The 121,896-nt window shown below is 37.5% G+C and overlaps 1 protein-coding gene across 1 annotated transcript; it reads right to left on the bottom strand.

The window, feature by feature from the left end:
* Positions 1-1,453: 1,453 nt before the first annotated feature.
* LOC150085975 (uncharacterized) lies at positions 1,454-78,340 on the bottom strand. The gene is made up of 7 exons (XM_090373627.1): positions 78,231-78,340; positions 76,375-76,500; positions 75,965-76,240; positions 27,267-27,386; positions 19,741-19,932; positions 9,672-9,839; positions 1,454-1,761 (listed from the first exon to the last, which is right to left on the bottom strand). Exons 1-7 carry the CDS (start codon positions 78,237-78,239, stop codon positions 1,618-1,620), a joined length of 1,035 nt encoding a protein of 344 aa, XP_090229753.1. The 5' UTR covers positions 78,240-78,340; the 3' UTR covers positions 1,454-1,617.
* Positions 78,341-121,896: the final 43,556 nt, after the last annotated feature.

Raw genomic sequence — 121,896 nt, 5'->3', positions numbered from 1 at the left:
ATTATGCTTCAAGGAAGAACAGATTCCATGATCATCTGCTAGAAAAACAAAATTAGTGTTGTCAAGGCAACACTTTTCTCAGCAAGGGTCTTTTCTTTTGACTAAATCTTTGCGCAAGAAACTATACTAAATAATCTGTGGTGTGAATACCAATAAATATATAAAAATCAGACAGAATTTTGAACTGCAATTACATTAATCTCAGAAGGCAGAGTATTTCATTGAGTTTATAAGTTCACAAAAATTTCTGTAAATAATTCTAATTTATTTTTCCTCACAAAACGTTCCTCACTTTAATTCACTTAAAAGCAGAAGGAATACTTTCATTTCAATCCATAAAAAAAAAAAAAAAAAAACTTTAATTATATATTAAACAATTAGTGCAAAAATACTGTGACAAGAATGTCAAATTTGGAAAATGTTCCAAGTTAGATAATATATTTTTAAACATCTAATTGAGTAGGAATAAAGAATATTATGTTTCAGAATATGTGAAATTTGGTAACTATGGACAATTTCTACTTATGATGAAATACTCAAAAGTATTAAAAAAATCATCAGAACATTGAAGTAATGTGCTGACAGACGATCACAAAAAAAAAAAAAAAACACCGTAAATAATTCTATTAAATAAATGGAAATAGGTTGTAAAAAATACATTTATTAAATCATTCATGAAGTATAAATCTTGTCAATTTCACCTTAAACTAATATATAGTGCTTACTTATTATTAAATAAAAAATTTGTAAAAAAAGTGAGGTGGGGGGAAGAAAGAGTATATTCTAGATTTCCATGTGCTTAAGTTTGCTCAAAATGCTGTTTTATGTAATTTTGCATTAATAATGGAGTACATACGTAACTAAGCTTTAAAGTACACAAAAAAAGTGTTTGCTTTTTTTATGATTAAGAATGCAATTTTGCATGAAGTATATAAAGAAAGTAACCAAAAGAACAATGGTAAAGACACCACTAATAGATCTTAGTTCTATCACAGTGTAGGTGATAGAATGCGCAGTAATCAGTCACTAAATGAAGTGACTGATTACTGCACATTCTTTTGCACTGCTTTTTTTTTTTTTTTTTTTTGTCTGGCATTATACGGTAGAATAAGTAATGATCCACACATAGCTGAAATAAATCTTTCAACAGAATATTGGCTGTTTTTCACAAGTTCAACTTAGTTTGTCTTGATGGCAAATTTTACTGCATTGGAAAGAAAATATTTTCAGGAAATACCATTCACAGAAAGTACAATGCCTATATATATTTTTTTTTATAAAAATATCTAAAAATAGAGCTGAAACAACTGAATATAAGCAACAGATTAAAAAAGGTAGCTTGTACCAACAAATAACATGGCTAAACAGTAATAAAAAAAAAAAAATTCTAGAAGTCACCCTACTTCAGTTTTAGATTTATCATTTCAGTTGGTTACATAATGAATGGGGGGGGGAGAGAAAGTCTCATTGCTATGAAAAATTAGTCTTTGGCAATTGGAAGATATTTTTAAATATCAGTCTGAGTTATAATATACACAGAGGTATTTACACTTTCAAACACGAGGTTTCAGTTTTACCAACAATGATTGTGGTCACAAAGATAGTCACAATGTATCTTTAAGTTGGGAGAGTAGGCTTCGGAGATAACCTTTGAAGTGGAGACGTGGACATCAAAAATGGAGATTTAGTTCCTGATGGTCTATTTACCCTTCCCAACTGACATCGCACATCAACATATGCCTTCTCAATTCGAGCCAACTCCTAAATACAAATAAATGATTATTATTTCTGTTTAAAACTTGATATGCAATTATATATATACACTATTCAATTACATAGTATTTTTTAATCTAGTAATAAAGTTATACACACAGAAAACTGACATTGAGGTTCCCCAAATGATACTGATAAAAATGTATGTACACAAGCCACTGATTGATGACTGGCTTTCATTAAACACATTAAATGATAAATGTAATTAATTAACTGTTGAGGACTGAAGTATATATAATACAGAGTGAAGTATGTCCTCTTAGATGCATGATGAAACCCAGAGAGAACATATGAAATTAGAGCTGGGCAGTTGATTCACCTGGAGCAGTGGTATCCAACCTTTTCCCATATAGCGGCCACATTCAAAACTATTTGATTTGTTTCGCGGGCCGCACTGAGTGATCTGAGAAAAATTAGTGTGTTACATTTTTCACACCTTGTTACATGCAAAGGGAGGTTTCTGTTTTCATGTTACCATTTTTTATTTTCAGGCAATATATAAAAAATGCAAATTGCCAACACTTATGTGCAACAAATCTATGTGATTTATTTTTTAGATTAACTTTTTTTTTAAACAAAACTTTACTTTTTGCTTTTAAATGCTCACTTTAGAAAATTTACAACCTGAAAAGGATCACTGCTTTTCAACATTAAGGTTAATAAATAGATATAATGATGTACCTAAAATTGAAAATGTTCAAAAATTTTATTAAGTACAATACACAATTACATTTACTGAACAAAACATTTAACGAGAAATTTTTTTTTGATAATTAAACTTCAAAATGCTGTTTTAGTTCACTTTCCATGTTCACTTGAGGCATTGCATGTATATGCAATGCCTCAAGAGGAGACTTTAGGTGTATTATTTCTAATGCACTGATTCTCGTAAACAAAATTTACATCTAAGGAAAAAAAAAAAAAAAAAAATTCAGAAAGTCAGTCGTCAATCAGGTTTGTTGTGAGAGTGAAAGAGCCTGTACATATAATAAAACTCAGATGCATGTCTCTTATTGGCTGCTCCTAATCGTGTCTGACAGCTATTGCTATCAAACTACACATCATAAAAACTTGACTGAGCAGTTTTCCCCCTCTTAAGTCTTAGTATTTATTAAATTGAGATATGAACAATAGCAATATATTATTTATACTGACATCTCTTCTTTGAGATCTTCAACAATAAGTATACTCAGAAAATGAATTGATAATCTACTGACTTTTTTACATGCTGCTTACATTTCTTTTGTATAAGAGGAATATAGGCAGCATATAGCAGTAGATATTATCAATGTTTTGATTATCAGTAGATTACCATGTTTTGCTATAAGCATATGCACCATACTTATAATTTACTGAATAAATATTAATTATATGCAGCGGAGTGTTTCTTTTATTCTAACTACTATTAGGACTATAGCTGAGTTATGCCATTCAATTCTAGTATCAGAAATTCCTTTGGCAATCTTGCAGTCTACATTTCCTGGTTGCAGTCTTATTTTCTTCACAAATAATCAAAATTATTTCTATATTTGCTACACTGCATATAGGAATAAAAGTTAATCATGTAAAGAAATTTAAATGCCTCTTAATTCTAATTTCCTAAATTACTTGGTATCCCTTGGGATTTTCTTCAAATTTTTGCATGCAGCACAACAAAAATGCAAAGCCTTTAAAGTAAGAAACACAGGAACAATATTTATATAGCATAGTTTGGATTACATTATGTTGTTAATCATTATTAGGAGCAGCCAGTGAGTGACAAATAGTCTGATTATCTGTGTACATAAATACACACAGTTCTGTACAGTATGGGATTTCAAAAAAAAAAAAAAAAAAACAACAAGGACTAAGTTCCAATTTGCTGGATTTACAAGGTTGATATCATTTACCTGAAAGAAAAAAAAAAAAAAAAGAATAGAGACATTATCATAAGTAAAGACTGAAGTATATCTAGCACATAAAACTTAGTAACACAAAATAAAGGAATAAGCATATGAATATCAAATGTTTCAGATATTACTTTTCATAAAAAGTGCAGGAAAACCTTGAATGCTGTAATCCCCAAAAGAATATCAATCTGACAGAAAAGAAGTTCATGGTTCATAATAACTGCAATAATACACCAACTGTATAACTGAAACTTTATTAAAATAGGAATAATATAGTATAAGACCGGATCAAATTAAAATGATAAAATAAAATACTGATTGTACAATAAAAGCAATAAGATAAAATATAAAGAATAGCAATTACACTAAGGAATAAAAGCAATAAAATACAACTATATCTTTCAGAGGAGACTGCCTCCTTTATCAACAGTAAGACAACTTGTCATGGTACATCCTTAAATAACTGCAGGATCACTGCTCACAACATGTGTTACCATAGGAGCATGGGCAGTATCCTCCACACATGCACTGAAAATGACTCGGGAGCATGCCAGGCGGAGCCGTTCATCCCATCCCAGAATTACGGTTTCAAAGAGGGGGATGAATGTGGATTCCCCCCTGTCTCTATTAATGGTATTATGCTCAGATAATACCATTAATCTGTACAAATTGGAGCAGTATGGCATTAAGGGAAAGTTGCTACAATGCATAAAAGGATGGTTGAGTGGGAGAAGACAGTTGTTATTATTTGGTTTTTAGGAGAATTAGCAACTAAGGCCATATTGCTCCGAGGATATGCAATGGCCATTCCTTGACCTTTCCACATCCTCCGTATTTGGTGGTCACGGGCTCAAACCCTGGTCTAATCAAGAAGCATGTGATATGCACTACTGCTCCTGCCCATCTGGCTACAGAGGCACATGGGAGAAGACACAGTGGTGGTCATTGGGTACTGCTCTGTGGACTAATGTTATTAGTGGTGTCCCTCAGGGTTCAGTGTTGGGCCCATTGTTGTTTTTGTATATTTATCAATGATATTGATGAAGGTATATCAAGATTAATATCAAAGTTTGCAGATGATACAAAGGTTGGCACGGTTGTTAATAACAGTATGCTGAGAAGTGACAACTGAAATTTGACATTGACAAATGCAAAGTACTGCATATGGGTAGCAGTAAATGAAAGAGACCTTGGGGTAATTGTAATTGTGCAGTCAGATATGAAGTTTTCTGAGCAGTGCAGACAGGCTGCCAGAGTAGGTCATGGGGTCTTGTCAATTATATACAGTAATTTTGCAAGCAGGGATAAGGAGGTGGTTATCCCCTTGTATAAGGCAACACCTAGAGTACCGTGTACAGGTCTGGAAGCCTCATTTTAGGAAGGATGTAGAGTTGCTAGAATAAGTACAGAGTAGGGCAACAAGACTGGTGAAGGGAACAGATTACAAACCTGAGGGGGCATAGATTCAAACTGAGGAAAGACAGTTGTAGAATAGATATGCAGAAGTTTGCCTTTAGCCAGCATTGATTGCTGGAACAAACTTCCATCTGTTGTTGTGGAAGTTGATAGTATAAATTCAAGGCAGAACTAGACAAACATTTGAAATTAATGGATCAGTGAAATGGGAAGGGTTTTTTTTTTTTTTGCTGATACTGTATAAGCTGCTTTCTTACATCATGTGCTTCTACTAATGCTAACTGTCTTTCCTCAGTTTGAATCTATGCCTCCCTCAGGTTTGTAATCTGAGCAAGAGGAAGAATCCCCTGAGCAATTAAGCCTGCTCAATATATTCAAGGCCTTATACACCTCAATCAAATCTCCTCGCAGGTGCCTAGTCTCCAGTAGCTGCAATTTGCAGAACTTAAGCCTTTCTTCATAAGAGCACCCCTTTGTTCCCTTCACCAGTCTTGTTGCCCTTCTCTGTACTCATTCTAGCAACTCTACATCCTAAAATGAGGCTTCCAGAAGGGGATAATCACTTCCTTATCCCTGCTTGAAAAATTCCTGTATATCATTGACAAGACCCCCATGACCTACTCTGGCAGCCTGTCTGCATTGCTCAGAAAACTTCATAACATTCCCAACCCCAGAGGCCTATTTGAAGAAGTGCATGGTATTATTACCTTTGAAAGTAAGGCTGGCACCAAAGTTATTTAATCTTTCCTGGTAACTTTGTAAAAATTAAAATATGCACATAAATATTTTTAAATATTTATTTTTTCCTAGCTCAAAAAAAAGGGATTATTTATCAATAAAATTAAATGAATATTTTTTTTTTTTTTTTTATAAAAATAGTTATTTAATATTCTTTTTTGCAGTAACATCCTTCTATTATTTGATCTGGCTTCAACTTCTGGATCCAAATTCCAGAAAATTTTGGCTTACGTAACCCCAAAGTCTCAAATTATTAATTGGGCCACACCCTCATAACTATGCCAATTTTTAAAGCTATCATATGAGTCTGAAGAAAATCCATACCTATACAGCTTTAATTTGTTGACAGAATTCTAAAAACATATACATCTCATCCTGCTAAAATGTCCAGCATGCGTTTTGAAAAAGCATTACATAGTAGAAATGTGCACTATAGCATGCACATTTGCATGAAGAGTCAGGGATAGATTCCCTAAAAACAATACTTACCCATTTACAAAAACTTCATTATGTATTACACTATTATTATGTTAAAACTCAAAAAAGGTTATTAAATAAAGCATTCTGTTTTATTTTTGGGCGTGTTTTTTTTTTTTTTAAAGAAAAAAAATCTATTGCTTAGCATGCTCACCCAAAAATAGACCAGCTTCTTTTAATGTCTAAATCTACGTTGGAGGTAATTTTTGCCAAAACTTTAAGAGTTCTATATTTATCTCAATATTTGATGTTTTCCATTTTTTTTTAAACATCTATTTTTGCACTCTTTGTTTACAGTAAGGATAGTAAGAATGTATGTATATATAGAAATGAGTGTAAAATCGATTTTTTTTTTTTTTATGCATACAGAAAAAAAAAAATTTTTATGCGCCGTGACAGCATGTGGGCTTCATGCATGTAACGGCAGACAATGTCAAATAAATATGCACCTAAAGTGAAACACATTGTAAGATGACATGCTATGGCAGAATGAGCTATACGGACACTCAGGCAGCTGCCGTATAACACAGTACTTCTACAACATGGTTTCAACTCTAACACAATTGATAAATTGTAGAAATTCTCGCACAATATGGTACTCATAAAACATGATTTTGGTCTAACATGGTATTTTTGAGCTTGTGTGGGGAAACTCTGCTGTGTTGGATGTAATTTTTCAACATTTCCATTCTTTGTTGTGAATCCCCTGCTGTGGACTTGCTAGTGGCTACGTAAAACAAAATTATTGGGAAATTCCCTTCTGTGCTATTGAACTTGTGCTTGTTTGAGACGGTAAAAATTGGTGACTTTGAAGAGTGCAGTTCGTGACTTAAGGTTACTTTGGTTTTTATTTGACTGTTTATAAATTTTTCTGGGTATGTATTATTAAACTTTGTTCTTAACAACCATATTGGAATAATTTCTTTGTTGTGAATTAAATTCCAGCCGTAATTTATGTCTAAGGACATAAATAAAATTCTGAAGTTGTAAATTTTACACTAAAAAGCATATAGGACAGCATAAACTTAGCCGAGAAATTAGAATCTTATTTTTTGAATGCAGATCCTTTGACTGAAAGGAGCAAAGTTCAAAAGGAAGCTTCAAACATGCTTAGCTCCATACCAAGAAATTCAAAGATTTATCCAAGCAAAGCAAACAAACCCAGATTACTGATTTTTTAAAGAGAGAGTAGAAGATACGTGAAATCTAGATGCTTTAGATGGTGAAGATATTCTGCAACAGTGAAAACATTTTCGTTTGATTGCACTTAGCAGCAATGAAGAGGAAGAAAATGAAATGAATGTACATTATCTGACATATGTATCACAGTTATTATTTTTAATAAAAATAAAGTTTCTGATAGTTATATAAAAAAAATAATAAATAAATAATAATAATAAAAAAGTGTATTTGTGTTAGCATTTGGAACGTAACCCCATTTTTCTACTGGTTCTTAGTCCACATAACATGGTTTCACACTTCACGAGATTTTACAGGAACCTAACTACCGTGTTATACAAGGGTTACCTGTACTTGCAAAAGGGTTAACATAGAAAGGAAATCTATCACTAGCACGCAATAAAAGGATCATATCCTATTAATATTAAGTTCATTCATGAGTTGCACTATTATTACTACAAAAATTGTCCTACCATTGCTTTCTAATAAACAACTATTTCAAAAGAAATATTCTGCTGTTAATTAATGGTACAGTATAAACCAAAAGTTGGGCCAATTTAAAAGTCCAAATTTCATTTATATAAAGAACAAAAACTGAGATGTCTCTTACGGTCTTACATGCACTACTAAGGAAACTGTTTGGCATAACTATGACTAGCATTGGTTGGTCTGTCCTAAATTTTGTTTCAAACTGTACAGTTCCACCACCAACTCAGACATACAGCTGTTGCTGCCATGCTCTCTGTAGATAGACAGGAACCTAATATTCATCTGTTTCTTAGTGTGTAGCACTGGAGAAAACTTGTAGCAATAAAAGACATGGTCCTGTTATGAATTTTTTAGTAGCCAATTTACTTTGTTCGGAAACCCACTTTAAATAATAAGAACACAATCCCTATTTTGAAAATAAGTGCATATCCCTGGGGGTAAAAGGTTTTACACTATTTTTATGCACATTTTAAGTAATGGCATTATAAAAGAAATATGAATATGCAAAAACATATTTACAACCTGCCCACTAAACACAATTATTCAATACGACAAGGCTAGAAATAAACATGGAAGATATTTAACTAGGAGAGAGTAAACATAGGACACATCACAATCAGGTGGTTTCATACAGTCCAGTATCAATAACCTAGGTCAATTTGGGAGTGGTCTGAGAGAGGCAATATTGGTTGTGGCACCAGTAGCACAGAAATACTATTCAAATATTTTGAATTATTAACCCTCTTGCCAGATCAAGTAATGACAACAGGGAAGTTAGTACTAAGAAACCATAGGCGCCTCTGTAGCCAGGTGGGAAGGAGCAGCAGTGTGTAGCACATGCTTTTTGATTAGACCGGGGTTCGAGCCTGTCACCACCAAATACGGAGGATGCAGAAAGGTCAAGGAATGGCCACTGCATATTCCCGGAGCAATATGGTCTTAGTTGCTAATGCTCCTAAAAAAAAAAAAACACCCCATTATAACAATAATAACTAAGCAAATAAATGCAAAACACATATGAATAAATTTGAAATTCTCCAGGAGTTACAATACTTCAAATCAATGAAATACCTACTTATGATCATTTTGGCATTTTCATTTCAATTATGTTATAAAAGAGCAAATCTGCAACATTATTTCCTATATATGAATATAATGATTGATTTGCCACCTACTCTTCTCACCCCAAGCATTTCTGATTCAATGAAAAATTAGAAGTACCAATTCAAGATCATCTCAAATTGAATTACTTTGTTTTGTATTCATTAATTTAATTTATTTCTTGTATTAAGTAGATTTAAGAATGCAGAATAAGCCTTTGTTTATCATCTTCAGCAAAAAACTTCAACTTCAAAAAAACTTCAAAAAAACATACCTAAAAAAAAAAAATAAAATAAATAAAAGTAAAAAAAATAAACCACAATACCCTGGATGGAGATACCTGACTGTACATGCCACAATTTGTTTTGGATAACTGAAGGAAGGCCTAAACATTAATATGTGACCACATACTAAATGATTAGGTAAGTTTGATGACACTCTTCCCTGTTGAATATTTACCAAAGTGAACTATGACACAAACAGCACAAAACTCTGTTGTGTGTGATTATGGTACAATTGATTCCCCCCCATTTTAGTGGCACAAAAAAAAACTAGGGCTATAATGCACCATCCAAATATGGTATTGGAATATTTGCTCAAATTACTTACTTTGGTCTGACTAGACAGTGCAAGCTGCAACTTGTTCAATTCAATAAGCTTCTGATTTAATAATAAGTGCATGTTATCTGCCTGATTTGCAGATTCTCTAGCTCGTTCCTCTGCCTCTTGAAGACGAAGTAATAGCTTCTCTGATGACAGTTTATTATTTTGGACTACCTGTTAAAAAAAAAAAAAAAAAAAAAAAAACAAAACACACACCTATAGCAATTTGCAAGATTTAGAACAAAAGTAATAAACACTTAGTAACTATGTAATATACTACTCATGACGATCTGAAATCAGATTAGAATAAAACATCAGTACCAAGCTGAAAATAGAAATGTATGAAAAAATGTAGTGGGCTTTGTTTTGCAATTGCCTGCAACCAGAGGCATACAGGTTGAAACAAAAGCAAAGAAAACAGCTGTAGCATCTTAATTCATTATTTGAAACCAGGTTTTCAAAAATTGTTGGACAGTATCTAATTAAAGGTATACAAGAATAATTTGTTTCATCTAGTGTAAGTTGTGACAACACCACCAAAAAGGTTTTTAATAAGGCAGAGCACTTGTTCTGTAGTGGCTGATGCAGAACATTTTGCTCTTTATGGTAAAGTAAAGTAGTCCGAGAACCACTAGTTTAATCAACAGATTTATTATAAAATATTATTATTATCATCAGTCATATGGTGCAAGGAAGCCTGAGGCTTATGCTGCACCAGCCAAAAAAATTGAGCCACCCTGAGAGAGAGATCAGGACCCTGGGTGTGCCAAGCCCATACTCACCAGATGTTAGTTCCTGGGGTTATAGTATTGTTTGGTAGATAAAGACTTCAAAAGAGAGTGAGAGAGTGGGTATCAAGCCAAGAATAAATTATTATGCTATTGTATCTAATATTCATGAAAGCATTTTGCATATAATTTACACTGATGAAAGAAATATATATCGAGTGGCCAACAATATACTGTAGTTTTGGGTGGTATGATTTTGACTTTAAGATCTCAGAAAGACTATAGATCAGCAAAGAAACATTTTTCAGCTTGCATGCCAAAAAATTAATTTTCATGTGAAAATAAAGGTTTTTACAATAAAAAAATGGTAACAATACTCAAGTTTCTAATGAGTACTTTGTTGCTACATAATTTCACATACAATTACAGTTAACAATATGTGGCTGATAGACCACAAAACATCAAATGAAAAATACTTTTCTTTTAAAAATATAACTGTGCACCACAGCAGCAGCTTAGTCAGCACAGTACATTGCCATCTGCCATGCATTTCGAGCAGTTTGAGTTTCAGCCTTGGAGGAATTTCTAAAGATTTTTCAATCAGGGCTGACTTAGGCAGAAGTAGAGTTCCCTATCAGTTATTTACAGGTGGTCCCTACTTGCTTCAACATGTGAACAGTCAAAATAGATACAGCCATAGGAATCAATGGAAAACTACTGGAGTTTTGTATAATCATCTAATTAATCTGTGCAATTTAAACCTGGGCTGCAAACCATTTTGTAACAAAGGGGGTGAATCAAGAGGAGCACTATATAAATTATGAGTGGCTGCTGGCCAGTATATTTTTCTATACATTCCTTTTGCATGTGTACCATAGGTTCATCGCTGATCTAGATGGAAAACTTTCATCCATTGGCCAGATGGGACTTTCTTGCAATTCCAGAACTAGTGATCCATGTAATCGCAGATTACAAGATTCATATCCATTGAATTTGGCAGCCAAGGTAGCAACCTGGAAGTCACTTTCGTGTTTGGCAAACCACTTTCAAACAAAACTTTCAACATGGCAGGGCACATTATCCTGCCAGAACACACCTGTGCCATCCAGGAAGTCACCACAAAGGGGGTGTACCTCATCAGCTACAATGGATAGGCATTTTTAGCATTTAGAGTGTGGTCTATGGGTATGAGGGATCTAAGCGATTCCCAGAAAAACAGCCACCATACAAAAATACTATCACCACCTGCCTGTTTCAGTCAGACTAGGACATCTGAGTATTCCTCTCCACAGTTTGTTACTGTAACCTCCATCTAACATCCACTCTGCATAGCAGCAAATACAATTCATCAGAAAAGGCAATTTTTTCTCTAGTGGTCAATGGTGCTGTTGAGGCTTGTTGGTGATAGGTGGATGTAAGCATAGGTATCTTGATCGTGCACATACTCCAGAGTCCCATACTGAGGGTTTGTTGGATCATGGCTTTAGAAACACCACTGGCTGTCCCCTGGTCAGCCATTACTGTTTTCCATCTAATTAGCTTGCACAAGGCAGGGTAGCCTACATTCATCATAACCATTGATGAGGCATGCCTGCCCACCATTGGCCCTGCAACTGCTCTGTCTAATAAGACCACTCTTAATACCTTAAGAGTGGTCTTATATTAGATTACAGCATTCTGCAAAGAGCCCACAAGATCTGTAGTTTCTGCAATATTGATGCCCTTCAAATAGTACCCAACAATCCCTTTTTTGAAGTCTGTCAGTACTAGATCAACATATGAGGTTTTGCATTGTTGATCAAGTACTTTGAATGGACTGCATGACAAGAACCTGCAGTACCACATTTACCAGCCCTCACTGCAACACAACTGTGCTACCTGGTGGGGAGGAGCAGATTGCCAAAACAAAAGGTACTGTCCAGTCAAAAGATGTTTTGACTGGACAGTATATCACTTAGGAACCTTACTCAATCTAAAATCATTAGACCTATTTTCAATTAGTTGAGGGCCGAAAACATCTTTACATTTCATTTTCAAGACAAGATGCGTAGTGACAGATCTTCTGGGCAATCTCCAGCATAGAAATGTAGTTGCAGGAAGTAGCTACATAATTACATTCAGTTAAAATTGGAAACTGAAGGTTGCAGAGAGGCTTTCATCAAGAATTTTGTCTTGAAAATGAAATGCAAAGAAGTTTCAAAACATCAAAATTTAAAATAGAAAACAAAAATTGAAAGCATCAAATCAAAAATAAATATGCCGATAACATTTGGGTAAGGGCTCAAAGATATATGCACACTTGCATGTTTCAATAATTTAATTTAACAAAAGAACTACAGGTGACCCCCGCTTAACGCTGATAATTCGTTCCGTAAAAACAGAGCTGTTATTTGTTATTTTTTTTTTTTCCTTTTAGGAGCATTAGCAACTAAGTCCATATTGCTCTGGGATATGCAGTGGTCATTCTCTGACATTTCCGCATCCTCCGTATTTGGTGGTTACAGGCTCGAACCCCGGTCTAATCAAGAAGCATGTGTTACACACTGCTGCTCCTTCCCACCTGGCTATGGAGGCACCTAAAAAACAGAGCGCTAAGTGAATCCACGCTAAGCGAGCGTCGCATTCCCATAAGGTAACATTATGTATTTGTGAGTTGCGGTCAGTGCCATAGGATATTTCCTAATCAATAATAAACGGTAGTGAAAAGATGCACAAATGTCGGTCAAAATATTTAATATTCGAATATTTGTACATATAAAATATTCTGCATTACATACGTATATAATTATGTGGTAACTATTTACGTATCAAAATGAAACTTACAATTCCAATTAAAATCATGAATTTAATTGATCTAAATTGAATTTAATTGATGAATGAATTTAATCGTGAAAAATGTGTTGATTTTGGGTTGAACTTTGGCTCTCTTCCAAAACTAAAAGGGATATTAATTTTAAATCCCCTGCAGCGTTACCACCCAACAATGAAATCAACCGATCCTTCGCCGCTTTGAAAGCTGGCATGTTTTTTTCTTCTTTCGATATGAAACTTCTTTTAGGCATTCGTTTCCACAAAATGTCCTGCTTCATCTATGTTAAAAACTAATACCCCTCTTCGATAATTTTAACAAGTTCTTTTTTGAAAGTTTCGGCTCCTTCTGCACCTGCGTCTTTGGCTTCTCCCTGGATTTTAAATTTATTCAACCAACCCTTACTAGTTTTTAATGGTTCCACTTTTTTTTTCGGCCAAGTTTTCTTCAATCATCATATTGGCTAATATCTCTTTTTTTAATAATATTTAACTTAATTGAATTCTGCACTGGATATTATCTTCAATAAAATTAGTTAAAGTCTTTCCATTTCAATCCTAATAGCTGGCCTAGCCCTAGTTGCTTGCAGTGGAACAGTTATCTTTCCTGCTGCTAAAATTAATTCTTTATTTATTTTTTTTTATAATTGTTCTTACAGTTAAACTTTTAAGTCCTAAATTATGGCACACATCCGCTTGTCTTTGACCTGAATCGATTCGCTTCAAAACGTCTAATTTAATTTTCAAATTCAGTCTTTTTCTTACATTTATAGTCTTCGTACTGCCTCAGACGTTGCTTTTTCATTCTTATCGGCCATTATTAACTCTTCGAAAATGTAACTGCGTTGGTTGCATCAATTATGATACAATGTTCAAGTAAACTGTGTTTTGCACGATGTCTAATACGGTACTGAGTGATGACTAGACTTCGGATAAATGCATACAACGCAAATATTACAAGCAATATACTTGATCATTTTTTAAAATGTTGATCCCAGAACTACGTAACAAGTTACTGTACTGCAATTAAATTAGTGTGCGAGAAAATTTCACTAAGCATCGGAAAATTTCTCAAGTCTGCGTGGGAAACGTTTTAATGTTGTTTTGCTATTCATTTTCAAGCTATCGACTCCATCAAATGAAACGATTTCGTTAAATATGCCAAAAATGCAATCTGTAAAAGAGCGTTATAGTGATCTGTGACAGCGTTATAGTCAGATATGGGTTATAATATAAGAACAGCATTATAACGGGGCCTGCTGTATTTCATTTTATTAATTTCAAATTTTATACCATATGTATAATTTACAGGATCTCTCTCTCTCACACACACACACACACACACTTTAGCCACTTGTGGATGCGGATGGTAAAGGTCAATGCAGTGAAGTATTCAGTTGGTTGTTCTTTACGCTATTTACATGTGTTAGAAATTTATTACGCTAACATTTTTTTATAATTGTGCTATTAATAAATTAAATAATAAAGTGATAGTTGTGTGCAGTTTTTGCCATTGTGTTATAAAGTTTTTAATTTAATAGAATAAAGAGATGCCATGTCTGGTAAAGTAGTTCATTGAATCCTAGTGCAATATTCAAAGGATGGAATCTGGTGAAAGCCACCGTAATTGCATGCGTAGGGGCTATGAATATGCCTCCATTGACTATTACTACAAACTATGAAGAATGCTAATAAAACAATCGATAGAAAGTGGTAGGTAAAATTTTTGGTGCCCAGAACCTAACCTTGTGATTTCTGATTGACTCCATTATATAAAGGGTTCCATTTGCGCCAATCCCCCCAGGAACCTAACCCCGACGTAAATCGAGGGTTACCTATATATATATATATATATAAAAAAAAAACTAAAATATGCCAGTAGCATGGTAAACTAGTAGAGTGAAAATAAACTTAACCAATAAAATAACAAAATAATAAAAGTAAAATAGGGGGGAGGGTGAGAAAATAAAGAGAAGAGGGTACTGTTGAAGCAACGTTCCTAAAATGATTTAGAAAATACGAGCCAATGACATTAGCTTTGACTTTTTTTCTTATTTACTTTTTTTTACTACTTACTTTTTACCCCTCTATTTAATTTTTGAATTATATATATTTCCCCCCCCCCCTTTTTTTGGTACACCAATTCTCAATATCCTGCCACTGGATTTTTAGTGGAGATGAATGATAATTACAGCTGCTTTGAGCTACTTTCTGGACTAGTACTTCATGCTAATGTTTCTTCCAATTCAAATATGTCACTGTCAATATATGTCTCACACCACAGTATATCTTCTTCCATCTTAATAGCCTCACCAGTTATGAATGGGGAGGCTGTTATGTTATAAGTTATATCATGAAATCTCATATCTATCAACAAGCCACTTGTGCATGGATTTGCACCTGTAAAACATGAAGCTCATTTATTACTTTCTTTTTCATAACTCTATGATGGTGTACAGATTTATAAATTATATCCAGTGTACAGTTTTAATGCACGGGTCTAATACAATATGGTCTTCACTGCACTGCCTATATCACTGTTGTCACTGATAATTCAGTACAACTGCACTGTAGCCAGGTGGGCAGGAGCAGCAGTGCGTAGCACATGCTTCTTGATTAGACCGGGGTTCGAGCCCGTGAGCCACCAAATACTGAGGATGCGGAAAGGTCAGGGAATGACCACCGCATATCCCCGGAGCAATATGGCCTTAGTTGCTAATGCTCCTAAAAACCAAACAACAACAACAACTGCACTGATAATTCAGTATAAAAGTTATTCTTTTATTCATCCCCTGTAGCTGTCCATGCTTCTTTACATACTCAAAGAATTTTCCTCAAAAGAGGCTTGAATATTTCTCAAATGGATAATGTGTTGGAATGTATCCAGAGTTACACAGGCTATGCTGGTCACAATCTATAACAACTCTGGTTGTGAATGACTGCAAAATAAAGCTAATCACAGTTTTCATATATTTCCTTCTCTGCCTCACTAGATATTTCTAATAACCATGGTCATTATGCCCTAGACTGAAAGAGTCTTCCTAATTTAAGATAAATGCAAATTAAAACTAGTAAAAAAAAAAGTAAAGTGCAGCCATTATCAACCCACTGCAGGATGGAAGCCTCCTCAACAATTCATGCTGAGGGAATGGACCATAATCTGCCACGCTGGTCCAGTGCGGGTTGGCAGATCGACCGTATTCAGCAGTCAGGGGCTTGAACCCTGGTCTACTCAAAGAGCATGTGCTACTGCACTCCTGCTCCTGCCCACTCGGCTACGGAGACCCGCATTAAAACTAGATAATTTACCAAATTATAAAAATTTCCTGAACATATGAGGAATAGAGATGATTACCTTCTTTAACTGATAGTTTTACAGACAGAATATTCTACGAAACAACAGCCAACGTAATTGTGTAGAAGCTATGAATATTTTATAACTTTCCCCACATGTTTAACCAAACTTTTAGCATTCAGAGTGTGGTCTAGGGCAGTGCTTCTCTAATTACCTGTGGTGAAGGACCAGGTTCTTTTATTTCCAATCGGTCGCGGACTGGTGCCGCTTCGTGGACCACATTGAGTCAGCACTGGTCTAGGGGCATGAGTGATCCAAGCGATTCCAATGAACCTTTTGCAAAGAAGATAGTTTTATCTCATTTATTTCTCCCTTTATATCACTTTGTTTATGCTGTATAAAAGCATACCACCATATAGTGCAAGCCTTGGCTATTGTGATTAGCACATGTAAGGAATACTATCAATTAATGAATTTTTTTTTTATAAAGCCATTTACCTTGTTAACCCACTATAGCATAAAGACAATTCAATGATTTAACAAATCACTGGACAGATTAGCAAGTGTGTGTGTTCACTTATTCATGTTTCCTGCACTTAATACTTTTGATTAATTTATGTTTACTCAACTGACTATCACTACTCCTAGATAAGTGTTTAGGGGGGGGGGGGGGGAGAGAGACTATAAGATAGTCATAGCATGTTGTAGTTTGTATCATTATTTAGTGAAACAGATCTGCTGTTTAAGTTCATGAAAGCTATGAATAATGAATGTTTGTTAATGCAAGTAGAGCATTTTAAAATTTAACTTTTATTGAGAGAATTAATGGGATTTCCTAAGTTATGCCAGAATCAAACAGTGATAACATCTGCCAAAAGTTTAAAAGGAATACTTGCAGACTGGATAACAGAGGAAGTTAATGCTGAAAATATTGGTAATAAAAATGTATTCAGAAGGTAACTTGATGATTAAAGATTAAGCAACATGAAACTAATAAGGTAAGAGAAGTTAACTTGTTTAATTTTAAAAGAAATGTGACTGCATCAGAATTCTAAAGAGTGGCTCACTTTACAGACTTGCACAAGAATACTGGAAAATAACTCATTTTAATAATTCAGAATGCTATTTAACCTTGCACAATGAATACACTAATTTTCTCTAAAAAGAAGAACATTTACCATTGCTGCAATTACTGCATGTATTAATGAATGTTCATTAATGTAATAAGGCTAGATAGGTTAATTTTCTGGTGGCCACTGATGTTTCCATTGAAGTGCCATCCTTTGTAAAATCTAAAAATTTTACAATCTGTTTTTATTAAGAAACATTGTCATTTGTTTGATGACAAACCACAGGGAATCTACGCTACCCATACTTGTGCTGTTTTTGAAAACAGTTTAAGTAAAGTCAAAAGAACTACAGTAAAGAAAAACAAAATACTAATTTTTTCTTAGTTTCAGTGGGGAGAGGGAATTACATTATCCCTCTAAAAGTTATGCACAATTTTAATGTTTTGCAATAAATGCTTTACACAGGCACATTATTAATCCTCTGCTTCAGTTTGAACTATTACATGTATAATCAGGAGTTTATTTTTAGGGTCAACATTGTGCTTAAATTTTATTCCTTAATGACTATTAATCATGAGATTTTTAGGTATCAACTGAGAAAGGGTTTGACAATAGTACATGGGGGAGAAAATTCAGAAATGCTTATGAATTTCTGCAATTTCCTTTTTCATGTATGTGACTTTCATGTATAAACACTGCTGACCTCAATTTCATGTTATGAATTATTAAAGAAACCAAAATTTTGAGTGGGATTGAATTTTTTTTTTTTAATGCAGGAATAATTTGAAAAACATTGAGGATAGCTACTACCCTCCCCAAGACAAACTTTATAAATTGATTTAAAAATGTCCCAATTTTGATGGTACCACAGGGATATGATCTGAAATCTTATGGAAATCCAATGTTTATCTCATGCAAAGAGCACAAATTCTGCAAATTCGTGGCAGACAGTATGCATGTAACAGGGTTTCAAAACAGAAATTAATACTTGAACTATACTTAACAGTGTTGGAAAATGTTACATGTTCAATGTGTCCCCCACATTTATCAAAAATGTGTCAAGTGTGAAGTTTCAAAAAACATGCTCCAACACAGAAAATGTCTTCAATTGTTTTCTTCAGCACAGAAATGGTTTGTGGATTCTTCTTGGAGAACAGTCTTCAAGATAACCCAGAGATATTTCACTGGGTTTAAATACCAACTATTTACTTAGTAATTAAACTAATACTTTTGCTATACATCTCAAGTGTTTAGAAACCATGCTGTTATTAAAAATATCGTTGGCAACAGTAAATACTCTCCAGTATTTAATGTTGCCAACATTAAATAACTCCTGGAGAGTATTTACTATTGCCAACTAAATCTCAAAACCTCTCTATAGAGTAATAATGTTATAAAAAATTTGAAGGTTGTAAAACTGCAAATAAAAAGGAAGAGTATGATGAGAAAAAAAAACTCCAAAAATGAATTGGCCATTTGTTACAAAAAAAAAAGCTGCGACAGCCTGTTCCAAGACCAGCTGGTCCATCATTAAACAGCATGTGTTTCTAGTGACAACATGCAAATTTAAAGCTGTTGTAAAAGAAACCAGGCACCTCCGGAGCCAGGAGCAGCAGTGCGTAGCACACGTTTCTTGATTAGACCAGGGTTCAAGCCCTTGACCACCAAATATGGAGGATGTGGAAAGGTCAGGAATGACCATCGCATATCCCCGGAGCAATATGGCCTTAGTTGCTAATGCTCCTAAAACCAAATAACAACAACAAAAGAAACCATTCAACATGAGCTGCCATGCGATATACAAAATCAGTTTAAAGTTTATATAGCCGAAACTGTTGAAAGTAATGCAATACCAAAGTAATTCACTACAAGGTAGGTAGATTTGTTCTGCTATGAGAATTAAAATCATCACATTATCCATGTAAATAAAAGATGTAAATAAGTTCATTTGTCTGTGTTCCTCTAAAACTGCTTGATCATTAGGCATCTAAAAATCCTCTCAAATTCTCAACATCTTGATCCCCAAGGTTTCCAGATTTTAAAGGGTTTACTGTATAAGCAACTGGAACATGTTCAGAACACCAATTATTTTAATAAATACCATGTAGACTTACTGACTGCATATGAAAATTAAAAATAATTAGTCATCATAATTAAAATGGAATAATGCTCACATGCAAGGAAGACTTCTTAGATATTTCAACCACCTCACCATTCTCACTCGAAATATCACCATTTAGATGATTTCCATTTTCCAACTTTCCAAGTTTTCCCCTGAGTTCAGCATTTTCCTTACGTAGCTTTTTCAACTCAAGATTCTGTCTATCCAGTTTTATGGCCATTTCAGATACTCTTCTTTCAGTTTCCTAAAAAAAAAAAAAAAAGAATTTTCACAAGTCAATATACAATTATGGGGAGGGGAAGACTTCTCTCTTGACATCCAAGGAAGCAAATTTTTAACAAAAAAAAAAAAAACACCCAAAAAAAAACCAAAAACTCTCATTCAAAGCAACTTTTTAAGCTTTTAAATTTAAAACTAAAATTTATACACCTTTTTGTAAAAGTTTAGATGTGACATGATAGAAGATAAAATGCATATTTGATAAATTTTCAGAGGATTAATGTTGTAAGTGTTCTTAATAGCTATTTCCTGTTATTATAACCATAGAAAGACATTATTATAGAATATAATACACACTTGCAACTGTGTTTCTCTCAGAATCTGACCAGAAACTCCAGTGTCTTGTTTTTAGTTATGACATGAATTGGACATATTAGCCTAAGAACTTCATACCTATAAATGCTCACTATACCTACAGTCCAAGTGTCTACTCCATCTATGAGATGGACTGGGCAGTACTACTGCACTACTCAAGGTGGTTTCTTTTTCTATTCATTATCCACGAGATATTGGCAGTTCTTGTAGAAAATGGACTCATTTCCCAGGAGTAGTCAGGTTCCAGCACACATTCACCCACTACTCAAATTCATGCCATTATTTGAAAATGCCAGACTAGCAGCCCTACCGAGAAACTTCCCCTCCAAGATTTTTTTTTTTTTTTTTTTAAATAAATAATTAAAACCTGTCACAGATACCTTGGAGATACATATATTTTTTAAATAGGACATCTTTGACTATATCGGTGAAAAAAAAAACTTATTTCAGAGGAATGTCCCCTCCTCATTCTGCAGTATATATAAATAAAAAACCTTAAAAGAAGATTAACAATATAAGTGGCACACTGCTGTTATATTTTTAATGTTCAGGAAAACTTCCTAAGTATAGTCAAAACAGAAACATAAGGTGGAACCTCTGGCTTGGTTCACCTAGTTCCAGGGAAGACAATTCCAATTAAATACACATTAGGTCCCTACCCTGCATCCACCACTAGTATAAATATCCAAAGAAGTCTCCCAAACACAGATGAGATTGAATCTGTGAACAATAACATGTCTGTGTAGCTAACATAGCAAAACCTGAGTAATTTTCCTGTGGTATTTCCTGTCTCCCAATTAACGGCTATAAGATGCTATCATTAATTTTTATCAAGTTTTTTTTACTATAGAAGCAGGTACAGTCCTTCAAAATGTATTGTTCTTTAATGTATTTGTTAAATTTATTAAATTATGTTAAGTTATGAGCATGTAATGCAATGTACCATAGCTTTTTTATGATCAAATTGCAATTTCCTGCAGTCTGCATCATTTCATTGGTCTTTGAATGCATCAGCAGCTTAGGTGATATTGCACCATAGCAGGTTATTTCTGTAAAGTGTGAGTGTTCACAGGTTGATTTGCATGCTGTGTGTATGCCACAGAATCTTAAAAAATCAAAATGCTAAAAAGTCTAGAATAATTCATTTGGGAGAACCCCACTCCCTCCAACTCAAATCAGTTAACTACAGCCCTAATTGAAGACTTAATTTCTCTGGTCTATGATGACTCTTCCCCAGACCTCTCCAAATAAGTGACAGGCAGCAAATCACTATACTGTCAGAGAACCTGCATTCATATCCTTCAGCTCCTCCATTCCAGATTAAATTTAAAAAAAAAAAAAAAAAAAAATTATGAGGGGCATTTGAAAATTTTGTGACCCAAGTATGAAGGGTTTATTTGAGGAGTCCTCTAACATGTTACTTTTATTCCAAAGGGGCTTTTCAACAAGTCCCCTTTGGAGTAAACACTTTTGCCACCCATGCTGCAATGCAGCAATAACATTACTGTTAGTGGGAAAATGATGGATACCAACTAGGTAAAAGCCATTACCTTGCTAGAATAAGACTCCTTTGCAGAAATTTTCTTGTCATTTGTCTTTTTCACCCAAATGCCTCATAAGGTTTGCATAATGTCTGAGACTGCCTGGCCTTTTTAAAAAGGTAATCCACTAGCTACACTCCAGCATCCCGAAAAACCAATGCCATCGCCTTGCCAGCAGATGGAATCAACTTTGCTTTCTTTGTAGGGAAGAAGAGTTGTTTCCACAATCTGAACTGCTCCATTGTTTCTTGCTGAAAGTGATAGACCCACGTCTCATCCACTGTCACACACCTTGCAAGGATATTTGATGGATCCGCTTGAAAAGTATGCAAATGTTCACTTGACTTGACAAGTCTTGTGTATTTTTGATCTGCTGTTGAAAACTTTGGGACCCATCATGTTGATACCTGTTCCATAGTAAGAACCTCTAATTACGTGATACACACATTCAGATAAGCTACCTGAGACACTAGCAATGTACTAAACTATTAGTTTTCACTCACTTATCACCAGATCATGCATACTGTCAACTTCTGGAGTAATAAACATTGCAGGTCTTTCACACTGTGGATCATCTTCCAGGCTCTCTCTCTCCCTCATATAAATTCTGATGCCCACTTTTTAACCTATCATGTTGATAGGGTTTTGGGTAAGGCAAGAGTGCTACACTGCTTGACAAAATTAACAAAACACTTAGAAAAACATGGTGTAACTCGTGCAACTTGCAAGGGGGACAAAATTTGGTATGGTGGTGTAACATAGAATGATGAATTGAGGATACAAGAAACTTCAGACAGGTATAAGGGACATTTATAGGGGTTGTATAAGAATTATCAAAAAGGTCACTTACAGAAGTTGATAAAAGATGCTCGAAAATACATCAAATGACATCAGTAGAGTGTATGGTCCCCTCAAACAGCTAAACAGACCTTACAGCGATGAACCTTGATTGATATAAGGGTGTTGATAAGATTCTGTGGCAACAAATCCTATTCTTCCACCAGCACAGACCTTAGCTGACCAAATGACCAAGTAGTTAGCTGTCAGCATTCAATGCAATCCCACACTTGTTTGGTCAGATTTAAGAATGGTGATTGTGCTGGCCATGGCAATTGTTGGATATCCTTAGTTTCAAGGTATTCCTCCACCACTTGAGCTCTATGTGCTGTGGTGTCGTGCATGAAAAGAAAATCTGGGTCAACTGCACCCCCCTAAAAAAGTCACATATAGGGTTGATCTGTTCTCAGTACCTCTGTGCAGTTACAGTACCCTTATCAAAAACATGAAGAGGGGTGCTTCCATTATTCACCCCGCAAGAGAACAGCTTTCACCATAAGTGTCCCTTTCTCTGATGTTGGAGGCTGCACAGCATCCAGGTATCATTGTAAGGGGGATTTTTCCATTATATCAAACCAGTGATGCAAGGGCCTTGAATCATTGAGCATATATAAAATTTAGTTCTCTTTAAGTAAGAAGAGGATTGAATATTATATTGTTTTATTTATCATTCCAGAAATAGTCAAATAAGTTTTAGAATATATACTATGGCACTATACTGATACTGGAGTGTTAATCCATAACTCAGCCAAAATCTTGAGTTGCATCTCTGTCATGTGTGTGTGTGTGTGTGGGGGGGACGTTTGAGAAGTTTACAGCCTAAGTATGAAAGGTGAGTGGTGCAGTTTTAAAAGTTTCTGCACTTTAATGTATAACAGTCTAAACAGTAACCCACCAATTTCATGCAGTTTCAGTAATGGTATCAGCCTATTACAAGAATATCGTCAGCGTAGCGCAGGTATAGTTTTAGTTCAGGGGGAAAGGGGTGTAGAATTTGGCTCTCAATGGCAGCTAGGTAAATTTCGGACAATGAGGCCGAAATGCCTAGGCCCATCGGTAAGCCAAATATTTATTGAATTTTATCCCACTTACTTTACAAGCCTTATGCAAGTTTTTAGAAACAGATGATACCTTAACAAAATGTACCTCCCTTTCTATAGACCATATTCTTGAGCTCACCACCCTTCTATTAGAAGCAAGATATTTTAGATTTAACAAAAAAAAAAAAAAAAAAAAAAAAAAGTTTTCAACAAATTGGCTTACCGACGGGCCTAGGCATTTCGGCCCCATTGACCGAAATTTACCTAGCTGCCATTGAGAGCCAAATTCTACACCATTTTCCCCATGAACTAAAACTATACATGCGCTACACTGATGACATTCTTGTAATAGGCAACAGATCCATCACTGATAACCTCTTTGTAAAACTCAACTCTATACATGACAGACTTGTTGTTATTTGGTTTTAGGAGCATTAGTAACTAAGGCCATATTGCTCCATGATATGCGGTGGTCATTCCCTGACCTTTCCGCATCCTCCATATTTAGTGGTGACGGGCTCGAACCCCGATCTAATCCAGAAGCGTGTGCTATGCACTGCTGCTCCTTCCCACCTGGCTACGGAGGCGCCACATGACAGACTTAAATTCACCCTTGAAATTGGACAAAACAATCAGATAAATTTCCTCAATCTCACTATCTATATAACAGGCACAAAATTAAATGAAAATTTTCAGGAAAAATACAAACACCAGTAAATACCTACATTTTGCCTTCATTACCCCCTAAACACTAAAAAAGCAGTTTTATATAATAAAATTCACAATGCACTAAAAGTACAGCTCCTCACCAACCAACCTTTACAACGAAATCCAATATCTCACCGAGAAATTTATATCCAGAGGTTACCCCCACCATCTTATTTTAAACAATCTCCATTGCTAAAAATAAAATTAAACTTAACAATCCAACTAAAGACAACAATAAAACAAACATCCGTATAGTAGCCCTTATCACAATGAACTCTTAGGACAGTTCCGCAATCTATTTAATGACACCGATATCTCCCTTGTTTTTTCCACCTACAACAAATTAGGATCCTTCTTCAGCTCCCACACACACAAATATCCTACAAATGACCTCAATAATATAATATATCTCATTAATTGTCAACCAAACTGTAATACATGTTACATCAGAAGTACCACTACCAAATTTGGCTCATCCAAAACATCCAACACCCATGCATACTATCATTTCCATAGTCTCATGTCTAACCAATCTGTTACAGAACTTACAATTCATGCCCAGACCCACAACCACATCCCCCTCATTGACTGCCATTTCCATCATTAAACTAAAATCCAGCTACAGAATACTTCAATATGAAGCCCTAGCTATTGGCACCACTCAAACCTTAAAATTCTAAATTCCAAACTCCCCTTCAATCTTTCCCCAATTTGGAACCTCTCGCAATTAAAGTTCCCACATGTCAAAAAAGGCATCACGAGAGTATAAATTATTTCTTAAATATCATGCACATTCACTCTCCACACATTGCCAACTGAAGACGTTTTAACCAACGAAAGTCCCCGTAACGACTACTGGCTTCACCGTATTCACCTATTTAGTTTTCAATTATTCTTTTGCTTCTTTACTTCAATGACAACCAAGGATTGGATGTGTACACTTCTGTTTCCTTGCACCTATTTTAACTCAGTCAACACTTACCTACTTCCCCCCCCCTTTTAATATGCTTAACAATTCAACCTAAATATTAACCACGCTGCCTAAGTAAGCCATCGCAGATTAATTCAAGGTGAGTACCATTTTCTAAGCATTTGCTATCCTTTACTAGGATGTGGTTACAATATTGGTGGAGGATGCCCCTTCCTCCACCAATATAGTAAACACATTATTAATATAAGCAATATTCATAGATGGCTAGAATGCTTTAAAGGAGGAACTGCTGACATTTGTTACCATCAGAGCAGAAGACCAAAGCCTGTGTGCACTGAAGAAAATAACAAGATTTTGGATGAAACAATTCAAAAAGACTCAGACATACATACATACATACATATTTTTTTTCATTTATTGGGTAAAGTGGCTCCCTAGCCAAAAATCTGGCAAATCCACTATTCATATTATATACATGGTACAATATACAAATAGTAACAATATCTTACATACATGAAAACATTGTACATCATCAATTAACTCAATTAGCATGACATGATGAACCAACACTATACCGTGAAATGGTCAAGCCAAACTCAGCTACAGCACAAGCAGGATAGACAGAATATTGAACAGCAAACCACACATCAAGTGCTATGGCATTCAAAGATAAGTGAAAATAAAACCCACAAGTGACATTACTTATAGATCAACCCTTGTACATTCTGAGCTTTGATGAGAGAAGAAAAAAAAAAAAAAAAACCACTAGTTTCATGGCCACATACATTGGTGCAGAGGTGTTGCCACAACCCCCCCCCCACCCTAAATATGGGTAATGCCAGTGATAAACACTAGGACATTTCTTGCATAGAAAAAAAAATTGTATTAAGACAAGTTAGTCAAAACATGCTTACCCATCTGATAGATATTTATGAGAGAAGTCGGGGGACCAAAAAAAAAAAAAAAAAAAATGTAAAGTCAGGCTCAAAAATCCACAATTTGTTAATAAATTAGCAAAACAAAAAAATGTTTTAGTTCAAAAAGTTTTGGTAATTTATTACCATTTCCTATCTCACCAGGTTTATATATAAAAAAAAAAAAGAAAAATTAAGATCATACTTGCATTCAAGTATCACGAAATATGTACAAATAATATTTTATGAGAAAAAACACGAAATTTTAAATTTTCTGACCAGCGTTTTGACTGTTTTTTAAATTTTTCCTTTTTGAATTGCTCTATAATTAATGTACATAAATCTACACAATGTTACAAATAATACTCGTAATAACCTAAAGATAATGACAGCTACTGTATCATAAAGTAACCGCAAATAATTTTACAAAATAACAATTAAGAAATAATGCAAAGGTGTATGTAAATTTTTAGGTTCTGGGAACATTTGTTATTGATATCACTGATTAAGTGCACTGTTTTTCATCTATGTTGGTTTTTTTTTGTTTTTTTGCTGCCTCAATATGCTGTTAGTTTTGTTGTTTACAGTAAGTGTAAACAACTAAATATTATGAGCCAACCTATGAGATGATGGCATCCTGCTAAATCAATTAGAGGACACTTGCATTCATGCTAGAAACTACTTGTCTTGCTCACTCATACATACCTGTTGTCAAAATATGGCAAGGGTAGGAAAAAAATAAGAGGGATGAACATTGTAGTACCAAAACAAGATTTAAGGTATTTTTCCACTTCAAAAAGGCAACTATAAAGTAACAACCTGACTAGCTGCACATTTTTGCATAAAAGAGGAAAGATACACCTTGGAAGTGTGGTAAACAAGACTGCATTTCAATTTAAACTGTTAGCATAAGTTTAAAAATTGAGTTAACAAATAAAATGATAATAAAAGGAACAGTTCTTAAAATAATTATCAAAAACCAAAAATTTTCTTTAGTTAGGTGCATTACTTACCTGCTTCATTGAATGTTTAATTTGCTCTATCTCTTCATCTTTTCTTTTTTCCAAATCAACTAGGCTGGAGCTCTTTTCGGATTTTTCCTTTTGATATCGAAGTTGTAATTCTGATAAAGCCTTAAAGGAGAGAGGGAAAAAAATTATTTTGAAACAAAATGTTGCTTCCCCTTTCCATAACTTGAGAGCCAAATCATTTGCACACCTTTACTGCTATCATTAAAACAATACAATAGCAACACAGCGTATATAAAAAATGCAATGACATTCTTGATTCCCAAGAAGAGGGGTTTACAAAAAAAAAATAATAATATGCCACTCACCATGTGGTTTCAAGGTTTAAGCTCACACACACACACACCCCCCCCTTAGGCTTCCTTGCACCATAAATCAAATTGGTATCAATGTTTAAAATTCCTTCATAAAATTTTTAATATGAAAGGATGCTAGATTGTCCTAATCTCTGGGATATCAAAGTTCTTGAGGCCTGCAGTGATTCCACCTTTACATGCAACTTAATCTTATCAGAAACCTCACCTTCCAATGCCATTTGAGTAATCTCAATATTTATAAACACTGTGCATACCTCTAAGTACAGGAATGCTCTGCTCTTTAAAATCTAACACCCTTGGGGAGAGGTGCCAGATTTTACAGATATACCTAGTAACTGAGCACTTTTGGAGAAGCACATTTCAATGAATATTAAGAATTAACAACTAAAACTTGTTTATATCTGTAAATGTTTATATTGACTAAAATATAGTACTAGTTGTTAATATAAATAATTCATTTGTTAAATTTAAAGAAATGAAACAATCACACAATGTTTGCCAAAATACTGGCCATTGTGCTTCAATATGGAAGAGATTAACAGTAAATTTAATGAAGCAAACATTTTTACAGCTGTAACCTTAATGCTCATTTTCAATCTCTTTGCTCTCAGCTATCTTAAAGTAAGAAAGTCACCAGCTCATGCAAATTATAGCTAAATTACAAAGTTAACTGAAAAAGAGATGGCAGCAAAAGAGAAAAAATTCAGTTATAACTAAAGCTATATTGCCTCTGAAAAATAAGATGTTTGCAGGATTATTTTTATTGTTTCATTTGTTTTGGTGGCCAAAAGGATTTAAACTGCATTCATAATGTAATGGTCTTAGTTCTCACAGCAGAATAAATTTACATTTGTAACAAGTTGCCCTGGTACTGCATGCACTACTTGAAAAAAAAGTAGGTCTTGTCTCAACTATCTCTCTAGAAGATGAGACTGCTATGACTGTTTCAGGACTAACTGGTTCCTCATTAGATAGAAAGTAGTCTTTAGTGGCAATACTCACACAAAACCAATAGCTTTAACTATATCACAACTTTGAATACTCCTATTTTGTATACTTCATGGCAGCTCACAAAACTTGTTTACAACTTTGTGGTCCCAAAACAGGCTATCATAGCAGTCTCACCTTTTAAACAAATTGCTGCTGATTTTGCAAATTGCTTTTGGCAAGGCCTTCTGTTTGAAAGTAGTGCAATACTGGGGAAAGTTTATTTTTCTGTTGTGAGAATTAAGAACATCTATGCAGTTTAAACTGATTTTAAAGTCAGCATGACTTGTAGGACAGAACAGTACTGCAAGCATCTTACAAGGTGTGGTAATAAAAAGAGCACAAAGTGAAGGAGCTCAAAAATGGTTATTTTTATTCAAAATAATCACCACCTGATTGAACTCCATTACACTTACACCAGTCTAACAGTTTCTGAAAAGAGTCAATGAAAGCATCCAAAGATGTGTTCAATTTGGGAGTTATGCTTTTCTTTGTCTTCAACTTCCTGGAATTTCCTTTGAGGACAGTTTTCACCTTGAGAAAGAGGGGGGAAAAAAAAAATGTCTGCTGGTGCTAGATCAGCAGAGTAGGGCAGATGGCTAATATGTATAATGCCATGTTTCATCAGAAATGTCTTCACAACAAGTGTAGAAGAGGTGAAGGCAGTGTTGCCTAACAAGAATCGGTTGTCTTTCTCTCAAAATTGCAGTCTCACCCAGGAAATGCACTTTAATAGCCTTTCAAGCACCTGTATATAGAAAGCAAATATTGATTCTTCCTTCTTCAAGTACAAATTCCTTGCGAACCACATCCTGTTTGCTGAAAAACCATGATCAACATCGCCTTGATTCTGGACTTCTATAAATGACTTTTTTGGGTCTTGGTAATGATTTTGAAGTCCAATGCATGCTCTAATGCATTGATCTCTAATCTCAGAGTCATACCGAAACACCAAACACCCATCTCCAGTGACAATACAGTCAAGGAAATTAAGATTGTCTTGACTAGTCTGGAAGAAATCTTTGCATGACACTGTTGCTTCTTTTCATCCCTAAGGCTGTGGGGCACAAATTTTTGCACGGACCTTACTTTCTCTAAATCTTCATGCAGAATTTGATGAATTGTCCCCTTATTCATATCCAACTCATCAGCCATCATTCTGAGGGTCAAGTGAATATCTCTGCCACTAATACTACTTTAGATAAGAGAATTTGACTCAATTTTACATTTGCTAAAACAAACAAAATTGTTTCTAATGTTTGTCAAAATGGGTTTCCAAAGTATAAACTGTCTGTTCAACAAAATGATTAATTCACAAAACATTGAAAAAATTAATCTCTGAATATATTCTGGAATAAAGTAATTTAGAGGTTATACATCTTTTCATTTCAGTTAACCAATTTCTTCAACATTTTCCAAAAAGAAACTAACAAGAGCCTCTAAATGAGGGTGACAAGATTTTTACAGATGAAAACTGGAACAAAATGAATTCTAGAGGTGAAACAAAAAAAAAAAAAAAAACACACATGCTCTAAAGAAATAAAAATTGGGATATTTCTAGGCTTCATTATAAGAAAACATTAACTATAAGAATCCAAAAATCAAAAACACCAGATAATCCTATTTGTAATTATTAGTTGTGGTTTCACTAGATCTATTTTTATTCAGATTTTCTGAACTAAAACAAAGTTATAAATTCCCAACAAGTCTATTTGTAATCATTTGCCACTTGTGGAATGTTATTAGTGTCTAAACTATTTGATTTCACCTTTCTGTATGGTGTATGTTCAATGGCATGATGCTAAGGAATTGGGCAGAGAAGTTATTGGCACAGTTAAGTCTTCCAAGTATGAAAAGCTTGGATTTGAATTTGATCAACAGGAGAGCCTTTTATCAATTTTTTTTTTTTTTTTTTTTCCTAACAATGTGGCCAAGCTAGTTGGTCTCAGGCAAGGGATACACAGCTATTTCCTGGAAACTGATTTTTTTTTGTCCAAATGACTGAGCTATGTAACAACATACTGATGTTACATAACTTTATGTTATTTTGGCTCTTAATACATATCACCACCATCTTTGTATCATTTTTGCTCACTTTTATAAAGAATAATACCCATTCTTCTCAGCAATGTAAGAAAATGAATAGAAAAGCTCAGCAGCACCAGATTTGAATAAGTTAACAGAATACTTTTTAACAGTTTGTTAAGAAAAAAAAAAAGAGTAAGCTCTTGAGGGCAAAATAGTTTACTGTGCCCCTTTGTGTAATAAATGGCAGAATTTTCTCCATTTACATTCAGGCACTGCAATGACTTAATTTAGAGGATCCAACAGTTGGCTTGGTATGGTTGTTAAGGAATACAGAGGCAAGACTATCCAAGTATCTCCCAAGGAAGCTCCACAATTTTGCTTGTTTTTTAATCACCTAAAATGTTATGGATATTGTTGTTGTTATGGGGGTTTAATGGCACAAGCTGCTTTGGCTATAATGTGCCTATTCATTTATCATATAAAGCACATATGGGCAACCCCCGGCCCGTATCTGGCCCTCCACTTCTTTTGATCCAGCCCCAATCTATTTCAGCGAAGTTTGTCTGATTCATGGTGGGAGAAAACATGGTGTGTTCTACTAACTCATTAAGTTGACGTCATATGACTTGTGCAAAACACACCATGTTTTCTCCCACCAAGGTCTCTTTCTCACTTTGACTAGCGGCGTGTGTGAACTTGTTACGTGTCAGTTCGGTGCCTGCATTGATGTTGTGTTCTGTTCAGTGCCTGCGGTGTAGAAGACATTGACAGTTCTGAATATCGCTTATAAATTTGGGACAATATAAGGGGTTATGTAAAAAAAAAAGTAGATACAGAGAATTGTCAATTTCAACACAACTGGACAGAGGATCATTATTTTATTCTGAATAAAGGATTTCATGTATGTTTGCTGTGCAAGGAATCCTTATCTGTCAACAAAGAATACAACTTGAAGAGACTTTACTTCGAGACATGCGGATCACCAAAAAAATTGATGGGCAACTACAAAAAGATAAAATACAGAAGTTGAAGAACTTGGATACCCAGCAGCAAATGTTCAACAAGCAAAGAACGCAGCACCACACAGCATTGTCAAAGCCAGCTTTGTGGTAAGTGAAAAAAAAAAAAAAAAAAAAACACGCTAAGCATTCTAAGTCATTTGGCAAAGGAGAATTTATCAAAGAAAATCTGCTGGATGTTGCAAGTATAATATGTCCTGAAAAGAAAAAAAGACTTCGAGAATATTTGTTTGTCGAGACGTACTGTTGTCCGACGGATAGAAATTGTGGCTAATGAAATAATAAAAAAAAAAAAGTTTAAAAGAGAAGATTGCTAGATTGAAAGTATTTAATTGCTTTAGATGACAGCACTGATGCCTCCGATACAGCACAACTAGCAATATTTCTTCGAAGAGTTGAGGCAGATTTCAACGTCACAGAAGAATTATTGGCACTTCGGCCATTAAAAGGAACAACTACCGGTGAAGATATTTGAAACAGTCAACAGTCTTCGAGAGATTTGGGCTTAAATGGAGTTCACTATCTGCTGATGGAGCCCCTACACTGGTTGGTGCATGGAAGGGATTTATTGGAATAGTTCATGAAAGAGCAATAGAACTACAGATCCATCAGGAAAATTTAACAAATTTTCACTGCATTATCCGCTAACAAAATCTGTGTGCAAAATTCACAAATGTTATGGAAGTTGTAGTAGCCAGTATTAACTTTATTAGGTCACTTGCACTTAATCACTGCCAACTGGAGTATTTGGAAGACATATTTTTGGATTATGAAGATGTCTTATTACTGTGAAGTGAGGTGGTTGAGTAAAGGTAAAAAAAAAAAAAAAAAAAAAAAAAAAAAATGTTAAAACGATTTTTATTATCTGAGACAAGGCATTGCAGATTTTATGGACATAAAAAAGGAAACAATTAACCAAGTAAAAGATGAGTGGGTGTGTGATTTAGGATTTCTTGTAGATGTCACTGGATACCTAAACAAACTGAATCTCAAATTGCAAAAATAAGGACAATTGGTTCATGAACTGCATGGACATGTCAAAGCTTTTTGTAATAAACTAAAATTGTTGGAAAGTCATATAAGAGCTTAAAATTGTTATCATTTTCCTACTCTAGAAACTCAAAAATATCCCTTATAATTGTTATAGAGAAGAACTGAAGGCACTAATAGAGCAATTTGATACGAGGTTTGCCGACTTCCAAAACAAAGACTCGACATTCGCTATATTTGCTCATCCGATGGATACTGACGTGACTAATGTGCCAGAAAACTTACAGATGGAACTTATTGAGCTTCAGGCAGATTTAGTGCTAAAATCACAATTTAACAACATTGCTTTGATGGATTTTTATAAATTTTATTTGGTGGAAGAAAAATATACAAATTTACGCACCTTTTCAAGAAAAATCATGTCTTTCTGGCAGCACATATGTGTGAACAGTTTTTTTCAAGGATGAAATACAATAAATCAAAAATTCGGACAAGAATAATGGACAAAAACTATGCGATTATCCTCAAGTAATATTAACGTCAATATCGATAGTCTCGTATTTCAAGTACAATCTTCACATTAAATTGTTATGCCGTTCGTTATATTATAAAATTTATGTAGAGCTTTATACCAAAGCATTATATTATAAATAAATGAAATATGAAGTAGCAACTTGTTTTAATTCATTTAATATTAATTTATTTTATTTAATATTATTTTATTTAATAATATGGTCTGGCCCTTGACTTGGAGACAGAATGATAACTTGGCCTCCGAACTAGGAAAGGTTGCCCATGCCTGATATAAAGAATTACTCACCGACTGATGAGTAAGCCAATAAGCTTCCAAAATTTGCCATCTGGGTGGTGGTAACACTGAGAATAAGTCTTCCCCATAGGTGAAGTGTTACTTATTCAAGTAACACCTCACTTGCAATACTAGTGCAATACCATGGCAACTCGTGAAGGTATTCACAATGAGATATAATTAAACAATGCATTCATACAACCTTGGTAGTAGAAATGTATGTGCAGTACCCATGCATAAACAAACCCCTTCACTCATGGATGGACTGTTAAGAGATTTTTTCCCCTAGGGAAGGGAAGCCTGCTATTTTTTTTTCCTCTCTCCCACATAGTTGATCACCTCAATTAGGTTTAAAGAAATTTCAAAGCAATTTCTTGCATATATTAGCACATGATGCAAGAAAGCAAGCTCACACCAGCATCAGCAAGAAATAAGGGGGGGGAAAAAAGCCACTTCCTATTTCACCTATCCATTCACTCCAAACATTTATCCAGTTCTTCCTTGAATTTATTTAAGCATCAAGTTCCATAACAGACAGACGTTTCTTCCATCAATCAAACACCCACTGGCTAAAGAGAAATTTCTGCATATCTCTTTCCTTAATTTGAATATATATGCCTCCCCCCCCCCAAAGTGTGTTATCTGAGCAAAAGAAGAATCCCATCAGCACTGAGCTTGATCAAACTTCAAGCTTAATGTCCAAGTTTGCAGACAATACGAAGGTTGGCAGGGTTGTCAAGGACACTACTGACACTATGCTGCTGCAACAGGATCTGGAAAGGTTGAGCAGATGGGCTGAGAGGTGGCAAATGAAGTTTAACATTGACAAATGTAAAGTACTACATATGAGAAACAGCAACCCCAGAGCAACGTATCAACTCTGTGGTACTACACTGACAGTGGTAGAGAATGAAAAGGACCTGGGGGTAATTGTGCAGGCAGATATGAAGTTCTCTGAGCAGTGCAGATGGGCTGCAAGAGTAGCTCATGGTGTACTGTCAATGATATATAGGAATTTTTCTAGCAAGGATAAGGAGGTGATTATTCCCTTAGAGTACTGTACACAGGTCTGGAGGCCTCATTTCAAGAAGGATGTAGAGCTGCTGGAACAAGTACAGAGAAGGGAAACAAGATTAGTGAATGGAACAAAGGGGTGCTCTTACAAAGAAAGGCTTAAGTTTTTCAAATTACAGTGTCTGGAGACTAGGCACCAGCGAGGTGATCTGATAGAGGTGTATAAAGCTTTGAATGGTTTGAGCATGCTCAATGCTGATGGGATTCTTCCTCTTGCTCAGAATAATCACCTGAGAGGGCATAAATTCAAACTGAGGAAAGACAGATGTAGGATAGATGTGCGGAAATTTGCCTTTAGCCAGCGGGTGGTTGGTTGGTGGAACAGACTTCCATCCCTTGTCGTGGAAGTTGATAGCCTAAATAAGTTTAAGGCTCAGCTGGACAGGTATTTTGAATGAACAGAGGGGTGAAGTGGAAGTGTTTTTTTTTTTTTTTTTGGCTAATGCTGCATAAGCTTGCTTTCTTGCATCAAATGCCTCTACTAATGCTAAACCATTGGAAGCCTTGTACACCTCAATAAGATCACCTTACAGGTGCCTAGTCTAGAGATGCTGCAATTTGCAGAACTCAAGCCTTTCTTGGTAAGAGCACCTTTTTGTTCCCCTTGCCAATCTCATTCCTCTTCTCTGCACTTTTACCAGCAGCTCTACATACTTCCTAAAATCAGGCCTCCAGACCTGTATGCAGTACTCAAGATGTGGCTTGACCACTGCCTTATAGAAATGGATAATTACCACCTTATCCCTGCTAGCAAAATCCCTGACCAGATCCCATGAGCTGCTCTGGCAGCCTGTCTGCATTGCTCAGAAAACTTCATATCTTTACTGCACAATAACCCCCACATCTTGAATGAACTGTGTGTTACTACAAACTGTAGCAACACACAGTTCGTACATTATTCATACACAGTTCGGCCCTGGAGAGATTGTGCATGGCTCGAGGGGAAGCATTTTTCTTAGCCTGGTCTGCGCTTGTTAACAGGAGAGACTGCTTCTACAGGGATTGGATATACTTAGCATTAGCAAAGGCACATGATGCAAGAAAGCAAGCTTATACAGGTAGGACCCGTTTTACGACATGGTTAGGTTCCAGAAAAACAGGATCGTAAAACAAGACCAAATTATAATGTGATTGAATGAGACAGGTTCCAAAATTCCCAAAATTTTTCCAAGTATGTACTAATATTTCTGTTCTTTATAAATAATTAAATATTTTAAACATTTAATGCACGTTTTATTTATACTTATATATAATCAATAATTTTATAATTATATAATTAATAATTATATATATTAATATATAATTAATTATAATTAATAAAATTATTTTTTACTTTGGTCCTATGGAGTCATCACTTCAGTACGTATTTACTCAAGTGATGACTCCACTACCCGTTTTGTCCACTTTAAAAAGCTAAATAAGGGTGGTAGTTGCCTTTGTCTATTAAGCATTTAAATTTGGAAGGATACTCTTCCACCACTGCAATGTCAACACTAGCAGCCTCACCAGACACATTCACATTGTGAATTTTACAATGGTTTTTAAACTGATGAAACCACCCTTTGCTGGCCGTAAATGTTTCAGTGCTACCAGACCTCTCACATATTTCATCAAGTAACGACTTTTCCTTGTCCAGAATTACCATCTGTGTAACAGAAATGTTATTTTGGTTCATATCATCAACACACAACACTAACAATTTCTCCATTTTTTCCCCCATTGTCTCACTGCATGAATAAGTCATTCTGGAGGATGACACACTTGTGTGTGTGTGCGCTTTATTTTATCAACATTGTTCACAATCGTTGATACAGTAGAAGGTGCATTACACACATCTGACTGATGCTCACCAGACTCCATGTGACGATCACATCCATTTTCTTCTTAATTGTTAGTGTTTTACACTCTTTTTGGGGCCCCCAGCACAGAAACTGCCCTATACTTAGAGCCCATGGATACACAAAAATTATTATTAATGAGAAATAACACTGTGTAACCAGTTGACAATTGAGGGAAAATTCATAACGAAACGAACAAGCCACAATGATTGTAAACAACTCTTGGCTTAGCTATCATTCCACCCACAATTCACCACAAAAAACAAAAGAAATGCCTAGTGCATGTTTGGACTTGCAAGTGTTGCTGCAATGTGTTCCTGAGTTGTGATTTTTTTTGTTATTTTCAATTTTTTCAGGTAATAATTTTCAAACAGTCGTTAATGTGAAGTCATAAAATGGACCATCATAAAACGGGCCCTACCTGTGTAGCACAGCCAAAAAAAAAAAAAAAAAACACCCCTTATTTCACCTGTCCACTCGCTCCAAATGTTTGTCAAGTTCTGCCTTGAATCTATTTAAGCTATCAACTTCTACAACAGATGGAAGTTTGTTCCACCAATCAACCACCCACTGGCTAAAGGCAAAAAACTTCAGCACATCTATCCTACAACTATCTTTCCTCAATTTGAATTTATGCCCTCTCAGGCAATTATTCTGAGCAAGAGGAAGAATCCCATCAGCACTGGGCATGCTCAAACCATTCAAGGCTTTTACACCTCAATCAGATCACCTCGCAGGTGCCTAATCTCCCGACACTAATTTGCAAAACTTAGCCTTTCTTCATAAGAGCAACCCTTTGTTCCATTCACTAATCTTGTTGCCCTTCTCTGCACTCGTTCCAACAGCTCTACATCCTTCTTAAAATGAGGCCTCCAGACCTGTATACAGTACTCAAGGTGTGGCCTGACCATTGCCTTATACAAGGGTATAATCACCTCCTTATCCCTGCTAGACATTCCTGTATATCATTGACAAGACACCATGAGATACCCTTGCAGACCATCTGCGCTGCTCAGAAAACTTCATATCTGCCTGCACTAATACCCCCAGGTTATTTTCATTCTCTACCACTGTCAGTGTGGTACCACAGAGTTGATACGTTACTCTGGGATTACTGCTTCTCATGTGTAATACTTTGCATTTGAGAATGTCTGCTCAGATTTTCTAGATCCTGTTGCAGCAGCATAGTGTCATTAACAACCCTGCCAACCTTTGTATCGTCTGCAAACTTGGAAATTAAGCCTGATATACCATCATCAATATCATTTATAAATACAGTAAACAATGGACCCAACACTGAACCCTGAGGGACTCCATTAATAACATTAGTCCACGAAGAGCAGTGTCCATTAATTACCACTCAACCATCCCTTTATCCATAGCAGCAATTTGCCTCCAATGCCACACTGCTGCAATTTCTGCAGCAGTCTTCCATGTGCAACAGTATCAAAGTCCTTTCTAAGATCCAAATATATGATATCAAAGTTATTCTTTGCATCAAGTTCCTTTGTGACTACATCAGAGTATCCAATCAAATTGGTCAGACAAGACTTCCCCCTTAACAAACCCATGCTGTGTTCGAGCTATAACTGAAGTCTTGTCTAGATGATCCTGCAATACTTCTTTAACCAGTGCCTCCATTAATTTCCCTGGAACAGAAGTTAAACTAACAGGTGTGTAATTACCTGTGTCTCCCTTTGATCCTCCTTTGTGGATTGGGGCCACATTTGCACATCTCCAGTACATGGGTACCTCCCCTGAGTTCAAGGAAGCTCTCATAATTATGGCTAAGGGTTTGCTTACTTCCTTTGTCACCTCCTTTAATATAACTTGATAGATTCCATCCCACCCCAGGTGCCTTTCCTATGTTTATCTTCAACAATTTCTCCTCCACTTTACTCTCAGTTATTAGAAGATTGTCTACCCTACTGCCAGAGTTTAATACACCTCTGGCATTCCTCTCCCAGAATAACTCCTCTGTGTGAGTGTAGATGCAAAATATTCATTTAATTTGTTAAAAACCTGAGCAGGATCATCAACAGTTAAACCATCGATATCAAGTGGACCAATCTAATTCCTTCTAGAGTTTACATAAGTAAAGAACTCTTCGCTGTTTTTCTTTGCATCCTTTACCAAAGATTTCTCATAATCTGCCTTCACCTGCCTAACCTCCTTTGTGACTTGGTTACAGATCAGCTTATATCTATCATAGGCTTCTGTGTTACCTGTTATTTTATATGTATCCCAATCATTTTTCTTCTGTCACATGTCTAATTAGTTCATCTGACATCCATTTAGGCCTAAATCTTGAACAATATTTCTTATTTGGTATGAAAAGCCTAGTAGCTTTCAAGATTAATTCTTTGAATGCTTCCAGTTTTGAATTTGCTGTTGGTAACATCATCAGTTGGTCTCATCATATAGAATTTAAATACTGTCTCAAACCACCGTAGTCACTTTACGAAAGCAAAAACTCTTCCCTTTACCCTTGATGGCAGTTACCTCTTTGAATAAATCCCACCTCAGCACACTGTGATCACTGCCACCTAGTGGTTCCTTTATCTGCAGATTCTTAAAGAATGAAGAATCACTACTGATAATCAGATCAAGAGTATTACTCCATCTAGCTGCCTCCCAAACATGCTGATGTAGAAAACAATCATCCAATAAATCCACAAAAGCCTTGCTAGTGTGTGAGTGATAAACCCACAAATTCCAGTCAATCTCTGGGAAATTAAAATTCCCCATTACAAGACACTGATTTACTGGCCCACTATTTCTCTGTACAATTGCTCATTATACTCAGATTCATTTGGCCTATAACACACACACACACACACACACTTTTCCTTTCCCAGTGCTTATGTCACACCAAACAGACTCAACATGCAATGGCCACCAACATCAATTGGATGCACTTCCTTTGATTTTGTTTTTCTTAACTAACAGCATAACCCCTCCTCCCTTCCTGTCCATCCTTTCTGTACACATTGTACTCCCCAAATTCCAATTCTGCACTGTTTACGTCTGTGTGACACCATGTCTCTGACATCCCAACAATATCTGCCTTTGATGTCTTGACTAGCACTTCAGGCTCATCGAATGTATTAACTATACTCCTGGCATTGGTGTATATGCAAGTATACTTGCAACTGTTCCTACTCTTAGTTTGCAAACACTCATTCGAATGTTGGCATTAGAGGTGAGCAGACATGCTTCGTCAGGGCTCTTCAGTGTAGTGAATTGGATTACTGTTGATTATTGCTTTTAAATATTTGATTTATTTAGTATATAGTTGGATTATTTTGTTATAGGTTTTCCTGTAACAGTTTGATTTTTATAATATTATAGATATTTTTTTAAAGTTAATTTTCATTGATATTTAGCTAATTTTATAATGGTAATTACAAGATTGCCTTAAACACATCACAGGGTATCTTGACTCACACGGAAATAGCCGATGGCGATTTAAGTGAGAGTCATGAATTAATCTGTTACGGAACCTGTGGAATGTTTTCCAATGGCGACCTAGTGAATAATCATAGCTCACCTGGGGATTCTCTTCTTTGTGATTGATGTAAGGAGTGCACCAATCTTAAATTACAATTTGGTGCACTGATGGAACAATTTGAGTCACTGAAAAAAACGGGTTCTTGCACTCGAGAATAATGCATCTGGGAGCTCGTCAGGGACTCAAGACTCCAGCAATCTACCAAGTGATGCACTCCCAATTTGGACCTCATAACAGAAAAACCAAGTGGAAACTACTCTGGTTCAAAAGGACTTAGTTTTATTAGGAAACTGTCAGGGAAACGGGGAATATTTTTTGTAATAAGTATTTTTTGTGGAGCAGAACCAGGGTATGTCTGCCGGGAGCAACTATTAATGATGTCACCAACAGATTGTCAAATTTTAAGAGGGGGGGGTAAAGAGAATATTATTATTCATGTGGGGGACTAATGACATTAAACGTACAAGATCTGATGATTTGTTGGAAAAATACAGGACCATGCTGAGGAAATGCCGCGAGCTAGGCCACAATGTCTATGTGTCTGCAATTCTGCCCAGACATGATAGGAGGGATTATATGTTAAAAGCCTTGTGGATTAACTCAAGACTTGAAGGCCTCTGCAAGGCTTTTGGGGGGAAATTTCTATCAGCTTGGCCCACACTTGTAGGTAGAAGGAATTTGTTTCGTAGAGATGGGATACACTTAAACAAAGGTAGTACAAAAGTTTTTGCCAGTATTATTGAGGATACCTTAAAGGTTCAGGGAAACTGCTAGTTGGGGGGGGGGGGGAGATGTGGGTAATACTGACATGCGTTTATCTGATAATATTGGTGAAAGTAACTCTTACACATACCTTAAGGGTTCTTATGTTTCCCCCAACTGGACATATCTAGATGTTCTCGGGGCAGAAATGTTTCAAGTGAGCAGGTAGCTAATGCCAGGGAAGAGCACCTAAAAAACTTCAAGAGTTGTATTAGGGTTGTTAAATATACAAGAACAGTGTCTTAATTGTTTATATAGTAATGTTAGAAGTGTCGTCAATAAAATGAGCGAATTCGAACTGCTGGTTAAAACAAGTAACGTGGACATAATAGGGCTTACAGAAACGTGGTGACACCTGGAAATAGGGGATGACGAGTTTCAGTACAGTTTGTATAATGTATTTAGGAAGGATAGGGTAGATAGAAGGGGTGATGGGGTAATGCTTCTTATCAGAAGCAGCCTGTGTGCGACAATAGCTTTACCGGATTCAGACATTTCATGTGCTACTATAGAATCTGTATGGTGCGAGATAGTTGGAAACAAAAAAAAGGTATAATGCGAGTAGGAGTAATCTATGGACCAGGTGATTATGAAGAAAGCCTATACACGCAAGTGGAATGGAAAAGTAAGCGTCATGTCTTATAGGCGATTTCAATTTGCCTCTAATTGATTGGAGAAAATGGGAAGGAAACTCTACACGGGGGAACAAAAAAAAATTTTTAAATCAACTAGATGACTGTTATTTATATCAACATGTCAGGGAAAGTACTAGAGAAAAGAATATCCTAGACCTCATCATCACCCATGAATCAAATGACATAACAGGGCTGACAGTAGAGGAACCAGTAGCAGGAAGTAATCGATGACATGCTACTTATTTTGCTTGAATCAGGATGGATTCAAGCAAAATAAGTAGCATGTCATTCATTTTGACTATTCACTGGCTATGCCCATTGTACCAGATACTAAATTTTTACCGAAATGTTAATACGTGTTTGTAGTAAAATTTACAGAGTTACTGAAGAAACATGTTTACATGGAGGTTCTCATTGCAATTCAAGATATATTGGGTAATTCTCATTCCAGTGCATGTGCTCTAGGGTTAATATTTTCCATTTTGAGATTATATGGTTATTTTGTCAAAATTTTATCCAACACATGCAAAAATTGTTTAACAGTTCACCTTGGTTCTGACATTTGAGTATGTTTATTATTGAGTATGCTTGGACTTGTCATCAGCAATAATTAATCTTGGAGAACTTTTTTTTATTTTCATTTTGACAGCAAATGCTTTAAGTGCAGTTATAAAATGAAATGATTTTTTGACCCAATATGAGATACTAAATATGTTAGCATTAGCAGAGGCATTTGATGCAAGAAAGCAAGCTTATGCAGCATTAGCCAAAAAAAAAAAAAAAAAAAAAAAAAAAACCTTCCACTTCACCCCTCTGTTCGTTCGAAATACCTGTCCAGCTGAGCCTTAAACTTATTTAGGCTATCAACCTCCACGACAAGGGATGGAAATCTGTTCCACCAACCAACCACCCGCTGGCTAAAGGCAAATTTCCGCACATCTATCCTACATCTGTCTTTCCTCAATTTGAATTTATGCCCTCTCAGGTGATTATTCTGAGCTAGAGGAAGAATCCCATCAGCATTGAGCATGCTCAAACCATTCAAGGCTTTATACACCTCTATCAGATCACCTCGCCGGTGCCTAGTCCCCAGACACTGTAATTTGCAAAACTTAAGCCTTTCTTCGTAAGAGCACCGAAACGAGTTCTACGGTGGATGATGAAGAGAGAGAGGTAGCAGTAGTAAAAGGCAAAGGAATGGGTTATAATTTCAGAAAAGGAAATTACAATGCCTTAAGGTGCTACATGGCCTCTATTAACTGGGTAGATATCGCACAGAGAACAAATACAATTGAACTGTGGTATACTTTTAAAACATTAATTACAGATGCCTTGAATACGTATTTACCACTTAAAAAAAAAAAAAAAAAACTCCACGAGGAGGGTTCCAAGTTGGATGAATAGTGAAGTTGCCACATTACTTGAGCAGAAAAAGGTGGCATAGTAAAGTTACAGAGCAATAAGAAGTACTGTAATAAGCCTATAATAGCAACAAGATGATCTGTAATAGAGCCACAGAAAAGGTTCGACAAGTAAAGGCAGTTTATGAGAAGAATCGCTAGCAAACAGAGCAAAGAGAGAGGGCAAGGAATTCTTCACATATATAAATGCTAAGAAGAGCAGGACAAACCAGATCGGACCTTTACATAAGGGAAAGGGGATAGTATTAAATACACCAGCTGCCGTTGCAGATGAACTCTGTTATTTTGCTTCGATATTTACAGAAGAAAAACCTTTTGCGGCAATGGGAAATTGTGGGAGCGAAGTTTGAAAAATATGTAATTAATGATATTGAAATTTCACAAGATTATTTAATGAAAATAACTTAAGCCTACAGGGCAGTAAGGCTCCTGGAGTTGATGGAATATACCCTATAATCTTAAGGGAGGCACAAGTGAGTTGTTGTTTATTTGGTTTTTTGGAGCATTAGCAACTAAGGCCATATTGCTCCGGGATATGTGGTGGTCATTCCCTGACCTTTCTGCATCTCCCGTATTTGGTGACGACGGGCTCGAACCCCGGGCTAATCAAGAAACTTATGCTACGCACTGCTGCTCCTTCCCACCTGGCTACGGAGGAGGCACAAGTGAGTGCATTGAACTATTGAGGCTAATTATGTGAGCATCACTAGACTCTGGGGAGATTCCGCTGGATTGGAAAAGTGCCAATGCATCTCCCATACATAAGGGTGGTTCTAAGAGTGAAGTGGGAAATTATCGACCTGACTTCATTGGTAAGGAAAATCATGGAGGCAATGATCAAAGGGTGGAATTCAGGATCATTTGGATAGAACTGAACTGAAATTATCAAGGATACTCAGCATGGTTTTATAAAGAGAAAATCATGTTTAACAAATCTGGTTTGCTATTTTTAAAGGTTCACTCATGAGCTGAATTTAGGGAATAATTTTGACATTGTTTATTTAGATTTCAGCAAAGCTTTTGACTCAGTCCCACACGAGCAGTTGCTTTATAAGCTGGAACAGGTTGGAATCACTGGGAAAATCTAGATGGATATCAGGATGGCTTCAGGGCAGGAGGCAGAGGGTTGTGATAAATGGCTTGATGTAAGAAGTGGGGTTCCCCAAGGATCAGTATTAGGACCACTGTTGTTTTTAATTTTCATAAACAACATTGATGAAGGGATAGAGGGCATGATGTCTAAATTTGCAGATGATGTTAAAATTGGTAGAGTAGTTAATGATCACTGTCAAGCTGAGCTTCTTCAGAGAGCCTAGATAGACTTCAGGAATGGTTAGAAAAATGGCAGCTATGCTTTAATCCAACAAAGTGTAAGGTATTATACCTGGGGAAACAGTAATCCCAAAATAACTTATTTACTTGGAGTTCCACTAAACCCAGTACTGGAGAAAAGGGAGTTGGGTGTTACGATATGGTCAGACATGAAATTCTCTGAGCATTGTAAACAGGTTACAAGGAAGGCCCATGGTGTCCTATCGAACTTTTGCAAGTAGAGATAGGGACGTGATAATCCATTATATAAGGCTTTTGTTAGACCACACTTGGAATACTGTGTTCACAGGTGGCTAATTACAACAGGTTTCAGTACAATTCTGTGAACACAATGAAGCCAGTAGACTTGTCTCACTGTATTGAAACCTTTCATTTTCACTAAATAGGCCTACCTTTCATTTTCACCCACCTCAATCCAGTAGTGTTTACATAAAATTCTGTATTAATTAATGTTTATTTAAAATGGCACACATCACTGTCATCTTAGCATTAGCATTAGTAGAGGCATATGATGCAAGAAAGCAAGCTTATTCAGCATCAGCCAAAAAAAAAAAAAAAAAACCCTCTCCCATTTCACCCCTCCGTTCGTTCGAAATACCTGTCCAGTTGAGCTTTAAATTTGTTTAGGCTATCAACTTCAACAACAAGTGATGGAAGTCGGTTCCACCAACCAACCACCCGCTGGCCAAAGGCAAATTTCCGCACATCTATCCGACATCCGTCCTTCCTCAATTTGAATTTATGCCCTCTCAGGTGATTATTCTGAGAAAGATGAAGAATCCCATTGGCATTGAGCATGCTCAAACCATTCAAAGCCTTATACACCTCTATCAGATCACCTCACCAGTGCCTAGTCTCCAGACTCTGTAATTTGCAAAACTTAAGCCTTTCTTCGTAAGGGCAACCCTTTGTTCCATTCACCAATCTTGTTGCCCTTCTCTGTACCCATCCAGCAGCTCTACATCCTTCTTGAAATGAGGCCTCCAGACCTGTATACAGTACTCAAGATGTGGCCTAACCATTGCCTTATACAAGGGAATAATCACCTCCTTATCCCTGCTAGAAAAATTCCTGTATATCACTGACAAGACACCATGAGCTACTCTTGCAGCTCGTCTGCACTGCTCAGAGAACTTCATATCTGCCTGCACAATTACCCCAGGTCCTTTTCATTCTCCACCACTGTCAGTGTAGTACCGCAGAGTTGATACATTGCTCTGGGGTTACTGTTACCCATATGTAGTACTTTACATTTGTCAATGTTAAACTTCATTTGCCACCTCTCAGCCCATCTGTTCAACCTTTCCAGATCCTGTTGCAGCAGCATAGCGTCAGTAGTGTCCTTAATGACCCTGCCAACCTTTGTATCATCTGCAAACTTAGACATTAAACTTGATATCCCATCATCAATATCATTCATAAACACCGAAAACAACAATGGACCCAACACTGAACCTTGAGGAACTCCACTAATAACATTAGTCCACGTTGAGCAGTGTCCATTGATTACCACTCTCTGTCTTCTGCCACTCAACCATCCCCTTATCCATAGCAGCAATTTGCCTCCAATGCCACACTGCTCCAATTTGTGCAGCAGTCTTCCATGTGCAACAGTATCAAAAGCCTTTCTAAGATCCAAATATATAATATCAAAGTTATTCCCTGCATCCAGTTCTTTTGTGACTACATCATAGTATCCAATCAAATTGGTCAGACAAGACTTCCCCCTTAACAAACCCATGCTGTGTTCGAGCTATAACTGAAGTCTTGTCTAGATGATCCTGCAATACTTCTTTAACCAGTGCCTCCATTAATTTACCTGGAACAGAAGTTAAACTAACAGGTCTATAATTACTTGTGTCAGCCTTTGATCCTCCTTTGTGAATTGGGGTTACATTTGCACATCTCCAGTCTATGGGTACCTCCCCTGAGTCCAAAGAAGCTCTCATAATTATGGCTAGGGGTTTGCATACTTCCTTTGCTGCCTCCTTTAATATAACTGGATAGATCCCATCCACCCCAGGTGCCTTTTTTATGTTTATCCTCAACAATCTCTCCTCCACTTTCCTCTCAGTTATTACAAAATCATCCAGCTCACTGCCAATGTTTACTTTACCTACATCATTCTCCTTCCTGAATAACTCCTCATGCGTGAATGTAGATGCAAAATACTCGTTTAGATTGTTAGCCACCTGAGCAGGATCCTCAACTGTTGAACCATCAATATCCAGTGGACCAATCTGATTCATCCCTTTCCTTCTCGAGTTCAAGTATGTAAAGAACTCCTTTCTGTTTTTCTTTGCATCCTTTGCCAAGGATTTTTTGTAGTCTGCCTTTGCCTGCCTAATCTCCTTTGTGACTTGGTTACAGACCAACTTATATCTATCATAGGCTTCCATGTCACCCATTAATTTGTATGTATCCCATGCATTTTTCTTCTCTGCCACATGTCTCACTAGTCCATCTGACAACCATTTAGGCCTAAACCTTGAACAATATTTCTTAGTTGGTATGTAAAGCCTGGTAGCCACCAAGATTAGTTCCTTGAATGCTTCCCATTTTGAGTTTGCTGTTGGTAACATCATCAGTTGGTCCCACTGTATAGAATTTAAATACTGTCTCAGACCATCATAGTCGCCTTTACGAAAACAAAAACCCTTCCCTTTACCTCTGATGGTAGTTACCTCCTTGAGTAAATCCCACTTCAACACACTGTGATCACTGCCACCTAGTGGTTCATTTATCTGCAGGTTCTTAATGCATGAAGAATCACTACTGATAATCAGATCAAGAGTATTGCTCCCTCTTGTTGCCTCACGAACATGCTGATGTAGAAAACAATCATCCAATAAATCCACAAAAGCCTTGCTAGTGTGCGAGTGACCAACCCACAAATTCCAGTCAATATCTGGGAAATTAAAATCCCCCATTATAAGACTCTCTGATTTACTGGCCCATTCTATTTCCCTGTACAATATATTATTATTATACTCATCAGAGTCATTAGGCCTATAGCACACTCCTACTCTCAATTTTGATTTCCCTATGCTTATGTCACACCAAACTGACTCGACACTGCCCTGTCCATCAATGTCAACTGGCTTCACTTCCTTTGACTTTGTGTTTCTTAATTAATAGCATAACCCCTCCTCCCCTCCTGACCTGTCTATCCTTTCTATATACATTGTATTCCCCAAATTCCAGTTCCGCATTACTTATATCTGTGTGACACCACGTCTCTGATATCCCAACAATATCTGCCTTTGATGTTTTGAGCAATACCTCAAATTCATTTACCAAACTCCTAGCATTGGTGTACACGCAGGTATACATGCACCTGTTTCTATTCTTAGCTACCCTAACACAACCCATGTGTTTACTTGTAACGCAATGACTACCAGCAGTCTCTGAAATATCCTGCATCTTGTTTTTCAGACTTCTGCTCATTTGAATAGAAGCAGTGCAAGAATCACTTCCACCTCTGCCAGTGGCTACTGTTAATCTATTAGTCCTTGTATCCCCCCCCAACTAGCAGTTTTCCGACCCACCTAACACTGCCTCGACAGCATCAGCAAAATTCTTGCACCCTTTCTATTTAAGTGTATCCCATCCCTGTAGAAGCAATCTCTCCTGTTAACAAGTACAGTCCAGGCTGAAAAAAATTCTACCCCTTGAGCCTTGCACAATCCCTCCAGGGCCGAATTGATCGACAAGGCTCTCATCATATACTCCCTCCTATCGTGTCTGGGCAGAATTGCAGACACTTTCAAGTTCAACCCTAATTCACGGCTTTTTTTCAACAGTGACCTGTACTTGCTAAGTAATTCCGCCGGTCTCCTACTCTTAATATCATTAGTGCCAACGTGTACAACTATATCACCTTTTGTGCCCTTAAAAGATGATATCCGCTCTACAACGTCATCAACCTTTGCCCCTGGCAGACATACCCTGGTCCTATTCCACCTATCCTTTTTACAAAGCATGTTCCCCGTTTCCCTGACAATAGAGTCACCAACAACTACTAGTTCCTGTGGGACCAGCGCATTCTGCCTAGGGGGCTGCCCCTGTGTTGCCTGATGACCAAGTGCAAGCTCTGGCGGTGAGAGCTTGATGGGCCCTCAATTTATTTCCTTCGAGGGCATCCACCCTGTCCTTCAAGGTCTCATAAAGGCCCATAACAACGCTGAGTTGTCGCCTAATTTCCTTGCACTCCTTACATCGTGCACACACAAAGACATCCCCCTTGGCAGTATCATGTCCTGTACCCGACTGCTCCGCAAACATCAAGCAAACAGTGCATTTTAATAGACTGTGATTCAGAGGGCAACTGCCCCCCTCAGTTCTCCCCTGAACCACAGCACTCCCATTAGCTTGAGCCTTTTGCTTTGCTGCTCTGGTCAGAGTCATGATTCCAATTTAATTCAATAAAATTTAAAACAAAAATTAAATCCTTAAGTTATATCCCAAAACAGTTATGTTTATATATATATATATATATTTTTTTTTTTTTTTTTTTCGGTATCTAGTGTTCCCTTTATACAACTTCCGTATCACGTGTACCACTATAGTTATGTATTAATTATTTGTTACGATTAATTCGTTATATATATTTATAGAGTTAAAAATACAATTTAATTGACAATAAAGTTTATCAAGATTAATAGATTTACTGATTAATTGACAATATTATATTATGCAGTATACTACACACTAAGCTTATGCTATCGTGTAAAAATGGCGGGAATTCACGAACGGTATTTCTACGGACTCGTAAGTATTGATTAGCTTCGAAATCTCGCTATCTCAATTTAGAATAAACTAAGGATCCTGACTAGGTCTATAATCTACTTATAGAAGATAATTTGATATAACAATTGGTTAATAAATCGACTAAATTTGGTTAAAAGACCTCTCGTTCAATTCAATTTGTGACACGTGGATTTGATACCGTTACCGATACTAAGTAATATCTACGAAATCTCTGTCTAAGTTAAACTTTAAACTAAGTATCGTAACTAGGAATATAAAGCTACTCTAGAAAATAAGTTAATATGACAATTTAAACTAATAAAGCAGAAAATAAATCAGGAAAAACTTCTCTGTTTGAAGAGCTTTAAGGAGCAATGTCTGCACAGGCTAATCCTTTTAGGCAATATTACTTTTTTGACCTTAACTCCATAAATTTACATCTGTCATTTCGACTGATCTCAACTGTTGTATTTTAGATTTTCCCCTCTTATCTTTCACAGCACATGCTTAACATTTTCCAGTTACATGTGTTTAACATGTTTCAATAGTTTTTAAAGGGAGTTTCATGCTTGACTGGACAGGCAAGCCAAATTCATATTTCTCACTTTGTTTTTCCATAATTTACAAGATAGACTGAATGATGGTCTCTCTCTCTCTCTCTCTCTCTCTCTCTCTCTCTCTCTCTCTCTCTCTCTCTCTCTCTCTCTCAACAACTTGTCCATATCATGATCTTTTGGGCCTAATATAGGGTGTCCATATGTCCCGTTTTATGTGAAACGGTCCTGGTGTCCCAAAAAAATTTTTGGGACGCTTAAATGTCTTGGTTTCTTATCAGGAACAATTTTGCACAAATTTATTTGTGCACAATAAATAATTAGTAGCAGAGTTCGGAGCACTGTCTTCAATCGCATCATCAGTTACAGCCTGTACGGCGCCTGTTCACTGCCGGTTTGCGGCCACCTCACTTTAAACTTTATAATGGTCAAAAAACGTAATCCATATAATCGAGGAAGTGGTGTCTAGCATTGACTGGCAGGCCTTCATTTCTCATGTATGCACGTGCGATGTTACGTGTTCAGTTTCATTTCACACGACTTTTAGTTTAAGTTCAGTGATTTGGATGTTCGGACGTGTGTTTTCTCCTTTATTTTCAGTGCACGTGGCTCAATCAGTTTATAGATAAAGATAAGCGAGTTTTTGTGCAAGTTTTTTTAAGTTGCATAATAAAAAAAAAAAAATGCCTAAATGTAAATGTTTTCAAAGAGGACTTCCAGAAAGAATGGAGTTTTATAAAAAAGGAAGACACAAAAAATGAGGCTGAATGCAAAATGTGCTTGTGTTTTATCAACATAAGTCATGGTGGGAGATGTGATATCAAGGATCACATTAATTCGAAAAAAACTCGATGAAATTTCAAGCAACTGCATCATCATCTAAATTGAAACACTTCTTCGTCAAATAAAATTCAAATGAACATGACAAGGTTGCCATTTCTGAACTTATGATGGCATATCATTTAACTAAACATCAGTCGTTTAGAAGTGTTGACTGCTCCTCAAGCTTTTTCTGTTAACTTTTTGATGACTCAAAAATCGCACAATTTTTCTAGTGCACAAATGAAAACAATTGCATTAATAAAGAATATACTGGCTCCTTATTCACTTAAAAGTTTTAAAAGATTTCAGTAGTACTGGAGTTGTTTGGAATTTCTGTCGAAGCAACCATAAATCGGAGAAAGTATTTCCATTGTTACTGCATTATTTCAACAAGAAAAATGGTATGCGAGTTAAGCTTCTTAAAATGAGTTGTCTATCTGATGAGACATCAGAAACTATCGCCAATTACATCCTTACTTCTCTGAAGGAAAATAGTATCCCCAAAGACAAGTGTATTGTGTTCGAAGCTGACAATACGAATGTTAATTTTGGAGGGATCAATAGAAGAGGCCAATACAACGTATTTTCTCGACTTCAAAATTTAATTAATTCCAATATCAAAAGATGTTGGATGTATAGCGCACATTTTTCATAATTCTGCTCAATCGGGAGCAGGAAGACTAGCCGTTGACGTGGAATTGGTAGTAATAAAAATATTTTCTTACTTTCACACTTACTGTTTGAACGGAACAGTTTAAAGGAATTTTGTGCTACCGTTGATATAGAGTATAAAAAATTACTCTTGCACTCTAAAACTCGCTGGTTGTCATTATTTCCTGCCATTGAACGCATTTTTAAAATTTTCGAAGGTTTAAAATCTTTTTTTTATCCGAGGAAAAGCCTCTTTTTTTTTTTTTTTATTGAGAATTTCTTTAATCATCCATTGGAAGAAGCATATTTATGGACTGCCCACAGCTTTTTCAGTTTCTTCAATAACCAGATACTAAAAATTTAAAAAGCAAACAACTATTTTAGAGATTAAAATAATTGTTGAAGAAATGGTTGAGATGTTAGATAATAGAATATCTGATCAATTTCTGCCATTTGAGGCTAGAAAATTATTCAGTGTGATATAGAAAACCAAAAAGTTCATAAGTTTAAAAACAAAATTATAGATTTTTATTTGACGGCTAAAAATTATTTAGAAAATTGGTCGAAACCTCTAGAACAATGAGTTCTTAAACTGGATGCTAATGAAAAACATTCCAAAATGGGAGGATATAGCAAATTCACTGGAATCATTTGAAAAAATTGAAATTAAGTTTGATGAAAATGTATTATATGATCAGTTTGGAAATATAATGGACTGGCGAGCGTAATAGGTTAGAGTTAAGTACAGTTAATACAATTATTACCTGTGTTTTTAATTAGAGGGACTTAAAAATAACAAAGATCTGTTAAATGCCGTGAAGAGTTCTGCTAAACATATTAACAAAAAATATGTTTTCATATTTATTGCATAAATTTTGTTCAAATTTAAGAACTGTATTCTGTTTATGTTCATTCTGCATTTTGAAAATAAAAATTGGGGTGGGGGTATTTTATTAAAAACAAAATTTCACGCATTTTTATTGGGGATGGGGGAGATTACTCCCCCCCCCCAATAAAAATGTGTTTCAAAAAAAAATGTTCTTCCAAAATGGACACCCTAGCCTAATAGTAAATATTTACATGTTTCACAATTATTGTTCTTTAAAATATTTCTAGCTAGGTAACCTGAGACATGTCAATACATTTTTATCATAAATATCCATATCCTCACAGTACCTGGGCGATTATAACTCTTTCACTTTGTCAGTGAGACTCTGGCTGACTTGACTTGACTTGATTTCAGAAACAGTAAAAATTATTTCATAAACTATTACTTCGATTAATATCAATACACTATTCTATAAATTAATGTAATAAGTTATGAATTAGTTATTAATTAGCTATTCAGTATTTTTTTTTTTTTAACATTTCCAGGTTCTATCAATTCTGAAAAATTATCTTAAATGTTCTTTCGGAAATCGGTACAATCGAACTCCAGATTTATCGCACACGAAACACTTATTTCTGTGCATGATGTCAGCAGATAATTATAATAATAGTAAAAAAAAAAAAAAAAAAAGAAAAAAAGCTATGTAAAACAAAATTGCTACGTTCAACGAACACTAGAACTCAAAAGAAAATAGCAACCACGTTATTAATTAGCTATTCAGTTTTTTTTTACATTCATTAACATTTCCTGTTTCTATGGATTCCGATAGATTACCTTAAGCGTTCTTTCGGAAATGAGTACAATCGCAACCACATTTATTGCACACGAAACACTCATTTCTGTACATGACAGCAGATAATTATAATAATAGAAAAATAAATACACAAATAATTATAACAATAGTAAAAAAAAAAAAAAACTACTCAACAAAACAATTTCTACGTTCAACGAACACTAGAACTCGAGACACAGAAGCAACCATGTAGTAGCAACTTTATTAGAATTGGGCATGCGCGTTATTACTCAGTAAGTTTTGATGCCCACAGATCGCCGCGTTAGTTTCATGTCCTAGAAGTGAGGGCGTTGGGATGAATTGAGCAAGTGTCCACTCTGTATCTTACTTCTCTGTGGCTTATTTGACAATAATTATATATCAAACTTTATAGCTGCGGGATAGCACGATTTGAGGGCTACGCGCTTCCCCAACGGCAATATGGTGTACTCGTTGTAATCAATTATTATTATTAGCCATAGAGTGCAAGGAAACCTGAGGCTTATGCTGCATCAGCCAAAAAAAAAAAAAAAGGTAATACTCCAAAACACGGTGCCCCTTTGACAATTACGTCGAGAAGAGGGGGAAAGCAGTGACGTACGGTTCGTAACTCCGCCCACTCACTGCGTTCCCCTCTTCTTCTCTACAACTGCACGTGGCGAATGTCACGCGACATAACAGTATGGCGGAACCAAAAAATAACGAAATTATCGGCAACAGTAATTTTTTCGGAGCAGCAACCAAAATAATTGCAAATTAAACACTAATTTCGTTCTTCAAAACGAAAAAAAAAAAGACGCAGCAAACGACCAATTTTCGACAAATAAGTGGCGAAGTCCCGCAAAAAGGTAACCTACCGTTTTTAATTAAACACAAACGAAAGAATTAAAAACGTAATTCCCAATATACATTTTTTTTTTTTCGTCCAACGAGTGGTTTTTGCTTGAATCCTTACCGAAGTCGCGTAAAAACATAACCAATTCTTACTAAACACAAATGAAAGTAAATTAAAAACGTAACTCGCATTCTATTTTTTTTTTTTTTTTTTTCGTCCAACGACTGGTTTTTGCTTGAATCCTTCCCGAAGTCGCGTAAAAACATAACCAATTCTTACTAAACACAAATGAAAGTAAATTAAAAACGTAACTCGCATTCTATTTTTTTTTTTTTTTTTTCGTCCAACGACTGGTTTTTGCTTGAATCCTTCCCGAAGTCGCATGAAACAACCTTTTCTGGCTAAACAGAAACGAAAGTCAATTAACACGTGCAACGAACAATAAAATTGCTCTTTGCATAAGCACAAAACGGCAACATAGAATTTTTTTCTTAAAAAAAAAAAAAAAACGCAACGGACACAATACTACGTTAATAATATGTGAAAATAACACAGACATACGAGACAAACTAAACTCATCTCACAGCAGCAAAAAACAAAGAAACAGTTTACCAGCAGGATAGAACGGGATAACGACAAACTGGAAACCACGAGGCAATAACCAGAAAAGCAAGAAGTAATAGCTCAGCACCGTACGCACTAAAAACCAACATTCAAAAGAAAGAATACGCAACGAATTTCGCATTTAGCGCTCCAGTGACGTCGGGTCACGTGACACCCACGTGAAACGAAGAGGGGACGCAGTCAGTAGGCGGGATAAAAACCTGTCAATCACTGCTTTCACCCGTTCTGACAGCCAATTACAAGGGGGCACCGTATATTGGAGTATGGCCCAAAAAAATTCTGAATTACCCCGAGAGAAAGAGAGAGAGAGAAGGAATCACCAAGAAAAAGAAGAATAATGATACCCAGCTCAGGATCCTGGGTGTGCCAAGCCCATACTCACCAGATGTCAGCCCCTGGGGTTAATGTCTGAATGAAGAAAAATCCTGCTCGCGCTGTAGAGATTTGGCTAACTGTATCCCACCCGAAGAGCCCTTCAATTAAGAATTACCTCGGTCCCCGATGGAATTCGAACTCGTCTTCACCTGTCACTAGTCTCCAAGTGAAGACGGCCGAAAATGAATGGGCTATTTAAACAAGTTAATTTTCTGTAAGATTGGAAAAAAGAAATCTGCATTACACAGAATCAAATGGGCAGAATGTTTTAAGAGCACCGGTTGCAATTACAGACCCCGCTATAGATAGAGATAAGAATACTTTAAGACGTTTCATTAGAGGCTATGAATCTTTTAAGTAGTCATACTGCAAATAGAGAAACGGTCTATTAATCTTTCGTTCGTGGTCTTATCTGCTTTAAGATGCGACATTCTACGGGCGCACATCGTTTCTTCGATGTTAAGACTGATATTTCTCGCAGAAATTTCTCACAGCACAGCGATAGTACCTTCCATTAAGTCTCCGTCTAATCTCCTTGCTATAAGAATCTACAAACCGTGTAACCTCAAACCCAGTGACTCACTTGGGAGAAATTAACTGATGCAAAAGATCTACTTTCAAATGTCATATGGCAGTGACCGTGAGCGATACACACGCAAAACATCGTACAACGACCTGCCCATCAAGCTTTAACCTTGTTACCAGACACGATTGCTCCAGAATTTCCCCCTTCGTCAACACGCTATAACTTATCCAACATGAATTGTTTAAATCAGACTTTCGTACAGCCTTCAGCTGGCATACAGATGCCAATTTTCGCATGGCCATTTACCCTATTCAATTTTCTTAAATTGAATAGGGTAAATCGGAGTGAAGTCATTCTATTCTAGATAATTTTTTTGGTAAAGATATTAACTTACTTCATCGATAATAACCACTTGTGCATCTAGATTTGATTTTTGGGGGGGGGGGGGCGTATTACATGAGAACAAACGTTACACTAACTTTCGCAAACATAGTAGTACTACACTTTAGCCCCTATTCCCTGTGGTTCGTCTATGACAGGGATGGCCAACGAGTCGATTGCGGTTTTAATTTCGGTCGATCACGACGAATTTTAAACACAGTTTATATAAAAAATAGATTAGTCAACTAAATGTTGTTATTATTATTATGCGCCCCACTGCATACGCTTATTACAAATCCATTGAACAACTGACTACGCTTGTCTAGTGAAAATTAAAGTTACGTTGTGGAGAGTATAGTGCGCGTGTCGAATTCTTATTTAGCTAGCTTAATATTAATAACTGGACAGTAGTTATACGTTAATTTAACACCCTTTGATTTAAAATGAATACTACGAAAAAGATTAAAAAAAAGCGTATCATTTTGATCGAGTGGGAACTAGAATACTTTTGAGGATAAATGGGCCTGTTGTACTGGAATCCATAGGATATAAATGATGATTAGGTGTTTAGCCAGTAAAATAATCTTTAATATAAATAGATACTGAATATCTTTAATTACAAATAGATACTGTAGCTTTCGAATTGTCTCGAAAGCTACAGTATCTATTTGTAATTAAAGATATTCAGTATCTATTTATATTAAAGATATTATTTTACTGGATAAATACCTAATCATCATTTATAGAATACGTTTCTGTAATTAAAAAAGAAAAGTTGTTTGATTTGCAATGCTTCCGTGGCTATACCCCAAAAAGGAAATTTAGAAAGGCACTTCAACGCACTGTATGGTATATACCAATCGGATTTTCCGACTAATAGTGACCTTAGAAAAAATAAATTAAAAAGAACTTAAATCCAGATTATTCGCACAACAAAATTTCTTCATAACACCTAATTTACAATCTAAAGCAGTAACTGTAGCATCATTTAAAACGAGTCATCTTGCAAAAAAATGCAAACCATTTTCTGATGGTAATTCATCAAAGACGCACTTTTAGAAAAAAAAGATTGTTTTCGAAATTTTAAGAACAAAAATGAAATTAAAAGTGCTCTTCAAGATCTGCAATTATCTAGAAATACTGTGATGCACCGCATCGAAAAAATTAGTAAATATGTGAGCAAACAATTGCGTGCTCATAATGCTAATTGTGTGTCCTCTTCTTTACAACTGAATCTACAGACGTCAGTGATACAGCTAAAATGCTCGTTTTTATTCGTATGGGTTTCGATGATTCTGCCACTAGAGAAGAACTGTTGGGTATGGTTTCGTTAAAAGAAAGAACTAGAGGTCTTGATATATTTAACGCATTCAAAAATTAAATTACCACTATTTAAGCTCGTATCAACAGATGGAGCTAAAGCAATGATGGGGCATCTTAACGGATTCATCGCATTGTGCCAGGATTATGAATTTCCAGGTTTGAGTTGCCACTGTATCATCCACCAAATAATGTTAGCCAACAAAATATCAAATACTAAGTGTTATGGACATAGCTTTCAAAATCGTGAATTCCATCAGAGGAAAATCTCTTCAAAGGAGACTGTTCAAAATGAAACTCGATGAAAATGAACAATATCTGATATTACACACAGATGTGAGGTGGCTGAGTCGGAGTAAGTTTCTACAGAGATTTCGAAATTTGCTGAATTAAAATAAATTTTATTGATCAAAGGGGAGATTATTATCAGCAGCTACAAGATACGGAGTGGTTGTGTGATCTGGCTTTTTTGGTAGATTTTACCAGTAAATTAAGTGATATGAATTTGGAATTACAAGGAAAAAGATGTAGGTGACATGATTAGTAGTATTTCTGCATATAAATATCAATTTTTGGCAATGTAGCCATTGCCAAAAATTGATATGAAATGAAAAAAAAATTGCCAAAAAATTGCTAAGGATCTCAAAGGAAAAAAAATTCTTTCATTTTTCAAATATGCAAGATCATTTGCAAATGACATCCTGTTTTTGAATTTAATAGTGAGAATACGTTTCAGAAATAGTCGCTCTTTTCAGTATGTGTTGATTAACTTTTTTAACCATGTGCAATGAAATTCTTGTGTGGTAGATCGCGGCACATTTTGAAGAAAAAAAAAGTAGATCGCATCACAAATTAAGTTGGCCATCCCTGGCCTATGATAACCTACGCCCCACACAATTTGTTTTCATTAATTAAAATTTTGCATAATTAGCACGAAATAGTCTTCTTCACAGCCAACTTGATTTCAAAATGTTAAGATGCAGTATTTTGGATGGCAAGTATGGTATCGGCTGCGACAAAGTAATTAAAATATTGGGAAATATTTCGCTACGTATCTTATTCAATAACAGTTGAAAGTAAAACAGCCTCAGTCAAATGTTAAAAAAAAAAAAAAAAAAAAACTACGACAATTTTTTTGCACATACTACTGATAAGCCCTTATATCAGTAGTATGATATTCTTCGAATATGCAAGTTACTCCTCCCTTCCATGCTTGTGCCATTCAAAACTGATACTAGGGTGTGTCCTACAGTTGCAGTATCTGTAGAGATCTCCCGCATGGCCCTAAAAATAACTAGTCATCGCGCACACCTACACTAATTCATAACAATATGCGTGGGCGTTAACTAGTTGTACATAAGGTAACTGCACTCAGTTCAGATCGATATAAGCACAGAGAACTGAACTTTGAAAAACTGGGACATGTCTTGGAAGCTTTTCCAGGAAACGATTACATTCGAACGCTTTTGTAGTTGCATCCTTCAGAAAAGCTTCGGATTCTGTTACACGAACTTCCTTTCAGTTCTTTGACTGATGTACAATATGCTGATAATGCATTTTACGAACTTGTAAAATGCGTTATCAACACAATCGCAATTCAAGGGCTATAAAGTTCGTACACTGGTAACCATTTAATCTGTGGATGTGTTCAAAAAGATTTCGAGCCTATCCCAACTTGTTTTTCCAAGGAACGCTGCGAGAATTTTAGCGAAATACATGGATATTAAGAAGAAACTGGCCACTGATAATTCACTCCTCGGTAAAAGCATTCCACAAAAGGTAATTTTCCGTATTATAACCGGAAAACGAGGGGGGGGGAGAAAAAGAGAAAGTATCGTTGATCAAGCCTTTGTGCATCGTTATAGATAATGCAAGACTATCTAAATAGAAAATACGATGAACAGGGCGGGCGCTAGGCTGGATGTCGCCCGCCTGCAAAGATGAAATGGGCGCCCCCAAACAAAATAAACTTCATACTAACACTTCGAAACTGCGCCCACCTGCTATGCAGGCTCGCTTCCGCCGGCCCTGACGATGAACATATAAAAGCACATGAATGGCATTTTACATAAGAAAGTTAAAGGTTGCAACACTTGTTTGTCCAAACGTTCAAGTACTGCATTTTAGACTTATTAAAATGGAACTGATTTTTCTTCCGCGCATCCCTGTTATTTTTTCAAGTCTTTCTACTGCAAATTAGTTCATGTTTAGTTAACCATTTTTCCCCCCTCTTTCTTTCTTTCTTTCTCTCTCTCTTTCTTCTACACTTAATGTATGCTTGTCGTTGATCAATAGAAGATTCTGTACGTTCGGTATTCTTACATTTTAATAAAAACAGCCAGCTGTCTGAGTAAATAGTGTTTCTTTTTATACTTTTATGGAGGTGAATAGGTAAGGAAAAATTAATCCCATTTATAACGCAACTAAGGTAAATTTAATCTGATCCTAGAATATAACTTACAGATATATTCTTAACCTAACAGAAAAGGCTAAAAGGAGCTTTGCTCCGAATTACATCTGAAAATAATAACGCCCCATCTCCAAGGATAAGGGGGGGGGGCAGTGAAATCTAATCTTTAATAAAGCAGTAGGAGTTTTTATGGCGAGATATGAAGTTACTTACGCGGGTGTAATCAGAGAAAGATATCTGAACCTATTCATATCAATAATCCACTATGCAAATGTTGCTATCGTTTACAAGTGTATACTATCCTTTTCAGTCCCGAAACACGATGTGGGGGGGGGGAACAAAAGATATAGAGTAATGGAAAAGGGATGATGCGATCACCCCTACTCTCTTGATCATCACGTGTTATGCAAGTGATCCGGACTTAAGTCCCAGATCTGAACGGTCCAATGAAAAGCCAAGATTCCCTTAATTGTGAGAAAGTTTTCCGAGATATAAAAGGGCAGACCCCTGTAGAAAGAGGGGATATTTTTGGGGGAGTTGGCGAGAGGTAAGAGCCGTTCAACAGAGGAAAGAGGAGAATTAGAGTAAGGCTACAGACCAGAAGACAGAAAAGCAAGGGAGGCTGAGAAGAAGCGAGTTCGGAAGAAGTCACGACCGCCACGGAGAAAATAGAAAAAAGCGATCCCATCCACGTAAGAGCTTGGTAAGGGAAACGGTAAGTTAAAATACCTCCTGCAAGATTCTGGTAGAATGATTCGAACAGAAAATTAATTCGCGTTAATTCTTACTTGGAAAGAATAATATTTCAACACTGGATAATGATTTATTTCTAGAATGGTAAAACATTTGTAATGCGCCTTCAAAACGCTATAATATTTAATGTCTCCTAATGCTGTGATGAAGAATAGAATAGATTCTCTGGTCTCAAGCGCCGAGTTAATTTTTTTTTTTTTTTTTATGAAAACCCCAAACACGAGGAGGTATTAGAACCTATAGTACTGTACTTGGAACAGTGCTTGGGATGGAGGTTGAGAAGACGAAAGAAGATATTTGTTGCCATTAGACTTGAACTTCTGTAGACTGTAATTTTCAGGAAATACGTACGAAGGAAGGTTGTTCCAGAAAACGGCAGGTGAATGAATAAACGAGGAAGATGAAAAATTGGTTCTGTGGGTTTGAAGTTGGACAGTAAATGGATGTTGGCGGCACGCATTCGGACTGTTTTGTAAGAGAGCGGAAATAATAGAAGCCAATTCAGAAGAACAGTGCCCATGGAAGTATCTATAGAAAAGGCATGCAGCAGAAACAGTACATCTATGAGACAGCGAGTGGAGAGAGACTGTTAGAGAGGAGTCATTAATTAACCTAACTGCCCTCTTCTGAATGGAATCTAGAAGCCTGAGAGGTTTTGGGGGCACCGCCCCAAATGTGGGAACAATATTCCATGGTAGGGCGGGCGCCTCCGTAGCCAGGTGGGCAGGAGCAGCAGTGCGTAGCACACGCTTCTTGTTTAGACGGGGGTTCGAGCCCGTGACCACCAAATACGGAAAGGTCAGGGAATGACCACCGCATATCCCCAGAGCAATATAGCCTTAGTTGCTAATGCTCCTAAAAACCAAACAACAACAACAACCATGATAGGGCGAATTTGCGATTTGTACAGAGCGAACAGCTGTTTGGAAGAAAAGTAACTCCGAGAGCGAAAGAGAAAACGAAGTTTTTTTAGATGCAGAGGAAGCAATATTTGTAATGTGCTTGTGCCAAGAGAGATTAGAAGTCAGAGTAATCAACAAAAGAGATATATCATTTCGCCTAGAAATCGGCGTGTCACCAAAGATAACACAGGAGCAGAAAAATTCTTTTTGCGAGATATAAGACAAGACTGAGTTTTAGAAGGATTGAAATCAACTAAGTTGTCTTTGCCCCACCGGAGAATTACCTGGAGATCGACATTTAAGGAATTAGTAGCAGATTTTCGAGAAGTTGAAGCTGATTGAGGAAATCAGCTTCAACTGGAAGAAGGTCAATAATATACAAGAGGAAAAGAGTGGGGGAAAAAATTTAACCTTGGGGGGACACCGGCATTACTGGAAAAGTTAAAGACAGAGAGTCATCTACCATCACCCTCAGTGAGCATCAGAGAGAAAACTGGATAACCAATTACAATTGGCAAACCATAAGATGGAAGCTTGTTTAGAAGACCTTTACGACAAACACGATCGAAAGCCTTTGATATGTCAAGAGCAACTGCTTGTGTTTCACCGAACTTTTCCATTGAATTTGTCCATAAATGGGTAACATAAGCCAGAATATCACCAGTGGATCGATACTGACGGAATCCATACTGGCGATCGTTGATCAGACTGAAGGTTTCTAGGTAGTTTAAGAGTTGGCAGTTAATTGATTTCTCCATTACTTTAGAAAGAGTAGAAGTAATTGCAATGGGACAATAATTGGATGGGAGGGATTTGTCACCCTTTTTAGGAATTTGCAAATTTCCAAGCAGAAGGAAAAACACCTTTGGAATAAGAAAGTGAAAAAAAGGCGGGAAAGAACAGGAGTAAGTTCAGGAGCACAGGTTTTGAGAACAAATGGAAAATTACCATCAGCACCTGGAGCTTTCTTAGCATCAAGATTCAAAATCCTTTTGACGGAAGACCACAGGAGGCATTGAAATGAGCATGCTAGGAATGGTGGGAGGTGTTTTACCAAGATCATTAATACGTGAGTTGGAAGAAAAATGAATGCTCGGCTACCATTAGGGCAACAAGCAAGTTTTCTCCTCTTAGCCTGTTCAAAATCTAGTTCGGACTTATTAATAATTGCTTTACAATTGTTGCGAGCTTTGGTGTAGGCAGAAAATGAAACTGAAGAATTGGAAACAAGCCAATTACGATATTCAACGTTCTTCTCTTGAACAGCTTTAGCACAATTACTGGAAAACCAAGGTTTAGATAAAGGACGAGATTTTAAAGTGGAGTGTGAAATAAAGGATTCCATTCCTACAAGAATAATTTCCCTGACACGATCTGAGCAAACGTTGACATCAGAAGTTTTGAAACAGTAATCCAACCAAGGAAAAGAAATCCTGCAGGTCATCTCATTTTGCATTCTTGTAATGCCAAAAAACACGAAGTTTGGAATAGCCATGAGATAAAGGCTCCATTGGAGAAGAGAATCACCAAATTGTGATCTGAGGTGCCCAAAGGACCACTCACTTCGACCGTGTACTTAAGGCTGTTTGTGAGAAAAAGATCAAACATGTTGGCTGTATGGTTAGGATTGTTCGGTATTCTTGTAGGTAAATGGAACAATCTGTGCAAGGTCATTAGTAATTGCAAAAGCCTCAGCATCTCGACCAGCTGGGTCGGTGTGACTAGAAAACGGAAGTCGGCTGGAGTTGTGAACATTAAAATCACCAAGGAAAATTACCTCACTGTTAGGAAAGTTGGACTGGAGAAAGAAATTCAAGTTGCAAAGAGAGGAAGTCAAAGAGCTCCAAGTGATTAGTGGAGTTGGGAGAACGGTAGAGACAACAGATAAATTTGAAACAATGAGCTAGAGAGATTTTAAGCCAGAGAAGATCGAAGATTCCAAATTACCAAGTCTCTGACAGGGAATATCGGAACGGATATATGCACATGTAACACCTTTGAGGCGAAAGGAATTATACAGCGAATAATTTGGGCAACTGTAATGAGCAGTAGTTGAATCAACTGATAACTGAGATTCTGTCAGAAAAAGTACATGGGGTTTGGCAGACTGCAAGTGGACATCGTTGAGATTAGAATTGAGACCACGTATATTTGTGAAATGAACTAGGAAGTGTTTGGGAGGTTTAGGTCTTTTCGCAGATAGGCTTACTCCATAAGTTGGAAAATTCATGGTGTATTCAATAGTAAGAAAAAGTGGGGTGGGGGTGGGGGGAATTCTGTATGAAGTAATGAAGTTTTTGGATATGACGTACACATGGTAAGAATATACCCAGATCCTTGACATAACGTGGCCTCGACAATGTCCCCCCCCATACACACTACTAGGACTCCCTCCAGTCACTATCTGGCAGAGTAGAGGTACAAGATTATATACACTAGCTTATCCGGAAGCCTCCTAAAGAGTTACCAATAGGTTCTGTCCAGTGTACTAACTAGCGGCCGGCCTGCGAACACCGTTTGAGAGCTGTACCCTCGAAATGTAAGGAAGATTGGATCTCGCCATGATGTTCATCATAACCTCAAAAGTCATTAGTCATACTGCATGATGGAAGAGATGGGGAAGGGTTACCGGAACTTAGCTCTGGAGACTAAACATGGGTTCCACCACTTCAAGCCTCCAAATAAGCAAAGTGGTGGTATTGCACCGGTTGAACCTCAAGGACCCCAGGTTATCACAGATAAAATAACAAGAATGATAACGCATTTATTCACGCTATTCATATGTAGTTCACATTTAACTTCTCTCATGTTTTTCCACTGTATTAGGGGAAAATCCAATGTATCATTGTTTAATTTCATTAATAAATGTGTTTTGTTTGAAATGAGAGGCTCCCTCTTTGCTAAATTTTCGTCCACTAGGGAAAAATCTAGGAATAGAAACTAGATATCCTTGGAAGGTTTTAGCGACATCGAAGATTATACCGTTGAGAACCTTCGATGAAAATTCACAACGCAGGTCAAAGCTGCACCATTCAGGTCCCTACCCCTGAATGCCGAGAGCCTTAGAAACTAGTCCTACTTCACCCCTAGAAAAATAAATTGGGAAGAGGAGAGGGGGAGTTAGAAACAAACTGTGCCTAAAACGCCATAACCATACTGATGGTAAAAATATTAGGAACACCTAAGCTCTTTCCTCCCCCACCTAATAGCAAAAACTCCAACACTGGCGCCGTATTTTTTTTTCTAAAACTATAAAATTGAATAAGAATATGCAGTGCATAAAAGTAAATTTGGCCTTTTCTGTGTAACCTTGGACTGTCAATGTGCGTATTATATATATAAAGATCTGGTGCTAGTAACAGACTTTATTTTTAGTGTAATTTTTTTTTTCTTTCTGGTGTGGAGCTCCGTATGTCAAAAAAAAAAAAAAAAAGTTTGGGAACCCCTGATCCAGAAGACTACAAACAGCGTAAAAGCTTCGCGAGAAGCATGTTACCAAGTCTCGTGTACCTGTTCTAAGCAGATCTCTTGTATATCGAACTGAAAAAGCTTGTAACTTCGGACAAACGTGTAGAGATCAGATCCAACCATAGTTAGACGTCAAACGACTTTAATATAAAATTGCTCATTGAAGTATTTTTTATTTTTATTAAAGGGGGAGTGGATGACGTCTCGTACCTAACTGTGTACCTATTTATTCTTTTTGAAAGGTACATTCCTGTATTTAAAACAGCGCGCGCGCGCGCACACACACACACACCGATTTCTAAACAGAAATTAGTAAGTTACGAATTTACAAACCGGGTATGTGACGTTATGCAAATATTTTATGAGTAAGCAGTGCCAATTAACTGGAGATCCAGTCGTGTAAGTTAAACCTTAAATCTGACAAGCATCTCTAAAATTAGCACGTGCCTGCAGTTTCAGTTGTTTCTTCATTATTTACGCTTCTGACGTATTTGAGTACATGTATAGTGAAATGCTGCGAACCGACATCTGAGAGAGAAAAAAAAAAAGTGGGGGGGGGGGCGTGTCTTTCACATACACCACTACCTAACAAGCACAAAGTCTATCATTAAATCCAAACAGGTCAGTCAAGTCACTTGTATAGCGACTATCAAAATGACTTCACGACTGCACATTATCAGCGAAGGGATAAGTGCCGTATTGTACTGACAACACAATGTTTCTGTTGGGAAACAACACGTTCATGCGCAGTAAACAATACAGTACATAGGACAAGGCTTTTAATTTTTTTTTTTTTAGAAAAAAAAAAAAATTGATATTTAAAAAACAGAATGATAAAAATTCTGTCAAAATTTGTCTCTAACACCAACTGCTATTCGAAACGCACATTTGGGATGGGCAGTTGGTGATCTGTAAAGGTTTAAGAACGCATGCAAAAACCGACACTGCCATCAACGAAAATATTTATTGAAAGTAAAAAAAAACAACATCTGCCGTTATTGTAGCTGATACTAAAAAGACAAACGTTCTTAACATTTTGGAGAAACATATGCTGGTGTCAATTGGAAGCAAGTTTAAAGAATGAAAAAAAAAATAACAACAACGAATTTATTTTTAAAAAACCAAATTTTATCTGCGAGGTAAGTCATTCACTATTTTGAAACTCTTGTTACTTGATGTATGATAGAGCTACCCATGAATTCGCAGTAACTAGAGAAATTTATGTAATTGAGTGCATTGCTAAATTCTTCCTATTTTTTTCCGCAAAAAGAATGGAGAATGAACTGAACAAAGTACAGTATAAAGTGTGTGGGGGGGAGAGGGGGTTCCTGGATAGGCGTGCATAGATAGTGGAACACAGTATGCAAAGGACATAAAACACCGGATATTACAGAAAATTGATGACAATAGTCATGGACGCTAAACGCAGCGAAAGACCACCCCATCCATATGTATAAATATTCAGGCATTTGAAGAGAAGCCCCAAGAAATCCAAAAGAATGTGAGCGGAGACTGGAATAAAGTTTCATGCTGTTCAATAGAGAGCAAAAAAAAAAAAAAAAATTGCAACGAAAGAAGTGGAGAGACCTTTGAAACTACATGGCGTTCAGGAAATGTGAAACGTTCGCGGAAGATATGCATGGCTGGATGAAATAGAGGGATGCCCTAATGAACAACAAATATCTAGTGGTCGAACAAAGTGTTTCTTTTTTAGGGTCCATAGTCTAACGAAGGACCCTTATGTCACTCGGTTGTCTGTCTGTCACAGCATTGTATCTCTGGAACCACTCAGCCTATTGACTTGAAATTTTGCATGGGTTTGTACATAATATGGAACAACATAATGCCATATTGATCGTTGTTGACAAAAATTTGTCTTAAGAAATGGGTGGGTTAAATGTGGCGGGAAAAATGTTGTCGACAACCTATAGCTTATTATACACCGTTGGAAAGAGCTCAACGAGTACGTCTAAAATATTTTTTAAATTAAAAATGGCGGGGCCAGAAAATGTGAGTAATTTTCGTGTCACCCCTCTATTTCCGTCGCTAATGGAGCTAAAAATTTAAAAACCACATTGGCTATGCGTTATTCGATGCTTATCAAGGGAAAACTATTCCGACTGAAATCTATCATTTACTTTTTGCGTTAAAATTAAAAAAAAAAAAACTTTTTTATTGCACTTCGATAGAGCGCGTCTTTGTACTACGTAATTCTCCTTTTGGTGACAAAAAGGTTGCTAAATAGTTAGTTAATAATTCTATAAAGGTCATTTATAAACTTTGCGACGAGAAGTATTTTTTTAACAATTTTCAAAGCTGGAGTTGTGCCAGCAAGGAGGTACTCAGAGAGCCAGTGTTGAGGCGGCGATGGTGGGGAGACGCCTGCGCGGAGTCTTGCACGGCCCTCACCTGCCAGTCGCTTCTCTCCCAAGACTTGAATCGCTTCTGAGAGTAAATAGACAACGCTTCGTTAGTTCCTCAGTTTTAGGCCAAGCCGGGGTACCGAAACTTTTTTCAGTTACCATAAATCGGTAAAAATAAATCGGTCAATAGTTGACCGATTTATTTTTACGGTTTTCTACGGGAGGCGATTTGCCGACAGTAGCCATTACTAGGGTTTACCGATCGGGACGAAACGATTAATTAAAGATTCCGAGTCGTCCATAATTTACCGTGTAGTGAGGAATGATTTCTGCCGACCGAGCTAGCCAGGTAGGTAAAGTGCCTGCCTGGCAACCCAAAGGTCGTGGGTTCGATTCCTGCCTCGGGCTTGGATCACAGTAAAATGCAAAAACTTTGGGAGGTGCATTATGGCCATAGAAGCTGATGCGCCAACAAGAAAAAAAGAAGGAATGATTTCAGTTATTTCACCATTCATTTTGCACATAAAATAAACGGTAATGATATCTTCAATACTGCAGACATCTCTTTATGCATGATGTAAACTTCGCCTCATTCTACATTCCTCAATAGATGGTTACCAACAGACGTGGACCAGGCTAGAGAGACCAATTTCACTCCAATGTGCTTCATATGGGGTTGGGCAAAGGAAAATATTTACAAAAAAAAAAAAAAAAACACCAACGATTGCTAACGAATTGGAGGACACTATTTTGGTCGGTTGCATGAGGTTTTCTTCCATGTCCTGTGAACAACAAGAAACAAGCAAGGCTTGCGAAAATGGACTTCACAGAAAACAAACGGTCCCTGTGTTTTGCAAACCTGGCATTCACTGCATGCGTGCGATGAATATTAACAGCCATAGGTGTACTCGTATTTACAGAAGTGACTCAGACGCAGGAATAACACAACACCGGAATATAGTGTAAAAAAAAAAAAAAAGTGTAAAATAACAACCACATGGTCATTAATATGAAGTTATGCATTTGCTGCGAGGGCGTTAGCTGAAACTTTTCTTTCAAGATGTTTTCGACTGCATACATTTCAAGAACTGGTTAGTTATTTTTTCACATTGGAAAACAGCTATTTAGATTACCATCCAAAGCCAGTGACGCCATCGGCATTCTCATTTAGTAGCACATGCCCCATCGGTGATGGATTAAGGCCAAGGTTGCTGCCACTGTTCACATGTCCGCATTATACTCCCAGAAAGCGCCGATTTGTTGGCTGAAAGAATGTTGTGGCTTTGGAAATCATGCATTCGAAAGGCCACAACATAACAGGAAATGAGTTTAAACAGTTTGTCTACTAGAAAATTCCAGTACGGGAATACACTGCACGCAACACAGTCAAGTCTATGTATATACAATATTATAAATATTTATTGATGCGCTTGTATTTTTAGCAATCTTTATAGGATGCTATAAAATATATAAACAAGATTAAAATAGATTAAATAAATACAACAAAAGAAAAAAAAATCCGAATGACAGATAAATGGTGAAAATTCCCCGAAAAATTTATATTCAATTCCAAGTTTGCCATAACTGGAAGACAAAGCAGACATGTGCACAACTGAAATGAACAGTTCTTTCTAAAGTTTACTATACATAGCAAAAGGAGATACAGAACAAGTTGTCGCAAACATTTCTCCTCACTGGTAGCATCAGTTTGATTTGCCAGCTAAGAAGACTATTTCTGCACACAGATCTGTTCCAATAGCCGTGTACACCGTTAGAAATAAAATGGAAATATTTTTTTATCCGAAATAAATTCATGAAGGGCAGAGAAAATTTGGAATTATTAAGGTTTCAATATGTAAATATTAAAGTTTGAATATACTGGATTTAGAAATGGCCCGTACTAGGAAAGTAATAATTACAGTAAAGTCCCGCAGCAGCAGAAGCGGATTAAGGTCGGTTGAGGCCCCGGTCGCAGAAGAAAATATTGGGCCCCTTAAAAAAAAGAGAGACAGGGAAAATAGAAATGCATGTTAACCATTTTTTTAAAATAAATAAAAAATATTATGTACTATTAATGTTTTATTTCCAATAAAATTTGAATATAATATGTATTATATTATATTCGCGTCTTTTTTTCAGCCCCTGATAGATGTCGTTTCATTTTTCTAGCTACCATTGGTAGCCTACCAATGAAAAGAAAAATATAAAATTTAATAGTCTGAATGATTTGAATACTAGAGAAGATATTTTTTGTTATAGTGCAATAAATTAATGATTAATTAAAATTCAAAAAATATTTATAAACTACGAAAATCCAGGCGCTGATGTAACAACAGGAATTAATTTTATCTTAATATAATTTCAACGATATACCCAAATACGCGTATATCGTGTCTGCACAGCAGGAGAACCTTTGTAAGTACGAAGTAGCAAATACGATTCTATTGCTCCAATGAGCGGTAGCGCAGCCGCGCGGGGCTTATGCAACGTAGTATGTATATAGTATGCAGCGTAGTAATGAAATAATGAAAATAAGCGAATATAAACATACTATCAGGTTTTACCGCCGATTGTAAACTTGTACGTAATTAAAATTGCGCATATGAAACCAAACTTGGTGTCATTAGAAAAAAGTGTAAAGTTGGGGTTTTGAGGTGCCCTTCAGAAGTCGGGGCGCAGGGCGCACGCCCGGTGCGCCCGCCGTTAAAACCGCCTGTGCTCCCTCTATTCGCGGTCGCTGATTTAATATAAAATGAAACCTAAAAAAATGTGAATTTTAAAGCGCCGTGAACATTTTCCGCCATAAAAAAACATGGGCGTGGCTAAAATTATCTTCCCCGGTCAAAACAGCGCTCAGTGGGGGGGGGAGGAGAGGGGTGACAAAATCGCGAGCGTGGATGTTTCTCGCTAATCCTTGTTCAGTATGTGTTATGCGCTTGCCATGGGAAGTTTCGTCGTTTGTTTTTAATTTATATGCTTATAAATTGAATAAATTTATCAATTTATAAATTGATATGCTTACAAAAGTGATAAATCTACAGTTTTGCAGCGTAAAACAGAATTTTTCGAGTGTGTTAACGGAAGAAAGTGACTTTATTGTGGATAAGTTCTTTCTAACCCGTACAAAAATATGGCTACGAATAACAAGGGAAATGTGAAAAGATCAAAGAAGGTGATGACATTAGCGAATAAAACTGAGTTATTAGATAAAATTTCTAATGGTGAAAATGTCTCCTCAGTGGCAAAACATTATAAAAATCACTGAGTCAACGGTACGATCAATCAAGAAATCGGAAGAAAAAATCCGCCGTAGTGTCCGTGAAAACGCGCTAATTGCTTCAAAAATTTGCTCTGTAACTCGTAAATGTTAAATTAGAAAAAAATGGAAAAAGCTTTAAATCTGTGGTTAGAAGACCGAACTCAAAATAAAATTCCGTTAAGTTCACTCATCATTCGTGAAAAGGCAAAACTCCTTTATCAACACTTTAGCGAAACTTGATAGCACTGGCGGGATAAGTTTTTTAGCTAGCAAAGGCGCTGGTTTGAAATTTCTAATAAATATTACATTTAATATTAAATTGTTTCTTATTTTCATTTCGATTTTTCACTATGTACTGTGTGTACAGTCATATTATGAAGGTACATATAATACATACATAGACAAAATTTTAGACTACTTTTTCTTATATACATTATTTGCAAACAAACGAGAAAGGGATTTACTAGAACGGGAAACAATGGGACCGTTAGATACAGGTAATTAAGAAGTACAGTACAGTACAGTACTGTATTTTGATATAAGTGGCAACTGGACGTACGTCGGGACAGTCTAGTTCAGGGGTGGGCAACTTTTTTCGTCAGCGGGCCGAATGAAATTTTCGCATCATGATGCGGGCCAGAATAGATTGAACGATTTAATAAAAAAAAAAAAAAAAAAAAAAAAAAACAGAACCTAAAAAATGTTATATTACTTGAATTACCAAATTATTAATGTATTTTTAAAAAAAAAAATATCTGAATGTCCAATTATTGAAAATGCGGCATTCGGCATCAATTTTTCTTTTTTTTTTTTAATTGGCTCATTTTATGGGCTATAAATTATATTAAATTAAAAATTGTAATAATTAGAAAAGGCATAAAACATAATATCTCGCACCAATATTATTTTTTTCAATAAGAAGTCAAACCCAAAGGAACTTCGTTTGATCGATACTACAATAATAATTAGGAAATAACTCTTTGACGCTGCGTAGAATCACTTGGTTACTGTTGTACTGGCCGCGATTCCCGATTGAACCGAATTAAGCCGAACGTTTACGGCGAGTGTAGTCAGGTATGGATTTTCTATATTTATGCATTTACCGAGGGGGCCGGATTCAACATCGTCGCGGGCCGGCTGTTGTCCACCCCTGGTCTAGTTTATGCGTAGAAACACCGCACTAGTGTGGCAATTTTAGGTAAGGGACGACGCTTGTCGAAACTTAGTGTGAATACAAAAATAGCTACTTTTGGAAGCGCTCAGCATACATGAAAGGGTTGTGTTGCGGGAGCGCGAAATAAACAAGAAAATTATAAGAGGCCGCCGTAGCCTAGTGGTCAGGCGCGCGGGTGCATAAGTACACGTGCCTTGAGTGACCGGGGTTCAAGCCCGTGACTGCTGAATACGGTGCTGTTTCTTGTATTCTGTCTATCTTGTGAACTCCTCTGACCGTTTGGTCGTCCCGGAGTATAAACAGAAAATTTATTTATTTATAAGAGAGGGGTTTGGTTCGTTGCACGAGGGAGACGATGGTGCTAACTTTTTATTAGCAAATAGGAAAGAGTGAGAAATTAAGTACAGTCGTAGGATTGGTTGAGAGAGTGAGTTCGGGTTCGAGGAGAGGTTGAGTTCGGAAATCGTGGAAGTAATATGAAGAAAAAAATAATAATTTAAATATAATTACTCTGGTTAACCTGTGTTTTGTTTGTAATAAAAATTAATTTTATTAAAGGTAATACACGTACTACATTATCTTTATATGTGCTACATCTGATTCCAAAATTTTTTGGGATTTTGGAGTGAAAAAAATAAAATAAATTAGAAATTCAGGATTTATGATCACTTACGGAAAAAATATCAGGGAGGAACAGCGTTTCACAAATTTCGAAAATAACGGTGAAACTCCAATTAGAAATTTTTATAAGGCACGACCCATTTTGTGACGTCCACCTGAGCTTTTGGTATGTCGTTCAAAAAGAAATTGAAGGAAAAACGGAGACTAATTTTAAAGATTAGTCTGGACGCAATATTATTTTGTGCAAAAAATAATCTTGCATTAAAAGTTCAATAATATTCCTCAATATTATTTAACTTAAGTCATTATAATAAACTTGCAGAACAAATTTCAAATCATCGAGAAGAAACTGAATTATATATCACATGAAATTCAAGACGAATTTATACGTTTAATTGGAAATGAAATTCGGGCCAGTATTATTTCAAAAATTTAAGATAAAAAGCTAAGTACTTCTCCTTGTTAATAACCCTGCTAACCTTTGTATCGGCTGAGAACTTTAACATTAAGCTTGATATACCTTCATCAATATCATTGATAAATACAGAAAACAACAATGGTCCCAACACCGAACCCTGCAGGATTCCACTAATAAAATTGGTCCACAAAGAGTAATGTCCATTGATTACGACTCAACCCTCCCTTTATCCGTAGTAGCAACTTTCCCTTAATGCCATAGTGCTCCAATTAGTACAGCATTCCTGAAATAAAACGTTAAGTGATCAAGAGTTAATGAATAAGTGTTACTTTTTTAAATAGCATTACTATTTCAAATTGTATAAATGTATGTACGAGCACGTGCCTTGCGCGCGCGCATACACAGACAAAAAAAAAAAAAAAAAAAAAATACTGCACGAGTTTCCAACTTTTTCTTGTATTTTCATAACGTACCAGTTAAGCGCCTCCGTAGCCAGGTGTGGAAAGGACAGCAGTGCGTAGCACACGCTTCTTGATTAAACCGGGGTTCGAGCCCGTCACCACCAAATACGGAGGTTGCGGAAAGGTCAAGGGAATTACCACCGCATATTCCGGAACAAGACCAATTTTGGTAGCTGTTGGCGCATCGGCTTCTGTGGCCATAATGCACCTCCCAAGGCTTTTGCAGTACTTTGATCCAAGCCCGAAGCGGCATTCGAACCCACGACCTTTGAGTTGCCACGCAGGCACTTTACCCACCTGGCTAGCCCGGTCGGCTTGTTAACTTGTATACTTAGCAACTGGTAGTCACATTAAAAATGAACATACAACCCATGTCTTAACTGTCAACTAATAAATGCAAAGGAAATGCTGTTTGATTGACAGCGTTCAAACGAATAAATAATAGGTAAATCTTTGTTAAGGTGCATAAGTAAAATTTCACTTACAAAATTTTCAACGAAGTATTTCTCAAAATAAATAATTTAATTTTACTATTTATGTTACTGTGGAAAATAAAATTTAAAAGACAGTTCTAGTAGTGATGGTGCCCTGAAGATCTTGTATGGACTCCAAGAACCTTCACAGAAAATTTTTATATATTCTGAAAAATAAAATTGCAAATACTATGGACCTTAAAAAAAAAAAAAGAAAGAAAGAAAAGAAAGAAAGAAAAGAGAAATCAAAATAGCCATGCAGTTCAAAAGCATAATAACAACAAATTATAAATTAAAAAAAATTGCTTTCGTGTGCACTACGTAGATTTACCCACGAAGAATAAATGCAGCCGACAATTTTGTTATTACCATTCTCTTTAATAACCATTTCATTGTGTGGAAGTTTTCAGAAAAATGCTTTATTATGGGGGGGGGGGGGAATTACGACGCAACGGCAACCAACAGCCATTATACGACAACAATTGCGATTTCTGGGCATCTCATACAAACTGAGACTTGCACATCAGAAGATAAAGTGAATCGTATTTATGATTGGTTTAGTACGCCTGACAAACAAATCATCGCTAAAAAAATATATACGAAGTATATATTTATTAACAATATTTAAGGCAGTTCATTTCATTTTAAGTTTGTTTATCCCTGGAAGGCAGCTGGAATTCTTGTAAAGGGGCTTTGGGTAGCATGGGCATTCATAATTATGGCACGCGACAGTTCATATGATATGTGTTATCATTTCTTGCAAATTTGTATGAAGTGGGGCTGAAAAATCCGTAATCACTCACGACGAAAGCTGTATGCCTCCTCCCCACGCCTGAGACTGGCTTTTACGATTCCTCCACTGCCCAACAGGATTCAAACCAAGGCCTGTACAAATGAATGAAAGTGGCGACTCCACTATCTGTTACGAGGCAGAGCTCCAGTGCAACCAGTGTCCATGTTTCCTTGTCATAATTCAAAGTACAGCGTACCTCGTTAACGTGTTATCTCTGGTTAGGGGGAAAAACAATAAACAAAAGCTTATTACCAGGACAGCCAGGGTGAAATTAAATAACCCAGGAAGGCCTTTTTTTTTTTTTTTTTTTTTTTAACGGAAGTCCACAAAAGTAATGTTCGCAATTCGGATTATTACACACGTAGTTAAAACAATAATTATTTCAAGACATAACTGAAACTTCTTGTCCAAATTTTAATATACAAAAGCTGACCATTATGAATTTCGTTATAATAATGTTATACATGACATAGTCATTGGTGGGATTTATACAGCGACAAGGTTTTTGTACCATTAAAAAAGCATAAGGTTAGAAGCACGCACGTATTGGCACACAAAGTTACGAAATCAACAGGGCATGCTCGGTAGCTTTATGAGGCATATCAAAACTATGCAAAAAATTCATTCGCTTTCAACCTTTATACTATCTTCTATGCCTCTTATCTCCTATCGAACACGAACTTCTAAAAAAAAAAAAATCTTACAATAAGCCAAACGTAGTACTTGATATCATTTGGTATCTAACAAACAAGCCGTACGGATTTTTATAATTATCCACTAATAGGACGCCCGTCTTCCAGCTGATAATTCGTTACGTAATGCCCAAACTTATCTTACCTTTCTCATTTTTCCTAGCCTAGCGTACACGTCTTGGTGACAGGCTTCATTAGTTCTGTAATACGTATATTGTGGCCAATACTGAGCCATCTCGTCCTTCGATTTCCTGCATTACCAGTCGATTTTCACACACGAAGTGCACACCACCTACTTCGACGCTCTCTTGAAACTACCCACGTGGAACGTCCTTCGTTTCATCTTCGACTGTCGCTTGTCGGACGGCGATTACAAACTACATCAAAAACAAACCGTCTTAAGCCTAATTAACGTCCACGAGACCATTGGTGCCTTTCCCGCCAAACCTCCCTTTAACAGGATGAGATGGGCTCTTTAGGTTATACGCATGCGTAGTTAGTATCTGATAATCTGCGCGCACTCGTAGTGCCATAGCGCAGTTGTTAATGACGTCACCATGCACGCTCCAGTTGTTACCAAGGTAGCAGCACGTGTCAGTAAATAAAGTTGCAGGTTGGGAAAACACGATTCTGAGATCAATTCTTTCGGCGATTTCATTGGAAAATGGAACCGTTTAATAATTACCGAAAAAACATTTATTGTTCGGAGAATCTATGCCTATATCGGGAAGACTAGAAAAGTGCGTGTTAAAAACTATTCAGTACAAGCAGTAGGCACTAAACAGCGGTTCTGGCGAAAGCAAATGTGTTTAATAGCATAGGGCATAATATGTAAATGATACACGTCTCCGAGAATAAATCGAAATGCATTTAGATAATTATAGGTAGAGTTCTAGAAATTTATTAGAAACTCTCGAATCACGAAAATAATGGAATTATGCTCTAGTTAAATGTTTTAATGTAAAAATAAAAAAATGCCAAAAGTTTATAAAAGAAGCAACATTTTCCCTACTCGAGGCATATTTCAGACTAAGCGGATAGGGAAAAATTCTTCATAAGAATGCAATTATAAAGCAGCAAATAATGTTAATAAAAACAGCATTATTATTATTATTTAAAGAAAATCTAACGCATTTATAGCGCCTTAGAAATAATAAATAAGTTGGAAGGTAAGTGTAAAGATTCCCAAACAGCTGCTCACTCTCCACCAGCCTCGTTTTTTTCCCTTTTTCTGTATAATTTTCTTTTGAAATCTGCCGATGTTGTTTAATAGGTGAACAGGGTTGTCTATATAATAGTATACGCAGAGTATTCATCAAAACAGACAAAATAACATTGCAATACTAATCAAACCTAATAATGTTCATCACACTAACTAGAAATGCTGGTGTTAATTATGTGGTGATGTAACCAGATAGTGCAATATAAGTGAAAAATTGTGCCCTTATCCATCATACCTGTTTCATTTCCCACAGGACGATTTTTTCTTTTACTCGCGGATCATAAAGGACCTACAAGAACGAATGTTTAATGATTGAAATGCATTCAGTGTTATTCCTAAATTACAAAGAAGAACATTTAACCTTTCATGATATTACTTTTTCTTAATGCAATCATAAGTGGTTAAGCCCGCTTTGAACAAAAGGTCTATCAAACATTTCGAACATCATTCTTACCTCAACTTTCTTCTGCATTTGCTCGATGTAGCTGTCCCTCTGTTCAATGACGTTGTCCTTGTGACTGTTCTCCTTGCTCAACTCATCTTGAACTTTTAGCAAATTCATGTGCAGTCGAATTTTTTCCTCGTGCTGTTCTTCTACCTCTCTTTCAAGGTGCATGACAGTCTGACGAGAGACTCGAAGATCTTCTCGTACCTTTTTGATTTCTTGCCACATCTCGTTGGCTTTCTGGGTCTCTACACGAGTCAGTTCCTCCATGGACTTGGAGTGTTTCTAGAGGAATTATGAAACAAATCGAAGGATACAGTCGGCTGTAATGTAAACTACAAGCGGAAATAAGTCTTTCTGGATTTCAATAAATATATTTTTAAGATCTGTCGCTGATCCCTACCAGCAGGCTAACTTACCTTCTGCAAATTCTTCTTCTCCGATTGGAGTTCACCCAAAGCTGTTTCCAGGGAATGAACTTTCTTCTGGAATTCTTCCTTGCGCTCTTCTGCTGCCACGAGCTTGATCTGGACGTCCGATAGTTGCTGCGGAAGAAACATCAAAATTGATCCCTGAATAGCCATACACTCACGGTCGTAAGACTACGACACGTTACTTTACATCCATTTCTAGTAACACTGGCATGCGTCTTACGACGTGGTCAGGTGGTGACAGCTGTGCGCAAGTCAGACGCTGCGCTAACTCTATCTTTTAATCATTCGCTTTCGTTTCACACACACTCTCTCTTTCTATATATATATATATATATATATATATATATAATTGTCATGTTTGTCATTCTGTCTGTAGCTCCTTTACGCTTTATCTATTTCATGGTTTGCATCTCTACTACACAAAAATATAAAGAATATGGAATTGTGTAAATAAAAAATAAACACTAATACACGTAATTATATATATTGTACAGGTATATACGGGAAGAGAAGGCAGGCATTGCTTTATTTACCTTCTCCATTATTTATTTTTCACACACCAACACGTTGGGTGTTTTCCCGAAGGGCATTTCTTTTCCTTACAAGTTCGACTACTAAGGTCTCAGAATATATTCTTCACATTTAACATGCGATCTTCTTCATATATTACTGAACTTCGTGTTTTTTTTTTTTTTTTTTGCTTCCCCATTCGAGAGCTATTGGCGCCTCTCCCTGTGTCTGTGTCGAAGCAGTTGGGTTTCTCGAATTACAGCACGCTAGTCGTTTAAACTTCCGCCATAAAATTGGTTGTGCTGTTTTGTCCAGCAGCTGTTTCCTGAAACTCGTACAGCTGGTTTTCCGTAGACACCGTTAGTATGCCTACCAGATACATGCGACCATGAGTGTCGCCAGGAAAGGGTGTATGGGGAGGAGGTGGGGGAAGAAGCTTCGAAAAGTTGACTTGATTCCACCCGTAAGTTATAGATCGCATAAATATTTCCTATTTTAACATAAAAAATAATTCGCCCATAATTTTCGCATTTTAACTTTATATTCATGAAAATTCCAGACGACACACCGTAATTCGACCTATGTGTTCTTCGTGGCATTTCGAATAATTGCGGAATAATATTTCTCCGCTTTATAATAACTCCAGATGCTGTTACCCAATGGTGGCAGACTAACATCTGGAACGCTTATCAAACGGAGAAATTAGTCGAAGCGGAATGAGTCGATTGAGATGTGCTCAACCGTGATACACGTTTACCGTTAAGATACGTTCGGATTCAACTGGGGGAGTTTTTGGTGCTAGTGCCAAGGCATATAAGGACAAAAGGCGTAAGTACGTTGTATTTATAAACTGCACGTATTCGCTGGACGGCCTGGCTGTTGTGTCGGATGAAAAACACACACAAAATGAAACACATCCTTCGCAAGATCAATTAACTCTGCCACAGTGTGAAAAAAGCAGTGAAAATTTCTTCCATTTTGACGAGGCTGGAATTAGGTTATTTCCACATGATGGAAGGAGGGGCATAGCAGGGACACTATTAATTAAAATTACATGGCACTTTTTTGTTCTATTTCTCATAATTCGTATTATCATAATTTGTTTTTCGATGAGCCTTTCCATCTCCGAAGGCCCTTCCAAAAAAAAAAAATATGATAACAGATGAAATAGAACAAAAATTGCCATGGTAATTTTTGCCACGCGGTTAAGTTTTTTTATTATTTATCCATCGTGTTTGGGGTTTTCATAAAAAAAAATATATATATATATTAAAATACTTGTATATACTTCCTTATGCAGAAGCGTTGATCGGAGGGTAATAACAACTTACCGCTTCCATGTTATCAATAATGTCCTGAGCTTTCTTCTGCTGAGCAAACAGTGCCTCGCTAGCTGCGTCCAGTTGGACTTTCAGTTGGAAAGTTTCCGTGTTATTCTGGCATTGTTCCACCTCATGTTTCAGCTCGTCTCTTTCTCTGATGATATTCTCAATCTAAAATCGAAACAAAAGTACACTGGATATATTCAGGGGAGACTTCAGGAAATGAGAACATTTTCAATTCTGAAAGTCTTGGTTGGAAGGAAGATAAAGAAAAGAACAATTAAATAAAATTAAGTATGAGCTCTTAGAAGAAATTTAGTTTTCCTGCTGGGGATCCTGTAGTAATGATTCCAAAAAATGCATATATCTTATTTCTTTTCTTTACAACTCCCTCTACAGCAAAGAACTGAGACCATCAGACAATCAAGTTTCCTTGATTATCACAAATCCAGAAATTAAACTTTAAAAACTGGAAGGTACATATAAAAGCAGTTCAGTCAGACGAAAAAGTAATGGAGGGAGAGAAAGAAAGAAAGAAAGATAGTGAAGAAAAAAAAAAAAGAAAAAAGAAAGATTCAAACGGACTGTTAAGAATAAAAAAAGAAAAATTCCAACTTACCTCCGCTGTTGTCCATCGAAAGTTTTCATTTCCGGTTTGTATCATTCCCACTTCCGCTATCGCCAGTTGCCGTGTTCCAACCTCGTCTTGATTCCTGTCAAAATCACAATAAAGTTTTGTAGTGTATATACAGCTACCACCTGGCTTCTATTCTATCTTGAATCTGTGTGTGTGTATATCTGAAACATACTTCTGGCAGGTCATTAATTCCCAGAAACTGTACCAGACCAGGCCAATGTTAGTCTTGACGTCAGCGGGGCAATTTCCCAATAAATCAGAATTATCGAGATTTTCCTTGAATGCATGTCGTCTGATTTTAATTCACCTTATCAATCTAAAGACGTCACAGACGCTTTCTCTAAGAAGTATTTATTGTTATTAGTGTACTTTTTTATCGTAGAATATGTCGGGCTTCGAATTTCTAACTTTGTCAACTTGCCAACAATGTCCATTACCGATAAAAGGCAATGTCATCAAGAGCTGTCCTTGAGTAGATTTATAAACGTCCTTCCAAATTACCTGAGGGTCTATGAGGAGAACCTGCACTCCGAATATAAAGGCACTCTGGGTTTTGGACACAAGTTTTTTTTTTAAATAAAAATCTATTTAAGTAAAGAATTTTTCACTAACAATATTTATATTAGAAAAATTGAATATTCGCCGAACATATATTTTTAAATATCACTTCATTACAAGTTCTCCACTTGTGGAGAGATTACCCCTCCCCTCCGAGGCGTTATGGGCTGGTGCCACTATAAAAAAGGGGAAAAAAATTGATTTATGGTTCCACGAACTAGATGGATCTTGAGAACTACCGTATTTATTAGATATAAGAAAAAAAAAAAAAAAACTTGAACTCTTTTTATGTTTTTCACATATATTACTTTGAAAAATGTGCTTCCTTAGCTAAACTGTTTTCTAGCCTTCTTATGTAGGTCGCACTGTATATTTCAGTGTCGAGAAACTAACAAGATTTAGGATGGGTTTTTAGGAGCATTAGCAACTAAGGCCATATTGCTCCGGAGATATGCAGTGGTCATTCCACTGACCTTTCCGCATCCTCCGTATTTGGTGGTTACGGGCTCGAACCCCGGTCTAATCAAGAAGCCTGGCTACGGAGGCGCCTTAGGATGGGCGGTTTGCAGTTTTCACTGAGGTAACTTAGGCCACAAGGATCGCTATTTATTATTATTATTAGTGGTTTTTTTTTGAGGATTCTAGGATTTCCTCCATTCGCCGCTTTGTTATCTTGTGGTGAGGTAAGTGCCATCGCCGGCCGTTTGTGTGTAGTGTTGAAATATGTGAAGGTGTGATGGTTTTTTTTTTTTTTTTTTGTGTTGAGTGGCCAGCGTCAGGCGATTTTGCAACCAGGGGACAACAAACACGAGTTTGATTCCCCCCCCCGTCTCACATTTCTAACTGTGCAGAGGCAGGCCAGATTCATCTTTTAGCTGCTGCTGGGGGTCCCAGAACTGATGGTCTGGGACCCCCCCCCCCATGGAAATAGAGAAAAAGAGAGTGGATGTATAGCAAGGAGAAGATGGGGAATATAGTGATAGAAAGATGGAGATGATAGTTAGAGGCATCCCCATAGAAGTAGGAAGGAGGAGTTGTTAGTTAAAGTGATAGTAGACAGTAGGTCCAGGAATCCCACTCTCAGTAGGGGTCGTCAGCTGTCAAGACCCCATCCCCAGGTGGGGGTCAGCAGCAAATATCCCACCCCACAGTAGGGGGTTAGCAGCAAATATCCAACCCCCAGGTGGAGGTTAGCAGCAAATATCTCACCCCAGATGGTCACCAGCAAAGATCCCACCCCTCAGTAGGGGGCAGAAGCAAAGATCCCACCCCCAGGTGGAGGTCAGCAGCAAATATCCCACCTCTCAGTAGGGTCAGCAGAAAAGATCCCGCTCCTCAGTGGGGGTTAGCAGGCAGTGAAGATCCCATCCACAGGTGGGGTCAGCAGCAAAGATCCCACCCCGAGGCAGGGGTATATTTTGCTTTATTGCTTTTACGTAATTGTTGCGACAATAGCGGTGTGCAGGACGTTTTCTGAATGTATATTTTATCTTCTAATGAAATTTCCAAAAAATATTTCTATTTGATGGCTGCGTTATAAACTTCGAAACCTGGTGCGCAGAAGAAGTAAAAAATAATCGCAACAATTTGTTTTCAAAAAGAAAAAAGACCGCATTCCTTTCTTCAATATAGATTGTATCTACTCATTGAAAATCAGGGAAATTCATCTGTTGGAAGCCACAACGGAAACGGGAAAACTGGTGTGTCACTATATGGTGTCTCTAAATTGCATATGTTGCAAAAGCCACGGTTTCTGGGGTGGCAAATAAAGTGCAACCTTCGTTCCAGACCAGCTCAGCCACAGCGTAATAAAAAAAATAAAAAATAAAAATGAAGGAAAAAATGAAAATGAAACGTTTCTGTCGTCATGACATAAAGTATCCACAAGGTGTGAGCCAGAGTAGCAACTCTAGCTAAGAATTTTGGTTACCCGTAGTGTATCTTGTTTTCAATTAAAAAAATGATACTTGTTGTATCATCTGAATGCTGTTTTTATTGATAATTTTATTTTTATAACTTCCGAAATGTTTAGATGGTCACTGATGATTACAAGCTCTAGTTCATTTAATTAATTGTAGCATTCGAATATCAGATTCAATGAAAACTGGTGCATACGATTTGCATGTGTGGATGAATTTGTGACAAAATATAAATTTAATGTTGTTTTTACTGAAATCGAGGTTTTAATTTTTTCAATTCGATCACTGAACTAATATAATTTCACATAGTATGTGGAAAGCCGCATCTCTGAGATGATGCAAGAGCAATTTGGATCAGATAGTTGTAGAAATAAGCAAGTCCCTAATTCGTGCATCAGATGGATAAAACAATAGATCTAATTCCTGTGTACAACTCTAAACCGAATACATGAAAGACCCTGAGAAAGAGGAATATATATTTTCTGAATCGTTAGATGCAGGAATGCAGTCAAGTAAATTCATTATCAATAAGGAGATGAAGTGAACAAAATTAATTGGAATGTGCACTGAGCTCCCAGTCAATGATAGACATTCGTTCTGGGTTCCAAGAAAACGTGCGGCAGCCCTCGTATGTCATATTCTTCGTATTCACCCATCGCAGGATTCTGAAGACTTCCCCACCCCCCTTCGATCACAGCATTGTGTTTTCAAAGATTATTAATACAGTTAGTTAGTTAGTTGTTGGCGCATCGGCTTCCATGGCCATAATGCACCTCCCAAAGTTTTTGCATTTTACTCTGATCCAAGCCCGAGGCGGGATTCGAACCCACGACCTCCCAGCAATTACTTACGCCTCAGCAATTTGGTTCCCAAAAACTGCACTGGCAGTGAATAGAAGAATTCTGGACATGATCCAAAGGACCATACTCTTAACTACGACGCGTGCGTGTAGTACAGTGAGTACTCCAGCACTACAGGTACTCGCTGGAGCGCTTCCTTTGGACCTGGAGGTCGTTCGCACAGGTCTGCTATACTTGCTATCCAGGGGATTGGCGGCCACACATCTGGACTAGACAACTGACCCAGCGAACAACCTAAAAACGGAAAAAACTAGATTACAGAACCACCTGCTAAAATTATGGCAGAGAAGATGGACGGAGACCACCAAGGGTGAGATAACCAGAAGATATCTACCTGACCTCCAGAAAATCTACCCAAAACAGCCGACCTGGTACTTCCCAGGGTACCATTTGACATCTCTAATAACAGGACACGGACCCTACAATGAGAAGCTGCACGGATTCGGACTCACTGAGGACCCAAACTGTACGTGCGGGGAGACAGAAAGCTGGAATCACATAGTGTACGAGTGCCCACAATATGAAGACCTCAGAGGGGTACTTATAACAAAAATAAGATACCTACCAAAAGGATTGGAATCCCATTTCATAGATACTGAGGATGAATATAGAGCATTATCCCAGTTCGCACAAGACCTCTTCATCAGGAGAAGGACATTAATCACCATCTACAATGACTGACATCAAGTACCACTATTGAGACACCAGCCAGCACAATGTAAAGGCTGCAACTAAAGATGAGGGACACAAGCACAAGGACGGAGCTTGCCCCATGAGTAAAGAAACTTGAAACAATAGCTGCCAATAGCCATATGGCGATCTGAAGAGGGCACTCTAGCCCCCTTCACCTTTAAACCTACTTCCCTGGGGGGAGGGGGGAGACATTTTCATCCTCCTCTCCTCTCCACCCTATATCTTCTACTCTGGTGGGACATGGGCATGTCCCACTGAAAACTGGGGCTACCTACTCTATTGGCCCCATATTTCTGTCTTTCTCCCCCCCAGCCTTCTGCCTCCCCCTCTCTATCTATAAGCTAGCGAAAGCCCTACCCAAAAACTTAACATATCTAAATTACCTTACGCCCATAACTTGGCCTAGCAAAACTAAGCGATTCTACCCCTACGTCGACGCGTTTCTGTTTTTTTTTTTTTTTTTTTTTTTAAGGTCCTAGCCGCCGAAATCTCAGGAAATTAAGTGGCAGGACCTGCCAGAGTGAAACGGACTACTGGGTTCCTGGTCTGCCTCCACGGGGCGTAAGTGGGGCAACGTTGGGCCTCAGTAGGGGCCCAGCGGCTAAATGACCAGATGAACAACGGTACAAGGCATCACACATATACAAAGTCCATACACTTTTAAATCTCTGGCTTTTCCAGTCAACTGGTTCACCCACAATGTAAACTACGCGGAGATGGGGGAACCCCTTGTGCCGTTTGACCCTAAATACACTTACACTTACACTTACACTTACCTTTGGGTTGCCAGGCAGGCACTTTACCCAACTGGCTAGCCCGGTCGGCATTATTAATACAATAGTGATTCAAAACGTAAAGATAATTTTACTTAAGAAAACACAATGGTTTGGGCAGGAAAAATGTTTTGTGTGTGCAGGAGCGAAATCAAACTATAAGGTGGGATTTTTCTACGTTACAATATAGTGGGATCACTACTCGTAACTTGATCAAATTCAATTGGAGATGGTGAATTTTTGTAGGACTGTTCAATCAGGACTGCAACTGGTTGATTTCTAACTACTATTGAATCCTGAATTTTTCACTGGGGGGGGGGGAGAACTTAATATGGGAAGGGCTATGTAATAATATTATGCACTTGTACAAATGTAATACGCGATAAACCATATGACGTGGCAGTCTTTGCGGTAGCGCAGTAATTATAACCGTGTTTCCCCACCATACAGGAAAGACCTTGGTTAGATTCTTCTCTTGACCCGACGAAACTTCATGGAAGTTTTCACAGTGGCCGAGTTAGTTGGCTTCAGATGGAGGTTGTATGGTTATTTTATTTCCCAGAAACTCAGATTTTTTTTAAATCCACCAAAACAGACAGACCGACCATACATTTTTTTTTTGTCCTCGCCTTTTCCCATTATTATATGGGGTCAGCGTTTTTTATTGTTTTGGCATGCAATTTTTACGGCCAGATGCCCATCCTGACGCCAACCCTCACCCTTTATTCGGGCTGGGGATATGCGGTGGTCACTCCCTGACTTTCCGCAACCTCCATATTTGGGGGTTACAGGCTCGAACCCCGGTCTAATCAAGAAGCGTGTGCTATGCACTACTGCTTCTGCCCACCTGGCTACGGAGGCCGACCATAAAATACGCACAGTTAAAAAACACAATATGTCGACGCTTGAAGACCTTAGTTGCCTTAGCGGAATTCAAAAAAACATATGAACCAAGCGATCTATGATCAAAGTAGTCGATGCACCAAATCCTTAACTAACCATGGTATATATAATGCCTTTTAACTTCAAGTGTGACTTGAAGTCAAAAGACAACTAGAGCCCTAGTTATAGTCGTTTTTATCTGAAAATTATCAGCTATTATAAAAGCTGAAGAAGCTTGGATCGCCAAGAGTTCAATTTTTCAGTGTCATAAACAGTTCACACGGAAGAGCAAATCTAAAATATGATTTTGTAACTTGACTGCTCTTCTACATCGATAAGAGAGGTTATTTGCAATTGAACATCTACTGAAGTAGCGATTCTACAAATTTGTGATGGGACAAAAAAAATCCAACAGCAATAGCATCTATCAAAGGGGAGGAAACAAAAATCTGTAAAGTGAGTCATAAAATTATACTTCGGTTTACAAGAAATTACTAACTGACTTTACGAATTTTTTTCTCTTTAATTAATAAGTAATTAACAATCATTAACAACCACACTCCATCTTCTGATTCAGTGGGAGAAGACAGAATGGTTATCAATGACCACTGGCTATTCCTCAAATAATGCATTTTTGCTTCTCTAATCAATTAAAATTGACAATTTTCGTTTAATTAAATCCGAAATGGGTAGATTCTTATTTTTCGCATGAGTTTTCATTGAAAAACGCGCGTTTATATATTGGAAACAAACAGTCTATTTTAACTATTCATACTTTTTTGCAGTCTTCCGAGAAACAGATAGTAATCACATATACATCTTAACCCCAACGCACAAATAGAGAAATAAGGCTTTTTAAACCCACATATTGCTCGCACATTCCCGGAACTAGTACTCGGAGCTGCGACTTTGGAACTTATTCTTGTCGAAATTCGGAAATACTGTACTGTACTATCACGAATCACACTGCAACTATCGCTCTGAAAATTATGAAAAACTCAAATTTGTAACGGATAAATTTTCATTGCTGACGTTTCGTTTAAGTCTGTGTAATGAATAGACTGTCTCGTTGTTTGTAACTATGGTGGTTCGAAAAGTTCGATCCTGAACTGAACTGTCAACACGAACACTGATTGGTCAGTTTTTAAAAACAAACCAAGCACTGTGATTGGTGTACATCTTTTTTCCCCTTGGGCTGAGGGGGTCAGGAAAAAAAACGGATTTTGGGGGGACATATGAGCAAGTGCGTTTATTTGTAAAATTTACAACATTACATATACACTTTTTTCTCACATCAAAGTTTGACTTCTTACACACTCCGTATTATTTTAAACTTGAACTTGTTATTACCGCAGGGAAAAAAAGACTAAAGTCACAGCTTTGGTAATTTTCATCTCACTTTCCTTCTTGTGTTAACATTAGCGAAGAATTCTTACGATTTAGTTACAAGGATAAGAAGCGTTACAGAATAAACTTTAAAATTAACTGCTAAACTTAACTGGTTTGGAGAGATTCACAAAATAAACTTAGACTGACTCTAGTTTGAGTTTATAGAGATAACAAAGTTTGCACAGTGAATCCATGAACATGACAGTCGTTACGAACACAAGAGAGCATTCATTTACATAGTTTTCTTTAAATTTACATCTCTTAAAAATTATAATGTCCACACCTGTCATGGTAATTTGAAGAAAAATAATCCTTGCTGCTGTTACCAAAAGTGCTAGCTCCTTATGCGATGTGAAAAATCGAAACCGACATGAACTTAAAAAACGGGGAAACATGGATGGGGGTTGTCACGGGATGTACTCTTTTGGCCCAAATCGACGCTAACGGGGCATGCTCTAGCGTCAACCGTATAACTTCTCTAGGATACAAGGGGAATGGACAATAACTTGAAACTGAAATAACGATACACACTACAATTATGAGTCACTTCCGATCGACAAAGCACAACGGCGCCACCTAACGGAACAGAAAATAAACAATGCCAAATGATGGATAGAAAGTTTTTCTCCACCCACACAAACATCTTCAAGATGACAAGTCTTCAAGTCTTCCCCTGCTTGAGATGATACGGAGCATTAGCTAGGGTACATTTCTGATTTTATTCCCCTTACATCCCAACCCAAAACACACACGCACACAGGGGACCAAAGGTGGGGCCCGCTTGCTACCCGAAGCGTCCAAAGGCGCCTGGCCGGAGCCCCCTAACCATCCGAGAGCCGCCACCGACCTTCTGTGCAGCAGAAGGCCGGTGGCTGCATGGGATGGTTGGAGGCCCTGGACAGGTGCCCAGCCCACAGCATATGCATCCCAAAATAGGCCTTCTAAAAAAAAAAAAAAAAAAGTTTTATCATCCCGCACACAAGGTGCCGCGTCTGCGACGCAGCGGCGTCTGTTAGTCCGATAGTTGGTCTGATAGTTGGTCCTCAATGATCAATTCATGTAAGATTTTGTGCATGGTATCCAGCCAGGTGGTAGTTTCATCAGGAGTCAATGATGTCTGGAGTGCAGTTTGTGCCTCATTTGAAACAGAAGATATCCAACGACTGTCGTTGCCAGCATGATTACCGGACGTAATCCAGTCGAACATGTGTGGGATGCCCTTGGGTGTCGCACTGCACGCCGACAGCAAACTTCTCAGTCACTTGGTGAGCTAAGGGCAGTGCTGGTGGAAGAATGGGATTTGGTCCCCCAGATTCTTATAGACACCCTTATGTAAAGCATGGTTCACCGCTATCAAGCCTGTTTAACCACCGGAGGGATCATACGCCGTACTGATTTCACGTGACCATATTTTCGAGCAAAACAACAACAAATTACGATATCAGGGTCTCCCATAAATGAATACATCTACATTTCATCGTTATTCTATGGTACACCACCAGGCCAAATTTTATCACGGTTCAAATTTTGTCATGCTTCACGAGTTACACCACGTTTTCCATGTTAATTTTGTCAAGCAGTGTATATATATTTATCTATAGTGTTTTCTATATTAATTAATGATATTGATGAAGGTATAGCAGGCATAATATCTACGTTTGCAGATGATACAAAGGTTGCCAGGGTGGTTAATGACAGTATGCTACTGTAACAGGATCCAGAAAAGTTAGGCAGATCGGCTGAGAAGTGGCAACTGAAGTTTAACATTGACAAATATACTCCTCCAATTAGCAAAAGAAGTATACCATCGAAAATAATAAATGTTAAGATTATAAAAATTAAAACATTCAATTCAAAATAACGATTATTTGATCGCTGTTTTAAATAAACGAAGTAGTCTAATAGGAAATTTAACTATACTGTAGTTAAGTATCATATAGAAGCTTATCTCTATACGCCATTGGACGGCTGCCAGAAAGATTATTGAACATCTACGCGTAAACAGCACAGCTCCACAATCTGGAATTAAAACTCTTTCAAGATGGTTGCTAGCGTTAAATTTAACTGATAATTTAACTTTTATTTCTTCCAACTTTTTTTTTTTAAATTAAAGAATGCTATTTTTCTTAAATATGTATTAACAAGGTTGTATTTAAAAAGAATTTTATTTGTCAAAAATTTTTTCTAACATTTTCTAAACTATTTTTAAAACAAAACCTACTTCAGCTTCAAAGTGACAGAATGACTGCAGAGAGTTTAATTCTAACTCTCCTTTAGCTACACCATCGCTTGTTTTCATTTGGGAAAAATCCCTTGGTAGAAACAACAATATTCAATTGTTCTTAATTCTCAATTCAAATTATACTCAACACATTTAACTTTTCTTGGCAGGAGTTGGGGTGGGTGGAGAGAAAAGGAACGAATAAAAGATTTCATGAAAGGAAGTGCCTTCTAATTCTGTTCTTTTTCATAAATATTTTTTTTTTTTTTTTTTTTATGAAAACCCCAAACGCGAAAGGTATCAAAACCTATAGTACTTAGTACCGTGCATGGGTTGAAGGAGAAGTATGGGGGGGGGGGGGGAATACCGGAAACTTTCTCTAGAGACTAAACATGGGTTTCACCACTTATTATGGAATGTCCTGAATGTAATATCCACATTGGTATGCATCCTCTCATTTTACCTTAAAATGGAGGGGGGGGGGGATCTGCTCCTGATTTGCCAATGATTTTTGAGGAATTCACGGTGTTCAATTGGATGATTATTGTACAAGTCAAACTTACCGATACATGAACCGTATAAAAAAAAAACAAACTTACCGATCAGTCAATAAAGTACAGGCGTCCGTGGCTCCATCTATCGAAGACATATTCAAGGAAGTGAATGGCGAATCTTGATTTGCTAGCAATTCCTGGAGCAGTTGAAGATATCTGGCAGCCGACTAGAGTGATTAAAATTAAATAAATAAACTCTGCATCAACAAGCATAACTTCAATAAAGAAGAAGCTCTCTCTCTCTCTCTTCTTTCTCTCTCTCGAAGGAGAGAAAGAGAGAGGCTAATCTTGGGCAACGATACGGGTATTAAATTCTCATATTTCTGCTCATATGAGAATTATTTATCTAATTTGTGCGTAACATTAAGTGCTAATTAAATCACATTTGTTTCAGTTAATTTTTATTATGGAAAAAGTATTACATATAAATAAATTAAACTTCTCTACAATGGGCGACGTTCCTGGATTCATTAAAATCTATTTCTTTGCAAACACTTTTAATGAATCCAGGAACGTCGACCTGTTGACTGGATTCCTTAATGAATTCCTAATTCCTTGATTATCCCCGATGACTGGATTCCTTAATGAATCCAGTCATCAGGCATAATCAAGAAAGATTTAGCGGTTGTTCTTAACGTTTTAGAGTAGAAGTCTGTTTTCACAACACATTATTTATTTCAGAACATACAAAACAGTGGCTAGTTATTACTTGTATCTAAACTAAGATGGCCAAAGTTTAACGGCCTAAATTAAATGCCGGACGAAATGGGAGTAAAACATGTATTTCAGATCAGTTGTTTTGAGGTTAAAAACGTTTTTACTGGTGTTATTTCAAAAAATTTTGTAACGAAAAACCGTCATACGAGAAGCGTTACGGAAGTGACGTCATCTTCTGCTTCGAATTATTGTAACTTGTATTGTTGTAATCATACTTTTTTTTTTTTTTTTTTATGAAAACCCCAAACACGAAAGGTATCAAAACCTATAGTACTTAGTACCGTGCATGGGTTGAAGGAGAAGTATGGGGGGAGGGGGATGCCGGAAACTTTGCTCTAGAGACTAAACATGGGTTTCACCACTTCAAGCCTCCAATAAGCAAAGTGGTGGTATTTCACCAGTTGATGAAAGTCATCTACCACCTACATTTGTATGATGGCAACAATAATTTATCTTCTACTGGACCAAATTTAATGAAATTTTAAATGGATCTTCATCTCAGCTCTGTACTATAGGAAAAACTTTCAAACCACTGAAAAGTGCAGTAGTTTTTCCAGAATAGTGGAAAATATGAGCATGTGATCCAGGAAATTTTCTCATGTAATAAACGAGATAATGTGGGCGTATAGCATATCGTTGGAAAGCTAAAGCTAAGGAATTTAGAAACAGAAATATTAAGGTTTTAAGATACAAAAAAAAAAAAAAAAAAAAAAAAAACACAGGGAAATGCATTAATTCGAAAACGCATCTGGTTTCAAGTCACCTGGTGTTTTCAGGTTGAATGTAATTTTTTTCTTTACAATTAAACTCTGAGGCTGGAAAAGAGTTCGGCACATTTTTGAAAACATTCTTCAACTTGAGCATGTCATCAGATCTTTCGGTAAATACTACACGTAATGGAACAATTATATATAGTGTATTTAGTCGGGATCTCTTCAATGTATAAAAATTATATATCCTACTAGTCATCACAGACTGATACTTTCGGTAGCCGATATGTAATTATTATTAATAAAATAAAAACATAATTATATTATTATCCATGAATTTTATTAATATCTGAATATTAATTTTAATAAAATCAGAAACATTTCGATAAAATAAATAACAGATTCTAAAAAAAACAACAGTTTTGATCAACATAAAAAAGAATATTAAATACGAGTACATTAGTTTGAAGCATCCATTTTTTTATGTATCGCCCTTGTTCGATATCTCATTAAGAATCTCTTTGCAAAAGTTGGCCAAATTGCATTTAACAATAAGAATTATTTTTTTACATGCAATTTCATAATTCTTATTATTGAATCTGAATCATCAGTCCTGAATCGTGAGTACTGGAGCAATATCATGTCTTTGCTCATAGCCGATGTTGAGGAATAATAGAGGTTTTGTAACGGGTTCCTACCATGTAATGTCTTTTATGGGTATTAATTTTTTGGCAATAAAGAATTTTTAATAATAATAATAATTGGCGCAATGGCCCAGTGGTTACGACAATGGACCACCAACCTGAATATTGATAAATCCGGCTGCGAGTCCAGCTTTAGCGGAAACGAACGCGTCTCCGTCACGCAGGGAGACTGATATAATAATAAGAGTAATAAAATAAAATAAATAATAATAAAATAAAAACATCGCGAAAGTTGCTCCAGCGGACCTACCTTTCCCAAGGTTTGAGTGGCAGCTAAGGTAGAGAATGGCGCTATCTGGTGTCACTCCAAAGAACTACCACTGGACGTAAGACGAAACTATACACGTCCACCTCCATAGATGGATGATGCTGAAGAGAAATAATAATCACAGTGCATCATGTGTGGTGCAGGATAAAGTCACTCCCGTTCAGGCTTTAAACAGAGGTTCGAAAAGTCAGAGACGTCTCCCGAGGAAGACAGTGGAGCAAGTGGTACTGTTCTCTGTATATGGCTACCACGAGAAAGGACACGACATCCAACCCCACCACCTGGAAATGCTTCCTGTCCAATTGTGCTAGTTACCACCCAGAAAGGAAGAAAACGCGAACGTGTGAAGTGGAGCATCGAAATGAATATGTGCATCATACAAGCACACTAAGAAAAAACCAAACTAGAAACCGATATGACAATGTACAGGTCAAGACTACATACCAAGTGGTTGAAACACTTCCCGAATATTCAACGAACAGCGAATAGCAGACCAGAGAAGGACCATCATCACCAAGAACTTGATAGCTCCTGCAATCTCGGAAAAAATCAAGCAGCATGTGAGCGTACAACCCAGAGCAGCTGAAGTGGAAAGAGAAGATATTCAGAATAGATATTCATAATATTCAGAATACAAGACAAATGGTAGAAGGCCCTAACGGAATTCGAAGGAACGAACGCTACAAAGACACCTATGTGATACCGATACCAAAACAGAGACCCAATAGAATCCAGTGGAGAGTCACAGACCATCGTAATTGACAAATAATACCAAATTACCTTGACAACAATGGTGTAACACTGGAGGCTATCCGCCCAGCTGTATACTGTGCTGCTATAGCAGCCACTAGGATTAATGGAAGAGAAACGAGAGACCAGCAGCAGAAGAACCAAAAAAAAGAAGGAACCGCCAGCACGGGAAAGAAGACTTCAGCAAAAGATGGAAGAATTAAGAGTCAAGATAGGGCAATTGACCAACGAGGTAAAAGGAGTAAGAAAGTGATTGGAAAAGTGAAGAGTATCCTCAAGAGAGACAGTGTCCACAGCAAACACAAGACCAAAATTCAGAAAATAGGAGAATACTTCGATACGCTGAATCAGAATCTCCTTGCACTCAGCAAGAGACGACATCCATATAAAGACAGCTTCTCAGAGGAAAATAAACAACCGAATCTTCGATGAGGACCAAAGAGCCTTCTACAGGAAACTGGGTGAAGATGAGAAAGCAGGAAACGGACCACCCGAGAAGAAGACAATCCAAGGAGTTTTGGGGCAGCATATGGAGCAGTGAAGGAAGACGTAACACTCGAGCACCCTGGATAGAACTAGAACGGAAGAAAACCAAGGACGTATAAGAGATGAGAGAGTGGGAGATTCAGGAGAAAGAAGTAAAATAGTCTATCAGAAACTCCCACAACTGGCGTACCCCATGAGTATATAACATCTACAATTACTGGTACAAGAAGCTCACTTGCACACACACACACAAGCACCTAGCAGAGCAGTTCACTCGAATGATGAGGCAGCCAGAGACAATCCCGCAATTTTTCATTCAAGGAATCACTTATCTGAAGCCTAAAGACGAAGATACAAAAAACCTGGCAAAAACAGGCCAATCATCTGTCTCCCAACGATGTACAAGATCCTGAGTAGCTGCACAACCAAGAAGATATAAAACCGCTTGGAGAGCCAACCATAATGGCCGAACAGCAGAAAGGATGCAAGAAGCAATTAACCATAGATGCCGCGGTTATAGAGCAAGCCTACAAAAAGCGCCGCAACCTGTACAGAGCCTACATCGATTACCGCAAGGCCTTCGACTCCGCACCTCATAGCTGGCTAATTGAGACGATAAAGATCTACAAAGTCAATCGGACAGCGACAAACTTCTTAGAAGAAACGATGGCGAAATGGAGTATCACCATTAAGGTCGAGAGCACCACAACCAAGCCAATCCCCATCAGGAGAGGAATCTTTCAGGGAGTTGCTCGCCCTGAGCCCATTGTGGTTCTGTCTAGCATTTAACCCGCTATCCACCATGCTCAACGGCAGCAAAAATGGATATAACCTCAAAAAGGAATGAAGAACCTGTACGCCCTCATCCACCTGTGTGCATAGATGATTTCAAGCTCTATACAGTAACCAAAAAGCAACTCGAGCAACTACTCCGGATCACCAAAGAATTCAGCAATGTTATAATGATGGAATTTGGTCTATACAAATGCAAGACCCACGGACTGCATCAGGGGAAGTTAGTCGGCCGAAACTATCAGCTGCAGACTGATAAGGAGATTGAAGCCATGACAAAGGGAGAGACCTACAATTACCTGGGGATGATGCATTCTCAGCAGTTACAGCACAAGGAAATCAAGGCTTGTCTGACCGAAAATGCTATCCGAGACTCAGAAGCCTGCTGAAAGCAAAGTAGAGTGAAGGTCACACAGTTAGAGACATAAACACCTATATAGTCCCAGCGCTAACATACCCTTTCGGGGTCATAGATTGGACTAACACCAAGCTGAAAGATATTATGAGAAAGACAAGGACAATGATAACCAAGTGCTGCCAACACTACCCGAAATCAGCCGTGAAGAGATTAGTAATAGCTCGGAAAGAGGGAGGAAGGGGCCTGATAGACCTCACTGAGCAATAGAAAACATTCTGCTGAATGTTTTCTGATACCGTACTTTTTTTTTTTTTTTTTTCTTCGTGTATATCAAGTTGATGTCCATCAGTGTCTTCATCTTCATTAGATTGTAACAGAAAAATGGTCGGGTGGTTCAGGAATAGGTAGTACTTCACCGTGAGGCACGGGACGAATTGCACATGATATATTTGGGTACGTAACTGTCCACTTTTTCTTCATTCTCAACCCTTTTCTAATAGGAGGCACCATACAGAAGTAACAACCTGTGACGTGATTTGTTGCCTCTCTCCATATCATGGGCACTACGAAAGGCATAAAAAGCCCCTTTCGATTCATCCACACATTGGGTTTTGATGAACAGGTAGCTCAGCATATGTGTGGAGCCCAGTTCTTGTACTGGGCGCCTACTTTACACCCAAAGTACAAGAGGTAGGCCTTTATTATGGCTATAGTTAAGGGAGAACGCTTTCTTGAAGCTAATCTGACTTGACCACATACGTAACAGAAGTCATCTGGACTATTCACACAATTACGGAGCATATTAATCTTAAACACAAATACTGCACAGAGAACCGTTAACTGAGAACAAATCATCCACTACCTAGCCGTATTCGAGGATAACTGCAACAGAGTTGAAGACGCATGTGAGGCGACAACTTATCACGTGATGCAGAGCGAGGAGACAGTTGCCGATCACGAGATAAAGTGCGGTGTTTTGCCAAGAGCCGTAGTTGATAATGCAGAGTAACTAGCTAATATGAAACTAACTATAATTCAAAAACAAGAGCCAATCGACAAATTTTAATGTGATTTTCGTGTTCGGCAGCATAAAATTAGTCAAAGTTGGGTATTTTGTTTTCGTAACATTTTACGTGTTGACAAGTGTAATCAAATTAAGAGTACTGCTTTCTTTTGTTGCGTCTCTCACATGCTAGTATAGAAAGCAGTCAATCGATAAATCTGGAAATGTGCTGAGACCTGCCCCTAATTCTAAGACACTCTGATTTACTGGTCTACTCCTTTTGTCTGCATAGTTCTGCATTACACTATTCAGTCATTTAGCGTAGAACATACCCTACTCTCATTTTTGTTATTCCAGTTTTTTTGTCATACCAGATTTTATTAATTAAACGTAAAATGAACTTAGTTTTTTAATTAAAAACAAATTTTGGTAAAATCCATAAAGGTGTACACCCTCCAACATGGCGGCAAGAAAAACAGTGGGAAAGCAGTGATTGACAAGTTCTGACTCCAATATTTCGACAAACGGACAGGAACAAAGCATTGATTGGCAGGTGCCACTGCTTTCCCCGCCTACTGTCCTCCTAGGTTGATATGTCCAGGATGTTACCTCCCCCCCACACACTTGTGGCTGTTTTTCAATCGGGAACTCGTTTTCCTATTTTAAAACAGCGGGATGGGGGGGGATAAACACCCTACTTGTCTTCGAGGTGGGGGATAAATACCCCCCACCTCGAAGACAAAACAATCAGAAAAGGGAGGTGTCTTCACCTGTCAATCACGGCTATCTTCCTGGCTATCATCGAAGTACCTGCCGGTGTACACTATACTGGAGTTCAGCCCAAATTTTTTTAATAAAAAACAAAACAACAAAAAAAAGGTGGTTAATATTTACAAGCGGGTATCCCTTCTGATTAGTCGTTGCGAGTATCAGTGATTGATATGCCTATCCCGCTATGGTTAGTTTTAGGTGTTTATCCCCCCCTGCCATTATTTTTTAAAATCGGAAAACGAGTTCCAGATTTTAAAACAGCGGCAGGAGGATAAACACCCAAATAAAACTAACCATAGCAGGTTACGCATGTCAATCATTGGTACTCGCAACGATCAATTTGAAGGACTACCCGCTTGAAAAAATTAACCTATAAGATTTCGTTACGCGAAATACATTTTTGTCATCTTTCAATAGGTACCGATACATATTTGCAAACAAACAAAAAAAAAAAAAACATCTGTGTTCTATCCCAAAGGTTCTGAAAGCTTAGTCATTTGAAGGGCAGATGATCTATTTCTAGGCTAGAATTCATAATTCATATTTGAATTCATAATTCATATTTGAATTCATAATTCAAACTAATATAATGTAAAGGATAAAAACATACATATCAAATCTGATTGAAAATAACCAATTTTGCCTTCTTATAGCCATCCTTTTATACGTAACCATTTTGTAACAAATACAATACCGTCAACACATATTTTGAACAAGATTAACGTTAAAACTAACTCAATATTCGATCTACTATCATGTCTACTCTTATTTTTCTCAATTTCCAAGACAACCGGTGAAATTCCCACCAGGGGACGATGCTATACATTCATTCACTATCTTTCGGAATAAGATAAGTTACGAAATTGGTTAAATAAATGTGTACTATAAGAATAAATACTATACTGCTTTCTAAATCATATTAGGATTAAATAAATAACCTTTTTATACAAGTAAGAGATTTTTATGTCCGAAATTTTGACTTTAATTATTAATAACAAGATTATTTTATTTAAAACAATCGCTGAGTCAAGTATCGAGCATTACACAACAGATAACAAGAACATGGCTTCCAGAACAATTAGACAATTATAGCACTTTTTCTATAAGCGACAGAATTGGAACTATGGCATACTGACAATAGGTCAACAAGAGAGCTGAAGAGCTCGTGTATGTATCTGTTTTCACAGTGGCGATTTCAAACCAGGGCCGGAGTGCACAGGAACGCCGTTCCGGTTCGTTACACGATATGCCGAGCCATCTTTGATAATAATGGCAGGCAGCTTGAAAATGAGTAAATTGTGCTACTGATAATATAATCTTTCAGTGCATTTGTCTGTAACAGCAAAAATTAACAATTGTTAAGTATTTAACACTTAATCGAGAAAAGCGAATGAGATAACTTTACAAAACGGAACTTTCATTAATACATTTTTTTATTTAAAACAAAAAAAAATGGGAAAGGCGTCCCTGTCTATTCCGAACGTTGTCAACAAAGCAATTTTTTGTTTGTCGTACTTCAGTATTTTGGGGTATTTCAATTATTATTTATTTTTTTATTTTCTGAAACTTCATGGATAGGCAAAATATATCTAGCCTATCTAAAAGATATACTGTACACCTAAGGTAGAGAATGCACAATAGAAGCACTGCTATGCTCCATAATTTCAAATAACTTGAAATTTTCTTGGCAAGTCTATGGGAAATATCCAATATATCCAATAAATGGTTAATATCCGGTGCTTTCACTGAATTAGAAGTTGATATATACCCCAGAGGCTCACATCTGGTGAGTATGGGCTTGGCACACCCAGGGTCCTGAGCTGGATATCAACATTCTTCTCTTTCTTGGTGATTCCCTTCTATTTCTGATTCTTGTTCTCTCTCTCTCTCTCTCTCTCTCTCTCTCTCTCTCTCTCTCTCTCTCTCAGGTTAATTCAGAATTTTTTTTTTTTTTTTTTGGCTGGTGCAGCCTCAGGCTTCTTTGCACCATATAATAATAATAATAACATAATACAATACAATACAATACAATTTTATTTATCAATGAGAATTCGTTTACAACAATAATAATATATTTTTTAAATATATTTTTTTTAGCTTTGTGTTTCTGAAGTTTATTTTTTATTACAAACAAATAAAATTCAGTTTTGCGTATTATACTAATATTTAATATTAGTATAATTGACGCTAGATGGCGATAGCATACAATTAGCACCTATTCTTTTTGAGAAGCCATCACTATTCACTGTTTGTGTCCCTCAATTTATTTCTAAATTGTTATACTTCCGTTACCGAATTGCTATACTTCCGTTACCACACAACTGAACTCAGAAATACATTACAATTTAACTCAGAAATACACTCCTCTAATATTGTTAATTTATCATTCAGGCTATGTATTTCTGGTAAGGTGATATTACATAATTTTATTGACTTAGAAATTTTATAGGTATTCATTAATAAACAGATATTTATAATCTTACCTTTTGCCTTTCTTTAGTTTGCTTAATCACTTCTTGAAGGTCCTCGATATCCTTCATAGCCTTCTCTACATGGAACGTCTGCATGTAAAACGTAAAGAACAACGTATTAGCGATTCGACCAGTAATATTAGAATGCGTTTGCATTAAAAGCATAGAACAAAAAGATAATATGAAATTTGCAAAGAACCGGAGAGAATAAGTCCGTTGTTGGTTATTATTTTCTTGGTGCGCAAAGTAAGCTCACAACTAGGCATACGAAAATTTTAAATCAAATCAACAAAATAATGATCTTGATCCACACGAAGGAAACAACTGCTCCTCACATAACCACGAACTTGAAATAAGCTCATTCTGAATTATGCGCAAATACTTAGGTAGTTGTAAATTTAACAGCTGCGTCTGCTGACGAAATGCATATGCTTTGTTATTTACCCAAATTCGCATCTGTGGTTTCCACTTTAATGGGGCACTGGAACAAATTTCATTTGTAGCTTTTTATCGTGAATTTCGGCTTTCATGAATAATATCGTACAACTCCATTTTTCTTCTTCTGTCTATTAATCGAAAACAAATACATATATTCGGTTATAGAGAACCTATACCGATTGAGATCTCCATTGACAATTAGAACATTTTGAAGAGGTTGCTGCTGTTCATACTCATATAGTCGCGAGAAATCATTATCATTACAGTACCAAGATTCTGACGAAAACTATTATTGTATTTTAAATGTATATCTACCAATGATAAACGTACTTTCCTTGTCGTTTGAAGATTTCTTCCTTGGCGATCGTTTGGCGAACTCGTGCTATTATCGTGGTTGTCTTTTAAATCTTTTTCGCAAACTCTTGACAGTCCTTCTTCGGAGGAACTGAAATGAAAATCAAACCACAACTTCATTCTATTTGAAATTATTGAGAGACGAATACACTGCCCTGCCAAAGTGTTCGAAAAGCTGTATATTTAAATGTCATTCTTCTGGAATATTTTCTAAATATAATATAGCTTCACGCAGTGCTCGGATTGAAAAGACGTTCCCGAAGTTTCCTAAACCAAACTTAGCATTCTTGCAATTTAATATTAAAAAATAGAGGCACGATAGACATTTACTTCCTGAGGTGATCCGACAGTTATTTATTTCTAATCCCAAACACTGGCTTCATACATTTTTCTATTTGCTTTTAGAGGATTAATTTAAAAAAAAAAAAAAAAAGTTGCGATTACCCTATTAGTCCATAAACTTCAAGTGTAATTTGTGTATACATTGCGGGCTTGTGTATCCTTTGGTCAATTTTCTTATTTTTATCAAAAAAAAAAAAAAAAATGAATTTCCGGGGAGGAGAGGCGGAAGTCCTTGCTGCCCTCGTCCGAGATCGACTAGCTAGGCCACAGTGTGAAAAGAATCCATGAACGTTACTTGTGCCATTGACGGTATTCAAATCCAGGCCTTTTACATACGGTGAGGACGGTGATTAGAATTACTGCGCTACTGACTAGAACTCTTCCAAAAAGGCAAGATATTGGAGAAGTATGAATTAACAGAGTATAGGTGTGATACATTAAAGGTTATTTTTTATGTCCCAGTTTCCGTATACTTAGCCGATTTCAGGCGAAGTCAGTAGAGCATCTTCCCCTGAATTATTCTGAGATTTTTAGCCTGCACAACATGCAAATCGGCCAGTAAAAATATCTGTACAGGCAGAACCGGCTCGAGGTACTGATGGACCGATCTATTGCTGTGGGCGCCACGAAGTAGAGGACGCTAAGTGATCAAAGAAATAAAAAATAGCAATTGTACAGGATGCTGAAAGCAGATTTCCCGGAAGATCTTATGCTTAGAGCTGGTCCTGTGTACAGATATAATATACTAACGCGATATGGCCTAAGATTGTGTGTTAAGTGCTAAAGCAACTAAGGCTGTGAGGTGGCAATATATTGTGTCTGCAATCATTGCTCGGTCGGTTTGCTGAACGGATACCGGAGTCGCCAGTTCTGTGCCAAGGAAATTATATACATACTGGGAGAGAAATTTTTAGTTTAGGTTCTTCTTCGATTTGTCTAACTGTTGCTTCCACATACATTGAGTGGACAGAAATCATAGGATACCACCTAGTAACGAGTAGGCCCACCTTTCGCCCAGATGAGGGCGAAAGGTGGGCCTACCCGGCGTCGACATGGTCACACGGCAAGACATTGAGTCCACTAGTTCACGAAAGCGTTCCACAGGTATTTCAATCCATGCTTGCTGCATTGCTGTCCATAATTCCGTCGCATTCCTGGGTAGAGAATCCAAAGCTCGAACGGACCTTTCAACAGCATCTCAAAGATGCTCCCCAGGGTTCATGTCGGGTGAACGGGGAGACCGTTCCATGGTGTTAAAATCTGTGAAATGCTCTTCGAACCATGTTCTAGTCACCAATGATCTGTGGGAAGACGCATTGTCCTATTGGAAGAGTCCATTGCCCTGTGGGTGCACGATGACCATGAAGGGATGCAGCTGGTCTGCAAGGATGGACACGTAACCTGGACCGTTCAGAGATGCATCTAGACGTACCAGAGGTCCTAACGTGTGCCAACTGAACACGCCCCAGACTATTACCGACCATCCACCTGCCTGAACAGTTCCTTGTTGACATGACTGGTGCATAGCTTCGTGCGGTTTCCGTCAGATACGCACTCATCCGTCCGCTCGAAATAACTGGAAACGAGACACATCGGACCAGGAGACCCGTCTCCAGTTATCAAAGGTCCAGTGCCGATGTTCTTTCTCCCGGTTGAGGGGTAGAGTTCTGTGTCGTGGTGTTCGTAATGGGACTCTGGTGGGTGGCCGGCTCCCATAACTTACTGCGGCTAATGATCACCTGGTGGTCTTGGTGGCGACGTTTCCGGCACCTCCCTCGTTGAAGTCGGCGGTGATTTGTGCCGCTGTCGCTCTCCAGTTGGCTGAAACAATGCGAGACAGACGTCGATGGCCACGTTCATTCACCACCTTTCTCCGGGCACAGTGCTATCTGCGATGAGATGTTATTCCGGAAATGGTGTATTCCCGATACACTCTTCATACTGTCGAAGAAAGATAGTGCAATTTCTTACCACCTCCGCGATAGAGTGACTCATGCGTCGGGCACCCACTATCATCCCTCTTTCAAATTCTGATAACTCACGACGTTTATCCATACTGACATCGAATTACCGTCTACGTGAATGTAGTGATGCAGCGTACCTATATACCTGCCAAGCGGTGGGCTCATCCACTAGCTAGAGGGATGACAGCATCACATTGCCCAGGTATCCCATGAATTCTGTCCAGGAACCAGGTATCCCATGAATTCTGTCCTTTCAGTGTACATTTTTATACTGAGATCAGTCAATGGCAACATATATTTTACATTCAGAATTAGATGATGAACTTGTATCCAGAGTTTATGGTGAGACGGCATGGGCAAGTCTGGTTTATGGACGATGGGCCGAGCCAATTCTTGGGGAAGGGACTGAGACGTGTCAATATTTTGCAATGGAGCAACGAACGAATATCAAATTTTGCTTTAAACTGGGAGAATCTGCAACAGAAACGTATGAAATGTTAAAAACTGTTTATGGTGAGGTGATGAAAAGTTAAGTCGTACCACTGTGTTTGAATGGTATTAGAGTTCAAAGGCGGACGTGAAGATGTTTGTGATGACCCAAGGAGTGGGTGCCCGCCCACCTCTCGAAATGAGGACAGAGTTGCAAAAGTTCGAGAAATTGTGGCAAGAGATCTCCGTTTGACCCGCAAGGTGATGGCTGATGAGTTGGATATAAATAAGGGAACGACTGGTCAAATTCTGCATGCAGATGTAGGGAAAAGGAAGGTCTGTGCAAAATTTGTGCCGCATAGCCACGCAGATGAGCAGAAGCAACGAAGAATGTCACCATGCGAAGACTTCATTCAGATTTGTTAAACGATCTTAATTTACCCGACCCTTGTATTGTCACTGTAGTTGAGTGTTGGATGTTTCAGTACAACCCAGAGATGAACCGTCAAAGCATGTAGCGAACGTCAAAATCATCACCAAGGTTGAAAAAAATTCTTTACAGAAATCCAGGATCAAGATGATGGTGATCATATGTTTCGACAACGAGGGTGTGATTGACAAGGAATTTGTATCTGAAGAGAAAAAAACTCAATGCTACTCTCAAAGTGCAGGTGCCTCAAAGACTATTGCAGCATTTTCCGGGTGAGGTACCAATTTCGAAAGAAAGACAACTGGTTCTTGTTGTACGACAATGTTCCCGTCCATTCCGCACTTGTTGTGAGGGCATTTCTGACTAAACATGACATTGTACAGATCAGCCATCCACCCCACTCCTCCGAACTAGCACCAGGGGACTTCTTCCTCTTTCCCAAGGTGAAAACTGCTCTCAAAGGATAGAGATTTCAGGATATTGAGAACATAAAGAAAAACGCAATCGCCGAACTGAACATCATCTCTTTAGATGCCTTCGCTGATTCTTTTTCTGAAACTTTTAGAACGGTGTGCATGTGCATGTTAGTTTGTTAGGAGCATTAGCAACTAAGGCCATATTGCTCTGGGATATGCGGTGGTCATTCCCTGACCTTTCCGCATCCTCCGTATTTGGTGGTGACGGGCTCGAACCCCGGTCTAATCAAGAAGCGTGTGCTACGCACTGCTGCTCCTTCCCACCTGGCTACGGAGGCCGTTTAGAACGGTGTAAAAAGTGCATTCAATCAGTTCGATTACGTTGAATAAAATTAAAACCATGTTTGAGCTTTTTCACTTTGTGTTCTCTTTATCGCACCAGTCCGGGAACTTTATTGCTACGCCTCGATATTACATATAAAAATTTTCACGTGGTAGTTCATAAAAAAGCAAATCTATTCACAATCCAACAATATACCTTTAATTTAGACAGTATTAGGACATATATAATAAATATATATATATATATATATATATATATATATATATATAGTATATATGAAATGTTTATAATTAAAACAAAATAGAATACAAAGAGCAGGGCCGTGCGGTAGATTTTCTCAGTATGATGCAAGTCTTCGAAATGCCGCCCCTTAATGGTTAAAATTGTATTTTGAACCATTAAGGGGAGACATTAAGAGTTCGATTTGAACTCTTTGTCAAAGAGTTCAAATTGAACAAAACACTAATAATGATACGATTTTTTAAACAATAAACTTTAATTGTGTTAAACGTTAATAACTATACATTTAATCGGATGTACATGTCCCTCCAGTCGTAGTCTTCTCTGAAGAAATCGTATAATCCTAAAAAATTAACAAGGAGTTCGCACGAGCCTCACCACGTCCTCTCTGATACATTGCTTTGAAATGCTTTTGTTATTTCATCTTCAAGGTGCTGTTGTACAATATTTTGAAAACTTTTCTTTTATTCCCTCTAAATAAATAAGAATATCTTCATTATTTAAAACTTTCTTCCATGGCATTGTATTTACTATAACATGGAAAATAGTAAGTACATTTTCGATATTCCATATATATTTACTGCTGTAAACGGTTTATTTACTTCCAACTTGCAGCCCAGTTACAAATAGCACATTCTATGGTACAATTTGTAATATTGGTCGCTGTCTTTTCTCCTCTGTCAGAATCTTCAAGAGAGAAGAAAAAGAAAAGTAAAAAGAGCGGCAGAGACCTCCGCAACATAAATCTCAGCTTGTAATTGTATCTTTTGATGTTAAGTGTCTATGACTGAGTACAATTCACTGATCCACAGGTCATTGAGAGCTGTAGTAGTGGAAGGTACGAAAAGGCACTTGACATTGTCATCATCATGTGCTAAGATTTCATCGGAAGCATGTACAGGAGCATTTTCTAACAATAATCTAAATACATGTGTGTTTTATTTAACTTTTTCTTTCGACCTTTCTTCTTTTGTAAAGTGATTGTAAAGCTCATTTGAAATAATTTCGCAACTGCTTCAAGAAATTCTTGTTTGGAAAAAGTCTGTTTTGCATAAATAAAATACAAGCTTAACAAAGGCAGCCTGAATTCGTGAGGTTTTATGGTATTAGTAATAGTGGATATTTCAAAAGTCAGTGTGAAACTACAGTGGCGGACAAAAAACCGCATCACCTTAAAAAAAGTAACATTTGTAGTGAAACGTATAAAATATTCTTTGATTACAGTCATTTTGTTTGTCGCGAAGCAAAGGTATTGCGTCAGTTAACGCTCTATTGCATCAGACAGCAATTGCAAGGTATTGCATCAGCCGTTTCTATAAATATGGCGTTGGAAGGGTATACACGCTCATTACTATCCTGTTTTGCGGAGGTGTAAGCATGGCTCCATATGTTCATTATTATTATTATTATTATTATTATTATTATGTCTAAGGTGGCACCTAGACTTCCGTCTATCTCCACCTGATAAAGTTGACTTTGTGCAGAACCTCTGCAAAATAGACCTGTATGGAAGGTCTCTTCGCCATCAGGGAGAAGCTGTCACCTGCACAGCCGCTCCCCGATGGCGAATAGACCCTAATGGCCGCCCATATTCACTTGGTGCTGGGCCTGGTCTTCTATTTTAAGTGCCTCATGCACAAAAATCCCGCACCCACCGGAAGCAGTGCCACACCGGTAGGTGCCAGCAAGGCTCCATATGTTCAGTTGACACTAATTAAAAAAAAAGTGTAGCTGTTGCTCTGTCCCAGGAAAGGCTTTCTACGCGTGCTATCGCTAATAAAATAGGCTGCCACCAGTCAACAGTATCACGTGTGCTGAAATTAAAGTGTGAAACCGGTGATTATGATGATATTAGGGTTCCCTGTAAATGATTACATCTACCCATATATATATATTTTTGTCTGTAAATTCCGTGTGTTCTCTGGTCGATTTGCCTGTTTGCTGGACGAAAAAACCCCAGTTTCAGGGAAACCTGAGACCGACTAACTCAGTCATGGGGTGAAAAAAGCCCACTAAAGTTCCTCGCGTAATCGACGGGATTCGAATCAGGGCCTTTTCCACCCGTTGTGGGGAGGACGGTGACGATACCACTGTGCTATCCGCGCAGACGTGAAACCGGTGATGTGAAGAGAAGACCTGGCTCAGGCTGTAAGAGAGTGGCTACGCCTTCCCAAGATCGATATTTGAAACGGCTATGCCTTCGTAATCGCCATGCTAGTGCTCCTGATCTAAAACTGGACTTTGATATGTCCTCTGGTGTTGAAACGAGTGCACGAACTATCCAAAGACGGCTTTCAGAACGTGGTTTGCATGCCTATCAGTCCAACAAGAAGCCTTTGTTTACCCAACAAATGAGGAAGAAGCGATTTGCTTGGGCTAAAATGCATGTTTCATGGACAAAAGAGCAATGGGACACCGTCATCTTTTCTGACGAATCGAAATTCAACCTATATGGCTCAGATGGGAAGCGATGTGTCAGAAGGCGAAAATCGGAGGCATATCATCCTGACTGCATAACGCCGACTGTAGAGTTCCCCGCCGGTTAGATGGTCTGGGGATGCATAACAAGCAAAGGGGTGGGGCGAATTAAGTTTATTAACGGAACGGTGAATGCAGACGCCCACACTGCTATTTTGGAGGAGTACCTGAAACTTGTTATTAGGGATCACCACAAAGACGTCCAAAACCGCATTTTTCAACAGGACTCAGCACCTTACCACACAGCAAAATTGGTAAGTTTTATGCTATTTAGATTTAATGATGAGTTTGTCTTCTTGTCTCACAAGGCTTAAAACATACTTGCACCAATGTTTTCCCTAATTTTTCTCCCTTAAGGTACAGTGTTGGACTGGCCCGTCAACAGTACAGATTTGAACCCTATTAAAAATTGCTGGTACATAATGTCTTCTAAAATTGCTCAGAAGAAGCCAACAAGTAAAATTCAGCTGCAGGAGAGCATTGTACAAAGGGTACTAGGAAAGTTTTGCAATATGACGCAACAATGAATCACAGGAAGCTGCTTGTTGCTGCATGTTGAGACATGTTCATAAGTGCATAGTAGCCGCCGCGCCAAGTCGATGGGCTCAGTTATTCATTAGTAGTGAGAGTGTAAAGTGCTTGCGATGGCATCGTGGTCACGAAATGAGATAAGGACAGTTTTGCGGTATAATTTCGTGCGTGGTTTAACCATAGACCAGTACTTAGAAGAAATGACTCTTGCACTAGATGATGATTGTCCACATCGTACAACGATATTCAGGTGGTATAGAGAATTCCAAAGGGGAAATTTCACTCTGGAGGATTCTGAGAGGCCGGGAAGGCCACGAACGTCAGTTACGGAGGAAAACGTTACTACTGTGAGGAAAATGCTTGACGAAAACAGGCGAGTGACCTACCAACAGATAGAGGATACTTTGGGCCTAAATGCACCAGCAATTCGTTCGATTCTGCAAGATCATTTGCACGTGAAGAAACTTTGTTCTCTCTGGGTGCCGCATCAACTGACTGAAGAGCAGATGACACGACGTGCGACTTGGTGCCGGGAGATGTTAAAAAAGTTTGATAAGGGACAATCTCGGTATGTGAACAACATCGTGACAGGTGACGAGACTTGGCTGTACTATTACGATCTGCCGACCAAGGCTCAAAACAAAGTTTGGGTCTTTGATGATGACGACACACCCGTAATTGTCAGAAAATCCCGATCTGTAAAGAAGAAAATGATAGCTGTATTTTTCATAATCGAGTGGAATTGTGGAACGTGTCGTTTTGGACACGCAGAAGACAGTCACAGCTAAGTGGTATACTGAACAATGCCTGCCTAAAGTCATTTGATCTATGAAGAACCTGCGGCCAAAGTCAAGAATGGATACCTGGTACCTCCATGACGATAATGCTCCAGCTCACCGCGCCAAAGCCTGCACCGAATATTTGATCACGACAGGACTGAAACTTCTCGAGCACCCTCCCTACAGGCCAGACCTTGCTCCCTGCGACTTTGCACTGTTCCCGCATGTGAAAATGAAGCTAAAAGGGAGGCGGTTTTCCAGTGATGAGGACCTTCTACGGGCTTGGGACAACGAGTGTGCTTTACTCCCTAGTGAAACTTGGCAGAACTGGTTTAAAGATTGGTTTCGGAGGATGGAGAGGTGTATTGAATGTAGAGGAAATTACTTTGAAAAAATTAAATAAACAAAGCTGTATTGCAAAACTTTCCTAGTACCCTTTGTAAGGATGTGGTACCAAAAAATTGCAACCGTATATCCAGAAGTTTATTAACTCTATGCTAGATCGGTGCAAGCTATAATTACAGCTCGGCCGACCGGGTTAGCCGAGTGGATAAAGTGCCTGCCTGGCAACCCAAAGGTCGCGGGTTTGAATCCCGTCTCAGGCTTGGATGTTACGATTATGTCGTACTCTCCGGTTGGACCTCACGGCCACGATACACGAAGGTAGCAGGAAAAAACTGGTTCCTTCCTGTATTGTTCACATCATACGATAAAAAAAAAAAAAAAAAAAATTGCAGCTCGAGGAGGAACAACAAAATATTGAGGACTTATTTTGCTAATTTACAACACATATTACTATGTACTTGTCATTTCAGTCTGTACACGTAAATGCAATAAAATGTATGTTTGGTTGTCATGATTGCCATTTGCATGATTTCTCATATTTCCATTAATTACGCATTTTACCCTTCGGGATGATATTCATGGCAATTAGGTATATCACGTGGAGTCTTTTTACTGGATTTCATTCAGAGAGATATATATCCCATCTAACAAATACATTTCGAACATTTCTGCAACCTACAATGCAGCGCAAAATTTGCAAAATTCACAAGTGATGCAGTTTTTTTTTTTGTCGGCTACTGTATATTTTGCGACACTCTAGTTTTAAACTTGGGGGAAACCGCTGTGCTGCCTGCGTAGCCGCGGGCCGCATAATGAAAAAGAATTACTAACAAGCAGCTCACAGTTTTGGCATCCCTGTATTTAAATCAAGTAAAAACATGCTTTGTGTAGAATCCATGATCTTATTGCTAAATACACGAAATACATACAATAGGTCTGCTTTTCAAACAAATTTACAATATTTTTCTTCTTTTTTTTTTTTACAATAAAGCTATCATTAATGTGGAAAAATATGTTGGCTTAATTTATGTAGCCTCTTGTTGCCATACTGCATTATAAAACTTAAAAACATAGAATTAAACAATTTTACTTCAATTGTTCTGTACGAAATAAACGCGCAGAGAATGCCGCTTCCTGTCCATCTGCTGTCTGCCTATACTGTATACTTACGCCATCTTGCGCTGTGCATTCTCAACGCTCTCTGGTAGGTTCGCGAAAAAATTTCAAGATCATGCTAAAAAATAGGAAAGGCAGTGGTCGTCAATCTGTAATAATAAAACAATGCAATATCATTTTTGCTTATTTTATCAAAAACAACAAGAAAAAAAGAGTAATGGCATTTCGTAAAAAATCTGTATGTAACAGATAAAAATAGATGTCAGATTCGTACTCAGCGTATACGAATTACTAAAGGATACATTAGCCAGAACCCAAAACAACCATTGTAGGACCGTAATATTAAACATTCCATAGCCCCTGAATAACACTTTTGGCAGGGCAGTGTATATTTTTAATTTTCAACATTGTTCGTCTGAAATATTCAGTTCTATGTTGTTTTGAGTAATATCTTGTTACGCAAAAAGATATTAAAAGTAAGCTTATATATTAGTTACAGAGAGCTGAGAAATATCGATCTTTTTGATAAATTCGCTGCTGCAATCCAATAAATATTTGATTCACACTGTACTCAAGTCTGCTACTGATAATGAACAACTGGGCCATCCAACTCAGACAGTTGATCTGACTGCCCATTTCGATTAAAATGTTCACAATTCTCGCAGACATAGAAACATCGCTAAACTTATGGTATAAATATTTCTCATCGTGTATTAATCTCTGTAAGTTGGATAAAATTGCGAGACCAAAATCACGTATAATACCCTAGACTCTAGATGCTAAATAATAAAACGTTTTTATTACTCCCGAACCATTAAAATCATAGCTGGTTAGCATTAGCATTATGGCTTTTTTTTAGTGTTTATTATTATCATTAGCATTAGCATTAGTAGAGGCATATGATGCAAGAAAGCAAGCTTATGCAGCATCAGCCAAAAAAAAAAACAACACCCCCATTTCACCTCTCCGTTCGTTCGAAATACCTGTCCAGCTGAGCCTTCAATTTATTTAGGCTATCAACTTCCATAAGAAGAGATGGAAGTCCGTTACACCAACCAACTAACCGCTGGCTAAAGGCAAATTTCCGCACATCTATCCTACATCTGTCTTTCCTCAATTTGAATTTATGCCCTCTCAGATGATTATTCTGAGCAAGAGGAAGAGGAAATGCCGAATTCCATCGGCATTTGGCATGCTCAAACCATTCAAGGCTTTATACACCTCTATCAGATCACCTCGCCGGTGCCTAGTAAGCCTTAAGCCTTTCTTCGTAAGAGCAACCCTTTGTTCCATTCACTAATCGTGTTGCCCTTCTCTGTACTCGTTCCAGCACTCTACATCCTTCTTGAAATGAGGCCTCCAGACCTGCATACAGTACTCAAGGTGTGGCCTGACCATTGCCTTATATAAGGGAATAATCACCTCCTTATCCCTGCTAGAAAAATTCCTGTATATCATTGACAAGACACCATGTGCTACTCTTGCACCCGTCTGCACTGCTCAGAGAACTTCATATCTGCCTGCACAATTACCCCCAGGTCCTTTTCATTCTCTACCACTGTCAGTGTAGTACCACAGAGTTGATACGTTGCTTTGGGGTTGCTGTTTCTCATATGTAGTACTTTACATTTGTCAATGTTAAACTTCATTTGCCACCTCTCAGCCCATCTGCTCAACCTTTCCAGATCCTGTTGCAGCAACATAGCGTCAGTAATGCTGCTGCAACAAGGACATTGTTAAGGACATTACGTCAGTAATGTCCTTAACAACCCTGCCAACCTTTGTATCGTCTGCAAACTTGGACATTAAGCTTGATATACCATCATCAATATCATTTATAAATACAGAAAACAACAATGGACCCAACACTGAACCCTGAGGAACTCCACTAATAACATTAGTCCACTATGAGCAGTGTCCATTGATTACCACTCTCTGTCTTCTCCCCCTCAACCATCCCTTTATCCATAGCAGCAATTTGCCTCCAGTGCCACACTGCTCCAATTTGTGCAGCAGTCTTCCATGTGCAACAGTATCAAAAGCCTTTCTAAGATCCAAATGATATAATATCAAAGTTATTCCCTGCATCCAGTTCTTTTGTGACTGCACCATAGTATCCAATCAAATTGGTCAGCCAAGACTTTCCCTTAACAAAACCGTGCTGTGTCCGAGCTATAACTGAAGTCTTGTCTAAATGATCCTGCAGTGCCTCTTTAACCAGTGCCTCCATTAATTTTCCTGGAACAGAAGTTAAACTCACAGGTCTATAATTACTTGTGTCAGCCTTTGATCCTCCTTTGTGAATTGGGGTCACATTTGCACATCTCCAGCATATGGGTACCTCCCCTGAGTCCAAAGAAGCTGTCATAATTATGGCTTAGGGTTTGCTTACTTCTTTTGCTGCCTCCTTTAATATAATTGGATAGATCCCGTCTACCCCGGGTGCCTTTTTTATGTTTATCCTCAGCAATTTCTCCTCCACTTTCCTCTCGGTTATTACAAAATCATCTAGCTCACTGCCAGAGTTTACTTCACCTCTGGCATTCCCCTTCTTGAATAACTTCTCATGAATGTAGATGCAAAATGCTCGTTTAGTTTATTAGCCACCTGAGCAGGATCCTCAACTGTTAAACCATCAATATCCAGTGGACCAATCTGATTCATCCCTTTCCTTCTAGAGGTTGCCTAACTATGATCAAGAAATCGATCACATTGGTCACTCAACCATAAGGATTACGAGTACTTTAATAAACCCCGAATGTATAATTCCTACATTCGACTGTCCCTTATATAAAACGGCCATTCCGTTCTTCATTTCTTTGTTTAATTAATGAATCCTGCTTTCATCTGCAGTTACACAGACGGAGAAATTTATCACCCTCCACTTGAAACCGTTTCAATCGATTTTTGTATACATCCAAACCGTTAAAATCACAGCAGTTTTGATAACTGGTCAAAATCTTCAAGGGTGGCTGTAGTTGGTCTCATTTTGACCCCATTTTTTTTTTTTTTTTTGCATCGGCTTCTTTCTTGGGATTCCGGCATCCCGTTTTTCCGGAATGCCGCATGTTTTTATTGGGTTTTTAATTCCCGAGAATTAAAAATTTAAACAAATGAGAGAAATTATGCAGCCGTGATTGAACTCTGCTAACTACTACTGAAGGAGTATTTTCTTTCATTATTAATAAGCTACAACAACAAAAGTCAGAATTCGCCAAGAAGATGAAAAATTCTCTTTTAAAACGGATTAATGAAAGAAGGAATACGACTATGGTCGGCCTGCTTCAGTATTTAAATACTGGGGAAAATTATGTGAATTCTGCAGTGACTACTGGCCTCCCATTATTGATACCAAACAAAGAATCATTATTTGAATTTGCTAAGATGACATTGATTAGACTTTTGAACGAAGACGAATCTCCATCTAGCCCCAACTCTTCGCAATCAGTAGATGAAGAAAATCAAGAAATTGCGCAACCCATGAGTTCCATGACATTGAGAGACAAGTGAGAAGCAGCGATTCGATCTAAGACAAAACTTGTGCAATCTACAACTTTTTCTCAGGATCACAAACAGTGTTTAGGCCTGGTTTTGAAGCAAGAATTGCAATTGTTCGAGGCAACTGGGGACAGAGCTTCCAACATTATGCATTTAGTTGATTCATTAAAAACCATTCCACCGACCTCTGTTGAATCAGAGAGAGCATTTTCTGCAGTCGGCTTATTTACCACAAAGTTGAGACCTGGCCTTAGTGATAGGAATATTGATGCCTTGTGTTTTTTAAGGAGTCATTATCAAAATACAAAAAAAAAAATTTATTTTTGATTGTAAATGTCGAAATTTTAAATAAAAAGGCTTAATTTTTTAAAAGAAAGTTAATTTTTTGTTATTTTTTCACAAAGAAATTTATTTTAGTTGTAAATAAAGAAAAATAATGTTCTAGTCTTTCTTTGTTTTCTGTAAATTGTTTAATTTTTAAATATATCAACATAGAAACAGTCGATTTTTCTAAATTTATACAACCATTCCCGGGAATCAGTAAAATTCACCGGAAATTTTCAAGAAATCCCGGGACGAAAAAAAACTGTATATTTGAGAAGCCCTACTACAAACGCTATTGGCCATGGCGGCGATCGTTGCCTAAGCCAGTTCATGCTTGAGAATCTTTGTGTTTCATTCAGGACAAACATTCTTAAAGTTCGACTTGTGGTGGTTCAAAGTCCTCACGGTAGCACAGTAGTTATAATCACTGTTTTTCCCACATTGAGTGGAAAAGGCCTGGGTTCGAATCCCAACAACATTGCTATTAATTATGGGCTTTTCACTCCGTTCTTGAGTTAGTCGGTCTCAGGCGTGGACAGCAAGGTTTTTTCTCCCGGAAACCCGAGTTTCTCGTCCAAAACAAACCCAGGCAAACCGACCAAAGAACACGCAATTTATGGACATAATACACATGGGCAGATGAGATTGTTCTCGAATGGTCCTAATACAGCATTTTTTTTTTTTTTTTATTATCAGGATCGCAGAATGTGCACTTCCAACATGGCTCGTGGCCAGGTTTCAATTTACACACAGGTACAAAATGCACATATGGCGCACGCAATAATGTATTTTGCGATCTCTCGTTGTTGGTGTAGCAGGGTGAGCCAACAACGGAGCGTGGAAATTTATGTTTAATTGTATTTATATGCGTATGCAGGGGGTCGGACATGCTGACATCATTAGCCATACAGCTTGGTTTGTTCAGAACATTTTTAACTCGATAGCTAAGTGAATGCTTTTGTTAGATACGTCGCATTTTTTTGTGGCATATAATAACAATTATATGTGCAAATGATTTTTTAAGTTGCAACCACCATTTTTTTTTTAAAACAAGGAGTTGTCACTGTTTATTGTATTCTGTTTCTATTCTATTTCTTCAAATAGCTAGGAAGTGTTTTTTTTTTAACTCACAAAGTTTCTATGTTTAACACTTATCTTTCCAAGTCGTAACTAAAAATACCCTTAATAATTTTCACGATTAAGAAAAAGAGCATGTGCCGATACTGTGCTAAGTAGACTCTTATTACTCCAAAATTATTGGGTTCTGTAATCCTTTTGTTTAAGAGTAGTTTTTTTTTTGTAGTTGTTGGCGCATAGGCTTCTGTGGCCATAATGCACCTCCCAAGGTTTTTGCAGTACTTTGATCCAAGCCATAGCGGGAATCGAACCCGCGACCTTTGGGTTGCCAGACAGGCACTTTACCCACCCGGCTAGCCCGGTCGGCTCTTTAAGAGTAGTAGTGCAGTTATAATTTGTTTATCTGGGAAAGTAGATGAAATTTTTTTTGACTTGGCCTAGGAAATTACTCAAAAACAAGGCTCTAAATAGGAGAGAATTTTGCCACCATTGTGTTCATTGTATCGATATGGACTGGGTAGCCACTTTGTTAGGTATATCTTCCCTTTTCATAAAATGGAGCACTCCTTGTGTGACAGCATCACGTGTTCCTACCATGCGATACTTAGTTGGTCTCAAGCAAGGGTTTCATGGTTTTTGCGTGTCCCGAAAACTTTGGAAACAGGCAAATCGACCACAGAATATGTGCAGTTTACAGACGCACTGTAGACTCATAACCTTAATTATCTTGGCGCTTAACAAGCATACACACTTAGCCAAACGATATAAAACCGTATATTGCAATTCAGTGCGAGATTGGGAAAGACGAAAGATTTAAGTGACTTTTGAACGTAGAATGGTAGTCAGCATCAGACGCACCGGTATGGTATCTCGGAAACTGCAACTACCCTGTACGACTGTGTATCGTTAGTTCAATTGAGGTTGGTTCAATAACCAAATAATATCTGGTCATTGGCGATCACGTAGGAAACACCTCCGTGAAGTGAGAGGCCAACGGAGGCTGAAAAGACTTGTGTTTAGCAACACAAAAGCTATAGGCATTCAAATAGCAACCCAATACAATAAAAGTAACCAAAGAGGCATTTCACAACGCACATCTCGACGTTCTGCTCTTGTCAGGAAAAAAAAAAAAAAAAAAAAAACAGTATGGATACAGTGAGCTCCAGAACATCAAGAATGAAGAATTGAAAAAACATTACTTCTGATAAATCGCAAGTTTTTGCAATTTCACAATGATGGAAGGACTAGAATATACACAAATTTTACCGGTAGGAAGAAGGAAGTAATTATCCCGTTGTATAAGGCAATGCTATGTTATATGCAATTTACATCTTATATAAATACTGGTATACATTATGGTTAGGCCTTCTTCTTGTTGTTGTTGGGTTTTCAGGAGCATCAGCGACTAAGACCATGTTGCTCCGTGTATACAGTCTGTAAATTGCGTGTGTTCTGATGTCGATTTTCTGTTTGCTGGAAGAAAAACTATACTACCCTCTTCTGAAACCGACTAACTCAGCCAAGTTGTGAAAAAAGCCAATAAAAATTCCTCCCGTCATCTACGGGATTCAAACTCAGGTCTTTTCTACCCGGTATGGGGAGGACGGCGATCCTACAAACTGTGCTACCCACGAGGGCAGGCCATCTTGTGTATACAGATCTGAAAGTCTCATTTTAAGAAAGATGGATCCGTTGGAATGGGTGCAGCGAAGGACAACAACATTAGTCAGAGACAATGTTGTTGTCTTGTAGAATAGATTTGCGGAAATTTGCCTTTAGACAGCGGGTGGTTAATTGCTGGAACAAACTTCCATCTGTCGTTGTGGAAATTGATAGGTTGAATAAATTTAAGGAGGAACTGGACAGGCATTTGGAGGGAATGGTGTGATTTTTTTTTTTTTTTTTTTTTTTGGCTGATGCTGCATAAGCTCATACACTTGCTTTCTTGCATCACATGCCACTACTACTATTACTACTACTACTACAAAAGCGTACTCTTACCAAGAAAGATCAGCTCTGTAAATTGTAGCATCTGGAAACAACACCTGCGAGAAGACCTGATTGAAATATTTAAGGCTTAAAATGGACTGAGTAAACTAAATGTCAATGGCAACCATACTCTTTCTCGGTTGACGCACACAAGGGGATATAAATTTAAGTCGAAAAGAATAATGACACTTGCGGGTAGCAGAGTGCATATAATTTTGTGGGTTCAGAATTTGCTGTTTACCAACAGCAAATTCTAAATGGAAAGCATTCAAGGAAGTAATCATGGAAACTACTAGGATTTTCTTACCGATTAAGAAATACTGTTAAAGGTTTAGGCCCAAATGAATGTCAGATGAATTAATGAGACTCGTGGCAGAGAATAAAAATGCATGGGATGCATATAATTATCAAGTAACACAGACGCCTATGATAGATATAAGCTAGTCTGTAATCAAGTCACAAAGGAGGTTAGGCAGATTACGAGAAATCTTTGCCAAAGGTTGTTAAGAAAAACAGCAAGAACTTCTTCAGTTATATAAACTCTAGAAGGATGGGGGTGAATCAGATTGGTGCACTTAATATTGGTGGTTCGACTGTTGATGATCCTGCTCCAATAGCTGACAAATTGAATGAGTATTTTGCATCTACATTCACACCTGAGGAATTCTGTAAGGAAGGTGAGGACAGAAGTTCACTAAACTCTAACAGGGAGCTAAATGATTTTGTAATAACTGAGAGCAAAGTGGAGGGGAAATTGTTGAAGTTAAACATAAGAAAGGCACCTGGAACGGATGGGATCTATTAGTTATATTAAAGGAGGCAGCAAAGGTAGTAAGCAAACCTTTAGTCATAATTATGAGAGCATCCTTTGACTCAGGGGACGTCGCAAATGAATCGCCAACTGACAAAGCGAGTAATTACAGACCAATTATACAAACTTCTGTTCGGAAGAAAATAATGGAGTCACTAGTGAAAGTTGCATTGCAGGATAATATAGGCAAGGCTACAGTAATAATTCAGACACAGCATGGGTTTGTTAAGGGAAAGTCTTGTCTGTCCAATTTGATTGGATAGTAAGATGCGGTCACAAAGGAACTGGATGCAAAAAATAATTTTGATATTATATACTTAGATTTCAGGAAAGTTTTTGACACTTGCGCATGGAAGCCTACCGTACAAATTGGAGCAGAATGGTATTAAGAGTAAGTTGCTACAATGGATAAAAGGATGGTTGAGTGGGAGAAGACAGAGAGTGGTAATCAATGGACGCTGCTCTTTGTGGACTAATGCTATTAGTGGAATCCCCCAGGGTTCGTTCATCAATGATATTGATGAACGTATATCAGGCTTAATGTCCAAGTTTGCAGATGATACAAAGATTGACAGGGTTATTAATGACAGTGTCCTACTGCAACAGATCTAGAAAAGTTGGCAGATGGGCTGAGAAGTGGCAACTGAAGTTTAACATTGACAAATGCAAAGTACTGCATATGGGTAAAAGTAACCCCAGAGAAACGTACCAACAGTGTGGTATTACACTTAGGGTAGTAGAAAATGAAAAAGACCTGGGAGTAATTGTGCAGTGAGATAAGAAGTTTTCTGAGCAGTGCAGATAGACTACTAGAGCAGATCATGGGGTATTGTCAATGATATACAGGAATTTTGCTAGTAGGGGAAAGGAGATGATTATCCCTTTGTATAAGGCAATGGTCAGGCCATGCCTTGAGTACTGCATACAGGTCTGGAGGCCTCATTTTCGGAAGGATGTACAGTTGCTTGAGCGAGTACAGAGAAGGGCAACATGATTGGTGAGGGGAACGAAGGGGTGGTCTTACCAAGAAAGGCTGAAGATCTACAAGTTGCAGCGTTTGGAGACTAGGCACCTGCGAGGTAATCTGATTATGAGGTGTATAAGGCCTTGAATGGGTTGAGCAGGCTCAATTCTGATGCCTCCTGAATGGGCATAAATTCAAATCGAGGAAAGAGTTATAGAATAGATGTGCGAAAAGTTGCCTTTAGCCAGCGGGTTGTTGATTGCTGGAACAAACTTAACTTCCATATGTCGTTGTGGAAGTTGATAGGTTAAATAAATTTAAGGAGGAACTGGACAAACGTTTAGAGGGAATGGATTTGCGAAATGTTTTTTTTTTTTTTCTAATGCTACACAAGCTTGCTTCCTTGCATCATATGCCTCTACTTATGCTAATACTGACTGAGTCACGTTGTGAAAAAGCCCATAAAAATTCCTCCCGTCATCGACAGAACTCAAACTCAGGTCTTTTCTACCCGGTATATGAAGGACGGCGATACCACCAACTGTGCTACCGCGATGGCAGGCCATCTTGTGTATACAGATCTAAATGTCTCACTTTAGGAAAGATGGATCTGTTGGAATGGGTGCAGCGAAGAACAACAACATTAGTCAGAGACAAAAGCGTACTTTTACTAAGAAAGATCAGCTCTGTAAATTGCAGCATCTGGAAACTAGGCACTTGCGAGAAGACCTGATTGAAGTGTTTTAGGCTTAAAATGGACTGAGTAAACTAAATGTCGATGGCATCCATACTCTTTCTCCGATGATTCGCACAAGGGGACATAAATTTAAGTCGAAAAGGATAATGACACTGGCGGGTAGCACTCTAATATCTTTATTGCAATCAGCACAGTGCATATAATCACGGTCCTACCCAAATGGAGTGGAAAAGGTCTGGGTTCGAATTCCGTCAGTGAGGCGATGAACTTTTATGGGCTTTTTTCACAACGCGGCTGAATTAGTGGTCTCTTGGATTTTTCGTCCAGAAAACAGGAAAATCAACCGCAGAATGCACACAGAATACCAACGACTCATTTTCTTGGGTGTTATGGAAATGAATGGTTTGATTAAATTTAAGGAAGGATTGGACAAATTATTAGAGGAGGGGATGGACAAATGATGTGGGTAAACTTTTTTATTTTTGCTGATGCTGTACAAGTTGCTTCCTTGAGTCATTTGTCACTACTATTACTTGATATTTTATCTCTGTTCTATCTCTCCAAATAGCACGCAATTTTTGTAACCCATATGTGCAATGTTTTTGCGTTCAACTCAGTTTTTCAGTTCTATGTTTAACTCCTTACATAATGAGGTCTACGTCAAAGTTTGCAAGGTAGAACATCTTGGATAAAGCATTAGAAATGCCAAAAAAAAAAAAAAAAGTGAGAAGGACAATAGTTATAATTAATCCTCTCTCGGATAACAATTGCTATCTTTCCATACTGTGTAGGAAAGGCTGGGTTTGGAGTCCATAAATTAATGAGGAATAAAATTTCATGCCTTATTTTCTTTATTTATTTTTATTAAGACTGCAGTATTGAAATACTGTTAAATCAATATGAAATTCTCTTGGATGCATTACGACGTACCCTTCTAACAGCATCTACGTTTTTACTATTACATTCAACGTTATTATAGAAAAACTAGACTAATCTTGATTAATCCTAAGACTACACTAGAATCTATTGCGAGAATCAACTTTTCACTTACCTGTGTTTATTCGAAGCATCTCTTGTTACAGTGGTCACATCATCCTGTCTTTTATTACTCTGAAGCGTTTTTGGCACCTGTTCGACGCTTACTGAACGACACATTGCATTTCTATCAGCACTGCACTCTTCAGTGTTATCACCTGAATTATCGTGCGGACAATCACTGTTCTTGACACTTGAACCACGAGAAGAATTGGAATAGCATTCGCTATTTACAGGAAGTAGCTTTATATGATCTGTCATTTCTTGCAAATTGTTGGTAGTTGTCATAATTTTGTGGTCGCTTTGCTGTACTGTACAACAGGACGTCTTTTTATTGAATATTAAATCATTAGAAAAAGAGATTGCTTTCACTCCTTCAACCCATGTGCATAAAGAGGTCTGTTGATCAGTGTTGCTTTCAATATCAGGTGTATTATCAGTAAAACAGATATCAGAATCGCTATTTGAAGTGGTAATTATATCTAAAAGGCATCCGTGTTGTGTTTCACGTCTTAAACAAGCACCCCGAGTAGTGTCGTCATGGAGGCACTCCGAAAGGTGATTTCCGCTTGAACGATAAAATATTTCATGACCAATATTAGGCAGCAAATCTGCTACGTGAGCTGAAAGTAAAAATCCCACGTGGACCTTTTGCTTGTTGTCTTTCAGTGGTGCCATCATGTGGTCATTTTGGAAATTAAAGTTTAACGTATATTTATCTTTCATCAGATCGTATTTTGTGAAGGTCTGCTTTTTAAACTGGATTTTAAAATATAAAAGTTGCAATACAGGATCAAACTCCATCCTTTCCTTCTCAAAGCTGAACTTAATGGTATTCATGTCTAATTCTCTGTTCATTTGTGACTGCATTTTGATAAATGGCGAAAAACAGATACACAGTGCGAAGTTCAATTTCAAAATAGGCGTTTCTTCTAAATGAAAAGGAATTAAATCACACTCAGAACTATGTTTATTCACATTTTCTCCCTGCTTCCTGTAATTCAGAGGTCCAGTTCGTTCATATCTCTTTGTACAGTTGTGTTCAGAATCTGGCTGTATGTTATGTATATTTGAAAACACTTTTTTTTTAAATTCCAGTGGCAGACAGTTAAACTTGCCTGTGTGCCAAGTTTTCTTTTTGAAAATTTTGCTTTTATTTAACAATTTTCCACCATTGTCGCAGAACAAAAAGCCTCGTTTCACACACCGTAATTCTTTCTTCACTTTCACGTTCGTGAGCATTTGAAGTTGTTTTCTGGAACTACCATCTTCGCAGTCCGTTGACACAGATTTCTTGTTTCCGAAAGAACCTCTAATTGGACAGTTATTATCGGTATCAGTGACGATGCTTTTGTCGGAAGAATGGCATGATGGATTCTGGGCTTTCTGTTTGCCTTCGATCGTAACTGAAATACCCTTTAAGGGTTCTGCAAACGTTTCTGGTTGAGTCCAAGTTTCGGATATATAATCATCATCTGCAAGAGTCTCAGATTCTTCTTCCAGACGACAAGCTGGAATTCCTTGGAGCCAATCTGAATTTCTCCTAATCTCCATCCTGTTAACATAAAGTGAATACTTTTTTAATATTCGAGTAACTCTTGGATCTAAAGTTTCCCATAAGAAAGGAGGTGAGTTGAAGAATCTCCGTAAAATGGAGGGTGTGAATCTGCCTGGAATAGGGGGAAGTTCTCTACCTGCGATGCCTAAACCTACTAAGACATCCTCGATGAAATTTTCAGAATCTAAATCAAGACTTGCACAAGATGCAATACTTCCAATACTTGCTGACCGCCGCCTTGGACTTGGTTTCCTTTGGTCATCACAATACATTTTGTAAAGTACCTAAAATTATAAATGAAATCACATCGGAAATACGAAAATAATATCTTAAAGTTGTGTTAATATATACTACCCACCAAAAAGTATTCGGACGCCAATTTTCATAATCTACTGAACCTTCCCAGATAAGCAAGTGACTCAGATCGGTATATAAGGAAGGCATATGTGCCACACAAGTTAGTTTTCCTGTCATAGCATATAGGGCTGAGCTGATTGATTTCGAGAGGGATGTTATTTTAGGATGTCACACTGCTGGTTTGTCGATTCATGCAACTGCTAGCGGCCTACACTAGTCACAATCGACCTCGGTGATACAGTTGTGAAATGAAAGCGTGATGGAAACGTACCACCATCGTTCAGCAATGCACAGGAAGACCATGGAACTTCATTCCATGTAACTAGAGGGTACTCGGAAGGGTAGTACAACAATCTCGTCAGACACTCTTGGAAAACTTCAGCCAAGAGTTTAAGGGGTTAACAGAAGTTGAGATCTTCACGAAGACACTAGGTGCGTAGCTCCACAATCTCGATTTTCATGGGAGAGCGGGGAGCGTAAGCCAAAAATCACCAATCAAAATAAGTCTCGCCTGGCCCGGTGAAATGAATCTCGCTGCACTCTATTATCAGAGGCAAGCGTAGGTATGGAGGATTTCTGGAAAATGTCTGTTGTCGGAGTGCATTATGCCAATAATGAACTTCGCAGGAGGTAAGTTTCTGGTTGGGCCTAGTGCTTTTGGTAGTTGTATGGGCAACTATGAATACATACCAACGCTTACCATAAAATTTTGATAATTCCACACTCCCTAAAACGTGTTAGTTCTTTAACACAGACTATGTTTATTTCAACAGGATGTCATGTCATATTACAGGTGCTGTTTGTATAATGTCCAATAGTTCAAAGACATGAATATACAAAGGTTGGAATGGCCAGCACAGTGTTACGATTTGAACCCTATGGAACAGCTATGGGATGAACTGGAACGTCGAGTGAGGGGGCCAGACCAACACATTCCACATCAGTAGTTCAACTGGTCACTGTTCTGCAGGATAAATGAAATGCTATATCCTCTGCAGTCTATCGTTCGTTGGTGGAAGGTCTATCCAAGAGGATGAGTGTGCCATAGCAGGCAAAGAGGGGGGAGGGATCAGCACGCTGTTGAAGTGAGTAGTAGTGAAATCAATGTGAAACTGATGTGTCCAATACTTTTTGGAGGTTGGTATAGATCAGGGGCAGAAAAACTTTGTACTGCACAGTCGAAACCTAAAAAAAATTGGGGAACATTGCAGTAATACATTATTAATCATATGCAGAGAAATGAAATCTAATGTCCTAATTGCAGTAATCTTTTATTTAATTTCGTGTTTTTTGTGACTTACTCAGGAGCCTAACTCGGCCACGATGTAAAAAAAAAAAAAAAAAAAAAAAACATAAAAGTTCCCCGCGTAATTGATGGGATTCAAACCAAGATCACACGGTTTTGAAAAGACGGTGATTATAACCACGTGCTATCGTGAGGGATATCAATCTTAGAAGTAGAAATTTCTCTTGGACTGAAGCAGTTGTTGCAGTTGTAAGGTTTTAGACGCATAAGCAACCTAGGCCATATTGCACAGTATATAAATACGTATCTGTAAACTGCATGTGTTCTGCGGTCGAATTGCTGAACAAAAAAAACCCGAGTTTCCGGGCTATCCTGGCGTGAGACCAACTAACTCAACC

This window comes from Mastigoproctus giganteus, chromosome 5 (assembly GCF_048544385.1).
Source record: "Mastigoproctus giganteus isolate SK-2022 chromosome 5, ASM4854438v1, whole genome shotgun sequence".
In the NCBI taxonomy this organism is placed as follows: Eukaryota; Metazoa; Arthropoda; class Arachnida; order Uropygi; family Thelyphonidae; genus Mastigoproctus; species Mastigoproctus giganteus.
The sequence above is the reverse complement of the archived record's forward strand: the minus strand, read 5'-3'. Positions and strand labels throughout refer to the sequence as shown.

Coding starts and splice junctions, on each gene's coding strand:
- LOC150085975 (XM_090373627.1), bottom strand. Junction 76,241..76,374: donor AGAAGAAGAATTTGCAGAAG/GTAAGTTAGCCT, acceptor TAATTCCTCTAG/AAACACTCCAAGTCCATGGA. Junction 1,762..9,671: donor CACTGTCTAGTCAGACCAAA/GTAAGTAATTTG, acceptor ATTTGTATTTAG/GAGTTGGCTCGAATTGAGAA.